The sequence below is a fragment of the Balaenoptera musculus genome, chromosome 1 (assembly GCF_009873245.2).
Source record: "Balaenoptera musculus isolate JJ_BM4_2016_0621 chromosome 1, mBalMus1.pri.v3, whole genome shotgun sequence".
NCBI classification, from domain to species: Eukaryota; Metazoa; Chordata; class Mammalia; order Artiodactyla; family Balaenopteridae; genus Balaenoptera; species Balaenoptera musculus.
Window position 1 is genome coordinate 21,394,349 of NC_045785.1, and position 143,402 is coordinate 21,537,750.

General features: G+C 49.1%; 2 protein-coding genes across 4 annotated transcripts; both read right to left on the minus strand.

Annotated features, from left to right (window-relative positions):
- Positions 1 to 5,330: 5,330 nt before the first annotated feature.
- WASF2 (WASP family member 2) lies at positions 5,331 to 76,296 on the minus strand. Of its 3 annotated transcripts, XM_036852846.1 has the most exons (10): positions 76,117 to 76,282; positions 75,824 to 75,937; positions 26,595 to 26,767; positions 19,220 to 19,354; positions 18,533 to 18,686; positions 16,301 to 16,418; positions 15,148 to 15,278; positions 12,212 to 12,367; positions 9,931 to 10,445; positions 5,331 to 8,970 (listed from the first exon to the last, which is right to left on the minus strand). In XM_036852846.1, the coding sequence occupies exons 3-10, from the start codon at positions 26,722 to 26,724 to the stop codon at positions 8,813 to 8,815; spliced, it is 1,497 nt and encodes a 498-aa protein (XP_036708741.1). In that variant the 5' UTR covers positions 26,725 to 26,767; positions 75,824 to 75,937; positions 76,117 to 76,282; the 3' UTR covers positions 5,331 to 8,812. The 3 variants fall into 3 exon arrangements, with proteins under 3 accessions (XP_036708741.1, XP_036708733.1, XP_036708751.1); XM_036852838.1 differs by lacking the exon at positions 75,824 to 75,937 and having other exon boundaries at positions 76,117 to 76,296; XM_036852856.1 differs by lacking the exons at positions 75,824 to 75,937; positions 76,117 to 76,282 and adding an exon at positions 27,915 to 28,027.
- A 31,685-nt stretch (positions 76,297 to 107,981) lies between these two features.
- Positions 107,982 to 124,136, minus strand: AHDC1 (AT-hook DNA binding motif containing 1). The gene is given in 3 exon segments (XM_036858783.1): positions 107,982 to 108,609; positions 118,843 to 123,583; positions 123,585 to 124,136. Coding segments are annotated over 2 exon segments (4,791 nt in total). The 5' UTR covers positions 123,678 to 124,136; the 3' UTR covers positions 107,982 to 108,609; positions 118,843 to 118,885.
- Positions 124,137 to 143,402: the final 19,266 nt, after the last annotated feature.

Sequence of the window (143,402 nt, forward strand, 5' to 3'; positions counted from 1 at the left end):
CTGCCTTGGGTCCTGGGCCCACCCTGAGGGTGTCTGAATCTGTCCCTGGGGTGGGGCCTCTGTGCATGGTGGGGCTAGCTGGCTTCTCCCTGCTCCTGGGATTCTTCAGATACACCTCAGGTCTTCCCTGTGCTCCCCGCTCTGTGTTTCCTCCAGGAAGCCTCCTTGGCTAAGCCCTCCTGTGGCTGTAAAGATGCAGTTTATACAACACACCTTGCTACCCTTCTCCTTAGTAAATATTTATAGAGAAGTCTTGCCTTCCTCGTTGGAATGGGGGCCCCTAAAGGCTGTGTCCCCTCTCCAACTGAGGGTCCCTGAGAGAAGGGACATGTCTGCCCCCCCAAACTGAAGCCTCTATGTCTCTTTCAGCCTCAGACTCATCTGGTGCTCGGCCTGGGGCTGCCCAGCACCACATGCCTGTGTGTGTGCGCGTGCGTGCCTGTGTGTGTGTTTTTTGGGGGGGAGTAGTCAAGCCTTCCAGCCTCTCTGCCTTTGCCAGTTGTCCAACCCCATGCCTGACCCCACCCAGTTGCAGAGGCCTGGGAGGGTGAGCTGGGCAGTGGGGGCTCCCTGGCTTGGGGGAGGCAAAGGCTGGGGCGCAGAACCCTGCCTCTCTGCCGGGGTAGGCCTTGGGGTGAGGGTGGGGCCCATCTGTCCTCCCCTCCTTCCCAGGTCCTGTGTAGAGCAGGGGGGCAGCCCCCGCCAGGGCCATGACCGCCTCTCCCTGCAATAAGTGAGGAGACAGCAGCTATTAATATGAGTTCACGGGCTCACAGCTTTTGCAGGGTGGAAAACAGGCTCCCGGGGCCGGGGGCTACGGCAAGTCTCGTCTGTCAGATTCTCTCCTGGAGCCTGGAGCCCATCAGCCCCGCATCCCCCAGCTCCCTACATGCTGAGACCTGGGCGAACACAGGCACGTGCACACAGGCACACACGTGGGGGTCCAGGTCTCTGGCTGCTCAGAGAACACACACACATGCACACATATCCAGACATGCACGTGTACCCAGATATATCTGCATACTGGTATGCACACCTGTGCACACAGATATATCATGGTACACATGTACACAGATCATGTCAACTTCATGTGCATATGTTCACATATGCAGAAGCATACTTAAATGTATGCAATGCCCTTGCACACACATGTATACACACAGACACACTTACCCTTATATATACATGTGTGCACACAGGTCCAGACATGCTTACATAGCCAGACCCATCTGCATACCACTGCACACGCACATATACACAGGCACAAAACTGCACACGTGCATACAGATGGCATCCATAATCATGTCCGTACCTTTGCATACAGGACTACGTTCAAGGACTTGAATGCACGTACATGTATTTTGCACACAGTGTACACACAGTCACACAGGCTCCTTACTGTGAGTGCTCGGCAATCATGAATTCACAGGCAGATCCTTGGTTTCCAGCACCATCCGGCTGGCTCAGCCTCCCCTCCCCCAGCCTCATGACAGGCAGCTCATGCTCCTGCCAACCCCAATGCCCGCCTTTGGCTTCCCGCCCCCCGGGGGTCCCCAGATCCCTGATTAACCCCCTCACTAATTGGCCACCAGCCCCTTGACTTTGCTGCAGGCCTTCTCGGGAGCTGGGAGCGAGAGGCTGCAAATTGGCCAAGCAGGGTGGGTCTGGGGAATAGAGTGCGAGGCGGGGGTGGGGTGCTACGAGCTCAGGGCCTGGCTGGAGCCAGGCAGGGCACCCACTATACCAGGGCTGGGGGGGCACTGGTATTGTATTCTCATGGGAGGGCACTCTAGGATTCATGTGTACCCAGTCACCTGAGCTTTCCCTGAATGCACTTTTACACACACTTACCAGTCATGTGGGTGGACATGCCCCACCCCACTTCTCCACACAAATGCATGTGAACATTTGCACACACCCAAGTACACTCATGAACAAATGCAATAAGCATACAAGCAAAATCTTGCCTGTTCATAAATTCATCCGCCAGATATGCAGACCATTTACGTACATACATCCAAACACACTTCACTTAAACACACAAATGTATCACATGTATACAGGGTTGCAAACACATAAATTTACATGTTACACATGCCTATGAATGTACACCTAAGTATACCTGTAGGCATGCAAGAACATACATCCACATCTGTGCGTGCACACCTGTGGAGTCCAGGCATGCGCGCACACACCACTCCGGTGTGTGCCTACCTTGATGAACTAGCAAGTAGCCACAGAATAGGGAGAACCCCCATAGCCAGCCACCGGCTTTGCAGAGGAATAGGGAGCTTGAGGTTCCTGCAGTCTATAGGCAGTGGTGGGGAGACGTGGAACTCAACTAATGCCTAAGCCTGGTACTTCCTCTGGGTTCTCCCCAGCCTTCAGGGCAGAGGTTCTGGCTTTTGCTTCTGTAGTTCCTGTCTCCTTGGCTCTGGACCCAAGCCCATACGGTGTTCTACTTTCTTGTAGGCAGCCTGGGGCATTGGAAAGAAGAGGGTTTCTATTTCCATGCCTGCTGTCAACTTGCTGTGTGACTTTGGACAAGTTGCTGTATCTCTCTGTACTTCTGTTTCCTCAACTATAAAATAGGAATAAAAAGCTTTGTGTTGGTAATCCTTCCACAACTGGCCTGAGGAGTCCATGGGGTCATGTTTATGGATGTGCTTTACTCAGGAACACGTCTGGGAGAGGTTAGTTTCCGAGATAGTGAGATACGGGGGGGGGGGGGGGGACGGGGGGGGGCGGGCAGCATGCATCATCCTGGTCAACCTCTCATCCAATAGTGGAAGAAGCTGAGGCCCAGAGAGGGAGCAGCAAAGTGGGAGCTAGAAGAGCTGACCTCTGACTTCTCAGCCAGGAAATCTACTCCTCTTTAAATATGTATGCAGAGCGTGAGCAGGTGTGTGCACAATTCCCCAGGTAAGGGTGGGGATGGCCGCCTGCTGTGGTGGGAAGGTGTCTCCGCAGGACTCCTGCCACCATGGTACTGACAATTCTACCATGAAGAGATTCTTTTGGGGGTGAAAGGCTTATTTTTTTGTCTTCCAGCTTCAGACCCCACACTAGACACCTCTTCTCCTGGGGCTAAGGCTGGCTTTGGGGAGCATCTGAAACAGCTCCTAGCCTCATGATCTGGGAGGGAACTAGCTGACAACCACCCCAGAGCAGAACTTACAGGAAGTGGTGCCAGGTTGCCCTGGCCACTGGGTGACCAGGAGGGGGCAGTGAGGAACTGGCGGAGGCAGCACGAAGGGAGGGGTGGCTCCTGAGGACTTTGTGTGAGGTCTGCTTGCACCTATGTGTGTTCCTGTAACTGTGTGCTGATCTGTGCCCTTGTTTGCACAAGGATAGGACTGTGTGCAGTGTGTGCACGTCTCTGCGTGTATCCATGTCCGAGTGTGCATAGATGCACCCATCTGAACAGGTGTGTGCACATACTGAAGGCATGTCTGACGGAAGCCCCAGCCCATACCTAGGGAACCCACTTTGTTCCAGGCAGTTGAGGGCACAGGGTACTTCTAACTCTAAGTCTAGGATAGCCGAGCCCTCAGTCTAGCCCACTTGATTTCAGAGTAAGAGCAAAAATAACCATCACCTATAAAACTGGGCACCAGGGGGTAGGGTAGACCGTAACAGAAAACCTTTAGCACACCCCCTCACACCAAAGACCATGATGCTAGGTGGAGAGATTCTGAAAACGGTTTAAGTTCCATGGTGGACAGAGCACAAGAGACCCATGTGCGAACTATGGCTCTGCTCCTGGCCAGCTATGTGATCTTAAGCAACTCAATCTCTCTGAATCTTTTTCTCATGTGTAAAATGGGAGACCCTTGGTTCATGAGGTTGAAATAAAGTGTATGCAGTCTTGGGCAGGTGGTAGTAAATGCTCATTCTTCTCAGGATTAGCCCAAAGAGCTGAAGCTCCCAAGTGGAGGAGCCGGAATTCAAGCTCAGGCCTCCTTCTTCCCAGAACCACATTCCTTCCCTCCAATTCCCCACCAAGGGCGGCTCCTGACACCACCATTTTGTCTTCTCCCAGGGCGGGCGTCTGGCTGCCTGTCAGTCACCGGCCTCGGGAAGCCAAGTGCTGACTAAACACAGGCCCGAGCAGGAGGGTGGAGCGAGGGGCTCCGCCCGGGGCGAGCTGGCTCCCGCGCCCCCTCCCCTGCACCCCACCTCCAGCGATGAGCTCAGAGTGGCTGGCGCAGCACTTGCTGACAATTCAAAACTTCTGCCCCCTCTCCTGGGATGCCAGCGAGTGACTCTCTCTGAACAGCAGGCGTGACCAGCCGAGTCACCAACCCTGCTCCCAACCCTCTCCCGGGGCCACCCCACTGTGTTTGCTGGGCCCAGAACTGGGTGTCTACTCATAAATTACCCCCAGGGACAGTCACCGGCAGCAGCTGGGCTCGGAACAACCGTTGCTTCCTGGGTAGGTCATTTTTTGGGGTCAGAATATAAACCCAGCTCCCTCACCTTCCCAGGCAGGAGAAGGGGCGTGCAGCACCCTAAACCTTTTATCGGATTCCATTGTAAATCATTCTATTTTAGGTAAGTTGCTTGGGTCTGAGAGGCAGACAAGATGCCGGCCAGATGTTGGGAGGCAGCATCAGCATTCAGCCTGTGCTCCTCTCCTGCCTGATGCAAGGAGTCTCCCTGGCCCCAGCACACCCCTCTCAGCCAGCTGAGGACCTCTAGGTCCCCCAATTGGGTCTCGCCCTAACCCAAAATGGTTTCCGGCCTTCACCCCCTCCTCCTCCCGCACAGGGTGCACCATCCAGACCCAGAGGCCTCCCGCCCTCCAAGCCCACCCACACTGACCTCCCTCTGGAGCTCTGGCCACCACCTGTGGCTATCAGTCGCGCCCTTATAAATGCTTCTCCCATTACACACATATACGTGCACACACACACACCGCAGAGGTGGCTGCGTGGTTACAAAGACTTTATCAAATTATTTAAGATGTTGGCATTTATGCATTCGCATGTATACGTAAAACAATTACACAGAATCTTCAGGTCACTGGGGTGCTAATGTGGTACACACATGAGCCTGGCAGGGACTCAAGTAGGACCAGGCTTGGAGGCATGGGGCTTTGAAAAACTAGACCTCCTTCTAAGGACCTGAGAGGAATAGGGTGACAAGGAAAGGGTCACTTCAGGGGTCTGGCTTAACCCCTGAAGGTTAGAGCTCAGAGCTCCATCTCAAGCTCCTTTCCCATCTTCAGGCGAAGGGGACTCATTTTCAGACTGTAACCCCACTACGTAACAAGCCCAGTCCCTAAAATCTTGATGTGGCAAACACACCCAAGAATCCACTGCACCAGATCCTTATAAATATATTTATATCAGAGAAAACAAGGCACTTCGGGAGCATGACGGCTCACTCTCCTACACATACATCATTCTAGACAGAAAGTAAAAATTGGTTAGTTTCTCAAGTGAGTTAAGTGAGTAAAGTTAATACAATAACAAAATTGTTCCCTAGCCCTTCCTGAGGCACAGGATGAGGCACATCTCTGGGTGACACCTGGTCCCAGGTCAGCTGAACCCCGGTAGAGCTCAAAGCCCCCAGGAAGCCTGACCTCTCTCCTGAGCAAAAGCCCCTGGCCTTGGGGGCACTGCCCCCTCCTCAAGCCCTGAGGTCAGGTGAGGGGGGTTGCAGGGGGCGGCAGGCTGAAAGCAGAGCTGGGACACGGTGGGAATGCTTAAGCAGGGTCACCAAAGCCACAGAGACCTCAATCTGTCCGAGCTGGCGCTGCCGAGCCGGAGGATCGGCGCCACGGGAAGAGATTTCACATTAGCCCTGACAACACCGCCTCAGCTCTGCGGTGACATTGGCCAGGGTCGTTTCTGAGGGCGCTTGAGCTTCCGTTGGAGGCGAGCTGGAGCTTGGGCCAGCTGCTCTGAGCCTCCAAGGGATCGCTGAGCCTGCCCCCTCCCCGTGGCTGCTCCTTTGGAATGTACTCATCTCACAACCAAGGCAGAGTCACAACTCACTTCTGACACTGCCGAGTGGAAGCTGGGCCCCTGGGCCACAGGAATGGGGGCAGGTCCCCTGGGCTGGGCAGAATGGGGAAGGGAGGCGGCTCCTTGGCTTCAGCCCTTAGAGTCCTTAGGGGCCATTGCTCCATACTCTTACCAGCCTCAGCCCAGTTTAAACAATCACTAAACTTTGCATTCTACAATTACAGGATTCCAAAGATACACAATTACCTGCACAGGGTCCTTTATCATCTTAAAGGGCTCTGGGTTTAAAGAAGCTTTTTTTTTTTTTTTTTGGTGCACATATGCATTAAGTAGAGCCCAGAGGGCCTCTCGGCTGACTGGGTCCCCAGCCCCCCGAGCTGAGGAGGCTTCGCAAGGCCGGCTGCTACAAAGCGCCGAGCTTGGCTGCATAGATTTTAATGAGAGCATCGGGCAGAGCTGTGCTGTTGCTCTCCGGGACTTTCAGATCATTACCAAACCAGCTGTAGGATGAGAACACAGCATGTCGAAACCCTAGGAGGTCACTGAGCGAATGATCTAATCCTACCTTCTGCAGGCAGTGGCCCTCCCCACCTCCTCCTGCCCCCAGCCCTTTCCAAGGCAGACTCCGTCCATTCCAGAAGCCAGGCCAACACCGCCCCCTTCAAGGTCAGAGAAGAATGATAGTGAGTAGTGCTGGCTCCCCCTTCTCCGCAAAGGAGGGGGATGGGGGTAATTTAGTCAAAGCCATTAGGCCCAAACCCTGGCCTAGCCAGGCCCCAGGACTCCTATTTGGGAGAACCACTGCCCTCCTCCTGCCACTCTGGTCACTGCTGGGCTGCAGCCGGGGGCACCTTCGACAGCCATTTTAGAGTTCTGAAGAAAGCACCTTCAGCTTCCAGAGTGCACAGCGGGAGGCAAGGAGGGGGTGCACACCGTCTGGTACGCTCAGCACTGGGGCCTGACGCCAGCCCTGTGCCAGAGATGCGTGATCTGGGAGAGGAAGGAGGGCACACGCTGGAGCAGCCCCTGCAGGAGGGCACGCTGGCCTCTAAAGACTCAGTCCCCACGCCCCAAGTTCACAGAAAGAAGGCTGAGGGGCAGCATTCAGCCAGGGCACAGCGGCAGTACCCACGATTACACCCTCTCCTCAAGCCAGAGGGGTTGATGAGGGCTTTGGCAATTACTATAACCATTTGCTGTGCTGGGTAGAGACAGATCCTGTTTCTCTTTGTTTCAGGGCTCGGGAAGCCAGAAGCCAGTTTCAGCACAAGAGGCTACACAATCGTTAGGGCAGAAGAGAAGAAACCTCACTGTTGGCCAAAGTTGACCAGTTTTTTTCTGAATAATAGCACCTGTGTATTAGCTCTGGGAAAAAGGGGGAGTGAGGGAGGGAACGTCACTGTGCAGTGAGGAGGGGAGCTGGAAACAAGATCCAGAGTCCTTCTGCCTTTCGACCCTCCTCACGGCCTCCCGCACCACCCCCCACCCAGGGCAGCTACCTGCAGCGGCTGCCAGCCTGAGGGACTGAAGTTTCTACAGTTGGAAGGACCTATGCTTAAACTGGGGAAATAAAAGGGGGAGGAGTTGCAGAGGAATTGAAAGCAGCACCTGTCACGCTGCCTACCCGCTTCCTTCTCTCACTACCTCTGGTCCCCCAAAAGGGCAGCTCTCAAGGCCAGGTGCTTGGCTGGTGATAGGAAAGGGGGAGCAAACAATTACAAGAGAGGCCATGAGGGTCTGAGCAGCACTGATAGGCCTGGCACAGGCCCTGAGCCCTTCTACTGGGACCCCCACCTCTGGTGAGGTCTGGAGTAGCACAGAGCCAAGAACTGCTCTGCCTGGGCTCCAGCAAGTGCCCACCATTTGGTCCCAGAAAGCACAGGTGACTTGGAATCAGGAACTCTGGGCTCTAGCTCTGTCATCATCCAACTGTGTGACCTTGAGCAAGTCACTTCCCATCTCTAGGCTTCATTCAGCATCATTCAACCCAAGGAGTTCCACCTTTTTCCAGTCCTGCAGTTACAAGTCTCTAAGCTTGGCTCCCGAGAGCCAGAAGAGGCCCAGATCCCTGTGTGTCAGGGCTAGTTTGGTCATGAGTATTAGAGGTTAGAACCGGGCTGTGGTGCTTGGAGGCACCTGGTGGTGAGGGAGGGGCATTTAAGGGACGTGGAACACCACGTTCAGGAGAGGGACCCTGGGAGGGAGGGAACCACCCCTGCCTCCAGAAAGGCATTGTTTCTGAGCAGAGGGGTAAGACATTTCTTTAGGGGCTTGATGGCTCCTGGAATAAAGGGCATCCAGACATAGAGATGGCTTAGCAAAAGGCAGCCTCACCCTGCTGATGAGGGCATAAGGGGGAGGCACTGGGTATGCGGCTGCTCCGCCTTCTCAGTGCATGGGAAAGGGGCCAGCTGTGTCCAGCCAGGCTTTAAGACCAGAAGATGGCTGGCATTATTCAAAGTAGCTGAGGGCAAGGATTCTAGAAGAAGACCACAGAATATGGCTCCTAGGGGAAGGCACCAACTCCAATTTAAACCCAATCAAAGGGCTCTGCTTTGGGGTTTTCCCTTCTCTTCAATATGCAACAGTCATTTGAAGGGAAGAAGGAACATCTCAGCTACTGAACCTCAGGAGCCCCATGGGGCCTGACCTTGGGGAGATGGGAAATACATGTTGATTTGGAGGAAGCACTTGGATACATCTTTGGTTGCTTCAGGGAAGGCTCTGGCCCCTTGAGATTATTTTTTTCCTCCCTTTTTTCCCCTTGGGACTGTCGGAGTAGGCATCAAAGGAGGCAGGTAGGAAGGAAAAAAAAAGGAAGTGGGTAGCAGGCAGAAGAGTTAATCCGACCACTCGTCCTCATCAAACTCAGAGGAGTCATCTTCTGAGTCGCTGTACTCCACAGCAATGCGACGTGACAGGATAGTGGCCACGTCGTTGCCCACAACATCCCGCTTCTCTTGTTCCCGCTGCTCCTCAACCCTGCGCAGCTGAAAGCCTGGTGGGAGAGAGAGAAGGGTTAAGAGGTGCGTCAGTCTCCGAATCCATCCAGGACTGTGGAAGAGGGAGCAGCCCCTGGTGGTGATGGGTATTGGAAAGGAAAGTGAAAAAGAAGGACCCTCTGGGAAAGCAAGATCCTCAGGACAAGAAGTAAAGACAGGTTTTATGAAATTGTGGCCCCAGTGCTACAGGTGTGTCTGAAAGGAGCCTGCCATTCTTCCCAGTTTCCACGCTTCCCAGTTTCTCAGGCTGGTGAGGATGGTACTTCTCCCAAGACTGAGTGGGGAGTGGCCGCCAATCCCCGCCTAGTGGGCACTCAGTCTGCCCAAGTCATTGATTTTCATGAAGCTCAGCTGCCTTAGGTTGTCTCCACTAGACAACCCTTCAGTTCCTTGAAGATCAGACAGAAGAAACCACTCCAGTCCCTTGGGACCAGAACCGGCCTCTGACAGAAAGAGAATAAATGCCCCATGATGGTGAGATGATGATGAGGGAGGGGAGGAAGGTAGGGTGAAAGGAAGGGAAGGGGATAGGAGAAAAAGGGGAGAAGGAAGGGGGTGGGAAGCGGGGGAGAGTAGGGAGGAAGGGTATGGAAGGCAAAAAAGTGGAGGACAAGGAGTGTCTGAGTCCAGCTGAGGAAGTACCTTCTAAGACAGTGATTCTTGTTTTACTCTGGGGCACAAAATGGATGCAAACATACACAAAGCATAAATTTCCAAGGAGTTCAAAGATCCCAGGTTAAGAAGTCTTTACTTTAAACCAAGGTGGAAAGAAATATAAAGCTCTGTATTTTTAGAGTGAAGCCTTTCTTCACGCTGATCTGAGGTCTTAATCTCTCCCCACCCAACGAAAGCTATTCCCCTGGAAGGCCACAGAACCCCTTGTCCACCCTCCAATCAGTCTCCCAGCTGCAGAAAGACAAGGCCTCATGATCCCGGACCCACCACTGGGATTTTACCTTGACGGATGGCTGAAAGCAAGTCGCTGCGGGCATCGCTCACAGGAGGCAAGGAGGACTTGGGCTTGGTGGTGTCAGAAAGTGGCGAAGGTGCAGCAGGCTGGCCATCTGCACCACTGAAAGGGGGAGGAGGGGGCCCCGGAGGAGGGGGAGGCGGGGGAGGCGGAGGTGCTCCTCCTGCTGGTTGGGACAAGGGAGGTGGTGGCAGAGGTGAGTAGTCAGCTGCTGGCGGTGGGGGAGGAGGTGGAGGGGCAGCAAAATCGGGGTGAGGTGGGAAAGATGGGGGTGAAGGTGGTGGTGGGGTCCCTGGAGACCCAAATCCTCCAAGCGGTGGTGGGGGTGGAGTGCTCATCATCGGAGGTGGAGGCGGAGGGGCAGGTGGTGGAGCAAACCCAGGTTTGGGGCCTGAAGGAGAGCCCAGAGGAGGAGCTGGTGGTGGATGGCTTGGGCTGACCACACTGGATCTTTTGGGTCCAGCTAAGCCAGACCCTCTTTGGTTATTGTCTGCTGGGTAGCTAAAAGGACAAAGCAAAAAAAGACCCACCATTACTCTCAGGATGCAAACCTCCACCTTTAGTTAAGCTTATCTATAAGCCTAGGTTCATTTTGGTTGACAGTATCATTTCATTTTGGCTCAAACAGAAAGAAGAACCCGGGGATGGTCAGAACAGACCAACAATGGAATGGGCACCCTTTTAAGGTAATGAGCATCCCATTAGCAGAGGAGTATAAGCAGAAATCGAGAAAAACTACATGAAAAAAGTGGACTTAGGATTTCTCCAACAGGTAAGGGCTGGCCAAGATCATCTCTTAGGTCCCCCTCAAACTTTTCAGCTCTCCAAGGGAAGGCATCCTTCTAAGAAGAAGGGTCAGTTCAATCCTGGAGCCAGGACTAAGAAAGCACGCAAGAAAGAACTGGAATAAAAATTCAAACACCACTACCCACAGGCTCTGCTCCACAGGCTATTAACATTCACCAGATCTTATGAGGGCAGGAAATCCAAGCCAAGCTGACCGAACCTGAGCGGGGTACAGATTTAGGTGAATGTACCTTCAGTGCTCATGTGGAAAAACTTGAGAGAGAATGAGGGCCTGAGGGCCAGCAGAGATGGGAAATGAATGTGCTGCCAGACTTGACCCGGGTTGAGAGAGAATTAAGGTGCACCTCTCCTGGGTCAGGCATACTTGACTGAGGCTGCAAGGTCTCAGGCCATGTGTGAGAATGAAGGGATTCTTTTTCCACCTTTTTATCTGCCCTACACTAATAGCTACTCCTTAGAAAAGCATCCATCTTGGAATTTTCCACAGACCTTCGAGCCTTAGCTGCATCCGACACGGCAACCAGCAGGAAGTGATTTAGGAGGCAGAAGGAGACTTGGGATTAGTGGTTTCAAGCGCCAAGAATGGGGCGGGCGGTGGGGGTGACAGCACTGCTTTAGGTCTCCATCTGAGGGGTCCTCAACATACCCAATCTCTGATTAAACAGTGTCCAAGGAGAAAAGCATACTTTTCAAAGCTCTCACTTGTCAGGCATCAGAAAGAAAAGTAACTATGAGGAAACACTGAAATCTAACACTCCTCACATCTCTTCCCCTTTCAGCCATTACTTGCTAACTCTTCCTCTATACACCTCTGCCAGGGACACTGACAAATACCAAAATGGTCAGATTCTAAGTTTCATCTCTTTTTGTTTTGTTTCCTTCTTTCTGGAGATTTTATCCACGGTGAAATGGACCAGAGGCGACAGGAGAAAAGGGTGACTATCTGCTAGGTTCCTAGATAACTGGGGAAGGAGGCTGTTCAATATTTTATGGACAGCAGATTATACCACTTTATGTCATGCTGAGTCAGAGCCAAGTAAAAAAACAAGAGATAAGTTGGTGACTTCTATCTGCTCAGGTGTAGCTAGTAGTTAAGAACACAGGCTCTGGAAAGAAAGCCTGACCTGCTTTCCAATCATGACTGACCTGCTTTCCAATCATGACTCTGCCTCTTACTGGCTGTGTGATCTTAGGTAAGTTTATTGACCTCTCTGTGCTTCACTGTTTACTCATCTGTAAAATGGGTACCTATCTCAAGAGGACTCTTGTGGGGATTAAGTAACATATATAGTGTTTGGCATAATGCCTGGCACTTTACAAACAATAAATACTAATTATTTCTATTATCTAGACACACTTGTCTGGAATCACTTTAGTGGTCCTGGCCTGGATTTAGAACTCTTACTTTGTTCTTGAGCATTTAACCACCCAGAGTAGAGGGAAGAGGTATCACCGTTTACCTGAATTCTGCTGGTGGGGGAGGCAAGCTGTCCTCAGAGAAGGAAGGAGAAGGCGGAGAAGTGGAGTCTGACTGCGGTGGTGGCGGGTAGTTGCTTGCATCCACGTTTTCAACAGACCCAACGCTGCCATTCTGGTACACCAAGGCGGGTGGATACCTGACAATGAACCCAATGCCAAAACTGTCATTTAAAGTCTGAGTGGTACTCTCTTGTTTTCTTAAAAGACCCCATAAAAATGCATCTGATACAAAAGCTATTAGGGAGAAATAAAATTAGTATATTTCTCATATAGTTTCTGTTGTACTGAAATTTTATTTTAGGACTAAATATTCTATTGTTAAATATCTCCCAGGACTTCCCTGGTAGCGCAGGGGTTAAGAATCCGCCTGCCAATGCAGGGGACACGGGTTCGAGCCCTGGTCCGGGAAGATGCCACATGCCGTGGAGCAACTAAGCCCGCGAGCCACAACTACTGAGCCTGCGTGCCACAACTACTGAAGCTCGTGCATCTAGAGCCCGTGCTCCGCAGCAAGAGAAGCCACCACAATGAGAAGCATGCACACTGCAACGAAGAGTAGCCCCCGCTCGCCACAACTAGAGAAAGCCTGTGCATAGCAACAAAGACCCAACGTGGCCAAAAATAAATAAATAAATAAATTTAAACAAACAAACAAACAAAAAACTCCCAGCTATTTCTTTTGTTTTTCCCCAACTTGCTGTAGTTGTAATTGTTTTATTTAAAAAAATTTTTTATTGGAGTATAGTTGATTTACAATGCTGTGTTAGTTTCAGGTGTACAGCAAAGTGAATCAGCTATACATATACACATATCCACTCTTTTTTAGATTCTTTTCCCATATAGGTCATTACAGAGTACTGAGTAGAGTTCCCTGTGCTATACAGTAGGTCCTTATTAGTTATATATTTTATACTTAGTAGTGTGTATATGTCCATCCGAATCTCCCAATTTATCCCTCCCCTCTCCCAGATATTTCTGTTGGATTGTCTGTAGAAATGGGACTGAACCCAGATTATCAAAACCATGCTGTTCCTTTCCCAATGTTGGCCTTGTCAAACCCAGCAGTTCTTTGAAATTCTCTCCCAAATGTTAGGAGCAGCCCAGACCCAAATCCCAAAGTCTGTCTTGCGGCAAAGGGCAAAGCCAAGCCCCAAGGCTAGTGAGCTGCATGCACGTGACTGGCACACAGCCTGGTTTTGAGGGCGGCAAGCCTCTGGGGTGCTCAAAGGCCAAGGAGGCATCTGATTGCAAAACCAAGCTGAGGACAAATGCAAGTTGCTGTGTGGTAGTTAGACGTGGTCTCTTATCTAACAAAACGAGCTACTGATTAAAGTGGGGTGCTAGGGCTTGCCTCACGAAAACCTGTCCCTCATAGCACTGGGCCTTGGGTGAATTTGCTCTGGGTGAACAGCGACAAACTTCTAAACAAGCACGAACGCACCAAGCAGCAGCTAACAAAATGTGGTCTGTTCTGCTCCACCTCCCGCTTCTTTCCACCACTGTTGGGTTAGAAGGAACTCATCTAAAGCAGACCCCAGGGAGAACAGAGTTGGAGAGAACTAACTGAATCAAATGATGCTCTGATGTGGAAAGTCCCCAAGGCCTGAAGCCCTGCAGACCTGGCATATCTCTTTACAGGCTCACCAACAGGCATGTCCAGGTAGAGCAGCCATGCAGCCTGATCCCAAACCTCTTGGACAACAGGAAAACGGGAGGCAAAGTCCTTATTTTCACCACCCCAACACACACACACACACACACACACACACACACACACACACACACACACAGACAGACACACACACACACACACACACACAGTTGGTCGGCATCCTGAACATGCTTCTGGCCTTAGAGTCACTGAACCTTCATACAACCAGGGCCTGTCTGAACAGGAGGGACCACGGAACAAAATGGCCCCTTTTTATTGGGAGGTGAAGATAATGGAGGTACCCTCAGGGCTGATTCCCCTGTAGAAAGAAAGGCTCATTTTTCCCCTCATCATCCTCATCACTCTTTAAAACAAACCTCTTAATCTAGGAAGAACAAGTGTCAGAAGTGTCAAGATTTCTAAAAGTCAAGATTTTCATGGTAGAATTATTCCTAAAAGCAAGAACAACTCAACTCTTCCCTTTTATCATTCCTAGACACCCGGCATGGGCTGGCATGGTTCTCTGACAGCCAGGATGCAAGGTATTTAGGGGAAAAACCAGGGCGACATTTATGCCAAGTAATCCTGGTGACTTGGCTTTGAATGTCACACAGGTCGGACACCAGGATAAGCATCAAACCAAGCTTTAAAACCATTTTTTTCCTTTTAAACCTCTAGTGTGATTTGGTATTGGGAAATGGGGTCAGACTGACATCTACCATTTCTTCACGGAAATATATAGCCTCAATATTGGCCACGCGACCTTTCCCACACTGTCTCTAAGGTCTGCTTTCAGTCCCTTGGCCAGCCTCTCTCCCGAGACTGACAAAGGCTGACTGAAAAGTTGCTTTGGTGATGTGCACAAATTCTCTGCCTGGCCCTCCCCACTCCCATGAAATGACCAGCTCTTTAGCCACAACCTTCAAAACAATGCTCTGGAGGCAAAGGCCTCCCAAAGCCACTTTTCTTCCCTTTCTAGTCTTTCCTTTGAGTCCCTCAGACATACCAGTGTCTGGCAGAGCAAGGGCACTAGAAGCCATAGGCTTTATTTTCCAGACCACTCTCATCACCTCATTTAAACTGCCAAGTCTCTTGATTTTTTTAGCAATTTTAATCACCAAATGGAGGCACTTTAAAGTAGCTGATTAACAGTGGTATTGATTTAAGCCACACAGCAAGACTTCAGGGGGTATGAAAGGTGTCAGGCTGTCACCTGTGCCCAGCCCCTTCAAAGAATGCTACCAAGAGGACAGAAGTATCACCTACCCAGAAGGCCCCAGCTTTTCTTTGGATTCTACAAATTCTTGACCCATCTTCATTTTCTCCCACTCTTCCTTACGTGTCTTGATTTTACGTGGGTTTACATTTCCTCGATTTGGATTATCTTTCTTCTCTTTCTACAATGAAAAAAACCAGAAAAGCCTTAATAAACATTTCCCAAAGTTCTTCATTAAAATTCCACCCAGCTTCATGGATATATACCCAAGAGAAGATTTGCCTAGACAACATACAGTAACTATAGAATTTATAGAACTGCTGGGTTTAGAATGACCTAGAGGTCATCTAATCCAAACCACCTCCTGGGCTCAAACACAGTTCCTCAATCCCATACTCAAACACTTCTACCCACTACCTCTTTGGGTAATTCATTCATGTTTTTGAGAAGCTCTAATTGTTAGGAAGTTAGTAAATAGCTATTTATTATTTGTTATGCCGCAAAGGTCAGTCAAGAGAGAAGAGAAATAATGATAGCTGTAGATATATGGGACAGATATAAGGAAATAGTTAAAAAACAAACCAAAACAACCAATGAAGAATTCTTCTGCCTGTGCAGCTGCACTAGCCCCTGGCGCTCTCTTGGGCCTCCCGGCAGCCATGCTAATGGGATTGTGAGGTTGCAACTGGTAGGTCATATGCTTACACACATCACTGGCAGCCTAAGGGGAGGGGAGCACCTACCAAAACTAGGCCTATGCCCCCACCACTGCCCCACCCAACCAGTAGTCAAGGTGTTAAACCGCTCCTGTTGCAAATCAAACACTGTAGAGCCTTGTGCTGATCTCTGAGAAATGAGCTGCAAAACTGGCAGGGAAGGGAACTAGCCTAGCTTGAGTGTCCAGCAGAGTCAGGTGCAAATTGCAAGAGAAATAAATGGTGAATAGAAAAGTCAATTTCTAAAACTCAGCCTGAATATACTCAATTGTTAATAGCACTGGGAGGAACAAACACATTTTTGGTGTGATTTATACTTTCATCTTGGTTGTGCTTGGAGTGGACACATTTTTTTTTAAGAGTCTCACCTGGCATCCACGCAAGCAGCCACTCGGAATGATTACTTAACATAAGACTGGCTTCCTTTTTATCCCCCCTCCACAATCGTGCCTACTGATGTGTAGAACAGAGGCCCCTTTCCCCTCACCCTATGCTTTCTCTTCTCTTTCATGATATCCTTGGTGTCCTGCAGCATCTTCTCCTTCCAAAGATCAAAGAAGTACGAAGGGTCTGTGTAGAATTTGAGTGCCTCTTTCCCATCGTCCCTTGGACAGAAATGAAGACAAGTAGCTGTCAGTAGACAGATGAGCTCCCAACCAAATCCAATATTCCAAACACCTACAAGTTAGCAGTTTTTACACTGAGGAATCAAGAAGTCATTCAAATTGACTGCATATTTCCTCTCCCATACCAGCGTTCCAAAGCCCCTGAATGGCACGGCACCTCTTTACTTATCTGGCTTTTTAAGAACCTTAGCCTTACTTTCAATTCCTGGTAGAGGAATTTGCATGGTCAGGGCAAGAATGGGCTACAGCAGCAGGGATCCTGATTATGGCTAATGATCTCCATGGCCGCAGACATCTCCCTGAGGACATTCTGATATCTTGGCACATCAGATGGGATTTCTGTCACTGGTTCCCCTACCACCATCAATTGCCCAGGACTCTCTAAGAAGCATTAGTGGCTTTCTACCCACCCAAAACCTGTGCACACATGTGCAGGTTCACATGTGTACATATATATGCATATACACACATGAATGTGTGTATGTGTGCAGCTGTTATTCTTCTGTAAGTACAGACAACCACAGCACTCCACCTACTTGCTCCCTTCCAGAATAGCTCAGCATCCACCCCCACCCCCCAGCCACAAGGGGGCCCCAGTGAGAAAAGATGGCCAGCTGTTTTATGACCACAAGATTTCATTACCATCTCTTAGTGGCTGTGAAAGAGGTACAGAGTGAGCTACTGAGTGTCGATGTAAGAGTCATCTGCCAGACTCAATGGCCCTGGTTGGAATCCTGCACTTTGGCATGGCTAAGTCTCTCCCACTCTCCAGAAAGCATGCACTTAGGAGTGGATATTTATTTTAACACTACTCTGAACTAAAAAGAATTGGAAAGGTAATTCTTTCCTAACCTCCAATCCTATCACAACACACAGAAACCATTTCCTAATCAAGCACTAATGATTTTTATATTAAATCTTATTCTGAGTTAGCCACACCACCACTCTTTTCTGTTAGGCTAAATCCAGAAAACTGAGAGGAGAATGTTAAAAAGGAAACTACCCTACATTAACTGATAAATAAACTTGTCTTATCATAGTCCCTTCAATATTATCAGGTGTGTAGTCTTTTCCTGCCCTACAACCCCTCTGCCCAGATCCAACTAGGCTAAATGATTCAGGCTACAGAGTCAAATCTATGCCCTGCTATGTTAGCTGGCCCCTTTGAGAGCCAAGGGGCAAACATAATTTCACACAGTAACAATAATAGGATAGATGCCATGTTCTTCCTCTGTATCTGTGTGAGAAGCGACCATGCTCCTATTCTGGCTCTGTGGATCAGGTGGGCATCCTTGAATTTCACACACATATTCTACTTTGCAGTACACCCATGTCTCACGGAAGACATCTGCCTCCAGCTATCTGTAATTACTTTTACCTGTTCCAAAGATACTTATGGATGTGAGCAAGATAAATATTTGCTTTCTGCCCCTGCTTGGAAATTTTTTACACGATAACACTAGAAACCACTAGAGGGGAGGGGCTTTAAGTTGTCTATAAGACTACCTTTTTCAAGTCCAGCCACAGCACTGTAGGTCCTTTCAGAGGAGAATGATGAAAGGATGTTCAAAACGAAGTGAACGACACTCATTTGGAAGAATGCCAATTACTCCTTAAGCTCTGGAAGGACCCTCAGGGCCCAGAGCAGCCAGTCCACAAGGCTGGCCCCACTAACACGCCCAAACATCTGGTAATCTAGTGGTTTCAGAGTAAGTGGGAGCCTTGCTAGAATGTTGCCCCTGGGATGCATGCTACAGGACTGCCTTGTAACAAAGTCCTTTTGGTTCTATAATAACTAAATTCCTTGGATGGAATCCAAGATGGACCTGGCTTATACCAAAGTAAATTCTGCAGCATGCAATGCTATAGCAAACTTTCAATATATATTATATTCACTATGAGTTTAAGAAACCAAACAATAATAAGTGGCAACTGTTTATATGGTAAACGTTACATTCTGCTGCCACAAGCAACTCTGGGGTACGTAGTACGCTTTTTGATACAATCCTCTGATGTAAACAACATCTTTAAATGAAAACACAATCTAGTGTTGTTAACCACAGGCTGAAAAAGGTAGAAGCTAGCCAGGTTACCTGTAAGGGGTCAGATTGTTGAGAGGTGGAGGAGTATCACAGGTGTTGTATGTTTCCAAGACAGGTATGGGGAGAGAGTTTCTGTCAAAAAGCTTCTGGTCTTGAACAGTAGAGCTTCTGAAGGCCTTTCGGGTGTTGATTCCTTGTAGTGACACTGAAAGAAGATGGAAGGCATTAGAAAATGGATGACAGGCTATTTGAGCAAACACTGAGTCACACCAGTCGGAGAGGCCTCAGCTGCTGCATTTCTTGGCTGCGGCTGTCTGCAGCCAGGTTTTTTTTTTTTTTTTTCCTCTCCCCCTCTGGGGAAGCCCCACAAGGCTGTCAGCAGCCCAGCCATTTCATGACTGAACAAAATGAGGCAACACAAAGGTTTACTATGTGGCGAGATCTAGCAGGCCCCTCCTTAGGAGGAATGAATCTTCCAAGTACTTTTATGGTAGCAAAATACAATTGGGGGGAAGGGGAATTTGAGAAAGAGGGAATTGGGGGAACGGGAGAAAGGGAGTGTGTGGAGGTGTGGTAGAGATTAAAAGGTTTCTTTACATCACCCAGGCTTGTGTCGTTTCAAAGCAGAACTCCATAGGTCTCTGTGATTTCTCCCCTCACTTTTTTATAAATCAGGAAAAAAAAAATTCTAAGCAACTGCTCAGCAGAGCCTGCAAATGCTGAGCTCAGCTTCCTTACCTTCTTCTTCCTTGGGATCCAGCTGAGTGACTTTAACTTGTAGGCGGTCGACCCTCTCAGCAAGGGAGCTTACTCGAGAGGCAAAAGTATTTGCCTGAGTGAAGAGCTCTCCAAAAATGTCCTCAGCATATTTACCTGAGAGAGCAAAGAAACCAAGTCACTAGTGCCTAAAAGTGACATACATGGTCAGAAAAACTGGCTACTAAAGACTGTATTTCCCACCTCCCAAACACACACACCCACCCCTCTAAGATGGTTCAGGCTACATGCAGAGCTTGCTCCTGGAGACAGAGACATACCCTCCAGAGCCTGGGCAGCCTGCATGTGCTCTATAACTAATAGAGTCTTCTTGGCAAAATGAACTGACATGAAACTCAAAACAGGATGAATAAAATCAAAAGGTGTGATACAAAAAAAACTAATCCTAGAAGAGTGGAGAGTATGTCTATACATTTGCCTATAGCCCTTAGCCCTTTGCTGCTCTGTAAAAGCACCTTGTAAAAGTGCTTCTGGAAAACAGATTGGGAGTTAGAAGGACCTTCTATGTGTTTACAATTAACATGAAAAACAAGAAATTACATCCTCAGTGGAGCCCCAAAAGTACGCTGAACAACCATGATGAGATGTGGTATCTTTCAGGGGCCCTGAACTTACTAACAACTCATAATAGAGACATAACTTCTTCTAAGAGGTGAAAAGGTTATTTTATGTTTTATGACCTACAACTTTGAAAGTCTTTGCTTTAGGTTATAATCCTTCAAATCTACATCTCAGGGAACAAGTGGAAAGCTGAAACATTCAAGCTCTCCCTGAAAAACAACATACCAGTGGTCTCATTCCACAATGTCTTGTTTTTTAGAAAAAGAAAAGAGTTCCGTACTTTCAACCCTGGAATGCAAGGAGAATTTGCAGCCAAAGAAACATAAAAGCAATCTGACACTACCTCCATATTGTCATTCCAAGCCACAAAGCACATTCTTGCTAGAATGAAAAGTGGTGCATACGAATAAATAAACCATCTGAGTTTGTTACTTGCAAGGTGAAGGCAGGCAGAAGTTTCTGTGCCCAATCAAAAGATCATTTCTTTGAGAACTATTTAAAGTAGGCTCTTACTTTAGTTTCTGAACTACATTTATTCTTAGTCCATACTTGAGGGGAAAAAATTAGTTCAAAAGGCCAAAACTGGCTTCCCTGGTGGCGCAGTGGTTGAGAATCTGCCTGCCAATGCAGGGGACACGGGTTCGAGCCCTGGTCTGGGAAGATCCCACATACCGCAGAGCAACTGGGCCCGTGAGCCACAATTGCTGAGCCTGTGCATCTGGAGCCTGTGCTCCGCAACAAGAGAGGCCGCGATAATGAGAGGCCCGCGCACCGCGATGAAGAGTGGCCCCCACTTGCCGCAACTAGAGAAAGCCCTCGCACAGAAATGAAGACCAACACAGACATAAATAAATAAATAATAAATAAATTAAAAAAAAAAAAAAAAAAAGGCCAAAACTGCACCTTCAGGGTGAAATCAGCTCACTCAATGTAACCTGGAAGGTAAGGATAAGACCAATCAACAGCATATTTTGAATTGCTGGTAAATTTAGTCAATAAAGAGTTTCTAATCAAGGAAGAAGCAAGTCTTTGCATACTGAATGGTTTTGTGATCTAAACAATCATGGGAAGCTCCTGAGCTCAAAGGACTGAAATTGGCTAACAAGCTGCACTTCTACTGGGCAGGTTGAGAATCCAATCTGATCCCTGATAATATGTCTAAGTCCTATAAGAACGATACTGTACTGACTCACAGATATAGAGAACAAACTAGGGGTTACCAGTGGGGAGAGGGAAGGGGGGAGGGGCCAAGACAGGGTAGGGGATTAAGAGGTACAAATTACTGTGTATAAAATAAACAGGCTACAAGGATATACGGTACAGCATAGAGAATAGAGCCAATATTTTATAATAACTATAAATGGAGTATAACCTTTAAAAATTTTGAACCACTATGTTGTACACCTGACACTTATATAATATTGTAAATCAACCATATCTCAAAAAAAAACACCCAAAAACCAAAAACCATACTGCATCATGCTTGCCTAGGTAACGAATAACTGTGATCGGAAGACTGTAACAGAGAAATACACATTAAGCATGGAAAATAAACCAGGCTCAAAAATATCTGTTAACCATCCAGCTGTTCTGGAGGAAAAGAAAACCCTATATCAATTTACCCTTAGGTCACCACGAGAGTACGCAGGATTTCCTGCTCCTCAGTGAAGGGAGCAGTGATAGTGGGAGTAGAGATCAGTGTGGCACAATGGTTTAAGATGAAATCATACAAAGAACCCCACCATATAAAAATGGTAACATTGAGAATTCTATTTGAAGGGGGAGTGAGGTGGAGTGAAGGCTTCCCCGCTGTCACATTACGTCACGTCAGGCCCTAGGTATACTTAGAACTGCAAGATGAGACATGGAAGAAGCAGTAGACTTCAAACCAGAAAGTCTGAATTTAAGTCTCAGTTCTTTCTATCTACACCTGTGTACTTTTCAGCAAGTCAAATTCTCCCAGCCTCAGTTTCCTCATCTGCGAAATGGGGGCAACTATATCTATCTCACCAAGTTGTCACAGGATTAAACGAGCCAAAAATGTAAACTCTTTTTTTAAATTAATTAATTTATTTTTGGCTGTGTTGGGTCTTCATCGCTGTGTGCAGGTTTTCTCTAGTTGCGGCAAGTGGGGGCTACTCTTTGTTGCGGTGCAGTGCACGGGCCTCTCATTGCGGTGGCTTCTCTTGTTGCAGAGCACAGGCTCCAGGCACACAGGCTTCAGTAGTTGTGGCTCGTTGGCTCTATAGTGCAGGCTCAGTAGTTGTGGTGCACAGGCTTAGTTGCTCCGTGGCATGTGGGATTTTCCCAGACTGGGGCTCGAACCCACGTCCCCTGCACTGGCAGGCAGATTCTTAACCACTGTGCCACCAGGGAAGTCCCTGTAAATTGTTATAATGAGACTCCTCCTTATATTGCTCAACCATATCAGATGACCTTTTTTTTTTTTTTTTGGCCGCGCTGGGTCTTTTATTTGCTGCACGCAGGCTTTCTCTAGTTGCAGTGAGCAGGGGGGCTACTCTTTGTTGCGGTGCACGGGCTTCTCATTGCGGTGGCTTCTCTTGTTGCAGAGCACAGGCTCTAGGCATGCGGGCTTCAGTAATTGTGGCACGCGGGCTCAGGAGTTGTGGCTCACGGGCTCTAGAGTGCAGGCTCAGTAGTTGTGGCGCACGGGCTTAGTTGCTCCGTGGCATGTGGGATCTTCCCGGACCAGGGATCGAACCCACGTTCCCTGTATTGGCAGGCAGATTCTTAACCACTGCGCCACCAGGGAAGTCCCAGATGACTTTTAAGAGTATGACTATCTAAGTATCCTAAGTTTTATGCTCAGAGGAAATTTAAAATATAATTCCAGTCAGTAATGTGATAGCCCTGTTCTTTCAGTACTAAAAAGTATTCCAACCTCTGAAAACAGAAGTGTGATACTTATAAAGGAGAAAACCAAAGTGCCTTGCTCAGAGTTAAATTTCACTTATTCAGATTACCAAGATAGATCCACTATCACATCAGGACATTCATAATAGACATCTACCCATTTTGCAAAAGATTCCAGAAGCAGTCTTCAACTTTTTTTTTTTCTCTTAGCAGTACAGTCTTTCAAATGAAATCTTATGTGGAAATGGAACAAGTAAAACTGATTTTTAAAAATATGAAGCTGCTCTTGTTTGAATTTGAGTGGGAGTCTTGGAGCCCCCCAATGGCATGGACCCACTGTACTCAGAAAACCCAATATCACAACATATCTTTTTAAAAATTTATTTATTTTATTTGGCTGCGCTGGGTCTTAGTTGTGGCATGCGGGATCTTTTAGTTGTGGCATGTGGAATCTTTAGTTGCAACATGTGGGATCTAGTTCCCTGACCAGGGATAGAACCCGGGCCCCCTGCCCTGGGAGTGTGGAGTCTTAGCCACTGGACCACCAGGGAAGTCCCATAACAAATCTTAATGACCCAAGAGGGGGTTCCCTTTTCCTAGGTGGTCAGGATACTGATTCAGAAGTGCTGGCTGGCTGGCTGGGCCCACATTTCCTAAGATATGGCAACCTAATATGTGAAATGCCAATCTCACTGCACTGAGGGAAAATGAGAATCCTGGATATGCTATCAGGGAGCAATTCATGGCTGTGAAATCTTAGTTTTGTGCTTTATTCATTCCATAATCAGACTTTCCCTACTAGACCAAGCACTTCCGGCTAGAGTACAATACATGAGGTCAAGGTCATGAGCCTGAAGCACATATGAGCCCATTCCTGCACCTCTCTCTACTAGATGAAATCCTAGTCCTCTTTCAAGGCTCGGTTCAAATGTAACCTCTTCTGTGAAGCTTTCCTTGACTCTCCCTATTCCCGCTATGTTCCCATTCCCCATAGGAAATATTCCTTCCTTCCCTGTATTCTCTGTGCACCAACAGCTTGGAAGCATGGAAAGAGTACATGCATGAATCATTCAACAAGTATTTACTGAGCTCCTACTGGGTGCCAGGTACTATACAAGACAGACACTGGGGTTCAAGGACAAACAACACATGATTTCTGCCTCCAAAGAACTTTCAATTTAATATAGGAGATAAATTTCAATATAATGTGGTGGGTAATAATACAGGCATGTAATAGGATCTCAGAGGGGTACTCAGTCCAACCTGGAGGAGGAGATCCCTGAGCTGGGTGGGCCTTGAAGATCAGCTACAAGGATGGCAAGGGCTCTCCAGGCAGTGGGAACAACAAAGCCACCGCGTTGAAGTATGAGAGAATATGGTCTGTCTCAGAAGCTACGAGTAGTTGGTAATTCAGTTTTTCTCCCTTATTTTTTTCCCTTTTTAATTTTAAAAGAATCCCTTAAAAAGACTGTAAAATGGGAGAAGATAGATTACAGAAAATGAGGCTGAAAAGAAAGGCAGGTCTTAAAAGTCCTGAATGCCAGGCCAAGGAACTTAAATAATTCCATAGTGAGGAAAAGCAGAGATAAATACATAGCTAACATTTATACTCTTATTTTAAAAACACTTTTTAAACTGCAAAAGTTAACACAGACTTAACTTTTAAAAATTCAAACAATTCAGAATTATAAAAGTAAAAAGTAAGATTTTAGTTTTGGGCAGACCACTCTGGCAAGAGTATAGGTTTAAGATTTATAAGATTTTATACAATTTTTAGGTTTATAGATTTAAGGGGGTTGATCAGAGAAAGGGAGGCCAGAGGGAGGCTAGGACAACAGTTTAGGTGAGAGTTAAAGTCGTTCTAAACCAGGGCAGTGTTGGTAGAGACAGAGAGACAGGAGACAGAACTGAGAAATTCTTAGGAAGTCTGACTTTGCCTCTGACTGCTGTGTCTGCAGGCAAGTTACCTTACTTTTCTGAGCCTTCATTTCTTCATCTGAAAAATGGCAATGCCAACATCTAACGTCATAGGATTATTAAGAGGATTAAATGAGATAATCTATGTGAAGATCCTATTAAAACCCGGCTTAAAGTAGGCAATCAACAAACGTGAGTTCCCTTCTCATCCTCTCCCCATTCTCCCCTTAAGAATTATTTATTTCTTTCTCCTCTGGTAGAGTATGAGCTCCTGGAAGGCAGAGACCATTTCTTACTATTGCTGTATCCTCTCAGTATCTGGCACATAAAATATGTTCAATACATGTTTACTGGATGAATAAAGGGTCAGCTAGCTCTACAACCTGAGGAAATCTTGTTTCCACAGGCACAAGCCAACCCTGGCCCTCAGATCAGCTTCCTCAAGATAGGAATGCTCTGATCACAAGTGGGAGAGTGAGCAATGGCATCCAGCAACACTACCCTGGAAAAACACCTGAGAGAGAGCATAACTCCTGCTGAGTGAGAATAAGAAGCATCATTAGCTAGATGTCCTTTGTCCTATAGAAAAGGAACCAGTGTGTGACTGACTTCCACCCATTTGGCCTTCTCAGGGTGACAGAAGCAGAAATGATGCTTTTAAGAAGCAGTGAGGCTCTCTGCAGCCTTCATGTGCTTCCTTGTCAGCCGTACTGCTGTTGCACTGCTGTCAATGTTCCTTTGTGTAAGACAGACACTGGCGGGGTTTCATTTCTTTCTTGACGCCCCATCCAGGTTTCCCTAAGCCCTGGATCAACTGAGATGGCCTCTGAGCTAGGTGATGGCTTAGGAATCTCAGACCCCATACATCATATGGTCACAGACCTCTGTCTCCTCAGGCACCTATTTTCAAGGCAGGGCCTATTACTATCTGGGGGGATGCAGGCTTTCTTGATATTCCACGGTTTTCACTAAGGGCAGTGATGCGATAGGAGAGGTGAATGTCTGAAATAATTCACACCAAGATGCTTTTGCTAAGGAAGATCACTAAAATGGCATTTTGACAGAGGTTCTTATGGGAGCTGGAATGGCACTAGACAAATGCAGAGCCTATCCAAGCATCTGCCCTTCTCATATCTCGGCTCCAAGCAAACAAAGTCAACTTAATTCAGAATGAAATCCAAACCCATGCATGTACCCCACCCAAGGCAGTCTTATTCATTCTTATCAATTAAAAAAAAAAATTACAGTTGAGCTGGCTTTCCCTCAGCTCCAAAACAGACTGGGTTAACCCCCATCTTCCTCCTAGAGAAGAATGGCTCCAGCTACAATTTGTGTCACTGTGTTCACACAGCTTGCAAAACTCCCAATACCCCAGAGACTACAGAAGTAATTTGTACCCTGAACTTGGACCTGGGGGCTTGCAGCACAATTAAATGTGTACCAAGGCAGACAAGTCAGCCAGAATCTCTCTGAATTCATGTTTGCTTTACTTCTCTTTGGGAAGAAAAGCGGGAGGGGGGGGGGCGGGGGGAGGCTGTTGGGTAGATAAAGACTATTGGCACATTTGAGGCTTCAACAAAGTCAGGCTACATCGAATAGCTTTGTGCAATTACAGGCACATTCCCCAACCCAAGATACTGCTCTGTGAACCTCCCACTTTACACACAGAGAATTCTGCTCTGTCATTCCATCTGCAGTTTCTGCTGCAGCCCTTCCTGCCACCCTTCCCACAGATTTCTTTTGAAGCAGGTGGAGGGGGAGGGGGAGGGAACCTAGAGGGTGGTGGTAGATGAAGAAAGGGTTGAGGGGAAGAATCTGTACCAAAAAGGAGCCTCTCTTTGGGGAGGGGGTGAGAGTGGGATAAATTTTCGCACTACCTAGGGAAGGCAGATGGGGGAGAAATAGGAACACGGAGGAGAAGGAAACAAAATAAAGAGCACCAACGACCCCTGAGGGCAAAGCACAGGCTCTCTGCGGCACTCACTCAGGCTGCCCAGCTGTCGGATGACATTTGCCAGGGTGATGTTGGTCATGCATTCCAGCTCGCTTCTAACGCTAGGCAACGTCTGACGGCACAGGTGCCTTGGCTCGATGTTCCTCGTTACTAACGGCATGGTGGACCTGCTTCAGGCAACGTTCTGAATGATGAAAAACAACCTAAAAAAGAAATAACAGGAAAGTATTACTCAACCACAAATTCCAGGCACACCAGGGCTGTGTGAGTCTTTTTTCCTTTTGTTTTGCTCTGATCTGAACAGCTTTAAAAATCTTCTATCTTTTTTCTGTTTTAAGCCCTCCCTTACCCCTACCACCCCTTTTAAAGGTTTGCCATCAGAGGCTTGCTGGATAAGTTTAGAAATTCTGAACTGGTGTCTGCTGACTGAGGGTACACAGGCAGCATAAAAACCTAAAAACCTTAAAAAAACAACTATGCTCCAACTAACAAGAGTCTGCAGAGGCAGGGACGCATGGTAAGAAAACAGCCCATTCAGCAGGTCCTGGATGGTATACATTCTAACCTTGGGGGGTCCACAACCAGAGCAGATCAGATTCCAGATAATCAATTATAAGAATCAAAAAAGAGCTTTTGTCATCTGACAGTCTCCACAATGAAATTAAGTTGCCAATAGTGATTCTACTGATCTGCAACAAGACATAACTTCTCCAGTCCTTCCCTGATGGAGGACTGTTAATGTACAGCTAAATACTGCCAGTATCTATTAACACTACCAAAGTTTAGTCTGTAAATTGACAGAATGAAAGAATATGAAGGAAAATTTTACACGTTCAATATATCAAACATGATGCCAAGCACCCTGTGCTGTAAGATTCCCTAGTCCCTTCTCTTCTACCCACAGCTCCCTTTCTCTCTCCCATCCGGTTCAACACACCTGGGCCAAAAGGCTCTTGAGACAGCAGGAAGTGGAGCAGATCCGGAAACCTTCCAGTTACTGTTTCTTATCCTGTCGGCTGAGCCCCTTTCCCTAGGAAATCCCCCAGCACTTTAGGTTCATGCTGAGCTATTGTTTTAGAGTTAGATTACCAAATTCCTAGCTTTACAAGGACAGGAGGAGGTTTTTTATCCAACAAAATGGATATGACTACAGCCAAGGCACATCGGGCTGGAACTGTTTCCCTATCTTGTGAAACTAAAGAAATTTAAAACAGCCTAATGGTTTTTGTGCTAGGGAAGATGGCAAATTAAATGGTAAAGCATAAAGGTAACATACCCAAGTCCCCAAGATTGCAAATTCCTCTTTAAAAAAACAAAAAACAAAAAAACAACCCACAGAGGTTTACTTACATCAAATCTCAAAACACCAGCTCATCACCAAAAAAGTTGACGGTGAATACGAAATGCTTAAACCAAGCTAAACATCATAGATCTTAAAAGTGAACCAACATATTGTCTGACCAAAAGAAAAAAAAAAAAAAGCCCTTCAGGCTCAAAGAGGGAGTAGAACCCTTTGGAACAGACTGCTCCTTGTTATGGACATTCTGATCTGCTAAGAGTAAAAATAAAACAGGAAGCCAGCAGCTTGGGGAACAAGATTTCCTGTCACCAACAGCAACAGCCTAAGAACCAAGAGAATCAGCTGTTTGCTCATAACTTAGAACCTCCCTTTAATAGTCACTGTGTGGCAGCTGTTCCTATCTTTGGGGTGCAGAGGTGTTTCCTGAATGTTTGTCTACTGTCTAAGGAAATCATTTTCATTCTGTTCCTCAGCTAAGTTCCCCTTTGACTAAACAGGTTTTCTAATCCAAACTCTGGACTTTCCCTCCCAGTCTACCTCTTCTCCTCTTTTACATAATCTAAAGGGTACTGGGTACTAACATGCAAGCTTTATTAACTCATACTGAAAAGAGAGTTTAGAACAGCAAAGGAGGCAAGGTGTTACAAATAAAAGAACCTCACAGGACTCTGCATCCTCTGGATGCCCTTAGACTCCCAAACTTCAAGCTTTTAGGAAGAACCAGAAATTCAGGGGTACAGCCAGAGATGAGTGAAAATAGCCATTATGGCTCCCTCCATTAGCAATCATTTCAGAACTTGTTCTAGCTTCTTAGAGGAGCTACAGGAGCCAGATCCCCTTGAAATTCTGCACTGAATGGCCACTGACAGGGCATTCCAGACATTCTCTTTGGACACCTAATGGAAACTGGATTCCAGATGGCTAGGTAAATGTCAGATTGGAGGTGGAGCTGGGGAAGCCACTCTGACACCTTGGTACTTTAGCATTTATGCTTTCCCAAGTACCTTGGGTAAGTGGACACAAATGGAGTCAACTCTATGTCTTCTGGGGTGGGGGAACCAAATTTTCAATAGCAAGATAGCTACCTCTTGCCAAAAAAAGCCAGCTCCCACAACCAGCTAGAGTACTCAAGAAATTACAATATGTCAGTATCTATCAAGACAAAACAATTAGAAAAGTGAATCTGCTACTAAAAAAAAAGTCATTTTATATGTTTCAGAGTCACCAGAGAAAGACAAGATTCCCTATTATATGGAATTACCTGCATCACTGCTCATTTTTCTTTTGGATAATCAAGGTTAGTTGTATTATGCCAAAGAAGTATGGAATTACGCATGATCTGAACCACAATACTAATTTGACCAAGAAAAATAAAACCCTCTATTCCAGTGAAGATAAACTTAGAAATGGGGCAAAGACTTCCAAGGCTCTTGACTCAACTCAGCTTCAAGTTGTGGAGTTGAGACATACTTCCCTTGCCCTGAGTCTTGACACCTTACTGTGTTATCTTGGGCAATTTTCCTAGAGACATTAAATAAGGTAACATGTATAAAATGTCCACTACAGGGCTAAGAAAAAAGGTAGTTATTTTTAGTTCCATGGACCTCAGGCAAATCCTCCTGTAAAATCAATTTTATTCATTGACAAATATTTTAAAACACTTTTAACAATGGACATATTATGTAGTAGAATACAATATTCACATAAATTTAAAGATGAAACCCTAGGGGCTCCCCTGGTGGCGCAGTGGTTAAGAATCCGCCTGCCAATGCAGGGGACACGGGTTCAAGCCCTTGTCTGGGAAGATCCCACATGCCGTGGAGCAACTAAGCCCATGCACCACAACTACTGAGCCTGCGCTCTGGAGCCCGCGAGCCACAACTACTGAAGCCTGCGCACCTAGAGCCCATGTTCTGCAACGAAAGAAGCCACCACAATGAGAAGCCTGTGCACCGCAAGGAAGGGTAGCCCCCGCTCGCCACAACTAGAGAAAACCCGCATGCAGCAACAAAGACCCAAAGCAGACAAATAAAATAAATTTATAATAAATAAATAAATAAGTGTGTGTGTGTGTGTGTGTGTGTGTGTGTGTGTATTTTAAAAAATAATAATAAAGTTGAAACCCTAGACTTCAATGAAATTTGTGGGGGTTTTTTCTGGAGATTGCTCCCAGCCATGCTTCTGGACCTCTTGAAGAACATACATTCTCTCTCTCCTCTGCTCTTTTATACTGGGTTCCTCATCTGAACCACAGAACAAAGAAAAGAATTTGAGTGACTATTTCCTCAATTCTCTTCAAGAGTGTAAACAACTAGGACCATTTCAGAGGCACTGGAAAAAAGTTAATACATTATATACAATGGATGCCTAATAACACTAGGGTTTAATTTTCTTATGGGCATGCAGTTGAGAAAAGCTCATCTATCATCAGTAGTCATTTAGTGGAAAATTTGTGGAGCACTGGGTGTTGACAAACCACTAAATTAAGGAAGTGACGTGGGCAAATCTGCATTTTTAGATAAATCATTCTAACCGAAGTAGGAAGCTGTATTTGGGCAGGAGACGACTGGAGGTAAGAAGACCAGTTGGGAAACTCTTCCCAGGCTGAGAAGCAGACAATAGAAATGGAGAGGCCCACCACAGCTAGCAAATATGAACTGAGAAACCACAGACAGGCTGCAGGGGTGAGTCCAACCCTTCAGGCCTATCTGTAGCTCTCTCCTGATAGCTTTGTACAGTTATACTCACAAAGTGATAAAATGATGTTTCTTTATTAAAAGTATTATGAGGGAGTTCCCTGGTGGCCTAGTGGTTAGGATTTGGCACTGTCACTGCTGTGGCCTGGTTTCGATCCCTGGCGGGGAACTGAGGTCCTGACTTTTATAAAAAATTAAAAAAAAATAAAAGTATTATGAAAAGAGCTAAATGTTAGTGCCAGTAATGAAAAGAAAGTGAAGAAAACCAAGAAAGTAGTCGTTCTTGGCTGGAAAAAGAAGTTTGGACACATGAAAGTGGAATGCCCTGTCTTTATAGAATCAGTAAAGTTCTTTTTCAGTTATACTTTATTTTGATTAGGGAAATTATATGCTACAGTGATATTTGCTAACTTGGGAGTCTGAGAAGGTCTTACCTTGGGGGATGTTACATAGGAGAGGAATTAAATTAGAACCACTGAGAAGATAAAAGTTACAGGGAAGTAGATTTCAATTAAGTTAGTTCCTTTTAATCAGAGCTGTTCTATATTAGAATGGGTTCTCTTCAGAAGTTATAAGTTCCCCAGTATCATCCTCTGGATACCAGCTATTGGGCATGTTGGGGGAGAGATTCTTAGACTGTAAGAAGATGATGTTGAGAGATCAGACTGGATGACTTCTACAATGCCTTTTAAATCAAAGATGATATAATTCTCACTCTGGGCTTCAGTTTCCTCATCTGCAAAATAAAGAGACTAAGCTAGATGATCTTTAAGAAGTTCTAAAATTCCTGGATTTGCTTCTACCTAAGCTGCCATAACCTCTTCACTTGGCCAACAGCCACCTGCATTCTGAACACAAGGCCAGAGGGAGGTCTAGGGACTGTAGAGAAGGGCGGATCATGACCATGAATCAAACCCTTTGCCAGATCTAGATTCATCTAGTTACCAGGACGGCTAGGATCCAGAATGGTAAAAAGGACATTCCAGACAGAGCCCTGGGGTTAAGTTATTTACACTCTGGGAGCCTCCCAAGCCCATCTGGGAGTTGGCTACCCAAAGAAGTCCAAAGGAAAAACTGGCTTTGGACCAGTTCCAGATATCCAGCCAGACTCAGCAGCAACCCCCATCTTTACCCCTGGCTATTTTCAGCCTAAGAAACTTAAGAATGAGTCTGAGAATAAATAAAAGACTTCAGGCATCCCCTCCTAGCTATGGCCTGGAGTACACTGACCAGTCTAGACTGCCAGTATCATTATGGGATTCATGCTTTGAATTGGAAACTGGATGAGGTGTTCTTTGAGGTCCCTTCATAACAGTAAGATTCTACAAGTCTTTATATTTGAAGTTATCATGAAATATTTATATATCACATTTGGTCAGTGTAAAGGCAAAAGGATACTTTGACATGTGCCCTACACTCTGAACTCTCAACTCTGTTCCCAACAGCCTGTAGCAGGAGTGGGGTGAAGTAGGTGAGAGGTAGGGATTGGGAGGGTGGAAGAAGGTAATAAAGGAAGGCTGCATGTGAGAGGGAGGATGCACTCATCTGTATCCTACACTCTGAATTCCTATTATCACCAGGACAGAAAACAGATGACTGCTCATTCTGGCAATGATATGTACTACTAGCTATTTATTATAAATAAATAAACAATGCTTCATTTAGAGCCACGGTCACTGATAACACCTGCAGATTTCTATGGCCACATCCAAAAGCAAGTATATCTGAGCTACAGCAAAAACCGTAACAACAGAAATGCTTCTCAAGGCAGTTCCTCTTTGAAACATACCCCCAAAATGCTGATCAGCAGTAGCAGGGGATGAGAACATGTGGGGATATTGTATGTGTGGCAATTAGGACTTCTGCTTTCACTTCAGCATTTCCCACTGTTCTATAGTTAACAGCACTTTGGATGGGGGCATATGAGAAGAGCTTTGCTTTGTAGGCCAGTTTCCTCTTTCAAGAGATAAATTTCTTTATGTTAAAGAATGTATATTTCACAGCGGTTCAAGAATCTCAACTGAGGGCTTCCCTGGTGGCGCAGTGGTTGAGAGTCTGCCTGCCAATGCAGGGGACACGGGTTCGAGCCCTGGTCTGGGAAGATCCCACATGCCGCGGAGCGGCTGGGCCCGTGAGCCACAATTACTGAGCCTGTGCGTCTGGAGCCTGTGCTCCGCAACAAGAGAGGCTGCGATAGTGAGAGGCCCGCACACCGCGATGAAGAGTGGCCCCCACTTGCCGCAACTGGAGAAAGCCCTCACACAGAAATGAAGACCCAACACAGCCATAAAAATAAATTAATTAATTAAAAAATAAAAATAAAAAAGGAGCAGGAGAGAGGGGAGGATTATCCTATTAAAAAAAAAATTCTTAAAAAAAAAAAAAAAAGAATCTCAACTGAAAAGTCAAATAATCATTTGACTTCAAAATAATACACAACACACAGGTTTACTGTAATCTAAGTCTGTCTGTTAAAATGTTTAAAGAAGTATGAATTTACTGTTGCATATAGCAGTCCTCACTATCATGCAACAATCACGAGGAGGAATGCCTCATTATAGACTTAAGCACCTACCCACTTCCTACTGAAATACAGGGTGGGGCTAAACCTACAAATATAAGCAGACTCTCTCCAAACATAAGAAGTTACTGACAAATCAGTTTAGGTCACTAGAGTAATGTTCAAAAGAGCTAGCAAGACAAATGGAACTCCTAGGGTGGACAAAGAAACTATCTGACTGGGAGAACCAAGAAAAAAAGCTTATCTGTGATCTAAAACCAGGAGAAATTTCCAATTTCATAAAGGAATGATACCAGCTATGGACCTACATTCAATAAATGTAAAGCTCCTTCTTGTCCTAATTTGGCTTTGGGAAAGCAGCCCAGGGAAACAGGACTTCCAAACTACAGTATCTTACTCCTTGAACACACTGTATATCAAGGACCATTCACATCTGGTAATTCCATAACTTTCTGTTATCTTTTGGGAGCAATACCACCTTTTGTTCTTACTTTTATTACTCTTCAGGCTCTAACCATAGCTTTGCTCTTAAAGCTAAAATTGGGGGATAACTTTTACTTCAAAATTAGTTTCTTCTAGTATCAACTACTCCATAGAAAACTCCTTTTATTTTTAAATTTATTTATTTATTTTTGGCTGCGCTGGGTCTTCGTTGCTGCGCGCGGGCTTTCTCTAGTTGCAGCGAGTGGGGCTACTCTCCATGGCAGTGCGCAGGCTTCTCATTGCTGTGGCTTCTCTTGTTGCGGAGTACAGGCTTTAGGCGCGCCGGCTTCAGTAGTTGTGGCACGCAGGCTCAGTAGTCGTGGCGCACAGGCTTAGTTGCCCCGCGGCGTCTTCCCGGACCACGGCTTGAACCCGTGTCCCCGGCATTGGCAGGCGGATTCTTAATCACTGTGCCACCAGCGAAGCCCGAAAACTGCCTTTTAAATGGCCAAAATTAGGCTCTCATTTTAGTAGGATCTGTCTGGTTGTCCAAAAGAAAACACACTTAAACTGTGAGTTGGAAACCTGGATTCTAGTTCTTAGTCTAATGATGACTAGCAATTGGGGAAAAACTTTTAATTCACCTTTCTAGTTCGGCTGTGAGCTGCACTAAAAAAAATGCTTGAGAGGTGCTATACGAAACTGAGATTTTGTTTGCAAAGTATTCTGAGCTCCAAAGAAATGATTTATTAACGTAAAATATTTCCTGGATCTCCACCTTTGCCCAAGTTCCCTGTTCTAAGACCCCAATTACACAGGGTCTACAATGTTATCACTGATAACTTTCAGTAACAGACACAAAGTTCATTTTACTTTCCCAAACTAATGCCAATTTCTAGCAATACCTAATTCACCAAAATGGAATGGTCTAGGGGACTTCCCTGGTGGCGCAGTGGTTAAGAATCCGCCTGCCAATGCAGGGGACACGGGTTCGAGCTCTGGTCCGGGAAGATCCCACATGCTGCGGAGCAACTAAGCCTGTGCGCCACAGCTACTGAAGCCTGCGCGCCTAGAGCCCATGCTCCGCAACAAGATAAGCCACCACAATGAGAAGCCAGCACATCGCAACGAAGAGTAGCCCCCGCTCGCCGCAACTAGAGAAAGCCCTTGTACAGCAAGGAAGACCCAACGCAGCCAAAAATAAAAAAATAAATTAAAAAATTTTAAAAAATGGAATGGTTTGAAATACTGCAAACTATCCATCTAAAAGGGCTTACTTTTGATCCAGCAATTCCACTCCTGAGTATTTATCCAAAGGGGAAAAAAAAACCCCACTAATTCGAAAAGATATCTGGGGCTTCCCTGGTGGCGCAGTGGTTAAGAATCTGCCTGCCAATGCAGGGGACACAGGTTCGAGCCCTGGACTGGGAAGATCCCACATGCTGCGGAGCAACTAAGCCCATGTGCCACAACTACTGAGCCTGCGCTCTAGAGCCCGCGAGCCACGACTACTGAGCCTGCGTCCCACAATTACTGAAGCCTGCGCACCTAGAGCCCGTGCTCTGCAACAAGAGAAGCCACGACAATTAGAAGTCTGTGCACTGCAATGAAGAGTAGCCCCCTCTCGCCACAACTAGAGAAAGCCCGTGCACAGCAACGAAGACCCAACACAGCCAAAAATAAAAACAAATAAATAAATAAATTTATAAAAAAAAAAGAAAAAGATATCTGCACCTCTAAGTTCATTGCAGCATTATTTACAATAGCCAAGATATGGAAGCAACCCAAGTGCCCATCAATAGATGAACAGATAAAGAAGATGCGATATGGGACTTCCCCGGTGGTCCAGTGGTTAAGAATCTGCCTTCCAATGCAGGGGACGCAGGTTCGATCCCTGGTCAGGGAACTAAGATCCCACATGCTGTAGGGCAACTAAGCCCACGCTGCAACTACTGAGCAATTGAGCCACAACTAGAGAGCCTGCATGCTGAAACTACAGAGCCCACGTGCCACAACTACTGAGCGCCTGAGCCACAACTAGAGAGAAGCCTGCGCGCCCCAATGAAAAGATTCTGCATGCTTGACCTGATGCAGCCAAAAATAAAATAAAAAAATATTAAAAAAAAAAAAGAAAAAAAAAAAGAATGAAATCTTGCCTTTGCAACAACATGGATGGACCTAGAGGGTATTATGCTAAGTGCAATAAGTCAGACAAATACTGTATGATTTTACTTATATATGGAATCTAAAAAACAAATGAACAAACGTAACAGAAACAGGGAGTTCCCCGGTGGTCTGTGGTTAGGATTCGGTGCTTTCACTGCTGTGACCCAGGTTCAATCCCTGGTCGGGAAACCAAGTTCCCACAAGCTGCATGGCGGGGCCAAAAAAAAAAAAGTAACAGAAACAATTACAGATACAGAGAACAAACAGGTGGTTGCCAGAGGGGAGGGGGGAAGAAAGAAATAGGTGAAGGAGGGACTTCCCTGGTGGTCCAGTGGCTAAGACTCCATGCTCCCAATGCAGGGGACCTGGGTTCGATCCCTGGTCAGGGAACTAGATCCCACATGCTGCAACTAAGAGTTCTCATGCTGCAACTAAAGATCCTGCATGCCGCAACTAAGACCTGGCACTGCCAAATAAATAAATAAATATTAAAAAAAAAATACTAACTCACAAAACAAAACAAAGTATCAAATCTCAACCAAAAAAAAAAAACAAACTCAACAAATCAGCTCACAAGATTATTAGAAATGTGTCAATAGCTCACACAAGCCCTAATAAAGTCTTATTTTTAAGAGCTTCCCTTATTTATAGCCAATAACAGGAAAGTGTGATCACCAGTTGGTAGTGGTCAAAAATTTGAGATGAGGATAGATACAAAATGCATTCCTCTCCAAGTACATGCGCTTGAGTAGCTGGGAGGAAGCCTAACCTGGACATATGCTACCGTATGGGAACACACAGTGGGGTTTTTTTGTTGTTGTTTTTTTAGTTTATTTTATTTATTTATTTTTGGCTGCGTTGGGTCTTTGTTGCTGTGTGCGGGCTTTCTCTAGTTGTGGTGAGCGGGGGCTACTCTTCGTTGCGGTGCGTGGGCTCTAGGCAGGCGGGCTTCAGTAGCTGTGGCTCATGGGCTCAGTAGTTGTGGCTCACAGGCTCTAGAACACAGGCTCAGTAGTTGTGGCGCACGGGCTTAGTTGCTCCGCGGCATGTGGGATCTTCCCGGACCAGGGCTTGAACCCATGTCCCCTGCATTGGCAGGCAGATTCTTAACCACTGCGCCACCAGGGAAGCCCCACACAGTGGGTTTTTATGGAGGTGTCTAATCCCAGTTTACTACCTTACCCAGGGATGGAGAAAATGGGGCTAGGATGTAACCTTTCTTTCCTGGTTCTTGCAAGTAGTCTACTGCACTGGGTTAAGCTCCCTACAGACAAGGCACTGGAGCACCCACCGGTGGATTAGATACAGAGGCAAGTTTGAAAATGAGGGAGGAAGGAGATAATCAGGGCCAAACAGCACGTCAGGCACTGAGTAAGTCTCATTTCAACCTGCTAGCTCTCTAACTATGCGTGTTAGTCTCTATGATACTTCTCTTCATATTTCAAGCTTCTCTCTGCAGTAACTACTCCGTCTCTGGGATAAAAAGGCCAAAAAAGAAACCAGTTTTACACAAATGAGAAAGGCCGGGGGGAAAAAGGTATAGAGAAACAACAAAAAAGGAAATTCAGCAAAATGTTTTGCTGACAGCTCAGGGCAATACACAAACACACCGTGTGGTCATGGAGCAGACAGAAGCAGTAGTCCTGGATGTGACTGTTAATATACCAACTTAAGTGAGGAGAGAGACCTAGCAATCACAACTACATCTGAACACCAGGGAGTGGAATTATGAAGCAAACTGCCATGAAATTCCACATCAACTATTCTATTCTGCCAGCTGTAACAAGAATTCATTGCTGAAAAAGGGTCACACACTCATCTATCACTAACAGCCAAGCTGCCAGCAACTAAGAGCAGCAAAGGGCAGCTGTACATCTACTTCCTCTCACAAGGTCTACTAAACATTCAAAACATGGGATTTATAAGGAAAAGTCCTTGAACAGAGTGAAAAGTAAGTGCCCATTTCTTTTCTTTCTACCCTCAGTTTACTAGGTTACCAAAGCCCTCAAAACCTAATAAGCAGTGATGTAGAGCAGCAAGAGCATGGACATTAGAAAAAGAGGTGTGGATTTCAACCCACTACTGCCAAATTTCAGCTTTGGGACCTTGGCAAGCAGTCAATCTCTTAGTCTTTTTCCTAATCTGTTAAAATTAGTACAATGATCCTTAGTTTTTAAGGTTGTTGTGAAGAAAAATGAAATGATGCATGTATAAAATGCTTAACATAGTACCTAGCTCAGAATAATTACAATAATAGTAGTAGTGACTGTAATAGTAGTACTAGTAGTAGCAGCAGCAGCAGTAATAGAAGTACTAATTCTACATCTATCTAGCACTTAGTTCTGGCACATAGTTAACCATTAAACAACACTATTAATAAGCTTCAGGTTGTATAAATGGCTAATTACTAATTATAGCACCCTTATCAATCAATGAATATTTATCAAGCAGACACTAGAAAACACAAAGAAATATAAAATCTCTCCCCTGACTCTAAGAGCTTATAATTTAATTGAGACAGATAAAACAGTTAAGTAACAACATAGCAAACAGAAGTTCAGTTATCAAACGAATGATGCAATGATGACAATAGAAAGGATGAAAAGATCACTTTGAACTGAACAGACTTCCTGGAATAAAGATCTGAACTGGGCAGGATCTGGATATAAAGAATAAAGAAGGGAAGTTTTCTAGGAAGTCTTGAATTCTACCACTAAGAATTTACGGAAAAGTCACAATTCTAATGGGCTTTTATGGTATTTCATGAAATCTAAAATGCATCATGATTCAAGAAATGTTAAAATGTAGGGAAAATGTACATCTCAGAATCAATGAAATATATAATATTTCTTTTTCTACAGTATGAGAGGGTGAACAAGATGATCTTTAAAAGTTCTTTCCGGGCTTCCCTGGTGGCGCAGTGGATAAGAATCTGCCTGCCAATGCAGGGGACACAGGTTCGATCCCTGGTCCGGGAAGATCCCACATGCCACGGAGCAACTAAGCCCGTGTGCCACAACTACTGAGCCTGCGCTCTAGAGCTCTAGAGTTTTCTGCATAGCTCCGTCTTTTCCAGAACTCTACCTCACAGCTTCCAGTTGCCTCAGCCTCCCTTGAACTACAATTTCTGTCTCTTCAGTTCAGTAAGACTAATGTGCTCTGCTTGGGATCCCCCTCCTTGCTCCATGGTTAGAATATACATCTAGACAGAAAGGGTAATCACGGGGCTCACCTCCTTATTTCCCTTCTCCCAGCGATTAAAGCCACAAGCTTCCAGTTTAAGTCAGAATTGATTTCCACTCTAGTTTTGCAAGGTCCCAAATCATAAAGATGTACTGTAAAATTCTTAAAGTCAGATTAATTTCAATTTATCTTCAATAAGTGTATACCATGGAGTACTTTTAAAAGGAATAACAGGTATCCTGAAATCAAACAAATAAGAAAGCACTGCAAGTAGGTAGGATATCATCATCATATGCATATAACATATTTGAATAACATTTTTTTTTTTTTAATTTGGCTGCGCCGGGTCTTAGTTGCGGCATGCGGGATCTAGTTCCCTGACCAGGGATCGAACCCAGGCCCCCTGCATTGGGAGCGCGGAATCTTAACCACTGGACCACCAAGGAAGTCCCTTGAACAACATATTTAATTAATTTTCTGAATAATCATAATTAATAATGACAGACAATTTCTCTTTTCTTTTTTAAAGTTAATACTCATATAGGTGCTTACCACATTCAAAAATCAATACAGCTTGGTGAACCCAGAGGCAAGTTCAGTCAAGAGACTCAAGGATTCCCTGAGCCACTAGTTAGATATGATTTTGGGCTGGTTAATCTCCCTAAGCCTCATCTGTAAAATGGGGAAAATAAAACCTACCTCACAGGATGGTTCTAAGGATAAAATGAGATAACATACGTAAGCCTTCTACAGAGGTATCTAGCACCCAGTAGGTACTCAATAACTGAGAGCTCTCATTATTGCTAATTCAAAGGAAAGCTGAGTTTGTTTGGACTTACTTCCTAGTGGTAATAAAATAATTTAAGGAGAACAGGTCAAATTAAACAGCACTGAGCATTACACAAAGGGCTCTCCTAATTGGTTCTCTTTTCTTTGGTCTCAGTGGAAACCAAGCAGTAGGTGGGCCTCTTACCTTCTGAAACAGGTTCTCCGGGAGTGTGAAGACAAGTGCTGAGAAAGAAATGGATGGCCTCTGCTTACATTATACCAATTTTAAGGATTAAGACAAAGGGTTTCAGTCTTCCAAATCATAGTCAAGAGTCAATTCAATATTTTCACTTTATGTACTTTGAAAGCAAATAGTCTCAAAGGTACTATTATTTGGATTGTGGCATTTCTTAAAAATTAAAAAAAAATTTTTTAAAATCCTTTCATCTTAAAGGCCCAAGGCAAATGTCACCACTTGTAAGAAGTCTTCCTTGACTCTTCTTGTCTGAAGTCATTTCTCCCTCTCTGAAAGTGGCAAAAAGTATGCTGAACCTTTTATGGCAGTCACTACATTCTATATTGTAGCACAGATTTTGGGAGTGTATAATTCTTTAAATATAGGAACTGAAAAACAAAATATCCTTAAACCTAACAGAAACAGTAGTAACAGCAGCAGCTATTGGGAGCCAAGGGTGGGATTCTTAAAACTTCTTTGTATTCTGTAGTGTCTACCGAACATGTGTCAGGTATTCATTCACATTTTCTTGAACAAATCTAATCTTTAAAACACTTCTGAAAGGTTAAGTAGTAGCATTCTGATTTTACAGATGAGAGAACTAAAAAACTAAAAGCAGTTCTGTAACTTTATCAAAGTCACACAGTCAGCTTTTAAACCCACGTCCATCTGTGTCCATGACACCACAATGACTCTTCACAAAACACCCAAACCAAGACTATGCCCATATTTCTCATTTTCATACACAAGTGCCACCAAACCACAGACCAGTTTCTTCCCCCTCGAAAAAAAGACTACGTGCTAACCTAAGAAAGCCTTCCTGACATATTTACCCTAGAACTGAAATGGTGTTAATGAGAATAACACACTGCTTTCTCCCTCTCTACACCCAGTTTTAGCCAGCTGCTCAGGGGCTTCACATCTTTCACTTTAGACAACATAAACACTGGCTCATTTAAAGTGCCAGCCTCAGATAACATGTTCAGATGCTATTGCTTTTCAAACAAACTCCTGTTTTCAAACAGCTAGGCATCTGGGGTTCTGTCACTTCTGATGGGTTACTTTTACCTACGGGGTCCCTGAAAGTCACTAAGCTTCATTCTCTGTGCACTGTTGAGCTCATGAAATCTTGTCATCATGGACTTTTTTTTTTTTTAAGTGCCTAATCTTTCATCTTCTTTTACAATGAACCACAAAACACATTCCTATGGGTATTTCCTAAACTGTATACAGTAGTCCCCCTTTCTCCAAGGGTGATACATTCCAAGACTCCCCCAAGGATGCCTGAAAGTACTGAACCCTATATATACACGATATTTTTTTTCTTTCCTTGCTAAGTCGAGAACTTTCACCTTTTCACTTAAAGGAAGCACTTTACGGCCTCTCTTTGGCATATCTGAATTGCCAGTATCACTACTCTTGCGCTTTGGGGCCATTATTAGGTAAAGTAAGGATTACCTGAACACAAGCACTGCGACACCTCAACAACTGATCTGATAACCGAGATGGCTGCTAAGTGACTAACGGGCAGGTAGCATACACAGCATGGATATGCTGGACAAAGGGATGATTCATGTTCAGGGCAAGATGGAGCAGGATGGTGTGAGACTTCATTATGCTACTCAGAATGGTGTGCAATTTAAAATTTATGAATTGTTTATTTCTGTAATTTTCCATTTAATAATTTTGGGCTGCTGTTGACTTCGGGTGACTGAAACCGTGGAAAGTGAAACTGCAGATAACGGGTGATGACTGTATGTATATTTTAAAATAATATTCTTAAGATGAAAAAAAATTAATTACATGGGACTGAGTGAACTGATGAGGATGATTATAATTTTTGTGACTTTGTTTGAATAAAAAAATAAATTAAATCCCCCCCCAAAAATATAAAATAAAATAAAATAATATTCTTCTGATCATTTTTCTAAAAAGCACAATTGTTTTTCATTTTTAGCCCAAGTAAAGATAATTATATCAGAAATGAGTCTCCCCCCACCAATCTCTTTCTGCATATGGGGAATACTGAAAAGATGTCTTTTTTTAATTATTAAATGTAAATAGCTCATTAAATATAATCCAATTACTTTAATTGTAAAAAGGAAGTAATTACAATATGTACATGTATTCTTGCCTAGTAGGTTTAATATCTTAAATTAATCTTTTCAGCATTAATATTTTAAATTAACCTTTGACGTTAGAAAAATTCAAGACACTGATGTCTATTTTAAATATATATATAAAGCTGTACTTTATGGATCTTTGTTGTGATTTCACCCACAAACAATTTTAGTGGGAAAAGCCCCACTCCCAGAGAGAAGGGTAATTAAATAACACCTGCCCTAACTGAACTGGTATTTCTTGTCTACCATAAATCATGTCAAAGAGTCTGTTTTAAATTCTAATGCCTTCGTGGGACAAAAAGCCAAGAGATGAATTCTGTGGCATTCCAATAATTACAAAAGCTTTACTTAGAAAGACAATTCCAAGCCAAAATTTGTTAGGAGCATCTCTCTGGTATAGTAGCCTACATTTTCCACTACCTAATTTCTATTCTGTTACTAGCAATTATAGTTCCCTGAGACTACCCCCATGTATTCTTCTCTTGCTCTCTGGTCTAGCCCCTCAAGTTTGCTGTTACAACATTTTCCCTTAGCAGCCATCTGGTTCTTTCATTTTTACTCCTTCTTGGTGACCAAGAGTAAGTAAACTGCGTACCTAAATCTCTATGAACTGCTTTGAAAAGGGGATCTGCCATGGTCTGTGCACTGAAGAATTTCTATAAACAGAGGCAAAAGGCTTACACAGATGAGGAATTAAGAAGACTGAGCTTTGTTTTTCTACCTCCTACCAAAATCTATCAATGAGTGTTAAGATATGAATATGTGTTTAGAAAAATTAAAATTGTATTTAGATTAACACAGAACTTTTTTCAAACTTTAGAAATAGCAAGAACTGTATGAATATATATGTTGTACCAGTAACAACTGGGGCTATGTTTGTACAGCACTTTCCCTCCAAAGTAGAAAAGTTCTATTTAAAGTACAAAGAGGGGGACTTCCCTGGTGGCGCAGTGGTTAAGAATCCACCTGCCAATGCAGGGGACATGGGTTTGAGCCCTGGTCCGGGAAGATCCCACATGTCGTGAAGCAACTAAGCCCAAGTGCCACAACTACTGAGCACGCGCACCTAGAACCCGTGCTCCGCAACAAGAGAAGCCACCGCGATGAGAAGCCCGCGAACCTCAACGAAGAGTAGCACCCATTCGCCACAACTAGAGAAAGCCCGCGTGCAGCAACAAAGACCCAGAGCAGTCATAAACAAACAAACAAACAAATAAATAAATAGTTAAAGTACGAAGAGGGACTTCCCTGGCGGTCCAGTGATTAAGAATCCAAGCTTCCAATGCAGGGGGCACGGGTTCGATCCCTGGTCGGGGAACTAAGATCCTGCAAGCCGCGAGGTGCGGCTGAAAAAAAAAAGTACAAAGAAGCATCATGTGTTTTCAGCAACTCTCAAGGATTTCACTGAAATAAATTTTTCTGTTCAGACCCCTGTATTAATGAGCCAAAGGTGCAGCTCTCCCTCACTGATGCGACTTCTCAAAACAAATTAATGAAATGGGTAAGCCTAACTATGACTAACTCCTTTGGTCATTCATACTGTAGCCACGTTGAAGCAGTTCCTGACTACCTAAGGCTGGCTTCTGCTGTCATCCAGGCTAACTATGGAAGGCTACTTTATGGTCCAAAAGGATAGTGACATGGGTCACTGTGGGTTCCCTCATTCCAAACACTGTAATGAATTTTGAACAGTTACCAAGGGTTAGCAGAAGGAATGGAGCCTGATATCTGATGATGCTCACAGAACTCCAGAAGGGCAGTGCCATTAAAAGACAACAAGAAGTAATTTCACAGGTAAAAGGTGTACTAGCAGCCAAAACTAAGCCCCTTTCAAGATTTAAATGATTCAAGTCTCACCTTGGTAACACTGGTATTTTTGTACAAAATATATCTTATTAGGCCAGCCCTTGAAAGTTAAAAGGTGTCTTTAAATGCCTGCTGACCTAAAATTGCCATGTTCCATGCTTTAAAGGGATTGATTTTCTGGAAAAGAACAATAAGATGCCAAATTCTGTTCAATGGAGATCAGAATACTATTTGGTGAACCTATTCTGCACCTGTGAAAGCAAAAGAATAAGACTGGCTCACATACCCCAGAGGGAGGATGGTATTTATGTGGGCTCTGCCTATGACCTCTTTGGCAGCAAATGTAAGAAAGTCCTTTTTTGAGGCTAAGGGGCGGATGCAGGACTTTCAACTACCCATTCAAGCCGGTTACGATTCCCCTCCTCCATAATTAAGTTCCCTTTCCCACTCTCCATGCATGCATGAATTGCAGTGACATTGACATGGGGGTCTGACATTAGTCTTTGAAGGTCATTTAAATTCTCCTCCTTCCAAGCTGCCTTAAAAGCAATGCATCATCCTCTCCACAATGCCTGAGTATGGGGTTTGACTAGACGGTACTAAAGTGGAGTTAACCTAAAGAATAAAAGGAAAGAGGGCTCCAAATTCAGGGATCATAAAAAGAACAAACCAAAGAAATAAAACATTAGATAAAACTCAGTTGCTCAAGAGACAACAATAAAAGAAACAGTAAACATCTAACATTAGATGAATGAAAACACTTCTACTGATAACCCTTTTTATTTAGGAAAGTAGAAAAGGTCATTCACAGTATGGTCTCTTTCTCTGGCTCCAGTCTCATCTCCTGTCACCTCTTCATATGTACATACCCTTCCCTGAAGTCCCAGGGACCTTCCCATGGCTCCCCATTGCATCACATTCCCTCTTGCCTCCATACTTTTGCTCAAGTCTAACCACCTACCACAACCCCCAACTTGTAGGGTCTTCCAAAACTGAGCTCAAGTGAAACATCTCTTGACATGCCTTGCCCCAAAGGAGCTTGGTGCCCCTCCCCCACACACTCTTTAAACTTTCATAACATCCTGTGCATGCCCATCCCATCACACTGCTTTAAAATGACTGATTTTCTTACTGCTCTCCCACGAGACTGGATTCTTTTTTTTTTTTAATATTATGGCGTTTTCTGGTTGTTTTTTTTTAAATTTATTTACTTTATTTATTTTTTATTTTTGGCTGCATTGGGTCTTTATTTTTGGCTGTGCGCGGTCTTTTCTCTGGTTGCGGCGAGCAGGGGCCACTCCTCGTTGCGGTGCGCGGGCCTCTCATTGCGGTGGCCTCCCTTGCTGCAGAGCACAGGCTCCGGGCATGCGGGCCCAGCAGCTGTGGCCCACGGGCTCAGCAGTTGTGGCTCGCGGGCTCCAGAGCACAGGCCCAGTAGTTGTGGCGCATGGGTCCGGTTGCTCCGTGGCATGTGGGATCCTCCCGGACCAGGGCTCGAACCCGTGTCCCCTGCATTGGCAGGCAGATTCTCAACCTCTGCGCCACCAGGGAAGCCCGAGACTGGATCCTTTGAGGCTGGTGATCAGTCATCTATAATCCTAGTGCCTACCACCATACCAGGCACAGAGAGAATGCTCAATAAGTATTTACCAAGTGAATAAAGTTACAGGTAGTGGCTCCTGTGCTTTGGCCCTCACGAAGGTGAGGATGGGGAGAATGTCTGGACCTCCAGTCTTATAGCACTGCTTCCTGAAGGAAGAGAACCCAATCTGAACAGTCCAAGTTTAAACTCTGTTTTAGACTAAGATTCCTAGTAGCTCACCAGATCACAAGACAGGATCTACATACACTCCCCAAGCCCTAGAAAATATCAGGGGTCTAATCGTACAGAGTGAGACGTTAAAAATTAAAAACCAAGGCAAAAATTAAAAAAAAAAAAAAAAAAGCAAGGCCACCCTGACCAACATGAGCAATCTGCCACCTCCCTTCTAGTCACGCACCTCAAAGCTCTTACTTCCTAATGTAAAGAGAGATGAATGATACAGTTATCAGCCAAAGAAGATAAATTTTCTAAAAGGCTAAGGAAGGTTAGAACAGGGTAAGTCATGAAAATCAGCACATGTCCACAGCCTGAAAGAAATCCAGGCTGTTATTAAAATCTCCAGGCACTTGGCCTAAAATGTTAATAAGCCTCTGAACCTTTCCTAGCTTCCCTCCCCTCAATACTTCTTCCCCATCTCATCTACTCACTCACCAGCCTGCCTGCCTTTCTTTCTTTCCCTTCTTTCCTTTCCTTCTTGCATTTATAAATACAGATAGAACTGGTGAGAATTTGTCAAACAAATGACAACTTCAAACTACATGTGGCATTCGTATAAAGTGATATCCAATTATTCGTCTGTTCGTTCATTCATTCATTCATTCATTCAACGAACCTGACATACCAGACACTGTGCCACACACTGGGGATAGAATTCAACACTGCCCCCATTTTCACAAAGCTCAAAAGCTACTGAAGGAGACAAATTAAAAAGGGGAACAATAATACTCAGTGATAAATGTGACCACAGATGTTAAATTCAAGGTGTTATGGAGGCATCCAGCTCAGATCAGGGGTGGAGGGGGTCATTAAGAAAGAGTGCCTTAGGGACTTCCCCGGTGGTCCAGTGGCTAAGACTCCACGCTCCCAATGCAGGGGGCTCAGGGTCGATCCCTGGTCAGGGAGCTAGATCCCACATGCCGCAACTAAGAGTTTGTATGCCGCAACTAAAAGATCCCGCATGCCACAACGAAGATCCCGCACGCAGCAACTAAGACCCCGTGTGCCGCAACTAAGACTCGGCGTGGCCAAATTAATTTAAAAAAAAAAAAAGAGTGTTTTAAAAGACAAAAAGGGTTAGTTAAGAGAAGTTTCAGGTGGAAGGAGCAATGTGTGCAGAGGCAAACAGCGTTCCAAGAACAGCAAATAGCTTGGTGTGGCTGAAGTGCAGGAAGTCACGAGTGGTGAGGCTAATGAGGCAGACAGAAGCCCAGGCACAGAGAGCCTTGTATGCTGCACTATAGCACTTGGAGTGTGCTGAAGGCTACTGGGAACTATTTAAGATTGAGGCCAGAGAGTGACATGATCGGATTTGCATTTAGAAAGCTCTCTCTGGCAGCAATGTGGAGAATGTATTACATGAAGGGGAGAAAGACTGAGGCAGTAATCCAAGTGGAAGCACTTCTAATTGATCGATAGAATCTACAATGGGAAAGTTGCAACATAAGATGATAGAAATTGCTCTATACTGCGTTTGAGACCAGGTTGTCACTGATAAGCTTTCTCTTTTGAACAATTAAATTACTTAATCTCAGTTTTTACATTCTGAAAAATGTGTTTGTGTGTGAAAGCAGAACTGGGGGAACACTAGACTAGAGCAGGTATCACCAAACTTTTCTTAATGCTTTAAAATTTATAGATATAAAATATTACTATTAGCTTTAAAGTCCCCTGCATGTCTCTCCCCAAACCCATCTCCCTCGGTCACCATGAGATAACACTACTCCAAATAGTGATAACTTTATCACATCTTATCTCTAAACATTATATTTTGAGTCTCACATGTTTCTTTATAGGGATCTAATCATAATGTATATTCTGCAATTTTTCACTCTACAATTTGTTGAGATTCATTCATGTTGCTATAGTTGCAATTTACTCATTTCCACGGTTACATAGTGCTCTACTGTATGGCCACACTGTGATTTATTTATCCGATCTAGAGTTGATGGATACTGGGATTTTTTCCCAGTTTGGATTTTTTGTTTGTTTTTGCTAATGCCAACAGTGTTGCTATGGACTTTTTTGTACATGTCTCCCACTGCACATGTTCAAGAGTTCTTTAGGGTAGATATCCAGGAGTGGAATTGCTGGGTCAGAGGGTATGCACTTCTTCCATCGTGAGATAACGCCAAATCGTTTTGCAAAACAGTTGTACCCATTTACACTACTGTTTGCTGGGTTCTGGTTGCTTCATATCCTAGCTGACATTTTTTGTCAGACTTTAATTTTTGCCCATCTGATAGACACAAAACAGTACATCACTGTAGTTTTAATGTGCATTTCCCTGCTAATGAGGCTGAGCATCCCCAATGCTTTTTGTAGAAAGGAGCTACTTTTTATTTTTCAGAAACCTCTGAAAGCCTAGAATGGCTGGAGGTCATTCAGAATGCTGCCTCCCAACAATGAACAAGATGAAGATTGGTCTCTCTTAGCACTAAGCTAAAACAGTATGACCAAATCTCAGCCACACTGACACCTGACACACAGGCAAACCTGAAATTTTTCATCTGAGAATTGAAGATGAGTTAGAGATTTTAGAAGGACTAGACTGAGACAGAAAAATCAGAGAGGGGCAAATATTGTGGTACTTAAGGCCTGTGACTATCTGACATCAACATACTTCTTCAGCCTCCTTTCTGGTCACACCTTTACAATGCTCTACACTGCATCCACTATTGTACTCATGCCTGTGATTTCAGTCAAGATACTTCCTGCTTCTTGGAATACCTTTTTTTCAGTTTTTTTTCCCCCTGCTTCTTGAAATTTATTAATCCTTCCCTGCCCAGTTCAAATGTAATTGCTTCCATGAAACCATCCTGACCCTGTTCCCCAGAAAGAATTAATCAAGCTCTCTGCTGCTTCAATAGCACTCTATTATTCCTCTATTATGACATCCATCCCATATTACAGTTGTAACAGGGGTAGACTGTGAACTCTTTGAAGGAAGGTACTATCTCTTAAATCCTGAGGTGCTGAGCAGCACTCGGTCACCCATCAATTCTTCATAAAATACTGGAGAAGTGGACAGAAGGATGAACAGAATCTGCTAAGAAAAAATCTCTAGGGAATTCCTTGGTGGTCCAGTGGTTAAGACTCCGAGCTCTCACTGCCAAGGGCCCAGGTTCAATCCCTGGTCTGGGAACTAAGATCCCGCAAGCTGCACAGCGCAGCCAAATAAGTAAATAAAGTAATTCTTTAAAAAAAAGAAAAGAAAAGAAAAAATCTCTAAACAATGAAAAGGTCCTTTCTGACTCTTGCTGACTATGAAGAAAAAAATCAGAGAAAAGGCAAGGTAGGAGAAAAGGAGTGAGAGCTAATGAAGAATAAATTGTAACAATCCACTCCCCTTAATAGAAATCCATGTCAGGAAGGCCAGGAAGTGAAAATGTAAACCATACAGTCACCTTCTTAATGGGGGACAATAGCATGAAAAAGTGGGATTTATAACTGAATCTAAAACCTTAGGCTGTATCTTGAAATTCATCTGGAAATTATTTGGGCCTGGTGTTCTCTGTGGGAGAAGTTGTTTAACTATAAATTCAATTTATTTAATAGTTAAAGGTTTTCAATTTTTTCTTGAGTCATCTGGTTAAATTTTCTTTTGCTGGAAGTTTGTCCATTTTATCTAATTTTAAAATAAACTGGCATAGTATTCTTTAAATTGATTAGCAAAAACTGTTATTAGGAAAAAACGGCTAGAAGGCTAGATAGAATAAGGGCAGAGATAAGAATCCAAAACAAAGATCTGAGATTTCACAATACTGGGACATGTTCATGTGTCTCTGTGTTCCTAGAATATAGGCTTCTTTTGGACAGGGATCACGTCTATCATAGTCTTTTGTACATAATGTGTTCTAAAAGTATTTCTTAATTTCCTATATCAAATAAAAAAATACAAGGACTTCCCTGGTGGCGCAGTGGTTAAGAATCTGTCTGCCAATGCAGGGGACACGGGTTCGATCCCTAGTCCGGGAAGATCCTACATGCCGTGGACCAACTAAGCCCATGTGCCACATCTACTGAGCCTGCGCTCTAGGGCCCGCAAGCCACGACAACTGAGCCCACGTGCCACAACTACTGAAGCCGGCGCACCCTAGAGCTGTGCTCCACAACAAGAGAAGCCATCACAATGAGAAACCCGTGCACCGCAACCAGAGAAAGCCCACGCCCAACAATGAAGACCCAACACAGCCATAAATAAATAAATAAATTTATTTTAAAAAGATACAATATTGATAGTTCAAGTCAATAGGTATTTTATTATTTTAATAGTTGATTTTGATTAATACATGGTTGACCTGAGTAATATCTGTAGCTGTCTTTAAAACTAAAAAAAAACCTTTTTTCAATCAAGTAAAAATTGGTTTCAGAGGTTACTCTCATTCATTAAACTAGATGTTAAAAAAAAAACTATCCAGGGACTTCCCTGGTGGCGCAGTGGTTAAGAATCCACCTGCCAATGCAGGGGACACGGGTTCAATCCCTGGTCCAGGAAGATCCCACATGTCGCAGAGCAACTAAGCCTGTGCGCCACAACTACTGAGCCTGCGCTCTAGAGCCTGCGAGCCACAACTACTGAGCCTGCATGCTGCAACTACTGAAGCCCGTGAGCCTAGAGCCCGTGCTCTGCAACAAGAGAAGCCACCGCAGTGAGAAACCCACACACCGCAACGAAGAGTAGTCCCCGCTCACCGCAACCAGAGAAAGCCCACAAACAGCAACGAAGACCCAACACAGCCAAAAATAAATAAATAAATAAATTTATTTATTTAAAAAAACCCAAACTATCCATTTAAATATAGCAATTCCTTGAATTTAAAGAAAATAAAACAGCAGGAATAAGAAATTTAACAGCTTTGAACTACAAAATACACATTACTTTAAAAAATAAAAATGTAATTATTATTAAGACTATTGCTACTATAAAAGCACATTTCATGATTTAAGGAAAAAAATGTCATTTTAGTGGTTTAAAAAAAAGTTATGTTAGTCATCAGTTTTATCCACTCCTTCCTCAAACCTTATAACATAGTAGGTAACTGGAAGGAAAACTATCTGATTTACATTTCAGAGTCCCTGCCCTGTCCCACCCTCTCCTGCCCTAGTGGATGTGCACTTGGTTAAATGCATTCTGTATGAGAAAGGAGAAGCAAAGAGGTAGTTTGAGCTTTAAAAATCCAGAGACTGTATTGGAATAATTTTGAAAGCTTCTTTAGAGATTGACCAAAAAATACTAGTCCTCTATTAGTGAAGGTCAACATCTTTAATTGGACACAGTCCAGGAGAGTGTTATTGCAAATAAGTACAATTAGAAGAATGGCAATGGACACTACCTGGGCAACAGATCAGTGAGGCAATACATACACCTTTGATTCTAGATTGGTATAATCCTTTTTAACAGGCATTATCACAGCCTCCAGTACCATACAATAAGGATTTCCCAAATACCTATGGGAAGTTGACAGTAGTTAATACTTCTCTACCTATCTCATAATACAGATGCATTTTACTACTACTTTTCCTTTTAGAAATCACATTAATAAAGATGTTTCGAGGAATTTCTTGGCGGTCCAGTGGTTAGGACTCTGCGCTCTCACTGCGGAGGGCCCGGGTTCAATCCCTGATGGGGGAACTAAGATCCCACAAGCTGCACAGCGTGCAGCCAAAAAAAAAGATATTTGGGGATTTCTGGTTTTAAATGCCAGTATTTTAAAAAACTGGACAAGTGTTACAGAAATTTTTGTTGGCATTTTTCAGACTTGGAGGAAACAGAATTTGACAAAGAATATTTCCCAAGTGGTCTGGAAGGAAGCAAAAGAATTAGCAAAATCTAGAGAAGAAAAAATGAAAATGCATCAGGTGAAGGCCTGAGGTTTGCTGGCAGGAGAAAAAAGTGTGGACGCTGTGTAAACAAGAATCCATGGTAAACAAAATTTAATTAAAATGAAGCAATTATCATGTTTTGTCACATTTGTTAAAACTACAATCTGCCAACAGGTGTCCTTTTAGGGTGTCCATCGTCTTGATTTCCATCAATTGTCCCAGAGAAATTATTAATAGTGTTCCCCCTTACTCTTAAAAGTGAACTGTTTTAAAAAATAGCAAACCACTATGTTGTACACCTGAAACTAATATAACACTGTAAATCAACTATACTTCACTTAAAAAAGATTTTTTTAAGTGAATTGGTTTACACAATAAATTATATGATCACCCTTTCCTTGAAGAACCAGGAGGCAGAGCTGCTAAAACAGCTCAATGTTCAGGATCCAATCATAGTCCCAATTATTTAATATTCATTACAGATTTACCTCATTTATCTAGCACCATGAATATAACAGCAGAATAGCAGAGTGACTAAGAACATGGATTCTGGAACCAAATGGCCAGAGTTCATATCTCAACCCTGCTATATAAACTCTAGCTGTGTGACCAAGAAAATTTTTTGCTGTTTTACTTTTTACTTTGAAATAATTTCAAACTTGGAGAAAAGTTGCAAGAATAGTACAAAGGACTCCTTTATGTCCTTCACCTAGGTTCACCAATTATGAACATTTTGCCGTATTTACTTTTATCTCCCCCACACACAATTTCATTACTAATTTTTTAACCATTTTGATAATAGGTTGTAGACATGGTGCCTCTATGACTAAATACTACAGAGAACAACTCCTAAGAACATACTACAGTCCAATTATCACATTAGGAAATTTAACACAATACAATATTATTATGTAACATAAAGTCCATATCTAAATTCTACCAATTGTCCCAATAATGCTCTTTATAGGAATTTTTTTCCTCAACCCAGGATCCTAATCCAGAATTGTGGGCACGTTTCTTAATCTCTCCCTCATGGGATTATTGGGAGAAATAAAGGGGTAAATATAAAGAATTTAGAACAGTTTTTGGCATTTAGTGCAGGTGTTAGCTGCTTTTAGGGAGTGACAGACTCCATACAAGGTAGAATTGTCAGATAATGGAAATAACTCTTTAGACACTATACTCCTTAAAGCCATTTTAATGAAAACCTCTGTAAAATATGTTGTGCTTATCCATTATTTCTTAAACAGAATATGTTAAATATAATTTAACCTTTTCTTAGTAACTCAGGGTCTTCACATCAGCAGTGGTACTATGCTATAAAACCATGATGTTGTCAAAGGCTCCTAAGGTATGAGGTGCTATACGCCTCTGTAGTAAAACAGCTATAAAGTCTGGACAGACATCTTGAATCTCTTCCTTCTGCTGTCATGCTTTTGATCATTAGTATGTATTAGTGCATCTAATCTGTATTATTCTAATAATGTTTACGGTCAAACAAGGTTTTTAGTTTAAAAAGCACTTTCATGTCATCTCTCATTAATTCAATAAATATCCACTATGTCATTTGATTAATTAGCTGATTTGAATTTCACAAGAAGTCTGTGAGGTAAAAAGAACATGTATTACTACTCCCAATTTTAATTACCTCATTATAGATGAATAAATTAAGGCTCAGATAGGTCAAGTGACTGACTCTGGGCCACAGAGCGAACAGGCAACACTGATAGCCCTAGAACAGCTAGATCCTCTGTCCCTCAATATACACAGTTGTCTCTGAGTGAAGTCCTAGGATGATACGACTTTTTAGATAGTGAACGAGCTTTCTGAAAGCTTTTTTTGACTTTTAAAAGTACTTTCAGCTTACTTTCAAACACAAAAAGTTGCATTCTGGTTGGCTGAAAATGCCAGATGTCTGACTTTCAGATGCTCTTCCTCTGCACTTTCTCAAATATTCTTTCCAAAATTCTCTGAACTTTATGGCAACACTTTATTAATATAGACTCCACACCCATTTGAAAACTTGAGACAAATTCAGACCTGAGCTAAAGTTTACCTCTGTACTCTAATAAAGAAAAGCCTGGCTAAGAAAACAGTGTAAATAAGATTGCAGGGAGAAATGTTTAATGAGCTGTTTTTAAGCATTTCAGGAGTCTAATTTACATACAATTAAAGTTAAATTGCACATCATTCTCAGCTATTCATTAAACCAGGTACAGGGACCTCTACCTAACAAAATAACCTGGTAACACTAATAGCCTAGTTTCAGTTATGACTCAAAGTAACAGTCGCACCTAGAGAAAAACAAAACACAACACTTTCACTAGGATTTACCTCAATTAGCCCAAATTAATGAGGTCTGATTGTACCTCCAATGGTGACCCACAAAACCTATCTTCCCCTGATGGCCTAGAGTAGAAGCTCAAATGCAGTTAAAACTCCTGTCACAGAAACTAGGTAGAGGAAGCAAGACAAAATGGCAATGGCATAGAGTTAAGAGCCACAGCCTCAGGTTCTAGGTCGGATGATGCTGCTAAATCTGTGTGACCTTGGTTAAATCGCTCTACTTCTCCAGCCTTCAGTTTCCTAAGCAATAAATGTGGTCTTTAAATACCATATCTCACTAAAAGCATCCAGAGCTCCTTGACTAAAGGGCAGGAAATGTACAAGATGAGTCTGGAACATCTTATCATAACTAGAAAGCAAGGAACACTATCAAAGACTACTGCAGTTATGTCAAAAGAAATCAGGAGCCAACTTGAAGAGGCTCCCGTTGGTCCAAGATGAAACAAATTGAACATCAGTAAGAATAACTACAATAGGGCTTCCCTGGTGGCACAGTGATTAAGAATCCACCTGCCAGTGCAGGGGACACAGGTTCGAGACCTGCTCTGGGAAGATCCCACATGCCACAGAGGAACTAAGCCTGTGCGCCACAACTACTGAGCCCGTGTGCCACAACTACTGAGCCCATGGGCCACAACTACTGAAGCCCACGTGCTCTAGGGCCCGCGTGCCGCAACTACTGAGACCGCGTGCTGCAACTACTGAAGCCCATGCACCTACAGCCCGTGCTCCGCAAAAAGAGAAGCCACCACAATGAGAAGCCCGCGCACCGCAACAAAGAGTAGCCCCCGCTCGCCACAACTAGAGAAAGCCTGCGCGCAGCAACGAAGACCCAACACAGCCAAAAATAAACAAATCAAATAAATAAATCTATTTAAAAAAGATAACTACAATAGATTAAAATATGTCAAATATGTTAATACTCATAAATTCATAATGATACTTTTTAAAAAAATCTAACAACTCACTGATTCCCTTTGGAGTATATCAGGGAACCAACTTACCATTTTGAAAACTTGCAAATAAAGGACTAAAGGTAAAGAATCAAGTATTTATGCTGCCTTTCCTGTACAAATCAAAAACTTCAGAGTAACCAAAGAGTTGATTAGGGAAAGTTTTCTTTTATGAAGTATTCCAGCTCATAAATGAAGAAAGAATGATAACACTAGAATATCACCATTTTGCAAACACCTAGGTAATCATTATCCATGACCACTTACAACACAAAAAGAGACATCTGGACATTATAGGCCTCCTGACAGAATACAACAACACTTATGAAACATTATACTGCCAAAGCAGGAACCTGATTTAGGTCAAGCCTCTAGAGTTGTGCTGACCAACAGGCGGCCACTACACACATGTAGCTATCAAGCACTTGAAATGTGGCTGGCTCATATGAATTGATATGTGCTGTAAGTGTAAAACACACGCTGAATCACAAAGATTTAGTATGTAAAACATCTCAATAATTTTTATATTCATTATGTGGTGAAATGATAGTAAATGATAGAAATGATAGAAAATTTAAATTTCATTTGAGGCTTGAATATTTCTATTAGACAATGCTGTTCTAGATCTAACAACCAGTTTACAGGGAATACAAGGGACAGAGAAACAAATAAATCATAGAAATTCAATTAGCAAAATCTAGAATGGGAAAACTTGCTTTCTTCAACAACAACAAAAATATAAAGGAAAAAAGGCAAGAGAACCGAAAGATTAAAAGAAACTTAAGAGCCACAGAACCCAAAGATTAAAAGAGATTTAACAGCCATATAAATCAAATCAATGTATGGATATTTTTTGGAACCTGATTCAAATAAAGCAAATGTTTAGAGAGAAAGGAGGGCACAGATGAAGGGAAGAGGGAAAAGAGAAAGCAACTGTGGAAATAAGAACATTAACTGGCTATCCAATGATGTTACTGTGTACTGTGTTACGTTTTTTTTAAAAAAGAGTATCTTTTATAGCTACATAATGAAATTATTTACAATTTAAATAATATGGTGTCTGGGATTTCTTTCAAAAGAATCTTGTGAGGATGAGACAGTAGGTAATAGTACAGATGAACAAAATTGACCATGAGGTGATAACTGTTGAAGTTGAGTGATGGGCATGTAGAGGTTCATTATATCATCTTCTCTACATTTGTATATGTTTGAAATTTTCTATACATACTTTTAAAAAAATTATTTATTTATTTATTTATTTATTTATTTATGGTTGTGTTGGGTCTTCGTTGCTGCACGTGGGCTTTCTCTAGTTGCGGCAAGCGGGGGCTACTCTTCGTTGTGGTGCGCGGGCTTCTCATTGCGGTGGCTTCTCTCATTGCAGGGCACGGGCTCTAGGCATGCAGGCTTCAGTAGTTGTGGCACGTGGGCTCGGCAGTTGTGGCTCACAGGCTTAGTTGCTCCACGGCATGTGGGATCTTCCCGGACCAGGGCTCAAACCCATGACCGTGCATTGGCAGGCAGATTCTTAACCACTGCGCCACCAGGGAAGCCCCCATACTTTTTTTCAATGACAGAAAATTTTAACTATAAGGACACTTGTAGCTCTTGAATCTACAAAAATCTATGAAAATAAATGATGGGGTTGGCAAGTACCTCAAGAAGTTTTCTCAATCTAGTTTTCTGCCTCCAGGAACATTACTTGCAATATTACCTCACTCAGCAAACATTTATTGAGTAACCACCAAGTGCAAAGGCCATAGCATTGTAGAAGATGTATACAGATACAAGAAACAGTTTCTGTTTAAAGAGTTTCCTAATATAGGAGAGACAAGAAAAGAACATAAATATAAAACAAAGTAAAAGTGATGAAGTTATGGTTTAACTCCTGGTTAAGTAAATCACGAAAGGCATCGTAGAGGAGTGTCATATAACTGGGTGTTAAAAATAGGCAGGAGGGACTTCCCTGGTAGCGCAGTGGTTAAGAATCCACCTGCCAATGCAGGGGACACGGGTTCGATCCCTGGTCCGGGAAGATCCCACATGCCGCAGAGCAACTAAGCCCGTGTGCCACAGCTACTGAGTCTGCATTCTAGAGCCTGCGAGCCACAGCTACTGAAGCCCGCGTGCCTGGAGCCCATGCTCCACAACAAGAGAAGCCACCACAATGACAAGCCCGTGCACCACAACGAAGAGTAGCCCCTGCTCACCGCAACTAGAGAGAAAGCCTGCGTACAGTAACAAAGACCCAGTGCAGCCAATAAATAAATAAATAAATAAATATAGGCAGGATTTGGACATGTAAAGACAAGGAGCATTATGTCTAAGGTGGACAGACAGTGTGAGCAGAGGTACATAAGCAGAAAATAATGAGACATTTCTGGGGAATGAAGATGAGTACGTTATTGCAAAAGTAGTAGGAAGCAAGGCTGGAAAGACAAGTAGGGCCAGGTCACAGAATCTTAAATATCAGGTTGAGTTTGTACTTTAGTCAATAAGTGCTAGGAGTCACACAAGTGGAGTTATAGATTACAGAATATTTAGGAAGATGCTATACATCTCACTTAAGCAGAGAAAAGAATGGAGCTGGGTGGGGGGAGACTGGAAGTAGAAGCAGCAGTCAAGGCAACTGGCAACAAAGGACCGAAACTGACCTAGTGGGAGAAAAAGACAGGGAGGGACCTGAGAGTGTGTTGGCATGAAATGAGATCCGGAGTTCAGGGAAGTCAACAGCAACTAAGGCCTTACATCTGAATGAACTGGGAAAACAGCGGAGCCAATGTTTGGTATGTCGGCAGACCTATACTAGCCCTGAAATGTGCTGAATACATGACTGAGTGAATAAGTAAATAGAAATATGTGAGTCAGGATAAAAGGCAGCAACTCAAGGGATTGGGGGCGGCGGGGGGGGGGGGCAGGCAGAAGAAAAGCTCAGCCTTCCCGTTTTAACTTATGAGGAAGTCAAGGTGCTGAAAGAAAATGCTGTCCAGGTGTGCTAAGCATCTTTCTCAGAAAAGCAAAGGTTCCATCGTTAAAATCTGTATAAAATCCATCCTTAAAACCTATAAACAAGTCTCCCAAGCAAGAAGGAAACAAGCTGCACCAATCTGACCACTGGTTCCCAAAATCAAACAATCCATGAAAAGATAAAGGTGCAGAAGGGATATCCGAGTGGAGGGATTCAATAGGAACTCTAGGACTGAGGTTCAGAGGTAGAAATACAGATTTGGGAGTTACTATTGATACATGAAGGCTGTAGTCAGAGACATGAGAGAGGAGATGACCTCCTAACACAAAAGCATAAACAGAGAGGCAAGAACAGAGGACAACCTGGAGACTGACAAAGAAAGAAGCACCAAGAAATGTAGGAGAATCAGAACAATGCCTTGTCATAAAAGCTAAGAGAAGAGTTTCCAGAAGGAAGGCATGCTCAATCCTTGTTTTCTTCCTTGACCCACACATCCAATTCATCATCAAGCCTATCAGCTCTACCTCCAAAATACATACTAAATACATCTACTTCTTTTCATTTCTTTTTCCACCAACCTAGTTGAAGTCTACATCATTACCTGGACTTCTGTTATTCACCTTAGTCAATTCCTGCCCCCAAATAATCCATTTTCTTTGCAGCAATTGGATTAATCTTTTAAAAATGGAAATCATATCACATACCCACCCCCTGCTTAAAACGTTTTAACTGACTGGATATTTAAAGATACTGGGGTGTGACAATGTTGATATAATCATGTTTCAATAGGGGAAATACTTGTATTTTAGAGATGTATGCTGAAATATTTACAAATGAAATGAAGTCTGGGATCTGCTTCAAAAATAAGGGCAAACAAGTCTGAATTTACTCTATGAGACCAGTATTACAGTACTATCAAAACGAGACAAAGGGGGCTTTCCTGGTGGTGCAGTGGTTGAGAGTCTGCCTGCTAATGCAGGGGACACGGGTTCGAGCCCTGGTCTGGGAGGATCCCACATGCTGCGGAGCAACTAGGCCCGTGAGCCACAACTACTGAGCCTGCGCGTCTGGAGCCTGTGCTCCGCAAAGAGAGGCCGCAACAGTGAGAGGCCCGCGCACCGCAATGAAGAGTGGCCCCCGCTTGCCACAACTAGAGAAAGCCCTCGCACAGAAACGAAGACCCAACACAGCCAAAAATAAATAAATAAATAAATTTTAAAAAAAACGAGACAAAGACTTCCCCCTAAGGTCAGGAACAAGACTACAATACCCATTCTTATCACTTCTGTTCAGTACTGTACTGGAGGTTCCAACCAGGGCAATCAGGTAAGAAAAAGAAATAAAAGGCATGAGATTGGAAATGAAGAAGTAAAACTCTATTTGCAGATGACATGATCTTATAATATATCAATAGAAAATGCTAAGGAATCCACCAAAAAAACTGTTAGAACCAAGGTAGCAGGATAAAAGATCAATATACAAAATTCAATTTTATTTCTACACATTAGCAATAAACAATCCAAAAATGAAATTAAGAAAATAATTTCACTTACAAATGCATCAAAATAAATAAGTTTAGGAAGATTTAGGAATAAATTTAACAAAAGAAATGTAAGACTTGTACATTAAGACTTCAAAACCTAGAAAAAATTTAAAGACCTAAATAAATGAAAAGACATCCCATATTAATGGACTGAAAGACTTAATATTGTTCAGATGGCAATACTCCGTAAATTAATCTACAGATTCAATAAAATCCCTATCAAAATCCCAGCTGGTTTTTTTTGCTGAAATTGACAAGCTGAGCCTAAATTCATATGGAAGTGCAAAGGACTCAGCAAAGTCAAAACAATACTGAAAAAAGGAACAAAATTGAAGGACTCATACTGTTTTTATTTCAAAACTTACAAAAGAGCTGCAGTAATCAAGACTGTGTGATACTGGCATTAAGAACAGACATCCAGATCAGTGGAACAGAACTGAGAACCCCAAAATAAACCCATACATCTATGGTCAATTTATCTTTGAAAAGGATGCAAGAAAATTCAATGGGGAATAACTTATCTTTCCAATAAATGGTGCTGGGACAACTGGATATTCATATGCAAAAGAATAAAGTTGAACCCCGGGACTTCCCTGGTGGTGCAGTGGTTAAGAATCCACCTGCCAGACTTCCCTGGTGGCGCAGTGGTTGAGAGTCTGCCTGCAAATGCAGAGGACACGGGTTCGAGCCCTGGCCTGGGAAGATCCCACATGCCGCAGAGCAGCTGGGCCTGTGAACCACAGTTACTGAGCCTGTGCTCCGCAACAAGAGAGGCCGCGATAGTGAGAGGCCCGCGCACCGCGATGAAGAGTGGCCCCTGCTTGCTGCAACTAGAGAAAGCCCTCGCACAGAAACGAAGACCCAACATGGCCAAAAATAAATAAATAAATAAATTTAAAAAAAAAAAAAAAAAAAAAAAAAAAGAATCCACCTGCCAATGCAGGGGACATGAGTTCGATCCCTGGTCCGGGAAAATCCTACATGCTGTGGAGCAACTAAGCCCATGTGCCACAACTACTGAGCCTGCGCTCTAGAGCCCGCGAGCCACAACCACTGAGCCTGCATGCCACAAATACTGAAGCCTGCGCGCCTAGAGCCTGTGCTCCAAAACAAGAGAAGCCACCACAGTGAGAACCCCGCGCACCACAATGAAGAGTAGCCCCCACTCGCCACAACTAGAGAAAGCCCACGCGCAGCAACGAAGACCCAACACAGCCAAAATTAAAAATAAATAATTTTAAAAAATTCTTTAAAAAAAAATAATTGAGCCCCTACCTAACACCATACCAAAAATTAACTCAAAATGGATCAAAGGGGGCTTCCCTGGTGGCGCAGTGGTTGAGAATCCGCCTGCCAATGCAGGGGACACAGGTTCGAGCCCTGGTCTGGGAAGATCCCACATGCCGCGGAGCAACTAGGCCCGTGAGCCTACTGAGCCTGCGTGTCTGGAGCCTGTGCTCTGCCACAAGAGAGGCCGCGATAGTGAGAGGCCCGCGCACCGCGATGAAGAGTGGCCCCCGCTTGCCGCAACTGGAGAAAGCCCTCGCACAGAAACGAAGACCCAACACAGCCAAAAATAAATAAATAAATAAATAAATAAATAAATTTATTTTTTAAAAAAAAAATGGATCAAAGGCTTAAATATAAGATCTAAAAGTATAAAACTCTTAGAAGAAAACACAGGTGTAAATCTTCACAATCCTGGATTAGGCAATAGTTTCTTAGATACGACACCTAAAAGCACAAACAACCAAAGAAAAAGTACATAAACTGTACTTCATCAAAACTGAAAAACTTCTGTGTTTTAAAGGTCATGGTCAAGAAAGTAAAAAGACAACCCACAGAAATGAAAAGAAAATATTTACATATCATATCTGATAAGGGACTTGTAACCAGAATATATATAAACTATTACAACTCAATAATAAAAGGATGAATGAACCAACTTATGAATGGGTAAAACATTTAAATAGACATTCTCCAAAGAAGATACACAAATAGCCAACAAATACATGAAAAGTGTTCAACATCACTAGTCATTAGGGAAATGGAAATCAAAACATGAGATACTGGGGGGAGGATAAACTAGAAGTTTGGGATTAGCAGATACAAACTACTATATATAAAATAGATGAACAGGGACTTCCCTGGTGGTCCAGTGGTAAAGAATCTGTCTTCCAATGCAGGGGACGTGGGTTCGATCCCTGATCAGGGAAGCAGGTTCCCACATGCCATGGGGTAGCTAAGCCAGCGTGCCACAACCACTGAGCTCGCATGCCTCAACTAGAGAGCCCGCATGCTGCAAACTACAGAGCCCAGGAGCTCTGGAAGCTGTGCACCGCAACTACAGAGCCCACGCACCCTGGAGCCTGCGTGCCACAACTAGAGAAGAGAAAGCCTGCGTGCCACAACTAGAGAAGAGAAAACCTGCACTCCACAACTAGAGAGAAGCCTGCGCGCCACAACAAAAGATCCCGCATGCCTTAACGAAGACCCCGCATACCGCAACTAACACACGACGGAGCCAAAAAATAAGTAAATAAATAAAATAAGTGAATATTAAAATAAAATAGATAAACAACGAGATCCTACCGTATAGCACAGGGAACTATATTCAATATCCTGTAATAAACTATAATGGAAAAGAATTGGAAAAGGAATATACATATATATGTATGTATAACTGATTCACTTTGCTGTACACCAGAAACTAACACAACATTGTTAAATCAACTATACTTCAAAAAAAAAAACAAAAAACAAACAAAAAAACCCCACGAGATATCATTTCACACCCACTAGGATGGCTATCATCAAAAAAACAGATAAGAAATACTGGTGAGGATGTGGAAAAACTGGAATCATACACTGCTGGTGGAAATGTAAAATAGTGCAGCTACATTGGAAAACAGTCTGGCAGTTCCTCAAAAAGAGTTATCATATGACCCAGCAAATCCACTCACAGGTACATACTCAAGAGAAATGAAAACATATGTCCACACAAAAAATCTGTACAAGAATGCTACAGCACCATTATTCATAACAGCCAAAAAGTAGTAACAACTGAAATGTTCATCAACTGATGAATAGATAAATAAAAGTGTTACATCCATACAATGGAGTACTGATACAAGCCTACAACATGATGAACGCTTGAAAACATTATGCTAAGTGAGAGAAGCCAATTACAAAAGACCACATATTGTATGACCGAATTTATATGAAATATCCAGAATGGGCAAATCCACAGACATAGGAAGTAGATTAATGGTTGTGTAGGGCGTGGGGAGGGGGGAATGAGGAGTGACTGCTAATAGGTATGGGGTTTTTTTCTGGGGTGATAAAAATGTTCTGGAATTAAACAGTGGTGATGACAGCATAACCTTGTGAATATACTAAAAACCACTGAATTCCATACTTTAAATGGCTAAATTGTTTGGCATGTAAATTGTATTTCAATTTTAAAAATTAAAAAGAAATGTCTCGGGTTCGATCCCTGGTCCGGGAAGATCCCACATGCCGTGGAGCAACTAAGCCCATGTGCCACAACTACTGAGCCTGTGCACCGCAACTACTGAAGCCTGCGCACTCTAGGTCCTGCGTGCCGCAACTACTGAGCCCACGTGCTGCAGCTACTGAAGCCCGCGTGCCTAGAGCCCGTGCTCCGCAACAAGAGAAGCCACCGCAATGAGAAGCCCGAGCACCACAACGAAGAGTAGCCCTCACTCACCGCAACTAGAGAAAGCCTGCGCACAGCAACAAAGACCCAACACAGCCAGAAATAAATAAATAAATAAATAAATAATTTTAAAAAAAACGTCCACAAAAAGACTTGTACACAAATGTTCACAGCAGCTTAATTTGTAACAGCCCCAAACTGGAAACCACCCAAATGTCCAGCAACAGGTGAATGGATGAACAAATTAATATATTCATGTAATGCATTATTACTCAGCAACTAGTGAAACTTGCAACAACATGGATGAATCTCAAAATAATTATCCCAAATGAAAAACACCAGACCTTCGCCCCTTGTCAATGAGCACATACTGTATGATTATATAAAATTCCAGAAGATTTAAAATAATTTATAGTGATAGATAGCAGATCAGTGGTTGCCTATGGACTGGGGGTGTGGGGGGAGGCATCGGAGCAGGAGGGAGTGATTACAAAGGAGGAAAGATTTAGGGGTGATGAATATGTTCATTATCTTGATTATGGTGGTGGCTTTAATGGTATATACATATGTCAAAACTTATCAAATTTTATATTTTAAATGTATGGGGTTTATTGTATGCCAATAATATCTCAATAAAACTGTTGTAAAAATGAAAGGAAAGCACTGTTAATTCAAGTATTTAAACTGCTGCAGTCTACAGGCTAGATAGTAATTTTAAATAAAAGTTACATTATTAATGGTTACTACCTGAGGCGATGCATCAATATGGTTACTACATGAGGTGATGTATCAACACGTGTTAACTGGCTTGATTGTGGTTAATCATTTCACAACGTATACATGTATCAAATTATCATGTTGTATACCTTAATATATAAGATTTTTGTTTGTCAATTATATCTCAAAGCTTAAAAAATAAAAATAAATAAAAGCTACATTAACTGTTGAAAAAAATAACATTAGGGGAGGAGATAGGATATTAGAAAAAAGATTAGTCATGCATTAATAATTGTTGAAGTTAGGAAACATACACAGGGGTTCATTATACCATTTACTTTTATATAGGCTTGAAATTTTGCATTAAAAAGTTTTTTTAGGGAATTCCCTGGCGGTCCAGTGGTTATGACTCCATGCTTTCACTGCCGAAGCCTGGGTTCAATCCCTGGTCAGGGAACTAAGATCCCACAAGCCTCGCAGTGAGGCCACCAAAAAAAAAAAAAAAAAAAAGTAAAAAAAAAAAACTTTTCAAGTACCTCAATTAAAAAAAAAAACTCACCAAGACTCCCCATTTTACTTAAAAATAAAACTCCTTTATCAGTCCTACAAAGCTTTGAAATACCTTTGCTCTTAGTTCCTTCTATCTTGGAACTCTTTCCTCACCTCTTCATTTGGCTCATTCATTTTCATTCTTCAGTTTTGGTTTGTCACCTCCTCAGAGAAGCCTTTCCTGACCATCTCTAAGTTCCTCTATTATCTCTATTATAGCACCCTATTTTATTCTCTTCCTAACATATCACAATCTTTCAATATTTTATTTATGTGTTTGTTTATTGTCTACCCAAGGCTTCTTAAACTGCATGAGAGCAGGGACCTTGCCTCTCACAGTCACTGAGTTGTATTCTTCGTACTTGGCACATAACAGATACTCAATAATTATTTATTGAATGTTAAACTAATAACCCAATACTGGGCATTATCTTATTGTTGAACATTTAATATATCAAAGCCTTGATATATTAAAAACAGAGAGCCTACTGTTTGCAAGGCTTCAGGTAAAACATATGCATATCTGAAGTGAGAGGATACGTGATATAAGGTAAATTAAATAGAATTAAAATTAAAAAAAAAAAAAAACTCTTCCAAAGGCTACTGAAAGCAGTAAATAAATATTATTTAAGAAGACTAATTTTTTTCCCCAGAGCCTTCATTTAGAAACAGAAATATAGTACCTTCTCTAGATAAAGATGTATAAACAAAGGGGTCCCCCAAGGATTAATGCTGAAACCTATCACAAGTAACATTTTTAGAAATTATCTAGAAAAAACTGTCTAGTGAAATCTTCTCAGTTTGCAGATGATTCTAAAGCAGTAGCTAGAAGTATGATGGTACAAAGTTGTGTGTTGAGAAATGTGGAAAATAGCTTCCATGTAGACAAAAATAAGGTAATGCAGTAATGGAAAAATAGTCCAAATTATAATTATCAGATGATGAGCTCTAAAGCTACCTGTTACAATACAAGAAAAGGGTTTCAGAGTCCCTGGACTTACGCTGAATACAGCTACAAAAAGGCAACAAAATGCTGGCTGTTATTACGAAAGCTTTGGAAACACAGAACACATTATCCTGCCCTTGTACAAACCAAAGCGTATCTGTACCTAGAATAGAATGTGCAGTTGTGGCCATCATAGCACAAAAAAGGTAAAATAGATACACAAGGCCTAGAAAGGTACCCCAAAAGACCAAAGGACAGAGGAGCTTATGTATGCATACATATTTTTTAATATAGATATAGATATATAAAGGACACATTAGTATGAAACAAAAAGGGTGTGAAATGGTAGAGGCTGCATCAAATCTTAGAAGTTAAAATGTAGTTAGAAGTCTAAAGAAACAATAAAGTATATTGAAAAAAAAATTTTAAACCCAGGTTTTAGAATTAGAAAGACAGAAGTTTTATGTAGAAAAAGGGAAGGGAAGGGGTTAGAAGAAGGGAAAGGAAGTGGAGGGAGGAAAGAACTCAGTTCTAATCCCAGTAGGTTTAGCTGTGTGACAGTGCGCATGTTGCTTAATTTCTTTGAGCCTCGCTTTTCTCATCTGTAAATAACTAATTTGAAGGATTGCTATGAGGATAGAAATATGCACAATGCCTGACACATAGTATACACTTACTACTTTTATTAGGACTAATAAAAAGTAATAGTTTACTGCCCAATCCAGTGTATAAAGTAATAAAACTCATTACTCAGATGGGGAGTACAGAACGTAAGAAAAAATAATTCAAAGATAGTCTAGATAAATTCATAGGCAACATTTCCATAAGAACCTCCTTCCTAAGAGAAATTATAAACTTTGGGCAACATAGCCCTAAATTTTGAAGTTGACATTTTCATCCCTTTCCCACAAGCAGCAGAATTCTGGGCTAGACAGATGACATATCCAACCAAACATGCCATTGATTGTCTTAATTTATAACAACTGTTAACATTACTTGAGCAATGGACTAAGTAATGATGTCATTTAATCCTTCTAAAATCCTTTGAGATATGCTCCATATTTTACAGTAAAATTAGCCAGGTCCCCATCTTTACAGATGAGAAAACTGAAGCTAAGAGAGTCATTGCCTAAGGGTACATACAGAGCTAGTAAGTGGAGGAGCCTACATTTGAAAACAGATGGACTGACTCCAGAATCTATAACCATAATCACAGAACTAACTGCCTCCTACTTTGCAAGAAATGTTGGGTGTTGGGTATGCAAGAATGAGGTGAGTGATGAAGGAGTGTACAGTCTGCTTGATGAGTCCAGCCCAGCCAAGGTCACACTGCCAGGTAGATACTCAGATTTAGGGTGGCCACAAGCATGAACACTGAAATAATAAGAACTGATTAATGAGGATGTGACAAACCTAATATAAGGGAAGCCTCGGACTTCCTTGGTGGCACAGTGGTTAAGAATTCGCCTGCCAATGCAGGGGACATGGGTTCGAGCGCTGGTCCGGGAAGATCCCACATGCCACGGAGCAACTAAGCCCGTGTGCCACAACTACTGAGCCTGCACTCTAGAGCCCGTGAGCCACAACTACTGAGCCCGCATGCCACAACTACTGAAGCCTGTGTGCCTAGAGCCCATGCTCCACAACAAGAGAAGCCACCACAATGAGAAGACCGTGCACTACACCACAACAAAGAGTAGCTCCCACTTGCTGCAACTAGAGAAAATCTGCACGCAGCAACAAAGACCCAACACAGCCAAAAATACATAAATTAAAAAAAAAAAAAAAGTAGGGAAGCCTAAAAATCCCTAAACTGTGGTCTCAGCCATGTTAAACAAAGTGCAGAGAAAGAGGAAAAGATATCAAAATGCTAACTAGTGGGATTATGAACAATTCCTATTCTCTGCTTCATATTTTTTGAATTTGGCTTTTTTTTTTAAACAAAGAGCACTCGTTATTTTCATAATTGGAAAAAGGCCCAAATAAAAATAAATCTGAGGGGGCTTCCCTGGTGGCGCAGTGGTTGAGAGTCTGCCTGCCAATGCAGGGGACACGGGTTCGAGCCCTGGACTGGGAAGATCCCACATGCCGCAGAGCAGCTGGGTCCGTAAGCCACAGTTACTGAGCCTGCGCGTCTGGAGCCTGTGGTCCGCAACAAGTGAGGCCGCGGTGGTGAGAGGCCCACGCGCCGCAATGAAGACTGGCCCCCGCTTGCCACAACTAGAGAAAGCCCTCGCACAGAAACGAAGACCCAACACAGCCATAAATAAATAAATAAATAAATAAAAATTAAAAAAAAAAAAATAAATCTGAGGAAACTTTCACGCTTTATTCACTTCTAATTGTGTAATTTGTTGCAATGATCATGTATTACTTTTGTAATTTCAAAGAGATTTTAAAAACAAATACATCTAGTATATTAGAAAAAGGAAGTAAATTACGTGCAAATACCAAAGCAAAAGAAAAAAAAAAAAAAAAGGATGTGCTGTAAGAATTAGCAAATGAGCAGTTGTAGTTTGTTGGAAAGAACTCTAGATATGCACCAAAAGGCTCGGGTTGATACTGATATACACATCAACATGGATTAATCTCAAAAACTTTATGTTGAACAGAAGAATTCAGACACAAGCGTGCATACTGTATGAGTGAAGAACAGGAAAAATTAATATGTGAGGATAGAAATCACAACAGTGGTTGCCTATAAGATAGCAGGGACTGACTGGGAGAGGGTATGAGGGAACTTTGGAAGGTTATGGAAACATTCTATCTCTTGATTGGGTATTGGCCACACAGGTCTTTACATTTGTCAAAACACATCTAATTATATACTTGCATTTTTATGCATTCCACTGTATGTAAATCTTACCTTAAAAAAAATCTCATTAAAAAAAAAAAAGACAGGGTTCAATCTCAAATCTGTTATTTATTAGTTGAGTGACTTTAAGGAAGTTACTTAACCTCTCTGAGCCTGTTTATCTGTATAAAATGTAGCTACTGGGAGTTCCCTGGTGGTCCAGTGGTTAAGACTCCGAGCTCTCAAAGCAGGGGGCCCGGATTCAATCCCTGGTCAGGGAACTAGATCCCAAATGCCACAACTAAAGATCCCGCATGCCGCAACTAAAAGATTCCCACATGTCGCAAGGAAGACCCCACGTGCCGCAACTAAGACTCAGCGCAGCCAAATACATAAATAGATATATATATTTTAAAATGTAGCATAACATAATTTATCTCAATGCTGGGGACTGACTGTAACAATACATATCACTGTGCTTTGCAAATTATCACCCAATGAATGTTGAAGGAACTTTAAAGGTAAAGAGGGGGCAAAGTTGGTCTTATACTTCTCATAATTCCACAAATGGCTTTGTTATCAGGAAAACTATTCTTTAAAGACTAGCAGTATTCTAAAAAGGGAAATTTACTTACAGTTCTCAATTGTGAATGGAAGGGAACATCATGTACATGACCTAAGACCTCCTTCTACACAGTTAAAAACAATTACTCAAGATACAATTTGAAGAAAGCTTTCTAGACTGAGGACTTGCTAGAACAATGGCATAATCACAGGAGAAAAAGGTCTCAATTCTAAATACGTGAGAGTAAAAGAATTGCTCATTACTTTACTATGTCAATTACAAAATTTAAATGTCCCCGTAAGCCACATCATAAATATGTGTGTAAGTATGTATGTGTGCATATACACACACATATTCACTCAAACTGGAACTGAGTTGAACCACTGCTTCTTCCCAAAAGGGCCTCTATATTCTAAAAATAAGAAACTTGGACTTCCCTGGTGGCGCAGTGGTTAGGAATCCGCCTGCCAATGCAGGGGACATGTCAAGCCCTGGTCCAGGAAGATCCCACATGCCGCGGAGCAACTAAGCCCACACGCCAAAAACTACTGAGCCTGTGCTATAGAGCCCGTGAGCCGCAACTACTGAGCCCGCGTACCGCAACTACTGAGGCCCACGCACCACAACTACTGAGGCCTGCGTGCCTAGAGCCCATGCTCCACAACGAGAGAGGCCACTGCAGTGAGAAGCCCACACACTGCACGAAGAGCAGCCCCCACGCGCCGCAACTAGAAAAAGCCCGCGCGCAGAAACGAAGACCCGATTCAGCCAAAAATAAATAAATAAAATAAATAAATTTAAAAGTAAGAAGCTTAACCTGGTTCAACTAGAATTAATCTTATAACTAAGAGACTATGTCTCGAGCTTTTCCATATTTTACCAGAAAAGAAAAACAGCTTGAAAGGTAATATCATAGGCAAAGTTTAATAGCCTCTCCCATCAACCTCAAACTGTTTTTCTTTATTAGTGTATAGAAACCATGATGGAGACCAAAGTTTTCTGAGGTACTTCTATATCTGAACATTATTTCCTCTGCAAGCATTCAACAATTCTTGTTTCTATTCTTCTCTTTTCTAATTCAATTCTGTTTGGTTTCTAAGTTAAGAAGTGTGTCTCACTTGCATAAATGGTAACTATTCTGAGATACCATTCATAACTATACATTTGAATTCTCTAGAGTACTATTCATAACTTCAAATGGAACAGGAAAAAAACCACTCATTCAACTTCACTTTAATGGTGACTAAGACATGAATGATTATGTTATATTGTAGAAGGCTGGCCAAAGGAGTGAAGTTCCCCAGTGTTACTACTAATCTGTCATCATTTTATGAATGCCCACTGGGACCAAGGACCACTGCCTTGACCAATCTACCTATCACAAAAAATATTGAGCTTAGAAAAACATGCTCATTAGCTAAACATGTTTTTTAGAGTTATAAAGTATCTATGTAGGAACACTAAAAGATATATTATATCTTAGCCATGAAGCTCAAAAGTTAGCTGAGAAGAATCCTGACAAGTCCTGGCAAGTTCTCTATAAAACCAATGCTGGTTATTCTTTAGGTGTTAAACAGCTTTTCTGAGAAAAGCTGAGTCTTTTATTCAAGGTAGTAATATTCTAGTAGTTCTTTACTCCACCTAATCAGTGGTGGAAACTGAATTTACAAAAATCTGTGTAAATAATTCAGCTGTCTGTACTGCTCTAATATATTTAAACCAAATAAAATAAAATTTAGACAGAAAAAAAATGATGGTGCTTTTTTAAGGCTGTCACCTACTGATTTCCCTCATTTTTCTTTCTTATCCAAAAGTCAGAGACAAGAGACTGTATAACCAGAAAGAACGAATGAAAGGATAGTGCACACGTGAGGACATCTACACTTATTTCCCTCTATGAACCCACTACCCCTACCCTTGACATAGTTTTCAACAGGGGGCAAGTCTGCTCCCCAAAGGACATTTGACAATATCTGGAGACATTTTTGGTTGTCACAGCTGGGGTGGGGGTTGGGGGGGGGTGATACTAGGTAGGGGGTAAAGGTCAGGGATACTGCTAAATATCCTACAATGCACAGCACAGCCTATCACAATACAGGATATTATCCAGCCCAAATGTCAACAGTACTGAGGATGAGAAACCCTACCCCAAGGCCCAACAAAGACCTACCTCTCAATAAATGTTTGCTGATCTGAACTGAAAAGTAAAGACCATGAACTGGAAGAAAGAGAAGCCTACAAGAATGAAGTAGAAGACAGAGGCTTAAATTAAACATTACTAGAATCTATTTTGCCTTTATTGGGACTTCCCTTGGCGGTTCGGTGGTTAAGACTCCTCGCTTCCAAAGCAGGAGGCACGGGTTCAACCCCTGGTCGGGGAACTAAGATCCCACATGCCACATGGGCAAAAAAAAAAAAAAACCCTTTATTGTGTGCTGCACACCAGTCATACAAAAATGAACAATACAGCCCAGCTCTTATGGAGCTCATTATTAGGTAGGGGAAAGAGTTTTATAATTTGTCTGATATCTGATTTGACAATATCTGATAAATGCTTTAATGAAGGAGAAGACATACAAGGGAGTCACTCAACTTTTCCTAGGAATGATTCACGGAACAGATGACATCTTAGTTCAGTTCTGAAGGATGAGTAGGAAGCATCTTATTTCACAACTTATATGCCTCTTTTCAAACAAAGAGCCATTCATTTCTTCAGTCAACAAAAACTATGGAACACCAATTATGTTCCATACATTGTGTTATGTGTTGGAGACACAAATTATAACTTTCTACTTCTTCCTGGCATTGCTGGTGCCCAGCAGCCTACCTCCCCAACCCAAATTCCCAAGAATTCTTTCAATTTAGCGACTGTCACCCCAACCAATCTTATTCATCAGTAAGGCCACTACCCAAGGATTAAATAAAACTTTCAGTTGCCTGTTGACAAGACTGTATTCAATCTGGCCTAGATCACAAAGTCAGGGTGGTTATGCTGGCAGAGTAACTAGCAATGAACTGACTATGGATCCAGATCTGCCAACTGTTGGATGTGTGCTGGTATCCTGGAAAGCTATTTTACTTGATAAAAAATCTGGGTCCTCTTCCACCCTATGCAATTCATGCCAGAACCAAGAGCAAATTAATCAACATATATTTACTGAACACCTACCATGTGCTTACCTCAATGGTTCTCAACCCTGGTTGTTTACTGACAAAGGAGTTCCCAGATATAATTTATTTTTTGATGGTAAATTCTGATGCAACAAGTCTGATGTCCTGGCCTTTAGGCATTAAAGAATACAAAAGAAGTATAAAATACAGTTCTTGTGCTGAAGAGCTTATCCACAGTCACAACAGAGTAACTTGTAATAGTATGTTTGTTCACTAATTTGTAACCCCTTTTGCAATATTATCAATCCTTATGAAACAAAAGAAACTGAGGTAGTCTGGATAACAACTGCTCTTATTCCCCAGTCCAGTCACACACCAACTGCACCTGCAACTCCTGATACACTGTTCCATACCCCTTCTATCTCCCAGACAGTGAAAGTACCATTCTCAGGAACTATGGAGATAACCCAAGTAGGAAGATGAACTGAGACCCTCAAAAGAGGTGGTTGTTTGTCCTGAAGACCAGAATCTGTCAAATTCATGCCGTCAAGGGCCTTCTTTTAAAGAGAAGAAATAGAGGGACTTCCCTGGTGGTGCAGTGGTTAAGAATCCGCCTGCCAATGCAGGGGACATGGGTTCGAGCCCTGGTCCAGGAAGATCCCATACGCCACGGAGCAACTAAGCCCGTGCGCCACAACTACTGACGCTGCACTCTAGAGCCCGCGAGCCCCAACTACTGAGCCCACGTGTCACAACTACTGAAGCCTGCATGCCTAGAGCCCATGTTCCGCAACAAGAGAAGCCACCGCAATGAGAAGCCTGTGCACTGCACCGCAACAAAGACCCAACGCAGCCAAAAATCATTAAATAAATAAATTTATAGGAAAGAAAGGGAGGGAAGGAAAGAAGGGAGGGAGGGAGGGAGAGAGGGAGGGAAGAAACAGGGACTTCCCTGGTGGTCCAGTGGTTAAGAATCCGTCTTCCAATTCAGGGGACGCAGGTTCGGCCCCTGGATGGGGAACTAAGATCCCACATGCCGTGGGGCAACTAAGCCCATGCACTCTAGAGCCCGTGTGCCACAACTAGAAAGCCTGAGCACCGCAGCTACTGAGCCCGCACACCACAACTAGAGAAGACTGCACGCCGCGATGAAAGATCCCGCATGCCTCAACTAAGACCCGACACAGCCAAATGAATAAATAAATATTCTTTAATAAATAAATAAAGAGAAGAAATAATTCTTTAACCTCCAACAATACCAGTCCACTTCACTCTATAGTTGAAGTGCCCAAGAAAAGCAAAGAGTAGACTGAATTTTTGTAAATTTGCTCCTAGAGGTCCTTGGTCATTTAAAAAAATCACCCAAATTCATAAGACTGGTAAACTCTAGTTTTTCAAATAGCATAAACTTGAAATAAAAAATACTCTAAATATATTTTAGTAAACTCCTTACTAAGATGAACAAATTGTGGAGGCTTAAAAAATTAAAAATTAAAAAATTTTGCTCTAAATCTCATCCAGCAGCAATGACCTCATACTAAAGAACACCTGGAAGGGAACATCAGCTTTAAAATTCTGCAAACATGAATCTACACATCCTCACCTGATTTGTCTCTCTCTGAATTATATGGGAAAAGGTACAATTCTCTTAACTGCTGTACAAAAATTGATGAGCACAAGACCCTATAAATTACTTTTTAAAAAAAGAGGGCAGGGTGTCATTCAAACATCTAAAACAGGGCCCAATGACGGTATTAAAAGGTAAAATTTGGTACTTAAGGAAAAATGAATATTGGCATATATTAATTAGAATAAGACTGCCACATGAAAGAAAGAAAAAAATGTGTCTTCTATGTAATACTGTTTTTAGGATCCGTGACTTTAAAATTAGCTTGGTTTACAATATTTGTCCTTGTAATTGTTATTGTTATAAGTTTTATCCATAAAAGTCCACAATCCCTTAACTTCAATTCCAAAATTCAAAAGGCTATAAAAAACAAGTTTTTCATTATTCATTTGGCGGCAAATCCTGACATGAAATGACATGAGGCTATGTATAGGATTTATTTATCCCAGTTGGTGTGAACATTCTGATATTTTACTGAAGAAATAGTAATGCATTTGATTACAAGGTGCTGCCCCACACCTTTCTGGGATGTTACATAACATACAGTATACGTACCATATTCCTTTTCCAAAATTCAAAAAATTCTAATTTCAGAAGCACAACTGGCCCCAAGAACCTTTTTTTTTTTTTTTTTTTGGCCCCAAGGTACTGTAGACTGGTATACTAATTAAGACTAAATCTTACATAGAAAAATATAACTAATACTGAGAGTGAATGTAGATTTTACATGCAATAAACTCAGTGTCTTAACTATTCACACATACACAATCCGGTAAAATAAAGCATTATAAAGACTTAACAAACGTCAAAAAACGAACACACCATTACGTGTTTTTCAGGTGATGGGGACATTTGCATCATGCAATACCTAGATCAATTCCTCTTAGATTGAAATCCACTAATTTAAATCACAGTTTAAAAAAAAACCCAAAAAACCCAAAGACTGCGATTGGTAATTATGTTGAAAGAATCATCCACTAATAAACAACATATTCGGTTCTGATTTTTTAAAAATTATCTCAGAAAGTTTAAGATTTAAAATTCTTTCATTCTAGAATACAACTTCTGAACGTTGAACAAATTACAACTGACTTTTTCTGTGAAAGCAGAGCCTTGGACAGGGGACAGCAACAGAACAGTCCTTAAAGATATTTCAAAGGTAAGAAGAGTTTCACAGTTCTTTCCTTCCTTCAGTTGCTGCTTTTCTGGTTTTAGAATTTCAAACAAAGAAATACATATTGGCTCCAATGCTAAGAAACGCCCTCTTTCTCAGCAACTTCCTCTTCCAATTTTCTTCCCTACCGTTGACATATGAGAACAATACACACAGCCGTCCTACCATTTTGATTAACAAAAAGCTCTGAGGCTTGGAAAAATTAAGGGCTGCAATTTATCTATAGTACCCACTCCAAGTCCACAATCTTCACTCATCTAGAAGTCAAATAACAGGGAGCACAAAGAAAGGAGTATTTCACTTAATCAAGAGGCCGGCTATTGAACCTTTCACCCCAGGAATCCAAAGACTTTGGATTGCACTAACAAATGGGAAATTTCTTCCATCCCAGGAAAACTTGGCCTTCTTAGGGAAGAGAAAAAGCTACTGGGCTAGCACCACTCTGAACCAAGAGTCAAGTCTATGCACCAACAGCTGGTGAACTTTCTTCCACAGGCCATGCAGTCAGGATTCAAACTGAGTTCTCCGAGGTTCTAACCCACTTCAAAGTGACTTTTACAATTTAGTAATGGTCCTTTCCAACTCAGACTGAACAAAGGGGATGTACTTATAATTAACCATCCAGAGATCAAGACCCATCCTGTCTCCATGCCAGAAGTCAATTCAAGTGTCTGGGACCGGAACCTGCCCCCCATCTGTGACAAAGCAAACTTCCTTTAAGTGGACAATTCCCCCTTGCCCAGTGACTCTCAAAGGAAACATCTTAATGTTGGTAAGCTGTGTACCTTACTGTGTGACCTTGGGCAAGTTACTTAACTCCTCTGAAACTTAGTTTCCTTATGTGTAAATTCTCAAGTGAGGCTGTAAAAATTAAACAAGAACATATGCTTGACGCATAGTAGGAGCACCATAAATGTTCCCCCTCCTCCTCCTCCTCCTCACCCGCCTGAATTCTTTGGGGCCTAAATTTCAATCATAGCCCCAAAAGGCTCCAAGGATTCTTTCCTCTTCTCTGATTCTATGGAGAACTAACTGTATAAAACTTCCCCCATCTCAGAGGCTCTAGGATCCTGGAGGACCAAGACAACCGGACTCCACCTCATCATAGCCTAGGGTCCATCCAGAGCGTTCCTCAATGGGCCCCTTTAGCTAACTCTCCTCCTTACTCTGCAGACCATCTTGTACACACACGTACGTACACACACACACACACTCCTCTCCTCCACTCCGCAATTTAGGCCAGAGGTCTCAAAGACCACTTCAATGCCTTCATGGTCCAGATATGGAGACTGAGGCTCCGCCTGGAGAAGAACTTGCCCAAGACCTCAGACAACGTCTGGGATCCAACTCATGTACATCTGCCTGCAAAGCCTTCGTTTTACAAATGGGTAAAACGAGGCCCAGAGAGGGAAGTGACTTGCCCAAGGTCACGCGGCGAGCTGGTGGAAGAGCTAGGTCAGCTTGGGACACTTTCGCAGCTTCACAGACTCGCGGGCCCCTCCAAGCCTCTGAGGGGATCTCCGGCACACCTCTCCCTGGGGAGGAGAGTGTATTGTAAGACACCACCCCGCGCTGACCGCTCACCGGGTCTCTGCCGGTCTGCGGCAGGAGGCGCGGCACCCACTCCCCCAGGACCCTGCGCTGCTTGGGAGGGGCGGCCCGACCGGGCCCGGCGCCTCACGGCCGGGCCAGCCCGCGGGGACTTGATGCTCACCTGGTCTCGCGCGGTCGCCCTCAGCAACAGAGGGGCTGACCGGCCGCCCTTCTCCGCACGGGGTCTGTTCTCGCCGGCCGCGTCGCGGGCTGCCACACAGCCAGACCCCCCTCAGCGCGCTACGCCCCCAGCCGCGCCAACCCGGCCCGCGTCCGCCATTACGCGATTCCCCGCCCCGGGACGCAGCCACACCCCGCCAACCGCCCTGATTGGCTCTCTGCCCCACCCGCCTGGGGCTTCCGGGCATTCCATTGGCCTGAGTAGAATGTCAGTTAAATAGGTACGCAAACGACGTACTCAAGGGTACTGTCCCGGGAGCTCCACCCGAGCTACTTCCGTAATCGGAGTAAACAGCAAGGGGCAAACCAAGTGAAGTGGGGGTGGATTTTAAACTAAACCAACTCCTAAATTCAAAGTAGGAAAATCCCACCTAAGAAAGTGTAAAAACGCGTACAAAGTGTATTGAGAGGCTAATTCGTTTTGTTAGAGTTCAAAGAACCAGTACCTTTGGTGGCAGGAAGGGGCCAAGCCTATGAACTTTCTGTGGACACCCCTAAAGTTGGTGGTAGTTTTATCCCTTCCCTCCCGGTCTCAGGCCGGGCAAAAAGTAGGGTGGGGAGAGTGAGTCATACGCTCCAGCCCGCTGCTAAAGGATCCGTCCGGGGCGAGTCCCGGGGTCCTGGGATTGGGATCTGTTTCTGAAAGGCCAGGGTCAGGTGAGTTGGACCCTGGTTCAGCCGCCACCGCACTCTGCGACCTCAGACAGCTCTCTGAACTTACCTGAGTCTCAGTTTGAACTGCAAAGTAGGAGCAGTCATATCTGCCTCGTGTCCTGAGGTATTTGTTAAGGATTCATGCATGAGTGTGTATATGAGCGCCTTGTCGATTATAAAAGGTTGCAGGCTGGGTATCAGTGTGACAAATTCACCTGTACCTCAGTTAGTTCTCTAGAGCAACTTTGTAAGGCAAATATTGTCCTCGTTTTGCAGAAGAGAAAACTGAAAACTCCATGACTTACCCTGAGTCACCCAGGGAATTTGAAACGACCCTGGGACTCAAACCTGTATCTTTTGGCTTCCATTCCCGTATTTCTCCCTTCCAGGTCTGGTGTCCCCTGAGAGAGACTTCCCTCCCCCAACCCCTTAGCATTCCAGGGAGGGACTTGAGGGTGCCAGGCCAGTCCCCCATCTCTCTGGTCACCATAAACTTAGGCACAGGCCACCCCCCAGCTATTGTTAATCACCAAGGTTCCTGGGAAAAGTGATCCTAGGGGTGCACCCGAGCTGTTTCTGGGGGCCTAGGAATCAGGAAGTGGGTAAGGGATGACAGGTGGTTCAGAAACCCAGGTAGAATCCAGAAGAAGGACGCAGAAGCTCCAAGAGGGGCAGTCTCCATTCCAGGACTTAAATCCATGTGTCTCTGCTCTCAGAACTGGGCTCTTTTCACCACAGAATTGTTTTCCTCAGAAGGGCTGCCTTGGCTATAATTCCTAGTCCTTTTCCCTCTCTGGAAAGGAAGGAAGCCAAAAAGGGAGTGGGAGGGAGAGCAGCCTAAGACTTTAGAAGGGCAGAAACTACCAAGTGGGTGGTGCCGACAAGGCCCCAGTGCCTGCTGAGTCAGTGACCTCCAGGCTCAAGTTGGGCAGTGTGGTCTGACAACCAATGACTATTTAAATCCTGACTGTGGCCACTGGGTGCTGGGAGGCAGCAGGTGCTATGCAGAGGTCAGTGACTTTAGGGGCAGACTGACCCAAGATTGAATCTAAGCTCCACTACTTTCTAGTTCTCAGCCTCACCTAAGTCTTCTCTGAAATGGGAACAACAGAGCAGTTGTGAGGATTCAATGAGTTAATTGTGGAATTAATGAGTCATGTGTGTAAAGTGCCTGATAGCTATTCATTCATGGATTCATCCATTCAGTAAAAAATTATTACACACCGACCATGTGTAGGGCAGCCTGCCAGTGGTGCAGCTACAATGGGGAGCAAAACAGACTCAGACCCTCATGGAACTTACAGTTTGATGAGGAAACAAGTTGTTAAACAAATGATCAGACAAATCAAAACAGTTAGAAACCGTGATAAGGAACAAGAGGCAAAGTACAATGTGTTTATGAGAGTAAATGTCAGGGAATGGGGTGGGGACACAGGAAGCTTCCTGAAGAGGTGAGTTGGTGAGTGGGGGTTGACTAAGCAGCTGGTGGTTGGGAGAAGTGTTGCAGGCCAAGAGAAAGGGTGTGGAAGGCATCTAGGCCAAGGGGGATAGTGGCATTGGGGAGGGAGGGCGGAGCTGTTGCTCAGAGCCTAAACAAATAAGGTGTTACAGGGGAGGGAACCGGCCTTGAAAGTGAGGCAGTTCTCCAAGGGTCTCTGTTCTTTTCTGATAGTCCCTGCTTTGAGGCCAACCCACCTGGGTTTGAATCTTGGCTCTGCCATCTCACCTTGGACTGTATGACCTTAAGCAGTCACCACACGTCTGTGCCTCAGCTAATCTTCTGAGAAATGGGAATAGTGATAGAAGGGCATAAGGTGGAGAGTGAGGATTCAGTGTGGAAATGTGTATAAAACATTCTGGCGCATAAAAGTCACTCCATAGGGCTTCCCTGGTGGCGCAGTGGTTGAGAATCTGCCTGCCGATGCAGGGTACACGGGTTCGAGCCCTGGTCTGGGAAGATCCCACATGCCACAGAGCAGCTGGGCCCGTGAGCCACAATTACTGAGCCTGCACCTCTGGAGCCTGTGCTCCGCAACAGGAGAGGCCGCGATAGTGAGAGGCCTGCGCACCGCGATGAAGAGTGGCCCCCCCTTGCCACAACTAGAGAAAGCCCTCCCTCGCACAGAAACGAAGACCCAACACAGCCATAAATAAATAAATAATTTAATTTAAAAAAAGAAAAAAGATTGCCAAAAAAAAAAAAAAAAGAAGTCACTCCATAAATGATGCTTGGTCTTCACAGCATGGAAGGAGGTGAGCCTGAGGCAGCAGATACATTTGGAGATGTATTTGGGAGAGAGCTGATATAAGCACCTGTGCACTGGGCAAGTTGTCATCTGACCTTAATTGTCATAGAAGACTTTGAAGTCAGGCAAGCCTGGGTTCAAACCACATCTATACCAATTCCTAGCAGTGTGACCTTGGGCAGGTGACTTCACCTCTCCGAGCCTCAGTTTCCTTATCTGTAAACTGGGGATCATAATTGCTTCTATTTCCCAGAGCTGTGAAGATTAAATGAGATAATAAATGTGAAGTAGCTAGCACAGTAGTTGGCACATAAGTAGCAGTTGTTGAATGTTCACCTTAATAATAGTTATTATTATTATTGATGTCAGCAGTTACTACCCATACTAGATAAGATTCTGGGGCTTTGCTTGAAGGTTGTCTGGCAACAGGAGCCTTCGTTTCTCCTTTTAGGCAATGGAGATAGGTTGCTTTCAGAGGGAGTGGTGCTGTGCATCTTAATACTGGGAATTCCCTGATGGTCCAGTGGTTAGGACTCCGCGCTTTCACTGCCGAGGGCGTGGGTTCAATCCCTGGTCAGGGAACTAAGATCCCACAAGCTGCACGGCACTGCCAATAAGCACTAACATTGAGCATTTGCTATGTGCCAGCCATGTGCTAAGTGTTTTATAGACATTAACTCATAAATTCTTACAGCAGTCCTATAAATTAGGTCCTGTTATTATCATCATTTTACAAATGAGATAAAGGAAGCGCAGAGAGGTTAAGTGACTTGCCCAAGGCCAGCCAGTCAAGAAGCAGCATGGCTGGAGTTTAAACCCAACCTTGGAACTTGAGAGGGCTTGCTGGTCTTGAGGGGCAAGCCCTCCCTCTACTACCCAAGGAGTTATCACCTGGAAGGATGAAATAATTCATTGCCCATAAATCCCAGGTTCTGAAGACCAAGCCCCATTCCTTTCCCCCCAATTCTAAAAAATAACCCCTGCCTGTTTCCTGTCCCCTGAGGCTGATAAGATCAGGGAACAGAACTTCTCCCTCTGCAAGGGGAAGCAAAAAGACATGTAGAGTCACCAGAACTGGGTTTGAGTCCCAACTGTGCCACTTAATGGTTCTGTCTTAGCCAAGTCACACCCTCTCTCTGAGCCTCAGTTTCCTTATCTATAAAATAGGGATGATAATAGCTCTGCCTACAGGGCTGTTGTGAGGAGCAGAAAAAACAAGTCCTGCATAAACTATAAAGTGCTCTCAGCACAAGCCTTCCTCTCCTGTTGCTATGGGGATGGCAAGCACTCCAGGAAAGCAGCTGAAGCCAGTATAGCGTATAGCAGGAAAATTGCCATCTCTGGAAACAGTCCTGGATTCGAGTCCCAGAACTCCCTTTTATGCCTGAGTGACCTTGGGGCAGTCTTAGCCTCAGTTTTCTCATCTATAAAATAGAGTGAATAATACTGATCTTGTAGGGCTGGAGACAAAACATAGTGAAAGAATGCATAAAAAGCCATGAGCCAATGCCTGGTACAGAGCTGGCAGAGCACAGTCGGCTAAGGGATTCTAGGGATTCAGAGCAGAGGGACCAAGGAGAATCACCCTGACCGCTCCACACCACCCCTGCCTGAGGGCAAGAGGGTGGAGAGTACTGTGCTCAGAGCCAGAATGGACTCCAGCCACTGCCCTGCCTCTGGCATCCTCAGCTCTGGCTGGGTCCACTGCATCTCTCTCTCTCTCTCTCTCTCTCTCTCTCTTTCTCTCTCTCTCTCTCTCTCTTTCTCTCTCTCTCTCTCTCTTTCTCTCTCTCTCTCTCTCTCCCCCCTTCTCGTCAAACAAGTTCTTCTCCACTGAGCAATCCCAGGGGGCCCCCGAACCTCAGTTCCAGCCAAGCTTGCAGGCTTTCCCCGCCTCCACATCCTGAATCCACAGCCTTTGCATTTGCCATTCCTTCCACCTGGAATGCTCTCTCCTCCCGGAGCGACTTTGATGGGGAAGGTGGGGGGCGGTGCTGGAGGGAAAGGATCTGGAATGATGCTCCCCCACCACCTCACTCCCCTTTCCTGCATCTCCCACACTGCAAGCCTGACCTCCCCCCTCCCAGCGTGGGGGACGAGGCAGCGTTGGGAGGGGTAGGGGAAGGGGGAGGGCTCAGTGAAGGGCCCTCTATGGGGTTTTTCACCTGCTCAGAAGAGGCAGACAGAAATGAAAGCTCTAGAAAAACGCCTGCCGCTCTGCTCCCGAGGCCCCAGCTCGGTGAAGCCTCCCTGCCTTCCCACTGTGCCATCTTCTCTCCCTCCCCCTCCTCCTGCAGGCAGGTGCCACACAGTCAAGGAACATGTGTGGGTGGCAGGCCAGAAAGACTTGAGTTCAAATCCCATTCCTGCTGCTTACCCAGTGAGTGGCCTTAGCAAGCTGCTTGGCCTGCTTACACCTGATTTCTTTGTAAAAGGACACAACAATCCCTTCTTCTGAGGCTGCTGTGAGGACTAAGTAAGATGCCAGATGAAAGTGCCGGGGCACAACCAAAGCGCTCAGCAATGGAGATAATAACAATGATGGCAAACACACCCAGTGCCCATGTGTGCCTGGTACAGCTCTCAGTACCTTGCATATATTAGCCTATTTAATTCCTGGTGAGGTGGATACCATTACTATCCCCATTTTACAGATGAGGACACTGAGGCACAGAGAGGTTCTATAACTTACACAAGGCCACACAGGCAATGAGAAGCAGAGCTTATTTCTGTTCTTACCCATCATACTATGATGCTCTCAGTGGTAGTTTTATTTGCTTTTATCTGTACTGACTCTATGCCCTCAGTAAGTACATGTTATTCTTTTTTTCCTCCCACCTTCAAAATCCTGCCTGAATTTTCCCTCCTTTGTTACATCTTCCAGTCTATTCATTTAATGAGCATCTATTGCTGACTGCTCTGGCCAGGCCTGGGCAGGGCACTGGGGACCCAGGGATCAATCCACTCAGTCTCTGCCTCGAGTGGCTCCCAATCTGGTGAGGGAGAAAACACATACATAAAAATTACAGTAAGAGAGGAAGACACCAATTGCAGCAGGAGCTGTGAGCTCACAGAAGCATAGAACTTAACTGGAGGATTGGGGCAGGCTTACCAGAAGAGGAGTCATTTGAGTGGGGTCTTGAAGGGTGAGTAGGAGTTCCTCAGACAGTTATGAAGTAGAGACATAGAATATGATGTATAGTGCAGACCCTGCAAGGGAGACTGAGTCAATAAAGGCTAGAGAATAACATGCTGGGGTCAGTTCTATGCCAGGTCTTGTACTGGGCACTGCCCATACAGAGGTGGAAAGAAATTAACTGGGCCCCCAGGGAGCTTACAGACTTGGCGTCAGGGGATGGAAAGCAACAAGTAAAGCAAAAATAGCAATATTAAAGAAAAATCCAGAGGGGCTTTGGGACTACCAAAAAAGAGACCTAAACTTGTCAGTGGGTCAGTGAAGGCTTCCTGGAGGAGTAGTTGATGTCTAGGCTGAGATTTAAAGATCAGAGCCAGATTATGTCACCTACCACCACCCCAGCCCATACGTAAACTCAACATAAAAACAAAACCAACTGTAAAATGAGAGTAAGGAACTCCAATAAACTTCAGATTTTCCCCATGAATACTATTTAAATGTTTTTTAAATTATCAAACATCAAATTATTTTTTTTAAATAATGTTTTTAGTGCCCCTCCTTTGCTGGTGTTCTAAATACATGTTGCTCTGCTCATTGGGTAATCTGACGGGGTGACAGGCCAGAGGGAGTCAGCCAGGGGAGAGTTGGGGAGGGTGTGGCGTGTGGCGGGCAGGGGGAATTTCGTGTAAGTACAAAGGCCCAGAGGCAAGAGAAAAGATGGCATGTTGGGGAAAAGAGGAAATCCTTTGATGAGAGCTGGCAAATGGGACGAGGTAGGGACGGAGAATCGCACTGGATTCTAAGGGTGCTGGGGAGGCACGGAAGGGTTTTAGCTGGATGTGCCATGATCAAATGTCCCTTTTGCAAGATCATTCTGAGTATTGCTAGAGACCTTTTTGTGGTTTGAATTCATTCATGCAAGAGACACCAAGTACCCACTATGTTTCAAGCACTGACCCAGATGCTGGGGCTGCAAGAGATAATTAATTAAGGGTTCTGCAGACAGAGCAAGATGTGGCAGGGACATTGAGTGCCGCTTCTACAGAGCGGTCTGAGTGTGAAAGGGTATGGCTTTCACAAAAAGAAAGCCAAGCCTGGACAACGAAGCAGTGAGATGGGAGATGGCACTCAGGGAACCTGCAGGGTACTTGCAGTGGAGAGACCGACGACTCCTAGGAGAGAAGAAGGAAGGAATGAAAGCAGGAGTAGAGGCAACGGGTTAGGGGTGGAAAACCCTGATCCTGTAACCTCCCTAGAAGGTGGCCAAGTGGGCAGAGGGGCAGAGGCCCTGGCCAACCCCGTCAGCACCCCCATGCTTTCTTAGCCCTGCTGAGCCTTGCAGCTTGTCTCCTCCTGGCTCCAGAAGTCAGACCAAACCCTGAAGGAGAACAGAGGCGGGTGAGGAGGGGGCGGGCGGGAAACAAGCCCAGGCCTCTCACCCCAGCAGGGCCTTCCTTCCCAGTGGCTGGAGCCAACCCTGCTGAGGAGCCAGAGGTTACAGGGGAGGATTAAGGAGTTGGTTGCTTTTTTACCCAAATTGTGGCTGCATTTCTCTCTCTTTCTTTCTCTCTCTCCCTCTCTTTTTTTTTTTTTTTTAAGAAAGAAAAATGTTCCTGTACACGCACCCGGAGGCTTTTGCAGGAGGCGGCTATTGGAGAACCAGGAAAACAAGCCAAGAAACAAGAGAGAGGAAAAAGACCACGCCTCGCTTGGCAGATTCCTAATGGCCCAGGAGACCTGAGGCTTTACAGTGGGAGGCCGGTGGGGGCTGGCTCGGGTGGGAGGGAAGGGCAGGCCGAAGGACAGCCACTTGCTGGCCAGTGACCTTGGGCGGGATGCTGCCTGCTTCCCTCTGGTGAGAATGGGGAGGAGGGGGCAGGGGCAGGGCTGGCTGGCTGAGGTCACAGGAAGGCCTCTTCCAGCCTGAAATGCGATCTCGGGATGTGGGGCCTGCCAACCTGCAGCGACCCTGGGCCAGCAGAGATGAAAGGCTGCCTGTCCCCAGCTTCCGGACCCCCGAGGCCCCAGTGCCTCCAACTTGAAGGGCAGCAAAGCTGCTGCAGCTGGCTGAAGCCAGTTGCTGGGCTCTCCCCCCACCACCCCACCTGATGTCATCCAACCCTCCCTTCCCTGTTTTGCAGAGGACACTCAGGCCCAGAGAGGGCTGGTGGCCTGCCCGAGGTCACACAGCAAGTTGGAGGTTGAGCCAGGACTCGCCACAAAGTCTTTGGACTCCAAGTCCAGGCCTCATTCCCTTTCCCCGAAACTTGGCTGCCTGGGGGCTTACGCTGGGGAGTTGGAGAGACCCAGGGTTAGGGAGGACAGTTGGGAGCTGTGTCTGTTTGAAGTCACGACTTAATGTTGATTAAAGTGCCTTTTCTTTTTTTTTTTTAAAACAAAAAGAACGTTCCCAGCCCTTGCCATGAGCCTGGACTTGCTCTGCTGGCAGGGGAAGGAATGCAGCTCTGGCCGCCACAGCTGCTGGTGGCCAGCTGCGGCCTCAGCTCCTGCCGCTCCCACCCCAGCAGGCAAAGGGACAAAGGCCTCTTCTCAGCCTGTCCCCTCCAGCCCCCTGGATCAGTGGGGGCAGAGCAACAATCAGGAGGCTCTGTCACTGACCAGCTAAGTCACTGTTCCTCTCTGGGCCTTAGTGCCCTTTCTGGAAAATGGGGGCAGAGTATCTGCCTGACCTACTTCTCAGCACCATTTTGAGGTTTCAAAGAGGTAAAGTTACAGAAATACAGACCTCTCAGCACCTTCTTCTGCCTGAGGGTCAGCCTACTCAGAAACCCCTCTGCCTCAAATGCCGCTCCCTACCTCACGCTTCACCTGGCCAGCCCCAGCTTGCTCAGCTCAGCTCAGCCGGACCATCCCTCGCTCTGGGGAGCCCTCCCTCACCTCCAGACCGTGATGCTCCTTCAAGGTATTTATCACTGTTGTAATTAAATAATTAATTGTGTAATTGGATCTGTCTCCCCACTAAAATGTGAATTCTGTAATAAGAATAGCTGACACAAAAGGCTTACCCAGTGCCGGAGACTTTCCATGTACTAACCCATTTAATCCCTGTGCCAGGTACGATTAGTTTTCCCATTTTACAGATGAGGAAACTAAGACAATGAGAGATTTAGTAAATAACCTGAAGTCACAGCAAGCTGGAGGCTGAGCCAGGACTCAAGACAAAGAAGTTGCAGAACCAGGATTCAAATCCAGACCCCAGGCTGCCCCACTAGTCAGGCAGATTCAGCTTGTTCCTTGTCCATCCCAGCTCCCAGAACATCTGGCATACAGTAAGTGCTCCATATACATTGGGTGAATGAGGACACAAACGGGTTATGAATATACACATGAGTATTTGGAGAAGACTAAAGCACCTTCCAGGAGAGAGTTTTGCAGGTGCCATGTGTAGAGCCATGGTGATGGGAGGGGGTACCCAATATATTGTTATAGACCAGTTATTGGGCTTCTTTCTCGAACATACAGGCCAAAAACCTGAGACATCATCTCTGATTCCTCCTTCCACTTCATCTGCCAGAGCCATTCAGTCCCCCGGTTCTGCTCGATGTCTCCCAGTGTACCCCTTCTTCTCCATCCTTCAACCCCCATCTTTTCCTTGGATTTTTATAGCAACTCTTACACAGGTTTCTCTGTCTCTAATTTCTCCTCCTTCAAAGTGGGCCTCTAAAAACAGAAAGCTAATTGTGGGTGCTACCCCTCTTCACCACCTCCCTCACTAATGAACCTTCCGTGGCTCCCCTTTGCTCTCTGGATAAAGCCCACCCTCCTCACTAAGGCTTCTACCACCCAACTCCTGCCTCCACCTGTCCGGTCTCACTTCCTGCCCCTCTCCTCCACGTGTCCTTTGCCCAAGCCACTCTATGCAGTAGAAGTTAAGAGCATGGAAGAAGACAGACCTGGGTTCGAGTCTGAATTTTGCCACTTACTAGATGTGGAAGTTTGTAAACAAATCAGTTCCCTTCTATAAGCCTCAGTTCCCACATCTGGGAAAATGGGCATAATTATGATACCTCTTCATAGAGTCAGTGTAAGGATTAAGTGAATACATACAGTGCTGAGCACAGCACCCGACATGCCCAATAGTTCCTGTAATTCTTATCCTTTCCTCTGCTACAAAGAGCATTTCTTTTATTTTTTATTTTTTATTTTTATTTATTTTTAATTTTTGGCTGCGCTGGGTCTTCGTTGCTGCGCGCGGGCTTTCTCTGGTTGCGGCGAGTGGGGGCTACTCTTCGTTGTGGTGCGTGGGCTTCTCACTGCGGTGGCTTCTCTTGTTGCGGAGCACGGGCTCTAGGCACGCGGGCTTCAGTAGTTGTGGCGCGTGGGCTCAGTAGTTGTGGCTCGCGGGCTCTAGAGCGCAGGCTCAGTAGTTGTGGTGCACGGGCTTAGTTGCTCTGCAGCATGTGGGATCTTCCCGGACCAGGGCTCAAACCCGTGTCCCCTTCATTAGCAGGCGGATTCTTAACCACTGTGCCACCAGGGAAGCCCAAGAGCATTTCTTACTGTCAGTCTTACTATTCTTTATGACCCAGCTCAAATGTCACCTCTCGGAGGAAATTTTTCTTGATATTCACACTCTGTTCCCTAAGTGAAATCAGTCTCACTTTCCAGACTCGCTTGCACTTTGCACCTCTGTAAAGCACTTGTAATATTGTTGTTGCACTCTTTCCCCCATTACCGCAAGACTTCCAGGAGAGCAGGAGCAATACATTCTTTTTTTTTTTTTTTTATAAATTTATTTATTTTTATTTATTTATTTTTGTCTGCATTGGGTCTTCGTTGCTGTGCGCCGGCTTTCTCTAGTTGCGGCGAGCGGGGGTACTCTTTGTTGCGGTGCACGAGCTTCTCATTGCGGTGGCTTCTCTTGTTGCGGAGCACGGGCTGTAGGTGCGCAGGCTTCAACATTTGTGGCTCACAGGCTCTAGAGCACAGGCTCAGTAGTTGTGGCGCACGGGCTTAGTTGCTCCACGGCATGTGGGATCTTCCCGGACCAGGGCTCGAACCTGTGTCCCCTGCATTTGCAGGCGGGTTCTTAACCACTGCGCCACCAGGGAAGCCCAAAACAATACATTCTTAACTCTAGCCCATGCCTGGCATGCAGCAGGTGCTCAAACAGTGTTGGTAGAATTGAATGGAGTCACCACTTTCAGTGCTTTTCTTGAGCGCCTTGCAGGGAGGGGGCCTGAGGGATGCTGGGACCTGGTTGCCTGAGTCCCACTCCAGCTCTGGTGTGGGGTATGTTGGTATGTGTGTGGGAGTGGAAGTGGGTAGAAGAAACCCCTGACCTCTGGGCTCACTCTTCTGGCCGGGACTCTTCAGTCCTCTGAGGGAGGAAGAGGAGGTGAGGAGGTCCAGGTGCTGAGCAGGGGTGAGGTAGGGCTATAACAGGAGCTGGCGCGTGGGTCGGAGCTGGGAGACTCCAGCTGCTCTAAGACCAGGGCTGGGCCCGCCAGGACAGGGCCTCATAGCCCAAGTTGCCACCTGCCATGCCCCGCCTCATCCTGGCACCTGGCTTAAGTGACTTTTCAGGTTGTAAAACTACATCTTGATTTGCAAGGAAGCAGAATCCAAGCCTGGCCTTGTCTGGTTGCTGAGCAAGGAGGAAGGGGAGTGTTCCCTTTTATTCTCCTTTTTGTGTTGGCAACCCCTTGCAACCCTGGGCACATCAAAGAAGGTAGTACTCTTTGTAAACCCAGGTTAAGGTCACATTATCCCCAACTGTTGCTTCAGTTGCTGCTCCTGTCACTACCCCTATTTAAATGCTTCTCTCACTGCTTAGTACCCTCAGGATAAAGTCCCGACTCCTAACACAACCCAGAAAGTCCTGGGTAGTCTGGGCCCTGCCTCCTCGTGGACTTTCTCTCGCTTCCCTCTCCCCCTGCCTCCACATCTTCTGGCCCTTTCTCAGTTCTCTCAAGCACACCTTGCCCCTTCCTCTGGGTCTTCACACATACTGTTTTCTCTGTCTCAAAGGCTTTTCCCCATCACCTGATAATTATGTTTTATGTTGAGTGCTTTTGATGCCTAAGAAATCTTTGCCTATTCCAAGATCATGAAGATATTGCCATATGTGTTCTTCTAGAAGTTTATAGTGTTAGGTTTCACATTTAGGTCCATGATTCATCGTGGATTAATTTTCGTGCGTTGTCAGATAGAGGCTGAGACTCATTCCCGCTTTAATTCCTACTCATTCTTGACAGTTCAGCTTATCCCTCACCTCCTTTGAGAAGCCTTCCTTGACTGCTCCCAGACTAGATCAGTTCCTCCCACTCCACAGCCCATAGCACCCTGTACTTTATTGTAGCACTTGTCACAATTGTAATTAAACAATTATTTGTGTTATTATTTGTTTAACATCTCCTCTCCTCTTGTATACTGTAGCTCTCTGAACTCAATGTTTGTGACGGTCTTCTTAAAAAACTTTGTACTGAAATATACATTCAGAAAACTGCACATATCAAAATATATAGCTTGATGGATTTTCACAAACTGAACACACTATATAACTGGTACCCAGATCAAGATGCAGACCATTATGATGCTAAACATTTTCTGTACCCAGGAGTCCCCTCATGTCCCTTCCAGCTATGGCTGTCTTTTTTTACCCTTATATTCTTAGCACCCAGCACAGAGCTAGGCATTATTAAGCTCTCAGAAAAACCAAAAAAATCCCAACTCTTTGTTGAATGAATGAATTAGTTGATGACGCTTAATTCTTCTTCAAAGAACTAGACATGGAATCCAATTTTGGCTCTAGGTCTAGCTCAGTGTGACCTTGAGGCGGTCCCTCTGCTTTCTGGGTCTCAGGTTGCTTGTTTACAAAATGGGTGGGGGGGATGATGGAGGGAGTTTGGATAATAATCCCTTTGGGCCTTTTCCAGATATGGCATTTGGGGCAGAATTAGCCCCCTTAGGTTCTGACAATACATTGTTAGGAACTATTTTGGTTTCCTGCCTGGAAATGAGGACCTGGTAGGATTAGAAACTATATCCACGTAGAGCATCAGGAGCCTGGGCCTAAGAGGCAGAGGACGTAGGTTTGAGTCTTGGCCTGGCCTCTGGGTGACCTTGGGCAAGTCCCTTCCCTTCCCTGGGTGTCCTTGGTTTCTTCCCTTAAAATGTGGGGTAGGTTGACCTCAAAAGCTTGACGAACAGTGATGCTGGCTCCAGGCCTCTGAGCACCAAGTTTCTGTTCCTGGAGCACGGGAAACTGGCTCTGGGCTCCTCCCTGCCAGGCACTGTGCGGGGAGAGGAAAGCGCTCGATGTGATAACCACCCTGCAAAGGGAACTCGCAGTCTGGCCAGGGGGACCCAATGTTCAGCCAGGAACCGAATGGAAAATGGGCTGATGGTCCAAGTGATTCTCTACGTGTGGGGCTGAAGGGAGAGGAGCTGGAGTGTTCCAAGTAGGGGTAGGAGACCTGGCAGTGGGGGTTGGGAGAAGACAGAGATGGCTTCCTGGGGGAGAAGCCTTTGGAAATTGGCAGGGCAGCCCAGGGGCGCTTCCCAGAGATGGGAGGAGGCAGGAAGGAGGAAATTGGGTCCAGGTGACCACAGAGCAGCAACTTGGCCAGGGAGTAGGAGAGGCGGGAGCTTGGGCAGCCGCCCCACAGCTGAGCCTTGAAGGGGAAGCGGGGGCTGCTGCCTCTGCCTTGGCCTTGGGAAAGCGCCATCTTCTCAGGCCACAGGCTAGGAAGGAGGGCATTGTTGTGAGCTCAGGCTAGAGGGGCCTCTCTTGGAGCAGCCCCCCAGGGCCCTGCCCAGCTATTCTGGGGCTGCAAGACAGAGGGTGAGAAGCAGAGTCAAACCCCAGCCCCCAGTTCCTTCCACAGGGCCCTCCCTTCAGCTTGGATCACATTTCTGACTCTTCCTGGCTTTACAACCAGGGGGCACTCGGAGCATCTTTACTGCATCCCATTCTTCAGACCGATGACTGAGGCAGAGTGGTCAGTGGCCAAGTTAAGGAGCTGAGTTACAACTATGCAGATGGTAATAGACAGCAGAGCCTAGAGTTAAGAGCTTGACTGCCGGGGTTCAACTCCCAGCTCTGCCACTTACGAGCTGTGTGACCTTAGGCAAATCCCCTAACCTTTCCGTGCCTCAGCTTCCTCATCTGTAAAGTAGGATGATAATATTACTTATATCATAGGGTTGTTGTGAGGATTAAATGAGGCAATAGATGTAAAGCATTAAGATATAAAGCACTGCCACCTCAGAGGCAGCAAAACGGACAGGCTTTGGAGTCACTCCTCTAGTCCAAGCCTTAGTTTCTTTATCTCTAAAATGGTGCTAATAATTCCTGCCTCTTGGGGCGTATGTGAAGATTAGTAAGGACAAGCTGGCCCCTGATAGGAGTCCACTGGAGGCCTCTCTCTCGCATCCCTTCCCTGCCTCATCATTAGCATGTTCAAGCTCTATTCACCTGTCCCCAGCAAACAGCTGCCCCTTGGCCACCTTGCAGGCCTAGGAATCTACCCTGGCAGTGGGGTTTGGATTAGACAAGGGTCATTCAGGCTCTGGGACCTAGCTCAAGGGATTCGAGGATCTGGGTGCCCAGAGGTGGTCTAGAGGGGGTGGAGGTGGGCTCCAGGTGGGCATGGCCTCTTGGCCTCTCTCTGACTCCTCATTCCATGGGCAAGGGTCCAGCAGCGGAAGCCTAGAGTGGGCCCTCTGAAAGGGGGGGTTCCTACCTCCCTGGTGGCCTGGGCCTAAGGGCCAAACTAATTAAGAATAAATGATAGTGAATTCCCTGGCGGTCCAGTGGTCAGGATTGCACGCTTCCACTGCAGGGGGCACAGGTTTGATCCCTGGTTGGGGAACTAAGATCCCACAAAAAACAACCACAACAAAAACTCTAAAAAACAAAAGAATAAATGACAAAGCGCATAGTAGACCCTTGGGAAATAGTAAGAATGGCTGCCATCCATTATCTTCACAACATTTCTGAAAAGCGGCACTACTGAGCCCATTTTGAAGATGAAGAAACTGAGGCTCCAAGAGGTAAAGTCACTTGCTTGGGGGTCACACAGCTATATCTAAGGGCAGAGCTGAGATTCAAAGCTGGATCTGTCTGATACCAAAGGGGCTGCCAGCCAAAGGCTAGGAATCCAAAGGTCACCAGCAGACTCTTGTTAGGGCTGGACCAGAAGCCAGGTGCTGGACTGGGCATGGTGTGGTCCCAGGATGATGAGCAGATCCACTCAGGACAGAGGGGTTTAATGTACCCTCAGAAACCTGCCTGTGAACCCAGCTCCCAACCCTCTAGTAGCGTTCTTACTAAAGTTATTTATTCACTCTATACACATTTGCACACCCCTTCCCTAAGTGTAGCCATATGCTGGGCCCTGGGGACCCTGGATAAGTCAGACTTGGACATTGCCCTCTGAGTGCTGCTAGTCTGCTAGGGGAGACAGAGGCATGGCTAGAAACTGTACTATAGGGTGAGATGGACTAGAGAGTAAGCACATGAGCTGTGGCAACCAACTCCCTGGGCCCCAGCTCTATCACTTATTACCTTTAGAAATGGGGCCAGTTACTAAACCTTTCTGAGCCTCAGTTTCATGTGTGTAAAATGGGGATGATGATAAGATATTTTCTTTATTTTCTTATTTTTTTTTTGGCCGTGCCACACGGCATGCAGCATCTTAGTTCCAGGACCAGGGATCGAACCCGTGCCCCCCTGCCATGGAAGCACGGAGCCCTAACCACTGGACTGCCAGGGAATTCCAAGATATTTTCTTTTAAGATAGCCATGAGGATTAAATAATATCATGAACATGAAATGCTTATATAAAGTCTAGCACATAGAAAGAAGCATCCAGGGGACTTCCCTGGTGGTCCAGTGGGTAAGACTCCACTCTCCCAATGCAGGGGGCCCGGATGGGTTTGATCCCTGGTTGGGGAACTAGATCCCGCACGCGTGCCGCGACTGAGAGTTTGCATGCCGCAACTAAGAGTCCGCATGCCGCAACTAAGAGTCCACATGCCGCAACTAAAAGATCCTGCATGCCGCAACTAAGACCCAGCGCAGCCAAAATAGATAAATAAATAAATATTAAAAAAAAAAGAAAGAAAGAAGTATCCAATGAATATTAGCTGTCTGTAATTAAGTGTAATGGGGGCATAGAGGAGAAACCTATTTTTTGTTGGAGAACAGGGGTCAGGAGAGGCTTCTTGGAGGAAGGGACATCTGGATTGGGCCCTGAAGGATGAAGACTTCACCTGGAGAAGTGGGGGAGGGCACTCCAGGAGGATGTACCACAGGGACAAGGGCCCAGAGACCGGGAGGATATGACCTGTTTGGGTGTGGCTGAGCAGAGTCAGCTGGGAGGAGTGACTGGAAATGAGGCTGGAAAGGCGGTTTCAAGGACCTCGAGTGCCTCGCTGCCCAGTCTGGACTTTAAAGGGCTGGGGACGGAGCAGGCCTTTAAGAGCTGGGAAGGGACATGATTGTGCCTATTTTAGGAAGATGACTCTCACTGTAGTGTGGAGAGTGAACCGGAAGGGGAGAGACTGGATGTCAGGGAGCGGATCTGAGTTTGTGCCCCCCGTGGGTTAAAGTCCCCCAGGGGCTCCCCAGCAGCCTGCAGATCAGGCTCTGACCTCTTACTTCCCACCTGCCCACAGGCTCTCTCCTTTACATGTGACATCGACATCTTCCCCCTCGGTTCGCCCACTAATTCCTGGTCCTCCCTCTGGTCTCCGTCTAGCCATGCTTCCTCCTGGAAGCTGTTCTGGGCACCCCAGGTCTAGATTAGGTCTTCCTCCTCCTCCTCGGGACGTGTAAACTTGCCCAGACTGGACTCTGGCCGAGGGCAGGGACTGTGTGGTCCTGCTCAGGCCTGCGTCCACAAGGCCCAGCAGAGCGTGCCCAGCACATAGGGGGCGCTTATCCCGCAATTGGAGGAATGATTGAACCGCTGAGTAAAGGGACAAGCCCGTTAGGGGGCAGGTGTGATAGTCAAGTGAAAATGATGAGGCCTGCAGTGCCGTGAGGAGAGAGATCCAGCGGGTGCATTGACAGGACACACGATTGATGAGAAGTGAGCACAGGGGGAAAAGAAAGAGTTGGCGATAACTCAGAGGTATCTCCCTCTGATAGCCTGATGCCTTTAACCAAGATAGGAAACATGGGTGGGGGCGGAGGTGGGGAGGAGGAGAAGGCCTAGGCGGGAGATGGGGCCCCGGTGCAGGCTGTTCCCCGGAATGCCCTTCCTCCCTATCTCCCCACTGGTGGGTCCCCATCAATGTCTGTGACTCTGTCAAAATGTTGCCTCCTCAGAGAGGCCACTCTGACCACCCTAGGTAGGCTGGCCCCCTGTGGATCACTCTCTACCAACGTACCCTCTCCATTTCCTTCCCAGCCCTCTTCATGATTGTCATCGTGTATCTATTGATTTGTATTTTGTTTGTAGTGTGTCTTTCTCAATAGATGGGAAGTTCCACGAAGGCAGGGATCTTGCTTGTTTCATTGACCATGTATACCTGGCAGGTTTCGTGAAACACAGTAGGTGCTCAAAACACGATTTATTGGTATGAATGAGTGAATGAATGAAGGAAGGAAGGCCGTGAATGCCATGATAAGGAATTTGACTCTTAGCCTCAGAGGAACGGGGAGCCATGGAAAGTTCTTAAGGGAGGCAGTGTCAGGGTTCAGCTTGTGTTTTAGAAAGCGCACCCTGGGGGCTGTGTAGAAGATGAATTGGGGAGGGAGGCAGGGGGAATTGAGACAAAGACAGTACCTGGGGCCGGGCTTGGAAACCCCCTGCCTGTGGGGGCCTGGAGGCCCCTCCCTGTCCTTCCCCACCCCCGGCCAGGCCTGTTGTCTCAGACCCCAGCGGCGAGCAGGCGGTGGGAAGAGCAGGGCTGGCAAAGCTGACACTCACTAATCACGGCCCTCACCCCGGAGCCGCACTGACTGTCTGGTCTCCATGGAGACACGGCAACCTCCGGCCACTTGTTAATGGCAGCTCAACAAGGCTGCAGCAACAGGGACGGGCCTGACCAGCATGCCCCAGCCCGGCACCACCTGTCCCAGCCTGGGCCTCTGTAGCAAACCCCAGGGGCGCCTGAGCTGGGGGACAGGACTGGAGGTCTGGTGGCTGGGAGGCTCCCCCCACCCTTCCGGAGCCCCACCTCTCTTGGCACTGCCCAGCAGTGAGAGGGCAGAGGCAGCCTCTGCCCTGGCTGACTCCTCCACGGGGCTGCTGGGAAGCTGAGCTCATGCAGGTCACCGAGGCAGGGCCAAAGGGCTGGAGGGGGATGGTGAGGAGAGTGTGGGGGGGGGACCTGCCTGCATCCCACACACAAGAGGAATGGAGGAGAGGGCGCTTCGCCTGCCACGACAAACCTCTGCTCTGCTAGCCCGCGGCAGGGACCCGATTGGGAACCATCTGTCCAGAACTCTTCCCTAGTTTGCTGTCACTACATCTGAAATCTGAAATGCCACCATTAGCAATTCACTCCTTCGGGAGGCAGCGTGGCATAGCACAAAAACACTGGCTTTGCAGTCAGGCAGTCCTGGATGTAAGGCCTGGCTCTGTCTCACCACCTCTGAGCATCAATCTCCCCATCTGTAAAATGGGATAGTAATTGCACCCACACAGACACACATTCGATCATGCACACTTCTCTGGGCTTACTCTGACTTATCCTAGGAGGCTGAGCTCAATACCTGTGACTCCTCCTCCCACAGGCCTTTCTTCACCCCCACAGCTGAGCTGGGCGTCTCCTCCATGGTCCCCAGGACAGTGTTCACCCTCCTCCTGTAACTGTCTGTCCCACCTTTATCCTCCCCACAGACTGCCCTGTAGGGCAGGGCAAAGTGAGCAGCAGGAGAGGTTTGTCTAGTAAACAAAGGAGGCGGGTAAGGGGAGCCTCCCTCTGCCTTTTGTCCTCCTTCCTCCGCAGGGGGTGCTCAACCCCTAGAGCACTGCTTGAGGGCCTCCTTTCCCTCTCTCCTTCATACCTTTGACCATCTGTCTGTCCACCCAGCCATCCTGCAAAGACGTGTGAGAGGGCCCAGATGTGACCCCCGCAAGCAGGTGAGGCAGAGACCAGATTCCTCGGGTCAGGCACCTGAGGCCCACCCACTGCCGCCCCCAACCCTGTTTCTCCTCAGTCACTCCCTAGGCAACATTCCAAGCTGAGAGGGCCCTTGGAAATCAGCTGGTCTAATCCACTGCAGCCAGATGAAGAAACCAAGGCCCAGAGAGGACTGGGGCTTGCCCAAGATCCCACAGCAGCTCTGTTTTTGAGTTGACAGTGTACCAATTATGTGGGCCTGCTTGGGAGGTGGCTTTTGGCTCTCTTGGCCCTGCGGACAGCCATGTTCCCAGTGGCAGCTGGAATGCTGGTGGGAGGCCTGTCTGGCCTTTGCACCCTGACTCCCCAGGGCAGAACCAGGTGGCTCTGAGGGGGCTCAGGGCCTTGGGGGGTGGGGGGGGGAGTGGGAGGATCTCAGAGGGGCAGCCCGGATACCAGCAGGGGCATGGGATGTCTGAAAGATAAAGGAGGCAACATTGATTTTAAAGACTAAATCAGAAGCCCTGAGCGGCTGTCCCAGCTCTGCCACACTCACTTGCTGGGCAACCTTGGGTGCATCATTTGACCTCTCTGAACCTTAGTTTTCTTATGTGTAAAATGGTGCTACCTTTGTAGAATGAAAACCGTATTGTCAATGGTGACAGCAGTTCAGAGGTGAGGAGTTCTTAACTGTTGGACTGAAAAGCTAAGTCTCTGAAAGGGAAAGGGACTAGCTCGAGGCCACAGAGTGAACCCACATCTCCCTCCCATGAGGTCTTTGCACTGAATTGGATACAAGGTTTAGGAGCTGGAGGAAGCATCCAGACCAGGCTGTTTGCTTGCTGAAGGAGAAGGAAACAGGATCAGAGAAGGGGAGCAAGTTCCCCAAGGTCACCCAGTGAGTCTGGGGCCAATGTGGGCCCAGAGCCCGGGCTGGGCACGAAGTCCCCTTGCCCAGCTGCCTCGCTTGCTCATCCAGCCCCCTTGGTTTTGTCTCCCCCAGTGAGTGGGCGCAGAACGGGCCCAGCTTCCTTCCTGCCGCCCTGCCCGCCGTCTGCCACGTTGGCAGCCGCCCGCAGCCTTCTCGCCCCTGCTGCTGCTGCTGATGCGCATCAGCCGAGACCAACCCGCCGAGAGTTTGCTCAGAACAGCCAGGGCTGCCGGAGCCGGGGCTGGGCTGGCTGACTCTGCCAGACAGGAAGGAGCGAGCCAGCCGGTGTAGGGAGGGAACAAGGGTTGAGCCAGCCCCCAACCTTCCCAGTCCTTCTGCACCCTCACCAGCCAAGAAAGGGAGGCAGGAGGCTTGGGTTGGGGGCCTGGGGCTAGGGTGTCTGTGTGTGAGGTTCAGATAGCCAGGTCTGTCTGTGGGAGCGTGCACACTTAGGTGTGCAGGGAGGGGCATGTTGGGGGTGATTCGTGAGTCTGTGTTTGCCTCAATGCACACAGGTGACTCTGTGTGTGAGTTTGTGCTGGTTTGTGATACACAGGGGCCACTGCGTGTTTGTGTAAGCACAAGGGAGGATGACAAGACGACGACTGTTAGTGATAAGGAATCTGTGTGCGTAAAACGCTCAGCATGTGTGTCTGAGTCTGTGTACTCACCTCATGCCTGGATGCGTTGGGGCCCCTGTGAATTTGTTATTGTGTGCAAGAGGATAATGACGTAACTGTGAGTTTGAGCTCCTCTGTGTGTGCCCAAGGGACGGCGATTGTACGTGCACAGCAGAGTCATGCGTGCAGCTGGGATTTTAGGCAGGTTTCCGTGCCCAGGAAGACACTGTGTAACAGAGCGGGCTGGTCCAAATGTCCAGGGCGTGGGCACGGGGTGTCTCTGTGCCCTGCGGGCTTTGTAAGCATGGTTATCTCTGGTGATGCAGGGGATGACCGTGTGTGATTGTCGATGCTCGGCTGTGTGTGCAGACAACAGGCGGCACGGCTGTTGTGTTCCTGGGGTTGCATCCGCACGGGGCCAAAGCAGCCGTGGTGGAGGTGGCAGTTGCACTATGCAGGGAGAGACAGTATGCTACGGGTTTGCACTTGTTTCTCTGCTCGGCAGGGCCCTGTGTGTGACTGTGTTTGTGCGTGTCTGTGAGCACCGCGTGCTGGAAACTGCGTGCTTCTGAGTCTGTGGTGAGCTGAGTGTAGGAAGGGGGAGTACATGGCCGTGTTGGTACTTGCCTGTGAGCCCCGGGTCAGATGCGCTCCATGTGCTGCCTCCTGTGTGCACAGGTGGCCGCTGTGTCCAACCGTGTCTTTGTGTGTTTCGGGTCGTCTGAATGTGCACAGGAGGAGGACATGGAGGGGGGGATTTGAGTGCGTGCCTGTGCAGGCCCCTTTAACGTGGCAAGTCGAAGAAATGTCGGCCTTCTTGGCAGCAAATCTGGGCTTGGTTCCACTGGGGGTGTCTGCAGAGAGGGGCTCTTAGAAGGGACGTGCTTGAGCGAGAGAGACAGGAAGGGAAGGGGGGGCCAGCCCCAGCTCGGGGTTTCCAGGAGGGAAAGCCAGACATTGGAACTTGTCAACGCTACCTCCTTCCCCGCCCCCACCTCCCCGACTGCTGCCTCCCCTCCTGGCGCCTGAAGGCTGCTGGCAGCCGGACAGACAGACAGACAGTGCACACATAGACTGGCTCACCGGCACAGAGCCCGAATGTGAGCCCCTAAATACACGAGCCTGGACGCCTAAGGTCCAGAGAGGGCAAAAGACGTGGGCACATGTGTTTATACGTACTGGGGGGCAGGGGTGCTGTTGGCCTCTGGTGCTTCAACCCAGACTAGAGCCCAGGCCTAGAGCGGGGAGGAGGCTGTCGGGGAGCCTCTGAGGAGGGGGCTCTTGTTACTCTGATCAGACTCCCAAGGCTCCCAGGCCCCCGCCCTGTTTATACAACTGCTGCAGTGACTTTGAGAATCTCATTGCCTCGGAAATCTCCAACTGCAGCTCTCTCTTTGTTAGAAGCAGAAGAGAGATCCAGAGAGGGGCAGCAGCTGATCCAGGGTAACACAGCAGTCGGAACTGGAAGCCAGGGCTGCTTCTTCCCCTAGCTGTGTCTGCTGTGCCCACTGGCCCGTGGCCCAGTCCGTCCTATCCTAGCCTTCCCATGGCCCATTGAGCTGGTTCTCCCTCCCAGTTCTTCATGATACGACAATGACCTCTGGCTTTTGCTTTTCTTTTCTTTTTTTTTGTCCCAAGTGATGCGTTTGTGTGCTTGATTGTCCATCTGTTTATCACAAGGGCTCCAACACCCTCTAGGGCAGCAGAACCTGGAAGAGAAAAGGAGAGTTTGGTTCTGGGCCAAGGGCTACTGGGGAGGTGGCGGTGGGATGGGGAGATAGAGAAAGAGAAGGAAAGGAACTCAAGAAGAGAGGGAGGAGGGGAGGAGAGCAAAGCAAGGAGGGGCTTGGTGGCGCCTCTGAGAAGCATAGACTCTCCTGGGTCCACCTCCAGTCTGGGCACCAGGGGCAAACTCTGAGCTCGGAGGGAGTCCTGCCCCTTGCTGGGTTTCTCTAGGGCCTGGCCTCAACCCCCAGTCCCTGGGGTCAGCAGGGTTGGAATCTTGGGGGCAGAATTTTGGGTGCACGTATGGTGTGCAGTGACCACACTCACCTTGAGAAAAGAGGGAAGGGGCTGGGGGTGGGAGGATGGGCGTGAACCTGGGTCTGTGGCCTCTTTGGAGCTTGGGAGTTAGGTGTGTATGTGAAGTTGTGTGATAGGGCTCTGTGTGTATATCTGTGAACATAGGCAAACAGGCTTGGACTTCACTGGGTGGGGGGAGGATTGTGGGAATGTGTGCATGTGTGTGTCTGCTATAGGCAGGGAGAGGAATTTTACCCTGAGGGGATAGTTGTGAGCATGTGTGTGTGTGCACGCAGGCATGTAGAGGGGCGTGTGTGAACCTGCACTTACATGCTTTTGTAGAGGCTATAGTCTGTGTACGAAGGTAAGTAAATTATATAGCTATGCACAGTGTGTGTGGGGTTGGATTTGTGCGTGTGTATCGTGTGTTTGATTGCATGAGTATTTACACGTGAAGTGTATAACTGCATATGTGCACAGCTGTGTACACATCTGTGATTGTTTTGAGGGACAAGGTGGAGTTGTCTGTATGAGTCATGACTATGGGTGGTGTGTGCAGTTGTGTATATTTGTGGGACAGTGACTGTTCACACGTGTGGTTGTGTATTTGGGGGGATTGGGTTAAATGGGTGGTTCTTGAAGCAATCCTTTATTTTTTGTTTATGGTCAAACATTCCCCCACCAGGATGTAAACTCTCTGAGGGCTGGAATTTTGGTCTGTATGTTCACAGTACCCTTTGTGTCTAGAATAGTGCCCAACACACAGTAGGCACTGAATCATACTTCTCAACTGAATGATGAGCGAGTGTGTGCATGCTTGGCTAGGTGTGGGAAGTGTGTTATATGTCTGAATTGTGTGTGCGTGTATCTGGGTGTGTGAACAGGTACATTTCGTGTTGTCCGGGTGTGTGAGGTTTTAGGCATAAGTGGCACATGGACCAGGTGTGTGCACAGGTGCATGTGTGTGTGTCTAGATCCGCACATAACTGTGTACCTGAAGCTGTGCCCCTTAGGTGAGCATTGCGAGTGTTGGGGGACGTGGCTGTGTGCGTGCACAGTTGTGTGTGCATGTGCAATGGGGGCGGGAAGGCGCTGGCGGCTTCTCCCAGCCTTCAGCACTCACTCAGCTTCACCCCAGGTCGCCTGCTGCGAAATGTCAGTGGCAGAGAAGCTAAAAATACCCGCTTTCCTCCTCCTGCTCACTGCTTGGGCTGACAGGGCTGTGGGGCCCCAGCAGGCCCCTTGGGCCCTGGTGGGAGGAGGAGCTGCTGGGTGAGGGGCGGGTGTGGGGTAAGATAAGGAGGCCCTCCTCGGCACACTCCCTTCCCCTTTCCTCCTGGGCTCCAAAACCAGGCCCCAGGCTCACCTCTGTCAGGAAGCCCTCCAGAACCCCCCAGGAGGTGCCACATGCTGGTGTGTGTGGATATGTGTCCGTCTGTAGTGTCCAGAGCTGCCTGGGAGGGAGATACGGCCTCCGTCAGACCGGAGCTCATCTGGGCAGGACAGTGCCTCTTCTGTCAGTCCAGGCAGGGACTGGGGAGGACAGAGCTTCATACAGGGCCTCCTGGGGATGGGCTGTTATCTTTCCCCTCAGTCTGAGGGCTCCCAGGGAAAGAGCTGGTGCTGTTTCCTCCCTAGTGCTGAGGGTACAGCCCAGGCTGTATGGGTTCATCTGGAGCTGGTACTGAAGCCACTAGGGCCCTCTGACCTCAAGGCACATCTGCTGCTCCTCAGGGCTTGTGGGCAGGGAGGAGTCTCCGCTCCGCTCACACCCTAGGCCGGCATGTGTTTGTGCTACGGGTATTTGTGTGGGTGCGGGTGGGACGTGTCAGGGCCCATGGTCCTTCAGGGACTTGTGTCTCTTCACATGTTGGGCTCCTGGGTGTGTCTTTGCTTACATCCGTGCTGTCAGCAACTGCCTGCCTTAAGCATTGTGGGCAATCAATCGAAGTTTGGGGAGTTGTGTGTTTCTCAGTGTGCGTGTGGGTGACTCCATATGTGAGGCTGGGTTTCTTTCATAATGCAGACCTGCAAACTCTAGCTGGAATGAACTGCGTTAGTGTGATAGCTGCTGGTGTTACCACATGGGGATTTTGGTGTGTCAGTGTTTTGGAGTGTGTGTCTCTTATCAGATGGTCAGTGCCTGTTTGTCCTCTGTATCAAGAGGTCTGTGCGTATGTCTGTGTGTTGGGGTTTCAATCACTTGATTACTGCACTTCTGTGTGTCTGTGTGTGTCTACCTGGATGTCATTATGTCAGTGGGCATCTCTGTGCCTGTGTGTGTGCCGATGTCAATTTGATTTTGTGGGTCTCTGTGTCCATGTGTCCCTGCAAATGCTGGAGTTGTCCGTGTGGGTTGAAATCTGTGCACAAACTGGGCACCCTCATCCCCCAGCCCTTTCTCAAGGAATTTTTTTTTCGGCCATGCCACACGGCTTGCAGGATCTCAGTTACCCCACCAGGGATGATTGAACCTGGGCCATGGCAGTGAAAGCCCAGAACCCTAACCACTAGGCCACCAGGGAACTCCCCCAAACCCTTTCTTAGTCTCCCACCATTTCTGTGTTGAAGGCCTTGGGTTTTGTGTGTGTGTGTGTGTGTGTGTGTGTGTGTGTGTGTATCAACTGTCCCCAGCCCCAAAGCCTCCAGCTCTGCGCTCTGCCCTCCCACTCTCTCTCCAGTTGGACTTGAGGTAGGAGCTGAAGCAAAGAGGGCAGGCAGGCACCAGGCACGGAGCCCACCACAGCCAGGGGCTGGGGCCAGGCTGCCACCAGGGCACTGCCTCAGCTTTCCTCCAAGCAAGCGGGTAAGCCAGAGCCTCGGTTACATGTAAACACCAGCTGTGTCAAGACAGCGCAGCTTCTTCTAGGTCAACAGACAGCTGTGGGGTTGCTAGGCAACCGCCTGGCTCCCCCCCATTAAGCCCCCCCACCCACTGCCTCTACCTGCAAACCCTCTGCTGGCTCCTCGCACCCCAGAATACCGCCACGCCCCTCCATGCCAATTAAAACAGCGGGCCTGAGTGGGTAGGGGGTCAAGGCTGTGTGAAAGGGGGGCTCTGGGACTGGGATTAAGGTACGGGGAGTTGTAACCCTTCTGGTGCCAATGCCCCCCTGCCCTCAGTCCTCAGCACACTCATCCACCCCCCCACCTCACCAGTCAGGCGAGCAGAACTGGAGTGATGGTAACTGATGCTCCCCCCCACCCCCCATAGGCCAAGCCAGAACTGGAGAGATGCTGGAAGCAGATGGAAAGTGAGGGGTGTAGATTGTATTAGTGATTGGTCAAGTCCCCTCCCTCTCCCCAGCCAAGCCTGGGGAAGACTGGCTGGAGGGACCTCTGGCAACAAAAGGGTTAAATTCCCCCTTTATTTTCCCCCCTCCCAGGATTGCCACCCCGGTTTCCAAGACAGCACCTGCGCTCCCAGCTGCCGTGCCCGTTTGGTGCCCGTGCCCAGGCCGGGCAGCGCCCCAGGCCCTCGCCCCGCGCAGCCTTTCACCCGGCCTCCTCCGGGGGTCCCGCAGCCCCGGGCTTCCCGACCGCCCCAGGCCCCAGGCCGGCATGGGGGGGCGGGGGGAGGCTCTGGCCCTCTGAGTCGGGTACGCGGGCCAAGCCGCGGGCCGGGGCGACTCGGGCTGAGCTGGAGGAAGGAGTGGGAGGAGGGAGCGGGGCGGACAGGGGGCAGCGCCAGTGGCCGCCCCATTAGTATGCGGCCGCGCTCTGCGCACCATGGCAACCGCTCCCCCAGCGCCGCGCCGGCCAGGCAGCCCCGGGCGCAGCGCGCACCTCTCCTCCCACAGGTGGTGGCGCGCGCGGGGCGGGCACGCTCGCACGGGTACGCACGCGCGGGCACGCACGCTCGGGGCGCCTGAGGCCGCCTGGGGGCGAGCCGAGGGCGCCAGGTGCGCCGGGCCGCCCGGGCCCCGCTCCCGCCGCCTGTGGGCGTGTCCCCAGGTGCTCCAGAGTGAGCCCCGAGGGGGGGCTGTACCTGAGGATGTTCTTCCTGTGCCTGGGTGTGTCCCTCAGTGTGCCTGTTGTGCCTCTGTCTCTGGTTGTCCTTGAGGCTATTTGCCTGTCTGTGCTCATTTGCCTTCTTACTCCTGACTGTATGTGGAACTGAGTGTGCTTGTGCCTCTGTATATTTGTGTTTCAGTGTGTGATTGTGTCTCCTATCTTTGCGCCTGTGTGTCTGTATGTTCCTTAGGGTGTGTGTACGGTTGTGTCCGTGTGCGTGCCCATGGCCCTGGGTTTTCCTCTGGAAGAATGCCCCGGGTGCCTGTGACTGTGTATCCCGGTGTGCCTAGATGAGTATTCGTCAGTGTGTGTGTGTGATTTCTTTGCATGTGACCCTCGGTGTTTGGCATCCGTGTGTTGTGGGGTGCAGCTGTGTGTTGAATTGTGTACCTGTGTGTATGTCCCCGAGGACCCATCTCTCCATGTATGACACTGCGTTCCTGTGAGCTCCCTGAGTATGTGTCCTGGAGTGTGGCTGTGTGTCCAGGGGCTCCTGGCTCTGTGACCTTCTCAACTTCACTCCCTGCTGCCTGAGTGAGCTGACACCTGCTCCCTGAGCACTGGGCCCCCTCCTCCCACCTGGCAAGGACAAGGAAGGACACGGAGACAGAGGCGGACATAGAGGCATAGACAGACAGACTTGGAAGGGGACACAGAGAGCCAAGTAGGCTGGAGAGGTGGTGACCCAGAGTCATGTGATCAGCCTCAGAGCCCAAGACCCAGAAGAGAGAAACAGATCCAAGATCCAGACATTAGAGAGAGGGAGACCCAGAGTCACAGAGAGACCCAGAGCACTAAGTCCGGAACTGCTGAAACAGACCAGAGATCAAGGATGTGGCTCCCCAGCCTCCCTCCCTGTCTCTCCCTCCCTTCCTCCCACTCTATAGAGTTTCCAGCCCCAGCTGTGCCTCCTCCACACACCCAAAGCAGAATTCTCTTGGCCCTGGGAGTTTGTGCCCTGGGACTGGAACCCAGCCTCCTCTTTGCAGCAGCTGGCTGTGTGTGTGCGCTTGAGTGTGCATGTGCCACCATCTGTGTGCTGTTCTAGGCTGGTGCCTACTTTGCACACAGCCCTCCCCCATCACCCCCTCCTACTCACACACACACACACACTGTTGTCCACACTTTCACTGGCCCAGATCATGCACACCTTTATACACATGCCACGTAGTCAGCCACACTCATTCAAACCCGGAAACATGCCTTGGGTCTCCCTCTCTCAAACACATCTGCACACAGGGCCAGAAGATCCACCCTGCACACAGCCAACCAGCAAGTCTCACCTTCCTAAGCCCTCCTAGCCAGCCATTCACCCCTTAGCAACCCCTGAGGGGTTCCCAACCCCTGCCACCCACAGGGAAAGACATAAGACCAAATTTGTCAGTACCATCAGACCATACACACAAAGGCAGGGACCCCATTTGTCTTGTTCACTGGTGTATCCCCAGGTGCCTGGGACAGTGCTTGGAACCTTATAGATGCTTAAGAAATATCGGTTGAATTAATGTGTTCACACAGTGTCTCTAACAGTCACTGAGAAGAACCCATGGTAATTTACAACCAGCCACTCAGTGATAAACACTGATGGATACCACAGTGTACACACAAGAAAGCATCTTATGCACACCTAGGACAACTCATTAAATATAGGTGTGTGCACACAGGTGGCTGCTTGTGCGCACTCAGCACAATAGCTAGATTAGAGGTTCTCAACTTTGGCTGCACATTAGAACCACCTGGGGAGCTTTTAAAAATCCCCATGCCCAGGCCCCACCCAGACCAATAAAATCTCTGGATTGAGAACCACCGATCTAGATGAATGGACTCGAAAATGTTGACACAAGGATTGTTACCAGGAATGGGGGTAGAGTGGGTTTTCACCTTGAACAGTATAGTGAAGCAGACTTCTGAAGGAGATTGCTTGGGTTTCAACCCTAGTGTCATTATTTACTCACTGAGTGGTCTTTGTAAATTACCTCTCTGCACTTGAGTTTCCTGTCTGTAAAATGGGAATGATAATCATTACAGTAAAGCCTCACGGGATTGTTGTGGGGATGGAATGAGTTTATATATATGGTTTAGAATAGTAAGTAGTACATAGTGTTATATAATTATTTCTTACTCTTATTTCTATCGTTTAAAAATTTTATTATAGATGAATTTGGGGATGAATTTTTTTTTTTTTTTAAAGATTTATTTATTTAATTGATTGATTGGTTGCTATGTTGGGTCTTCGTTTCTGTGCTAGGGCTTTCTCTAGTTGCGGCAAGCGGGGGCTACTCTTCATCGCGGTGCGCGGGCCTCTCAGTATCGCGGCCTCTCTTGTTGCGGAGCACAGGCTCCAGACGCGCAGGCTCAGTAGTTGTGGCTCATGGGCCCAGTCGCTCCGCGGCATGTGGGATCTTCCCAGACCAGGGCTCGAAACCGTGTCCCCTGCATTGGCAGGCAGATTCTCAACCACTGCGCCACCAGGGAAGCCCCTGGGGATGAATTTTATAAGCAAGATTTTTTTCCTTTAAATTGTTATGAAAAAGCAAGGGCTCAGAGCCAGACTATGGGCCAACCTACTTCTGCCACCTCCTGTGGGATCTTGGACAGGTCACTTACCCTGTCTCTGAACCTGTCTTCCCATCTGTAAATGAGGTGAATATTTTTCTCTACCTCAAGGATTGTCTTGAGGAATAAAAACCTCAGGGAAGCGTTTAATAAATGGCGGCAAAACCCAAATATCTAGGAGCCACATTGCCTTGATGTATTCCGGGATCAGGTGTGGGATTGTGGCTGCGAAGGCCCTTCCCCCAGAAGCCCCAGGGCCCAAGGGCCAAAAGAAGCTTCCATCCCAAAGGCTGGGCCCTTGGCCATGGCAGATGTCCCTGAGCCTGCTCTCCAAATACACCTCGGCCCTCCTCAGCCCTCTTCAGCCCAGACTAAGCCACAGACCCTAGACTGAGACCCCTCCCCTTCCCGTGCTCCATTCTCTCCAGGAGCCCTCCCTTAACCTTTCAAGTAGCCCCAGTTCTCCTCACCAAGCCTCCCTCCCATCCCGGAAACCACAAGGCCCTCTCTGGGTTCCATCCCTCTCCAGGTGCCCCTCTCTTTTCAGTGAATCCCCACCCCTCCTACAAAGCCCTCTTCAAGTTACAGAGCCCCCTTGCTGGGCTATAATTTCCTCCCTAAACTCCCATTTCCTTCCTGGGTCACCCCTCTCCACCCCCACCCCAATTCCTGGGCGCACAAGCCTTCACTGTCCCTCCTCCCCATCTTGCAGAGCCCCAACAATCCCTTCCACTGAATAATCCCCCCACTACCCCTTCCCCACTGCACCTCCATCGCCCAGCCCTCAACCGCCTCACCGGGCCCCACCCTCTACCCAGCCTGCCCCACCTGGACAGCCTTCCCTGATCTCTTCCGCTTCCTCGGCAGCCGCTGAACACACTCATTTTCTCCCTGCGGGCGATTCTTGGGGCTGAAAACAAACTTCTCCTGGCCTCTCCCACTGGTGCCTTTGAAGCCACCCACCCCTTCCAACCAGCCTCCCCCCTGCCCAGGGGTGACCTTGCCAAAGGCCTCTCCCCTCCCCAAACACACACACAGTGTCTACTCCAAACAGACCTAGCCACGTGCGGGCTTCCACCCCCTGCCCTGCTCTTTCCTCCTCTGGGAACTCCCTCATTCTTCTGCCTCGCACCCTGGTCTTGGCCTCCAGGAAACCCTCGCCGGGTCTTACTGCCCCTGCCCCGACTCCCAGCCCCACCCCGGGCTGCAGCTTGAGTGCAGTGGATGCCTCCGCCCTCACCGCGCAGGAGGGTAGGAACAAGGGCGTCTTCAGCTGAGTCTTGGGGCTGCACAGAGGGGGCTTGGTGGGAGGCTGAACCTTCACATCCAGCACAGAGAATGCAGTTTTAGGGACTGTTACCTGCCCCTGTCTGAACCCTCCAGCGTCCTCTTTCAGACAGGGGTGCCCAGAAGGTGGGGGGTCTGTCTCCCGCCTCAGGTGGAGGGTTCGTCTGACCCTCCCAAGGCCTGGGCCTTGCCGGTAGGGTTGGGGACGGGGGCAGGTGGTGCGGAGCTGTTCCTTGGGGTCTCCTTGAGCTTCAGCAGGGAGGGACATAGAGCAGAGCTTTAACATAAACTGGGTCTATGGGAAAAGCTGCTTGCTAAGGACCAGGCAGCCCAAAGTGGGCTTATTTGGTCAAGGGCAGCCAAGAGCTCCCCAAGGTCAGGGGGTGTGATACAGTTCGGCCCTTCCAGGTCCACCAGAAATAGGTACAGGATTAGGAGTTTTCTTTTTCCAAAGTTTACAAAAGCTGGGAGGAAATACAGACCCGGCATTTGGGGTTCAGAGTGGAAAGAAAGGAGAAGGCAGATGGGTTTGGCCTAGTCAAACCCTGGAGTTTGCATAGGCAGAGGCAGGTGTGTTGGGATAAAAAAGAGGGGGGTCTGGAGACAAAGGAGACCCAGGCCCTGGGGTAGATGGGAGACACACAAACAGGGGATACTCCAGTCTTTGTGGGAAAGGGGGGTGTCCCACAAGGGTTCTTGCGCTCAGGATGGATTGAGTGTCTCAAAGACAGGTATCCTGAACCAGAGTACAACGGTGGGGCCCAAAGGCTGAGGGGACACAGGACAAATGAAGGGGCTGGAGTCAGAGACCTGGGACTGAGGATGGAGTAAGGGGGTCTAGAAGCAGGGGAGACCCAAGACCGGATTTATAATGGGGGTTCCTCAGGGAGAGGAAACCTAGGGCTTGGGGGAGAACAGGGGTCTCAGAATCATGGGAGACCCAGGACGTAGTGCAAAAGAAAGCTCTAAAAGGCAGACTCCTTGGACCTGGGACAGAATGCATGGACCAGGGGCCAGGAAACCCCAGGGGGCAGTCGGGGAGCCCAGAGGCAGGGGAGACCCAGGGCCTGTGGTGTAAAGGGAGGGGCCCGGATGCAAAGGTGACTCAGATCTCAGGCAGAAGGGAGAGCTCTGAGGGAGGGAACACATGAAGGTATTTCAACTCCTCTGGGGACCCAGTGGCTGGTGACGACCCCCAGCTGTCACACCCCTTCCACTCTGTCCACCCTCACTCACCCCCTTTCACAAGACACGAGGTTGTTTTTTTGTTTTTGTTTTTGTTTTTTTTTTTTTTGCTTTTTTTCATTTCTTTTTAATACAAACTTGGATCTTTGGGTGTGTCCTGCCAACAGAAAACAACAACAACAACAGAAGAGAAAACCCAAAAGAGTGAAAAATAAGAAAAAAAAAAAAAAAAGCACCCGCAAGAGGTTCTTCTCCCTCCCCCCCACCATGCGAATTTGCACACCACGGGACCACAGCAGGTTTACAGAATGCAATATACAATCCACGATTTATAATAAAACAGTATATACAATAAATAGGATATTGTTCATTTTTGTCAAACGACCTGTAGATAAATTTCTCAGTGCATACTTGCAGGGGCTCTGGACACCTTGAGGCCCCGCTCGCAACCTCTTGCACACGCTCGCGTTCTCTCTCTCTCTCTCTCTCTTTTTTTTGTCTTTTTCTAAAACTGTGTTTTGTTTTTAAGTTTTGTACATTTTTAAAAAGTATTTACAATTGCTGGTTTTGTGCAGAAAGGGCTCACCTTCGGCTTCTGCGTGGAGGAGATGGGCAGGGAGGGGTGGGGGGGCGATGGGGCTGCAGGGGGTGCAGGGGAGGTGGGGCGGGAGGCAGAGGGGCAGGCGCCTGCCGGAGGACCGTGTGGACGCTGGGAGGGGTCTTGGCGTTGGTTTTCTGAAAGCTGCAGAGAAACACAAGAGAAGAGGCAGAAGTCAGCGGCAGGGACAGACCCTGAGCTCTGGGAACTGGGAGGCTAAAAGCCGGACCTCCACCCGGTTCCTACCAGGATTCTGAGAGAAGGGAACTGCATTGTTCCTTCTCCCAGAAAATTCCAAGTGGCCCCGTCCATGAGCCTCCGGACTGCTTCTGGCCTGCTCTGAGCTCACTTTCCCCATCTGTAAAATAGGTGTGTGTCCAAGGCCCACACCACTGAGAGGTAAAGGATGTGCTGGATGAGGAGCTGGGATTCCAGGCAGTGCAATCTGTTCAGAACTTGAGCTCCTGAGTCAGACACAGCTGAGTTCAAACGCTAGCACCACCATTTAATAGCTCTATGACCTTGGGCAAGTCAGTGAATCTTTGTGAGCCTCAGTTTACTCATCTGTAAAAAGGGGATAACAGAACTATCCCGTAAATTTGTTGGGAAGGTTCAGTGGTTTGAGGCAGATTAAGCCTGGTCCATAAATGTGTCATAAGTGATACTAATTAGTACTAGTCATTATCTTCATGGGGCCTGGGCCAGCTAGGCTCCCCAAGCCTCGGCTTCCTCATGTTAACAGTTCGTTTAGTAATTCCTCCTACCTAGGCTGTTCTGAGGAATGACATAATGCGAAGACAGGGCCTTAGCACAGCACAGGTGTGAACCACTGCTTTAATTTCTTCCAAATCCAACCTTCTCCCCATTCCCTATCAATGTCATTCTGTTCCTTAGAGAGGTGAGGTGATGAGGAAGTCTGTCTGAATAAAGGAATAAAGAAATTGCCCAACACAATACCATCTGTGTTTGGCTGCACCCCGCCTTCCTGAAGCTCAGAAAATCTCGAGTCCCCAGTCCCTACAATCACCAGACAATAGAGATCTCAAGTACCCTCTTTCCCTAGATGGTCGGTCCTAATTATGTTTGCAGGGCTCTGGGGACCTGACTCCCTATCCAGACCCCTAGCTTTGCCGGGGTGAGTGGGAAGATACCCAGTGGAAAGGGGTGGGCTCAGTTATTCTCAAGACCTCCAGTCGTTAGCCTGGCTCTTCTAGAGCTCTGTCCTCTTCTCAGAGCCCTGAAATTCATGTCTCCTACATTGGGTGAGTGACCAACCCACCAAAATTAAGGGGCAGGCGTGGGGGTCCTAAAACCACCTTCTGAGACTCCTCAGCAAGCCATCCACCCTCCCCCACCCCTGCAGGAACCAGGCGGCCACAGAAAGCCTTCCCTCTCTTGTCCTCTTTCTTGGCTTCTCTTTCCAACGGGGCCACATTTAAATTCTGCTCAGCCTTGGCTGCTGTCTGCTGGGCAGTCAGCCCCTGGGAAGACTTTTGTCCCGAGGCTGGACTTGCCAGGACTCCCCTCAGGGAGCCAGGTGGGCTCCTGGGAGGCAGGACAGCACCCCATCCTGGTGCCTCAGCCCAGGTGGCATGCAGAGGCATGAGGGGGAGGGTAGGAGCTGCATCTTTGTTAAGCTGTCAGGTCTCCTGCTGGTGAGGGGAGGATGGAATATTAGCCGTAGGGGTAAGAGGTGTGCTTGTTAGGGCGACAGCTGTATTACAACTGGGGTGATGGGGGAGAAAAGCTGTATTGCAACTGGGGTGATTGGGGCAGGGGATGCAGTTGGGGTGGGTGTCAGTTCTCCAGTTAGGGTGATAAACAGGGTGGGGGGACAGGTTCAGCTGGAGGGCTGGGGGCATCTATCTGTAGGACAGCTTTACTGCAGTTGAAGAACAGCTGCCAAGCTAAGGAACCTCTGTTGGGGTGACAGATATGGTGTATTGGGGTGACAAGTGAGGGGGAGATTTAGGATGGGCAGCTCCAAACTACTTAGCAAGCGAACTGTGCTGAACCCCAGCCTCCCCTGCTCCCCCTAAGGGCCCCGGGGCAGGCTGGGAGCCTCTGCACAAATCCCTGTCACCCCCGCCCCCTCCAGCCCTTAGCCACTGCCAGTGACCCTCTCCAAGCCAGGTCTCCATGGTGATCTCAGCCCAGCAGGCAGCTCCTGCCAGAACCATTCCCGTGGTGCCGGCGGCCAGGCAGCAGGGAGGCTTTCTCACCCTCTGCTAAGCCACCGCTGTCTCACCTTCCTCCTCACACCACCCTCCCCAGCTTTCATGACTTGGCCAGAATCTGGGGGGATGGTGGGGGGTGGGGGATGGGGAGAGAATCAAAACCAGAGGTTCCTGAGCCAGGGAGAAAGCAGAATGCTATGGCCATGCAGAACCCTGACTTCACCAGGTTCAACTCGCCACGGAACAGAAGCAGTGCTGCTGGGCCAGGTGGCCCAGTGCTGGGCACTGGAGACAAAGCAGAGAGCAAGACGGATCTGGTCCCTGCCCTTGAGGGGCTCACAGAGCACAGAGGGAAGCAAAGCGGACCCCAAACCAGGCGATCACACGCAGGGAGATGGGGGTGTGTCAAGAGGAGCCCTGGGGGACTCAGGGAGCACAGCGCGGGCATCTCACCCAGCTTTGGTGGGAGGGACTGTGGCTCTTCGGCGCCCAGCACATGCTGGGGTCAACAATGTGTGCCGACTGAATGACAGAGCCGTGACCGGTCTAAGTCCGATCGGCGAGTCAAGGTCCAGCTCAGGTGTTGCACATCTCCAGACGCCTCCTCAGACCGCCCTGTTACCATAGCTACTGGGGCACTTGTCATTCCCTTCCGTGCTCCTCCTGGGCAGAGACCTGCGTGGGGTACCTCCGCATCCCCGATGCCAGCATGTGGCTGGCGCCCCAGGACACCAGCCATTGTTCACGAGACTTAACCTTTTAGTGCCTCCATAACGAAGGACTGCACGTTCCAGAGTCTCATGCTCCAGCAGTTTTACCATCTGTGAGGCCAGGGCTTTAAGTGGTCTCTGCCTGTCAGTGGGCGCTGGCGCTGGGGGTGCCAAGGGAGAGCTGAGCAGGGATTTAAAATGCTACAGATCACATATAAATCAGGTTGTCCAAAGAGAGCTGTTCTCCCCGGCAAAAGGAGCATTCATTCAAGCAACCAGCAGACATGTATTCATAGCCACTAACTGCCAGGCCATGAGCTAAGCTCTAACCCCACCTTCTAGTCTCTACCCTCCAGAAAGGGGTCTCAGCATCAAACAAGGCAGTGGAGCAGAAGGCAAAGAGTGCATGAGGATTTGAGAGACGGATATGCTGTGTGACCTAGGGCAAGTTCTTTCCCTCTCTGGGCTTCAGTTTCTATGTAAAATAAGGGGGTTGAACAGGGAATGGCAGAGATCTTCAGGCACTGAGATAGAGCACCAAAGACAAGGGGTCAGAGACAAACCACAGCTGCCCAGGGAGGCTGATCCAGCCCTTCTGACGTCTTCAGGCAAAGTCAGGCTTTTGAGTCCCTTAAATGTGGAGAGGATACTGCTTCCCTGAGGCCCAGACCACACCTGACAGATGGAGATACCCTCTGGACCCAGAGTTCTCTGAGGGATGAAGCTTCCAATTGGGGATGGGTAGTCTGTGGCGTGTGGGTGGGTGTGTGGCTCTCCTCCTCACTCCAGGGAAGTTTTTCAAAATCTGTCCACCAGTGACTAGAGGCGTTCCTTAAACTCTAGCTCTGCCAGTCATTCCCTCCTTAGAGATCTTCTCCTACCTCCCCCACTGCGGGGCATAGAGAGGGATGCTAGTGGGACCAAATGGGGTTTACATCCATGATTGCCCACCAAGCTTGTGTGACCTTGTGCATATCTCTCACCTCTCAGAGCCTCACACTCCTTACCTGTCCTGGGAGGAGGCTATACACGCCCCCACCACTAACACCCACACCACACCCTCCACCCTCCCGATCAGAGATGCCTATGTAAGGACATCTGTCCCACATCTGGGTATGTGTTGGGCATGCAACTGAGTGGAGGCTGAGGAAGCGGCAAGAACATGGAACTGGGTGATCCCCAAGGGACCTTCCTGGCTCTACCTTTCTGTGCTTCCCTGCCTGGGTGGCTCTGTGTCTTTGGGCGAGTCCCTCTTCCTCTCTGTAAACTGGGAGGTGCTGAATTTACAGAACTCCAAAAGCCCAGTTAGCCTGAGAGTTGGAACTGGTTTATTTATACACCCCTCCCCTGCCTCATCCTTAGGAGCGCATCTGATAACAGTAGGGTTGAGAGAAACCAGCTCATGCCCCATTCCCCGATGCCTAACCTTTTCTCTCACAATTCTCCCTAGTCTACATGCCCTTCTTTGACTCCAGGAAAAAAAAAAAATCCTGACCCTTGAAGTGTCCCCGGCATGACGAGACACTGGGGAGACAGGGACAGTGCACAGAGATGAGTAACCAGCGTAAAGGAGCTGATGGCATGGTGAGGAAGACATTCCCGGGAAGGGCTGTCATGGATGCATAAAGGGCTGGAGATTAATTGTGCCTGGGAAGGATCCTGGAACACTTCTTGGAGGAGGCAGTGTCTGAGTGAAAGATAGGAAATGACAGGTGGGAGATGGATGATGACTAGGAAAGGGCGGCCCAGGCCAGGGAACAGCTAAAGCAAAGACACAGGGCACACTGGGGAAAGGGCCTGGAAAGCTCCCTCCCAACCCCACAGTACAGAGCTAGAAAGGGAGGCTGTGTGAGCAGGAGGTCAGGGCTGAAGAAGCAGCCTTGAATACCCAGAATACCAGGTTAGGAAGTCGGGCCTTTATTTTGGAGGCAAGGAGGCTGGCGAGGGGAGGATGCAATCAAAAGGTGTTAAGCAATGAAGTCACAAGAGCAGACATGTTTTAATCAATTCATCCAGTAAATATTCGGGGGGGGGGGGCGTTGCTCCAGACACCATGCATCCCAAAATGCTGAAAGACATTCAGCAGCCACAATGGGGGCTATGGGCTCAGGAAGCGGGGGCAGATGTTGGGGCAGAGACCTGACACGCACTGGTTGCGCTGACCCAGGTGGCTGAGCTAGGACTATAGCTTCCGAAGCCTCAAATTTGTTCAAGACCCATTTTCTGCCCCCCCCCCCGACCCGGCCCCCTGCAGGAAGCTCTTGCTGTCTGCCCTGCCCGTGGTTCAAGAGGGTGGTCCCTGGTATTTCCAGTGGGAGCATTTCAGTCCCTCCCCTGGAGAGTGATGCCCACATGGAGGCTTGTAATGAACACCTGTTTCAAGGCTGTAAACTCCATGAGGGCAGGACACTGCTCATCCTGTTCAGTGGTACCTTTAGTACCAGATGCAATGCCTGGCCCGGGGCAGGCGCCTGGTTCATGCTGGTTGAACACAGAATTAACCTACTTCCTCCTGCCCTCCAGCACAAACAGAGGGCACTATGGCAGCAAAAGTTAGGATGACAAGGAGGGCAAATCTGCTGGGAGAGAAATCATGATGTATTACAAAATCACAAGGCAATCTTCTTTCAGATTATCTGTACCAAAAGAGACGACTGCCGTGGATAACTGTGTGTGGACCGAGTTTCTAGCTGACCTGGGTCATTTAGGAGTCTGGGTCCTGTTGCCCAACAGGCTTTAGGTCCCTTGGTGCGGGGTCTGTGACTTACCTTGTCTCTGGACCGCCCAGGGAGGACTCAGCCCCACTGTTAAGGCATATAACTAGGTGGTATTTCACAGCCTCCTGCCAAAGGCCCCAAACCCATACTAGAATACAAGCTCCTTCCTAGAAGGGAAGCAGGAAGAGCAGGTGAAGGAGTGCTGGCTACGGAGTCCTGAGCTTGGAGGAAAGGGTCAGAGGTGTGTGACGCTCACAGACAGTGGGGAGGTATTTTATTCACCCATCTACCAACCACTGATTACGTGCTTCCTGTGTGCCAGGGACAGGCTAAGTGCTTCACGGGTAATCTCATTTAATTCTCACAAGAGATGCAGTGAGGTGACGTGACTCACCAGGTCACACAGCTGGTAAGGGATGGAACCGGGCTCTGCACGGAGGCCTGTTTGTGCCCACAGGCATGCTCCTAGCCACCACCCTGCAGTTTCAGGGCCTTGCCCCCTTGGGTTCTTCTGGGTCCACAGGGATGTGGGGAGATGGGAGAGGAGGAGCATGAGAGGGCATGCTCATGCAGAGATTGTATTTCCAGGAAATGAGGGCTCAGCACAAGAAAGCCTGGCCTGAAAATGGCTGCAGGAGAGGCAAGAGATAGGATTGGAGGGAGGATAGCCCCAGAGAGTGGGAAGAGGAGCCCAGGAGAGGCAGGGCAGGCCTGGCTGACCCGACGTGAGGGCCTCTTGCCCAGGGCCAGAGGCAAGATCAGGTGACCTCTTGAGGTTTCAAGACATGGAGAGACAAAGCCCAGAGTGGCCAGTGCCTGGTCCAGGTCCGGGCATGCCTGCTGACCCTGGCTGGTTGGTGGCCTTGGAAGCCGCCTTCTGCCCCAGTGAGGCCCCAGCTGGTGTAACCTTGGAGGACCTGTGACATTTCTGTTGGCCTCAGGTCCAGGCCTGAGAGGGAATAGGGAGGAGAGGGGGGACTCGAGATCCCTAAACACCTTGGAGGGCCCTTCCCACCCTCCCACCCTTTCCCCAGGGTCTGGAAGGGCTGATCTTCAGCCGTGAGGGCCCAAGGCGGAGCCAGTCTGTCTGGCTCTGCATTCCATCTAAGGGACTAGGAGATGTTTGTGGGGCCCAAGTCTCCCTCACCACCCCCCACAACCCCGGCCCCACTTCCCTCTCTGTCCCATCAACTCAGCTCCCAGACCATTGAGGTCCCACATTCCCCACTCTGGCTCCTCCAAGCTTTCTTCTTCTACTTCACATTGGGATGTGACCTGCCCTGGCTCACGGTTTCCTCGGCCTGGAATGCCCTTCCCCCCCCCCCGTCTCCGTCTCCGTGTGTCCAAGTCTTGCCTATTCTTCAAGGACGGGCTCAGATGCAGCTTCTTTCACAGAACCTCAAAATCCATTTAAAATGTCAGACCCAGAAAGGGTTGTACGGAGCATCCAACCAACCCGTCATTTTGCAGATGGGGAATCAGGGGCACAGAGTGGGGGGGGAGCAGAGCATCCAGGCTGGGAGGGGGTGCAGTACTGGGTTCAAATCATGACTCTGCCATGATTTACTACCTATGGATCCCCTGGGCAGGGTTCAGAGCTGTACCTGTTTCCTCAGCTCTCTGATGGGGGGGTGAGGGTGAGGACCCGCACCTTCCAGGCTGCTGTGAAGGGTCAGTGAGGCAGTGTTGCACAAAGGGCCCAGCACGAATATATGTCCCTTTCCTCACCAAAGGGGCAGAGAGGTGACTTCTGACCCCATGGCCCACCTTCCTGGTGCACGAGCTTTGCTTCTCCCTGCCACTTCCCACCAGGTGTTTGAGGCTCTCTGTGTGCTCGTTTTAGCTTTTTTGGGGTGGATGGGCACTCTGAGGACAGGGGCCACGTCTGCTTTGTCTTCCCCGTGCCTGGTATCGGGACGGGCATGGAGGGGCTCAAGATGTGAGGCTAAGCTCAGTGACTGCTCCCCCTGTGCCCAGGGTCAAAAGGGCTCACTGCCTGTTGGTGAATGAGTGTGTCACTGTCCTCCCTGCTTAAGCCCTCTGTTGACAGTGACACTCCCTCTGTTAACTCTTTTTCCTCACTGTTCTCCTTCCCTATATCCCCAAGGCTTCTTCACTCCCACAATGATTGTAATCAGTCCTTGGGCGGTGGTGGGGGGGGGTTTGCCCTGGATGAGGGAGTGTTTGGATGAAGAAGGGGGACAGCCCTCCCACCACCATGGTCCAAGCCACCACCACTGCTTGCCTGGGCTACCGCAGCCGATCTCCCTCCTTCAACACCGGCCCTGCTCCACTGTGGCCCAGGACATTCCAGCTGAGAACGCTTCAGTGGTTCCCCATTTGTCTTGGGACAAAGTTCAAACTCCTTCCGATGCCCTGCATGATCTGGCCCTGCCCCCTCACCCCCTCACTCAGTGTTGCTGTCCTCCCATCGGCTCCTCAAAGCTGAGCCGCTTCCTGCCTCAGGGCTTTACCCACTGCTGTTCCCTCTGCCCAGAATGCTCTTCCCACTCCCCATTCGGCTGACGCCCCCCTCATCTTTCAGGCATCAGCCTCAGCATCTGGTCAGCTGGCTGCAAGCCCTCATGGCCTCCTAGCTTTTCTCCTCTTGCACAGTCCTTCCTACAGCGATAATTACCAAATGCTTTGTGTCATCCTGTTTACTGTCTTTCCCGCTCAACTGGAAGCCCCCTGAGGACCAGGACCTCGTTTGAGGTGTTCACTGCTGTGTCCCCAGTGCCTGGCATGCAGTGGGTGCTGGACAGACGTCTCTGGAACAACTGAATGCATCGGTTTGAGGACAGTGCTGTCAACTCCCAGCTCTGAGTGGGGAGCGGGGCCAGAATGTGGGGCTGGATGGCATCCCAGTTCCTCCTGCGTTCAGGCCTCACTGGGTGGTTCCATTATGTATCTCACTGAGCCGTGACCTGCCCAAACACCCAGCCCCCTCACCCGTTTATTTTCCCACCCAGAGCCCAGGAGGAAAGGTTTTCTGATTATTTCACATGCCTGGATTATCCATGAGACATCTCCCCTCCAGTGAGAAGGATCAGGAGTTTGACATTTTAAACCCTAAGCAGCTTCTCTCTGGCCTGCTTCAGATCTGCGGCTCTGCTGCTTGCAGTGAGGTGCATGGGGAACGGAAGGCCATTTTAATCTTGGTCTGGTTTCATTAGGAGGAAAAATATGCTGCCCCCCAAGAAAGTCTGGTCCACTGTCTATGCCATGCAGAGTTTTAAGAGCCCAAGAGATTATCAAAGTCAACTGCCTTCAACAGACGGGGAAACAGAGGCAGGGGGTGGGTGAAGGAGGGGCAAAAGCTTGGTCAAGGGCATGCAGCAAGTCGGCCAGTTGGGGAATGGTCCTTCCCCAGGCCGCTTGACTCCCATGTGCTGCCCTTTGCCATCTTCAGGCACCAAGGGAGCTGAGGTCAGGCAGAGAGGGGGTAATAAGTTTCCACTGACATGACTTCAGGACCCTGAGTCACCCTGGCCTCGAATAGCCTTCCCAGAGCAGGGACGGGGCTTTCCAGGAGCCCTGCTATTCATTCTCCAGGAAAAGGCACTCCCAGGAGGCTGTAGTAGTAGCAGAGGTGGGGGGAAGTGAGGGGCTCAAACAGGTCCCCAGCCCACTCCATCACCACCCACCACGTCTGGGTCAATTTTTGTTAACAGGTCTGTTCCAAAACTGGGATCTCATGGGCCAGTTATGGCTGCATTTCTGGAGCAGGTTGTTCATCAAGAAAATGATTCCTCCAACTCTGTCCCGTTTTACCACTTTGGGGGCACTTCCCCTCTTTTATTTTCCTTTTCCTAAACACAAAATATTAAGAAAACTCAAGGAGGTGACAGTACCTGATAAAACAATATCTGAATACCTAACAATATTTAACGGAATTTTTTTTTTTTTTTGGCCGCGCAGTGAGGCTTGCAGGATCGCAGGATCTTTGTTCCCCAAACCGGGATCGAACCCACGCCCCCTGCAGTGGAAACGAGGAGTCCTAACCACTGGACTGCCAGGGAGTTCCCTAATGGAATTCTTAAGAAAAGCATTTGGCTTCAGGAAAGGGACTGGCTTTTTCTAGGTAGGAAACATCCTGCCTGGGGATAGACCCGCTGGCTACAGGTCCCCAGGCACAGGGAGATCCCAACACCCCTGTTGAAAAATAGCCTTTGGGGTACCCTGGGAGACCAGAAAAGGACATACTGCCCACACCCTCAGCCCGGCCCTTGCCAGACTGCATCTTGAACTAAATGAAGCTCCCAGGGAGACAAGGAAGCAGGCAGGGTCAGTATCCTGGATGGGCCTCGGCGGATAATTATCCAACCTGCTTCTTTCTCCATCTGTCACATGCAGGGCGATGCAAACGCCCTCCCTTGCAAGAGTTCAAGTGGTGAGTGCTTCCTGGGACTCAGGTGGTCCCTGCCCGGGACCTAGCATGGATGAGGGAAATGAACGCTTGATGAACCAAACTAGATGGCCCCATCCAGTCTATGGTCCCCCATCCATTTCAATAATGGGACCCCCTGAATGCCCAAGCCCCGCACTGGGTTCCCCACCCAAGGCCCCATCTCCTCCCTAAGGCTGTTCCCAACATCTAATGCCAGACTCCCTGAATCCCAACTCGGGTCCCCAATCTTGTCCTCAAATCCTTCCTGCTCATCGCTGTACTTCTTCCCCTTGCCCAAGCTCGAATGTCCTCATCCCCCCCACCCCCCCAACCCCCCCCCACCCCCTGGCTTCTTCCCACTGCACCCACATCCTCAGACTCACCCAGGAACAAAACCTCGAGGTCCAGTCGGCACTTCAGTTGGCACTACAGGGAGGTGACGGTGAATGTGTCCTCAGGGTGAGGTTCCGCCATGGGCCCCAGGAAGCCGCTCTTGGGGCCCCCACCCAGGCCGGGATGCGCCTGCGGCATAAAGCCTGGATACCTGTAGGCGGTATCCTGCAGGGGCAGCAGCGAGTCCCTCGGCACGGGGGACAGGGTCAAGTCACTAAGGAGTGGGCAGCCATAGCCAGCAGCAGCTGCAGCGGGGCCACGGGGTGGGCCGGGCGGCCGGGCCATCTCCAGTGGCTCCTTGTCGGCCTTAGGTGTGGCCGGTGGGCTAGCCAGGTGTGGGGCACTGAGGCACGCGGCCTCCGTCCTGCCCAGGAAGTCAGCCAGCAGCCCTGAACCCACCTTGCCTTCATAGGGCGGGCTGCGGGCGGCCGAGCCTGGCGGGTACCAATAGGCCGTACCCTTGCAGCTGGGGGAGTCGTAGTGGGGCTGGCCCAGCGTTAGGTCCCGGCAGCTCAGGTGGGCCTGGGCTGCAGCTGCATGGCTCAGGCTGGCCCCCTGGAGCCCATGCTTGAGGGGCTCACAGGCAGCCAGCTTTGTGGGTGGCGGCCGCAGCTCTTCCTTGAAGCCCAGGGTCGGGGAGCAGGTGGGGGAGTAGGCCTTCTGCAGGCCAGCATCAAACACCGTGGGCGGGTGGGCCAGCGGCGGGAAATGCTTGCCATCCAGCTCAGGGGCACCCAGGCTGGGCGAGTCGCAGTGGAAGCCTTGGCCGAAGGTGCCGTCCGACGGCGTGGACGGGTTCATGGAGTAGGGTCCCATGAAGTCACAGGGATCTCGCTCACCCACGCTGAAGGCCCTCGACTGCGAGGGCAGTGGTGACATGCTGCTGTCCCCGCTGTAGTAGTCCAGGCCGAGGTCTGGGCTGTCCTGGAACAGCGGGTTGACCGGCTGTGGCTTGGGGATGAACTTGGCTTTGGCCGCCGCACCGCCCCGCTCCTTCTTGGCTGAGCAGGCCCCGCCACCCCGTCCGCCCCGAGGCTGCCGGGGCCCGGTGCTCCGTTTGGATGGGTAGCCCGCGGCGCTGGCCGAGGCGGTTGACGGGAAGCCCAGATGTGAGGCCTCGAACAGGTCCACCTTCTTCCGCCGTCCGCGGCCTGGCTTGGAGCTGCTCTGGAAGAGGACGCTCTGGTTCCAGTTGTAACCGGGGGCGGACGATGCCTCGTTCCAGTCCATCATCAGCTTCTCCAGGCTGGACAGGCTCGACTGGCCCTCGCTGCTCGAGGCCTCGCTGTTGGCACGCCGGAAACCGCCGCCGACGGGCTGATTGAACTGGGTGCTGTCGGAGGACGACTCGGAGAAGGTCTCGGACACGGCCGTCTGCTGCTTCACCTTCTGCGGCGTGTAGTTGGAGATGTCCAGGATCACGTTGGGCTCGCTGACGTGGCAGTCGAAACCGGGATTGTACAGCTGACTGAAGGCCTCCGAGGCCCAGTCCAGGCCTCCATAGCCCTGCCGGAAAGGCCACTGAGAAGCCCCCGCAAACTGCCGACAGTTCTCAGGCGAGGGCTGGAAGGAGGAGGACGACGAGGATGCGGCAGAGGTGGCAGAGGCTGTGGTGCCCTTGGGTACCATGTAGCCGCCGGGTGAGACCGTGCTGGCCCGGCTGTCACAGCGCAGGGGTGTGGGGGCCGAACCAGAGAAGGGGCCCCCCTCAGAGCTGTTGAAGAAGGACGCCTTGCTCGGCGGCAGGCAGGGGCCACCGGTAGGCGGTGGGGCGTAGCCGGCGCTGTGGGCGCTGCTGGGTGAGGCAGGGAGGCTGTTGCCACTGCCGTAGGCGAAGCTGCAGTCCTTGCTATTAGCGCAGTCCTGGCCCGTAAAGGGCTTAGCGGGTGCGAATACACTTTGTCCAGCCCCGTAGCCCCCGTACTGCGCGGGGTAGGTGTTGGCGGGCGGGTGCGTGGTAGGTGAGCGGGCCACGGCAGAAGGCAGAGGAGCCAGCTTCGGGAAGGTCTCGGCTGCCCGGCAGTCTGAAGTGCCGGGGGTTAGCCCGTAGCTCGCTGCCCGGCCCGGCGGGAAGGTCTGGCGAGTGGACAGAACCGGCTGGAAGGAGGGGTCCGCCCCAGCCCCGCTGCTGCCCACCGCCACCGGGCTGGCCTTGGCTCCCCGGCTGGGGAAGGTGGCCAGGCCCCGCTGGGCGGGCAGGGCGCTGCTGGGGGGCCCTGTGTAGGTGCCTGATGCCTTCCGGGACTCGGGGCGAGAGGCTGAGAGGGCAAAGTCCAAGAGGTCGGAGGAGTCATCCGAGTCGAGCAGGGAGCGAAAATAGCCGGTGAAGAGGTTCTGGCGCTCCTGGCTGAGCTCCGTCTGGCCCGCAGGTGCGGCTGTGCTGTAGTAGCTGCCACGGCCCGAAGCCCCGCTCTCTAGCCCAGTGGAGGCAAAGGCCCGGGCCTCGGTCCCCTGGAACCCGCAGTTTCGGCCAGCTTGCCCGCCTGGGTGCCCATGGTGAGGGGCCCAGCCACCACCCTTGTCCCCGGCCCACTCGGTGCCCGCCTCCCCAAAGCCTGGGCCGCTGGGCACCTGTTCCGGGAACAGAGTCCCGTTCTTCCGGGACCGCCTCTTGCGTTTGGGCTTCCCAGTCACGGCGTCTACCTCCCCCCGGCCCCGTTTGCGTGGGTGCCCCAACTCAGCGAGGCCAGGGCCCCCGACCCCAGCGGCTGCCACGGCCACCACCTTCTTTTTCTTGCCGATGCCCTCAAAGAAGTCGCTGAAGGAGCATCGGGCCGCCTTGGCCGCGTGGCCCCCACCCCGGCCACCAAAACCGCCTGCTTTGCCACCTCGCCGTCGGAAGCCCTGCACACGGTGCAGGAAGTGGGAGATGCTCTGCGTGTCGGGCGCCTGGTGCACTGACTCGGGCTCACTGGGTGTCCAGCAGCGGGGCGGTGAGCACCGCCCAGCGCACTGGCTCTGGCGGTTCAGGAAGGCCAGCTTGGCGAGGACGTCTGAGTACTCGGCCTTGCTGTCGTTGGCATCCGCTGCGTAGGACGGCTGGGGAGATGCCAGCTTCTGCTTCCGCCGCCGCCGTTTCTTCACCTCCGGCATGGCCATGGTGGCTGCCGCCACAGTGGCTGCCTCGGCCGCCACCACCGCTGGCTCCTTGGGCTTGCCGGGGCCCAGGAGCAGGTTCTTAGGAGGGCGGCCGCGCTTCCGCTTGAGAATGATGGGCATCTCGCCGGGTGGGAAGACCACCACCACGTTCCGCCCATTGTTCTTCATCTTCAGCAGCGGGGTGGGCTCTGTGGACACGCGCAGGCCCAGCTCCTTGCCCTCCACGCTCAGGCTGCTGCTCAAAGACGACACCTTGTACGTGGTCTTGTTCCGCCGGCCCAGTGACACGGGGATCTTGGCCATCTTGACCACCATGCGCCGCACGCCCCGGCACTTGCCTCTGCGGGTAGGGACCACTGGGGTCTGGGAGGATTCGGGCTCCAGCTCTGGGACTGGGCCTGGGCCGGGCAGGGCGTGAGGTGGGGGCGGGGGCGGGGGCGGGGGCTCAGCCAGGGCAGCCGCCAGCCCTGTGGGCACAGGCAGGGGCAGCAGACGGCCCTCGGGGCCGGCTTCTGCCTTGCGTCCCCGTCCGGCTTTCCGTCGGCGACACAGGATCTTTGGCCTATCGGTGCGCCGCAAGGCGTATTTGGGGTGACCCTCAGGCCCAGGGGGGCCATGGGGTGAGCACAAGTCCAGGCGCAAGGGCTCAGCCAGCGGGCAGGGTCCCAGGGGTTGCTGGGGCTCCAGACGGCGGCTAGGGACGTCAAGCAACTTGGGCAGGGGGTCAAGTGCCTGAGGGTCGAGCAGCTGCGACTCCAGGGAGTCGGGCAGGGTATCTAGGGCCTGTAGAGCCAGGCCCGGCAACCCCAGAGGATCAGCAAGAGGTTGCAGGGGCGGCAGCTCCAAAGCTTCCCCGAGCGGCTCTAGTGCCTGTGGGTCCAGGAAGCGGGGCTGGGGGTCTAGGAGCTGAGGCTCTGGCTCAGGCGACGGTGGCTCGAGGGCCTGGGCCTCCAGCAGCTGGGCCTCGGGGCAAGTAAGGGAGGCCAGCTCACTCAGGATGTCGGCGTCAGCGAGTTCTGAGTAATCAGGGCCGTCTGGCTCGGGCTCTGGTGGCAGACCGGTGGCCGCGGCCGTGGCTCCGGGACTATGGCCTTGGCCGGGCTGGGGACTGTCCCTAGGCTCAGGCTCAGGCTCGTAGAGGGGGTGGCTGGACCGCTCAGACTTGGCGTGGGGGGTGGCCCGCTCCTCAGGGCTGCGGATGCTGTTGGCCAGGCTGGGTGAGGAGAAGAAGCTATACTGAAGGTCCCCGGGGGGCGGGGCAGGTGGGCGGCTGAGCCGGAGGCCACCGCAGTCCAGGTGCACACCGCTGTGCTGCAGGTCCTGGGAGAGCCGGGTCAGGTCCTTCATGATGTCAATCAGCTGGACCACTGGACGCAGGTTCACCCGCCCGTTGTCCCAGCGCCGTCGGGAGCTGCTGCCGTCTCCCGCGGGGGTGGGGCAGCGGGCCTGGGAGACAGGACGGGCCGCCCTCGGGGGCAGCGGGTCGTCCCCCTTGGCAAGGACTGGTGGGCGCCGGGTGCTGGGGTCCCGGCGTGGGGGTGGGCGCGGGTTCTCGGAGAAGGTGTGGGCGAAGGCCTTGTCGGGTGGGCTGGCAGGGGGCCGGGCGGGAAGCAAGGGCCGGGGGGTGGGGGGGGCCGCCGGGGTAGTACTTGGGCTCCCGGAGGTAGTCAGGAGAGCTGCACACGGCACTGGAAGTCACCACCAGGCCCTGGGGCTTCACACGCATCCTGACCTTGTCCTCCGCGGGCCGCCGGGCGGGGCCGGGGCTGACATGAGGGTGCGAGAAGCCGGGACCAGGACCTGCCGGGCAGGACAGGCAGGAGGTCCCTCACCAAACGCCTAAGTCCTCATCAGCTCCCCATGACCTCAGTGATCCCCTGCACCCCTCCCCTGAGTCCCCTCCCGAAGCCCAATCCCCTCGTTGACCCCCAGCTTTTCCTAAACCACCACACGCATCGTGAACCCCCATGGGCCCCAGTTCCACTTATTGACAGCTCACCCACTTTCGTCTAGACTCTGGCTAAGGGCTGGGGGAGAACAGTTCACCCGCTTTTGAGAGGGAAGCCCATCAGCAAGGTGGATCAAACGTCAGGAGAGGGCCAGGCCCCTGTCAGAGGGCCCGGAAGTTCTATCAAGGACACGGCCTCTTCCTTCTTGCCCCATCCCCAGGGCTCTAGGAGAACCCCGGCCACTCACCCTCGGCTCTGCCGCCTGGGCTGTCACACTGGAGATCTCTGTGGGCAACGAGACAGGCAAGAGGAGATCTCAGTGGTCTGCTGGCCACAGCCCAACCACTGCCCACCTGCCCACGGGGCCCAGACTCCCCCACATACCAACCCCAGCTCCCCCAGTACTCCCTCCAGCGCACGCCCAGCTGACCTGAAAGAGAGAGGGCCCCCGTGCCTGGGGGCTCTGCCAGTCGCTGGCTGTCAGCTGGGGGTGCTGTGGAGCAGCTTCGGCCTGAGCCCAGGCCTCGGGGCGTGGACAGCGCCTGGAAAGGACCACCGCAGCTCAGGTTTAGTGAGCACCTACTGCGCGCCAGGCACTGGGCTGGAAGCTGTCCAGGCATCGTTTCATTTAATTCTTCATACCAATCCTGCGAGGTAGGGGCTATTAATAACCCCATTTTGCAGATGAGGAAATGGAGGCTCAGAGATGAAGTAACATCATTCACTCATTCATATGCTCATTATTTATGGAGTGCCTACTTTGCACAAGGACTGGGTAGACAAACACTTATCAGATTATTGTAAGTGACTTAATTATTAGCGGGATAAGAGCTGCAAAGAAAAACTGAAGAGTGCCTGAGGTCAGAGGTTTAACAAATCATACCAGGGAGTCAACAACGACAAAAGCTCATATTCTGGGGACACTTTCTCTGCTGCCAAACACTGGACTAAGTGCTTTATATGGATTGCCTCACCTAACCCCCCTGCAAACCTGAGATCGATACGATTATCATCCCCGCTTTCACAGTCGAGGAAACCATCCGCTGGAAGGTGGTTAAGCACCATGAAGGCAAGGATTTCTGTCCTGCTGACTTCTGTGTGTATCTCCCAACCCCCGGATCAGCACATGGGCCACAAATGTGCTTCAAAAAATATTTACTGAACGAATGAATGAATGAGGCACACAGAACAATTAGCCCCGCCTTTCCCCCTGAGGCTCTCTCTCTCTTTCCTCTCCAGACCCAAAAGTGGGACCCAAGTAGGATGTGGAAAGAGGGAAGGAGATTAAGAATGTGAAAAGGGACATTCTCCGCCCTCCATGCCACCTCTAGCCTCGATCCGGCCCCTGCTACATATTTTTAGAGCCCTCTTTATTTCACCTTCACAGTATTTATCATGACTGATGTCAATTACTTGTATGACTGGCTGTTCAGTGTGTCTCCTCCCCGAGTGTGGGCTCTTCAGGGGCAAGGACTGTGTCTGTCTTGTTTACTGTTGTATCCCCTGACCCCAGGGCCTGGGCTATGGATGCTACATAAATATTTACTGACTGACTCCCTGAGCTGGTCAGGGCAGAGTTGGGATTTAGATCCAGGCATGTCTGACACCCAAGGGAGCCTGGGGACTCAGGGCCCCGGCTGATCCCCAGGAGCTGGGGTTTGGGGGAGCAGGGAGCTGAATGGTCCATGACCACTGGGAGGATCGCTGCCCAGGGTTGTTAACTCCACAGAAAGACTGCAGAGCTGACTTGGGGACAGGAGAGTGTGGGCAGGGACACTCATCCACTCCCCTTTGGTGGGCGGCAATTTGCAATCTGTGAAGCACCTCCACATATATGACCCACTGAATCTTCACCGAACCTGGGAGACATGGTTTACTGTTTCCACGTTACAGAGGAAAACAGGCTCAGAGCAGTTGTATAACTTGCCTGAAGTCACATAGCTGCTAAAGTGGCAAGATTCCTAATTCTGCCAAGTCCAAAGCCTCCTTCCACTCCCAGCTCCTGCAACTCTCCTTCAGCCACTCCTGAAAGTGCTCCTTCTAGAGCTGTGGTCTCACTTAAGGATGGAAGGAACCTTAAAATCATCTAACCCATTGGCTTCCAAACCCTGGGCCTGGGGAAGCTACGTAACCTTGCAGATACCCAGACCCTAGTCCAGGGGAGTCTGACTCATAAATCTGAAGGGACATCTGGGAATCTGTATTTTTAATCGGCTCCCCTAGTGGCTACACTGTTCTAGCGCCACCTCGTGCGCCTCCCATTTTACAGATAAGGAAACTGAGACCGCAAGAGGGAAAGAGACTTTGCCCAAGACCACAAAATGGCATGAGGAGGGCCTCTGTGTTGCTCATCCAGGCAGAACATCCCCTGTCCCTGCAGGTCCCAGGCCTCAGCTGTTCCTCACTGTCCCATTTACTCGATCACTCAGGGTTCTGTTCTCTCTCATGCCTGCCTGCAGACTGTGGCCTGGCCCCTTCTAGGCTAGGCTCTCTCTGCTTCAAGAATCTCACTGTTGCTCTTGCAGGAAGGACTGTGGGTAAGACACTCACAAAGGAGGGAAGGGGCTCAGACTCTGTGGAGTCTCCAGGTCAGATTTCCAACAGTACGGTTGATCCACAGTGCTGCCCTCTTTGAGATGCCTACCAGAAGCCATCATCCCTCCCTTACTGAGGGTGGGGCTCACCAACCCTCCCTGCTCTGGAGACCTCCCACTTGGGGCCTGAGGGTGTGATCTTGGCAGAAGAGAGAAACCTCCTCTCCAGTGGTTGCTTCTGTTCCACCCACCCGTGAAGACCTTTGGGCACGTCATCCTGCCAGACCTCCTGACTCTGTCCACTGCTCTCTCTCGAAGCCTCCAGGATCTGAGGGAAGCAGCTGGCACCCCTCCCCACCACACCCAGGCATCCATTTTCTTGGACCCCTCCCAAGGGCACCACCTATCCCACGTCTGTGAACAAAGTCGAAAAGGTTCTTCTGTCCATCTGTCTGCTTCTGGGTCAGTGTGTCTGAGCCTGCCTATGGGGACACCAGCTGGCTGGGAGGGAAGGGGGCTGGGGGCCCCAACCTGCTGTGCACAGTGCCGGGAAGGGCCAGCCCACATCCTTGAGTCCCCAGCCCCACCCTCCCCCGCTGCGGCTGTGACCACCCCACCCCTTCCCCAGGCAGCCTCCCCTCCCCCACCCACAACCTCCCCAGGGGAGCCAGGCTGCCAGCCCCAGCTCTCACTTCCGGCCTCATGACCCTCTCTCTAGCCTGCATACTCCTCCCCACCCCCCCAACACCATTTCCCTCCCAGCCCGGACTGAAGGCTCAGGGATGTCCTCAAATGGAAAACTCTGCACCAAAGGGGCTATCACTGCTGCTGTGAAACTTCCCCCATCACCTCCCTTCAGGGCCTTTATCTCCCAGGATCTGCCCCTTCAGGAACTATGCATCACCCCTCTCAACTTCCTTCTCTTCAGCCCCCTCCCAGCCGCCCAATTGTACCTGAAGATCTTCTTCCAACCTGACTCCAGACCAAAATCATAACAAAAATAACAATGATGAAAAAAATAATGGCAGCTGTCACTTATCTGGCATGTAAATGGAGGCTCAGAGAGGTTAAGTAATGCCCTGAAGGACAAACAGCCATGACAGGGAAGAGCTGGAGTCTGCACTTAGGTTTGTTGGGCTCCTCTAAACCAAACTTCTTCACTGTCCAGAGAGTCAGCCCCCTCCCCTGAAGCTTCCTCTAACTGTCCTAGTCCCAACCACCAATTCTAATTTTTGACTTCTAATCTACCCCCACCCAGCTTCGGCACCCCTCCCACCTAGGTCATCCCATGCACTACCCTCCCTCACCACTAGGTGTCCCCTTAGAGCCACTGATGCCCCCGAGGGGAGCAAGCCCCGCCCCACCCCCTGGAATCATCAGGGCTCCCCACCACAGCACAGCACACCCCACCCCACCCTACCCCCAGCCACACAGAGCTCCTTTGTGCAGCCCTTGTCCACCCCCTTCCTGCCCGGAGCGGGGCACCTGGCAAGCAGGTCTGCCCCAGACCCGCCCCCTGCCAGCCCCCAGCCCTGGGTGCCAGGTGTGTGGGCACCAGCGCCAGCTCTGGCTGAACCTGAGGGTCACCCTGCCGGGCAGCCCTCCCTTCCTCTCTCCGAGGTCACCCAGGGACTGTGCGCTTCCCGCCCTGCTCCGCCCCCATCCCCTCCTGCCCTTGGCCCTTCCAGACTCCTGTCCTTGTCTTTCCTTCTGTCTACTGGAGGACTCCCCTCCTCCAGCCCCACCAGGCCCTCCCCACAGCCTCTCACCACCGCCCACCTCCTTCCCCTGAGAGCTCCTTGTTCTGCACCCCCCTCCCCGCCCAGGTCTGAAGAACTCCTCCTCCTGGAAAGTTGCTGCTGGAAAGGAAGTGACTTCAGCAATTTGGCCACAAGGCTGGGCACTGCTGAGCCCAGCTCAGCTGAAGGCTTGCCCAGCCCACCTCCAAAGCACAAACGGAGCCACGTGCACACACCACCCCCAGTGTGCAGCCGGAACCCTGAACACACGCTTCCCCGGTGACACGCTGAAGGATCTTTGTGTACACACCCCACCCCACTGTACTCACATATCACCCCAGTGTGTTCAGATTCTTGTCTACACACCTCTCCAGTGTACACTAGCGCCCTGCACACAGACACCATCCAGTGTGGCACACACAACACTCCAGTCTCCCCACACCTGCCCAGGACACGCTCTGAATCCTGCACACTCACTCCGATGTACCACATGCACAGCCTCTGAATGTCCCCCAGCCTAGTCCACTTACTCTTGTGTGCAGAACCCTGCACACCTACGGACAGACTCCTGCATGTGCCTGATTGCACACAAGCCGGAGGACTTGCACATGAGATGCCCTGTACATATACAGTCAGGTACATCCAGCTCTGCATCCTCCCACAGCTGAACCTCCCCACCCTTACAATCCCAGGAGGCCCCGCCCCCAGACCTCAGGCCCCAGGAATGCTCTTTTGGAAGTTGGGTGGGGTCCCCAGGCAGGCTGGGCTCTAGGGAGCTTCCTGGAGCCCGAGGCTTGAGGCTTCATGTGTCAGTTCGGGGAGTTGCCTCTGCAGGGCAGGGCAGCCCCACCTGGCCTCTGTGGCTCTTGAGCCTGGGTGGGCTAATCCGGGCCCAGAGTCGGGAGGTGGGTCCTGCCCCCACCCCTGCCCCATCTCATCTCAGGAGGGCAGCCTAGCATACCCAGGTCCTCTCAGCTTCCACAGACTCTAGAAGAGAGGGGTCCTGCGGGGTCAGCTTCACACATCAGGCATTCTGGTCTCTACCTCTGTCCTGGGTTCTGGTCACTGTCACAACCCCTTTCCCTTCCCAGTTCTCTCAGGTCATCCAGGTGCAGGGAAGAGTCCCCAGACTAGGAGGCAGGACTCCAGGGAACTGCCTGTATATCCATGGACCTCACCTCTCTGGATAATGGGGAGTCTGAGTAAGTTGGGTTAAAATATTTTGATTCTAAAGGGCCTCTTTTTGGCCTAAGCTGGGAGGCGGGAATCCCTGCTAGGACTGGGAAGGAAGTACCCCTGATTCCCACTTCCTGGGGTGGCCAGGCACAGACCCGGCTTCCCTATACACTGTTACCTGAGCAGGCTGTGCAGACAGGCCCAGCTCAGCAAGAAAGGCCTGTCTTCGCCAGTGATTCCAGGGTGGTCTCTTCGGCGGCCTGAGAGTCGCCCCAAAGCCGGGGCACTCTGCACGCACTTAGCTGGGCAGGCTCTGGGGTCCAGGCCAATGGGCAGACAGGCAGGCAAGCTCCCATCTGTGGAAACAAAAACAGCACCCCAGACGTAAGCATGGATACAGGATGAGCCAGACAGAGGGACCAGGAGGCCGTCCTAGATGGGGTCCACTCTTGCACAGGATGAAATTGGCTCCAACTTCATTTCACTGGGGAGTGTGAGCCTATCTCTTGAAACCCCAGGTAGTATCGTCGTGCGGGTAGGTACATGTATGCGTGAACATGAACACACATGCTATGGTGAAAAGAACCTGGCCTTGGGAGTCAGAATGGTCCTTGGCTCAACTCTCACCAACTATGTGATCTTGGGCAAGTCAGTTAACCTCTTGGGCTCTCAGTTTTCTCATCTATAAAATGGGGAGAGCTTATGAATGGGGAGAAGCACTCTGGGGAAACTATAAATGCTAAGAGCTCACTTACAACGTAGGTGTGAGAATTGCTGTTCAAAGTGATGGTGAATGTAGATGTTCATGAGAGGTGTATACGCAGCTGGCATTTACCCTTCTCCATCAGCGACTGGTTATATGTCTCTTGTTTTCTTTAATAACCATGGCCCTCCTTACCACCGCCCCGCCCCCTGCTTCCTGCCCATTTGTCTGCCTCCCTGAGGTCTGTACTGAAGCCGAGAGTGGGTCTGGGAACCAGGCCTCATGGACTGCTTATAGGTTTTGGTTGCCTGGGAATGTGTGTGTGTGTGTGTGTGTGTGTGTCAGAGATCCTGCCTGTACAGATGCACGTCTGTGAGCGTCAGCTGTCTGGGCAAATACACCTGTGTGTGGCTTCCTGGGTCTAGTTAGCCTTCTGTATGCTTCTCTGGGTGTATTTGTATGTCTATACGAGTATATGTGTAAGAGTGTACACATATGGGACTGTGTGTGTGTGTGTGTGAGTGAGCTGATACTTGTGTTCGGTGTCTTCAATTATACGTGTGGGTGTGTGCATCTGGGTCTGTTCAGTTCTGTGTGTGTGTCCAGCTAAGCCTATGTTTGCACACCTGTGGGGACACAGAGGTGTGAGTGTGTACCTAATGTGTGACGAGGTGTGCCCAGCTGTGGTCAGGGGGTGAGTGCCCGTGTGCACACAGCTCTCTGCACCTCACCGTTGTCAGGAGCTGAACCGGCTTCTGCCCATCTCTGACTCTCTGGGCGTGTGTACTGCGGCGGGGGGCGGGGTGTGTGGCGGATCCTCTGCTGTCCCTGCAGGCTTCCAGTCTCGAGGCCTGTGACTGCGGGCGCTGGTGTCACTGTGGGTCAGTGTTGCCTCCCTCCTACCTCTGCCTTTCTCTGGGTTTTCAGGGTCACGGTGTGATGGCATGACTGGTCACAGTGTCCCTGTGGGTCTGTTTCACTGTGGGTCAGTATGTGCTCACGTGTGTAACTCTGTGTGTGTGTGCTGTTTGACTTTATCGTTGTGCATCTGTGTATGTCAGTGGGTCCTTGTGCCATGTCATTGTATGTCTGTGTCAATGTCAACATGTGTGAGTCTGTGTGCCATGGTATGCCTGTCAGTAGAACGGTGCCTCAGTGTCTGTGTGGTGCCTTTATGTAACTTGTCAGTGCGTGTGCGCGCGCGTGTGTGTGTGTGCATGGGAGACCCTTTGTGAGACAGCGTGTGTCTGTGTCACTGTGTTTGTATGCCTGCTTCCCTCCTCCCTCCCTATCTCCTGCGTTCTCTCTCTCTCTCTCTCTCTCTTTTTCTGTAGGAGCCAGACAACTCCCCAAGCCTGGATTAGGGACAATTTATCCACAGGCAGAGAAGGAGAATTCCAACCTGCCAGAGCCTCCCTCCTCTGATCCGTCCCCCCTTCCCCCGTGGTTGGGTGGGCAGAGAAATGCAGCCGGGCAGCTCCCAAGCCCTTAGGGAGCCCCCACCTCTGCAGCTCCCCAGAGGCCCAGGAGGGTGGAAAAGATGGAAATCTGGGTGGCCCCAGAGCCCTCCAGTGGGGGTGGATTGGCTGCCCCCCCCAAGGCCGCCACAGCTCAGTTCATCTTGGCCCTGTTCTCCTACATATGGTGGTGGTGGGTGGGGGGAGTCTGCATGAGGTCTGCCTGGCCCTGGGGGCTGGGGCGACCTAAGGAGTAAAGCTGCTCCCAACCCCTCCACAGCCTGATACTCCCCAACTGATAAACGCCAGCTCCGACACCCCCGGAAATGTAAATGACTGGGGAACTTGCGCCTGTGCCCGCACAGGCTGGGGGGATGCTGGGAGGCAGGGGACAGCGTGGTGGGGGGAATGCAGCAAGGGGGGAGCAGGGGCTGAGCTGGGACTAAGGCTCCCTTCACGGTGCTCCAGGCGCAAGGCAGAATCACATGTTTCCCATTAGCTGCTCTGGCCTCCTTGTTCAGGGGGTGTTGGCTGGGGGAGATTTGTTCTGGTTGCAGACACCAGCCGAGACCACACAAGAGAGAGAGGAAAAGACAGAGAGAGAGAGAGGAAGAGAGAGAGAGAGAGGAGAGATTGAGCGCCAGAGGGAGAGGAAAAGACAGAGAGAGAGCGAGAAAGATACACAGAGACACACAGGGAGAGAGACAGAGACAGAGAGACATGAGAACAGGCACACACAAACACAAAAGCAGAGGATCAGAGACGGGTGACGGGAGAGGCTAACAGAGTCGGGGACAGGGAGAGCGACAGGGAAGGCGACTGGGGTGGAGACACTAGTCAGAGGCTGAGGAGCGAGCGTGTCAGCGAGGCACAGAGTGCGAGTCAGGCCAGGAGGGACTGAGGGGGCGGAGGGCGGCACTGGGGCCGCAAGCCTGATGGAGGGGACCCGAGGGTGACAGAGCGGGAACCTGCCGCAGGGCCAGGGAGGGCAGGGGCGGTGGGTGGGGACGCGGGTGGGCAGCCGCCGGGCGGGGCCGTCAGCGAGCCCGGAGCCTCCCGCCTCCTGACCCTCGAGCCTGGGAGAGATAACAGGCCGGAATAGTGCTGACTTGCGGTTCAGAAATCCAATATCCTCCGCGGCGCACTAATCGACTACCTGAGCTCCCGGCCCGCGCCGAGCTGCCCCGATTAATCCTGCGGCTCCACAGCCTTAATTAGTTTAACAGTTTCAGGGGCAGGAGAGGCAGGCAATAGGGTCTCCCAGACCTGCGGGGACACAGGCCCCCATGCCAGCCCTGCCTGGCGCCCCGCCTCCCCGGTCACACCTGCCCCAGCCCCAGAGGCCCCTTTCCACACCATCTGCAAAACGCTGGGTCCTTCCTCCTGGGGAACAGTCCCAAGGGCTGGCACCTGGGTCAGAAGGTAGGTCTTGTGGAACAGAGACTCCCCCGTCCCAGCTTGTCCCTGTGCCCGTGGCCTGGGTGCTTGCTCTGGCCTGCCCTTTGGGGCCCTGCCAACTGTCAGCCCCATACCACTGGGCAACATGTCGTCTCTTTAGGGTGACAGACAAGCTCCCAAGTTACTGACAACCCCCCAACAGCATGAGATAATCACACATGTCACTCCCCACACCGGCATGAGATAGGCACATGGTGACATCTCACACATACCCAACAGTCAGAGAGACAGGAGTACGAGTGGGTGACTACCCTCCTAACAGGATGAGCTAAGCACAGAACCTGTCACTTCCCCCAAAGCCTGAGATGGGCACATCTGATACCCCCAGACAGTATGAGACAAGAACACAGGTTGTCACCCTCACAATGGTGTAACTGACATACAACCAGGCGCCCCCTCACCCACTGATAGTATGTGAAATGCACAGAGAACCTGTCTCTCACTCACTCTCTCTCTCTCTCTCTCTCACTCACACACACACACACACACACACACACACACACGCCTCACCTTCCAGGTGTGACAGAGGTACGGACCCCTCCCCCGAACACACATATAAGTATAAGCCAGGGACATCAACCTCACCCCTTCCTCCCTCCAGACTGCAGGATGGGTAAACGACATGTCACCCTGGCTGCTTTGGACGGGTGACAGCCCACCCCACCCCTCCCCCATCACTGCCAGCCTGGTGGTGCCGTCCTCTGCCTGCAGAGGCGTCACAGCTCACAGGGCATGAATGTCACCCCAGCACTGCCAGAGCCGGGCCCAGCCACATGTTGCCCCAGTGACAAACACCACTGGCCCCAGGAGGTGGAGGTGCACAGGGCTCTGGGCGTGACCTTGGTCCCTGAACACCAGGAGGGGAGGTGCCGTGGCCTCCCTCCTGGGTAACCCACTGGCCCGGAGCTGGGGAAGATGAGTGCTGGGAAGAAAGCCGCCTGGGCACACAGACAACCTGAAAATGCCACCTCCCCAAGCAGCCACCCCCACCCCACTTCTAACTGAATGTAGCTGTTATCGAGGGAGGGGGCAGACTGCGTAGTGGAGGGAGGCTGTCAACGAGGCCTGAGCAGTTCCTACAAGACTTCTTAGAGGTGGGGGAGGGGAGGCAGGGTAGGGGTCGCTGCCACCATGCCCTCGGGGCCCAGGGCTGAGGGAGTGGGACGATAGCTTCAGACTCCCGCTGTGGCCAGGGGAGCCCCTCTTTCTTACAAGGGCCCCCTCTCCAAATTCAGGCCACAGAGCCTGACAAGGAGGCCAAAGTCCAGGGGCATGACTCACCCAGGGAACAGGCCCAGCCTGCTGGCCAGAAAGTGAGGGAGGACAGGAGCCAAGGGGCCTGGGTTCAAGTCTGAACTCCTCCCAGGCCAAGCGGAGTGACCTTGGAGCAGAGGCTCAGCCTCTTTGGCTTTGGGGAGCGGGGGAAGAGGCAGCAGCCGGGGAAGCGCTGAGGCTGCAGACCAGCAGGCAGAGTGCTGGGGGCCACGGGAAGGAGGACACAGCGGGTCCAACCCCTGGCTCCACCGCTTCCTCACCACGAACCTCAGCTTTCTGTACCTCAGTTTCCTCAGCTGGAAAGCAGGAATGATAACGCCAGCCTCACGAGATAACGCAGCATGAAGTGGACAGGTGCTCAGGAAACAGCAGCTTCTTATTGAAGAGGGGAAAAGAGACTAAGAGAGGGCGGGAGACTTGCCCAAGCCACAGATCAAGCTAGTATCGGCTGAACTCAGCCTCCACATCCAGGCTTCCCACCTGAAGCTGTTTCTTAAGACTGCTTGGAGATTGATTGTGTGTGCACGTGTGTGTTAGGGTGTTGTTGCTTATAGAGCTGCCCTACTGTCCAGTGAAGATCAAGGAAATGGATAGGAGTCTGTCATATAGCCTGACCTTTACCCTAAACCCCACTTGGCCCACCTTCAAACTCTGGACCAGAGGGCCAGCTCTATGAGAGGGAGGCAGCCCACACTCCAGCCCCCATGACCAGCACCAGCACCTGGTGCTTGGAAGGACTGGGGGACTGGGAGGTGTCTGGGGCCCTCTCGTTGTACAGGAGCTCAGAGAGGGACAGGCCTAGCCTGAGGTCACACAGCATGACAGCAGCAGAGCCCAGAGCCCTGGCCGGGGACAGCTTCAGAGCAGAGTTGTCTAGCCCCTAGGGTGGCTGGAGCTGGGGGGCCCTGGGGGACTGAGCAAAACGTGGCGACAGATGGCCTGCCGAGGCAGCGGCGATCTGGGCGGCTGGCAGGCATGCTCGCTCCCGCGCAGGGAAGCGGCTAATTTTAGCTGAGGCCTCGATGCCAGCTTTGTTCCCCCCACCCACCCGCCGAGGGGGCCCAGCATGCCTTGCGTGCAACCCGCCTCCCCCAGGCACCCCTACTCCCCCGCCTGGCCACTTGGTGAGTAGTGCCCAGACCCCAGGGTCCTAGAACTGTCTGTCTGGCCAGGTCTCATCACACCCAGAGGCAAGGGCTGGGCCCTGGAGGCCTGGCATCCCCACCCCAGGGCCTGTTTCCCATGACGCGAAGCTCATTCTGAAGAGGGGCTGTGGGGAGAAGGGCTAGAGGCCACTGCCCAGACTGGGAGGGAGGGCCTGACAGCAGGGGCTGCCAGTCTTTGCGGGGGGGGGGGGGGGCCCGGGGGGGGGGGGGCATTGTCCTCCACCAGATACTTAAGGAGACAGGACCCTTATTCTACCCCTGCCCTGAGCCAAACAAATTCTTCTGTGCTGGAGTCCCCCTCCAGCACAGAGTAGTGGTGAGCAAGGGGGTGGGAGTCACTTTACCCTTTCCCTGTTCTTTATAAGCCCGATTTTGCTTCAGGAACTCAAAGTACTTTAAAAAAGTCAGAGATAGAGCAAGGGTAGTACCCTCCCAACTCTGCGCCACTGGGGGAAACTGAGGCACAGTCTGAAACAGCTGTCATTGTAGCAGGGGAGGAACAAATCCCAGGAATCAGTGAGGGAAGCCTAAACATGCTCTACTTTGAGTTCTTAGAGCCGGGGGCTTCTTGGGCCAGCTCAGCCCCTAGGACTACCCTCTGCCTCCACCTGGGCTGGTAGAAGGTAAGCTAGAGGGATGGAGCCCGTCCTCTGAAACCCTGGGAAGGGAGGCCTGGCACTCCTGGTTCCTGGTACCTCACCCCCTGTTGGCTCTTTGACCTTAGAACTTCCCCTCCTCATCTCAGGTTCAACTACATGTGCCCAATGGGGCACCAGGACATCTGGCCCCCACTTGAAAGGGGACTCCTTCGGGGTGATTCTGGAGGGCCCCCCTCTCCCAGTTCCAACCCAGGGGCCGTGAGGGTAATGGCCAAATGGGAAATAGATACAGAAGGCTGGAAAGAAATCTATGTACTAGAAGGAGAGAGTCGGAAAAGAGAGAGAGAGAGAATGAGAAACCAAGGCAAAGAATCAGATTCAGGAAGAGAGAGATGGAAAGAGGGAGAATGTGGGGGCAAGAGAAACGGGGCAGAATGAGGGTGAAGAGGCAGGAAGAGATGAGGAGGGAGGGGCTGCGGGAGAGACAGAGAAGAAGCCAGAGGAAGGAGAAGAGCGAAAAAGAGACTCAGGAAGAAGGGACAGAGGAGGAGGAAAAAGACAAAGAGACAGAGAGACAGGCAGGATGAGGCAGAGACAAAGACAGAGAGAGAGAGCAAGACACATGCAGAGGGGAAGGAGATGGAGAAGGAGTTGCCACAGACGGGGCAAGGCTCAGGGAACTGAAGACACCACAGGGAGCTGGAGACAGACAGAGGGACTGACACACCCAAAGACCAAAAGACACAGAGTGAAAGGGCGAGACGCACTCAAGAGACTGGGGAGGGAGGAGGGGGGAGACACTAAGTGATAAAGTGTGTGTGTGGTGGGGGCAGCAGGAGTAGACAGAGGCAAGGAGGGAGGGGGCCTGAAGAGGAGGAGGGGGAGATGTCGTCGCCAGAGCTGGGGGGGACAGGACAGAAATGGAATGTGGGTCTGGGCATGAGGCTCACAGATGCATCGGCTCCGGTTTCAGCTGGGGCAGTTGGCTGCTGGGGGTGGGGGGAGATTGTGGTGGCGGGGAGGGAGAAAGGAGCAGAGCTGACAAGGGAGGGGGGCCTGTTGCCATGGCTGCGGGCACGGCAGGGGCACAGTCTGCTGGCACTTGGAGTTCTGGGCATGGTAGGGGGCAGACTGAGGGGGAAAGAGGGCAGTGATGAAGAAGCCTGGCCCCTGCCCTCGGGGCTCTACCAGGAAGAAAGTTTCCAGAGAGAGGATGGGAGACCTTGGGAGCTGAGCAGAGCTCTGGGCCCTGCTCCACTCCATGGGGGACACCACTCTCTGGGGTGCCTGTGGGCATCCCTGGTTCCCACCCGTGCCTCAGGCTGGCCCCTGGGGATCCTCTTTCTCTGTCCCCTCCAGTCTAGCTGAAGATCCCGCATGCTGCTGCTGCTGCTGCTTCTGCTTGCAGGGGAGCAGCAAGATTGTGAATTCAGGATCTGTAATCCTAACGCAGAGCCCAGGCCTACCGGGCTCCAGTTGCCAAGGCGACGGAGGGTCAGAGGGCAGCGCAGGGCGCCCGCTCCTCCAAGTCAGAATCCCAATTGTTAAAGCCCAAGAATAAACAGCTGAAGCGGCCATGGGGGGGCCGGGAGGGGGGGGGCTGAGGTCTGCATCGGCTCAGTGTGGTGTTGTCAAGCGAGATGTCACTAATTGTCTGAAGGAACGGGCTGAGGCAGCTCTTAACTGCTTCTGTGCCACCGGAGACACCTTGGCTGCCTGGCCCCATCCCCCGGGCCTCGCAGCATTCCACCGGGCCGGCTCGGTGGTGGGGGGAGTGCTGGCCCAGCACAATCCCTGCCTCCCTTGCACTGAACCCCTACATACTTTGGCTCCCAACCCTCCTCCCTGCCCCGCTTGGAACCTCCCACCTGCAAGTGAAATGCTTTATGTCCCCAGAACCAGTACCCCCCAATTACTGGAACCACACTACTCCTTATAGCCCAGAACTGCCACTCTGGCCTGCAAAAGCCCTCCCAGCTCCTCCAACATCTCTTCTTCCTCATCCTCTCAGAAGTCAGGGATTCTGGTACAAGGTGTGTGGACTGCGGAGGAAAACGGATTTCGGGTTCTTCTGATCTTTGGTGGGGGGAGAAGCCCTCCTACGGGAAGAGGGAAGGTCTATGGCATCCCCTGTGCAACTCCCTACTCTAAGTCACACACCAGAACTAAAGACCTGAATGGAGCCTGGAAACCTGGTTTCTAGCTTTGATTGTTCTACCTACTTGCTGTGTGACTTTTGCCAGGATATTTTCCCTCCATGAGCCTATCTCCTCATTTACTATCCATCCTAAACATTTAGTAGTGCCTATTCTGAGCCATGCCATGTCTGGAACCCCTGCCCAGAGGAACTTCCAACCCAGTGGGTGAGAAAGGCTCATAAGACAAGGTAGAAAGCAATCAGAGATCCATCAGGTAAGATATTCAATGAAAAACACGGAGCAGTCTGGTAAATCGTTCAGTGGACGGCTGCTGCTGTTAGGAGCAGTCAGTACTGGTATCGCCGTTATGACGGAGGGTCGCTAAAAGGGTGTAGGTCATCAGAGAAAAGATTGGGGGGAGGTCGGTTCTGGAAGGCTTCCTGCAGAAAGAGGTACCTGGTAAGATTTGGACAGGTGGGCAAGAAGGTAGAGTGCACCAGGAGAGAGGAGGTCTTGTGAGCTGCTCTGTACACTCTCAGGGTCATGTGCTCAGCCCCGCCCAGAGCAGGAAGGGCGAGGCCTTCAATGGTCTCCCCGCCCCATGGGCCGGCGCTGCCTCCTCCTCCACCTACTGCGCCTCCAGATCTCCGGAGAGCGGAGCCTGGGAAGGGCGGGCCGCCCGTGGGCACGGCTCCCGGAGATTGGTAGCACCTGGAGTGATGTCATGGGGCGGGGTCAGGTCTTCGGACACGCCCCCTGCCCCAGACCCCGCCCCTCTGCTCCGGGCCGAAGCGTGGGTCCCGGGAGGGGTCGCTCAGGCAGCCTCGCGGCCCCCTCAGGTGGCAGGCGGGGCTGGGGCGCTGTCCGTAGGCAGGGAGCTGGGCGCGGAAACAGGGGATCCCCCAGAGAGGGCCTAGCCCAGCCCCGGGCTGGATTCGTACAAAAGGCGACTTGTTCTTTCTTGGGATGCCTGCGCCTTCTCAAACATACCTAGAGCCACACTCCGGGGAGAGCTACACCCACACATGGCTGCACAAACCCGCCGGGGTGGGGAACAGGGGGCTGTCGCCAGCCCCAGAGGTTGGCGTTAAGAAGAACTTTGCCCCAGCCACCCCTCACCACAGACTAAACATCATTCACCTCACCCCATCCTAGCCCAAGTGACCTGGATACTCCCACAGTCTCTCCTGCAGAGCCCTGGGGACACTGACCCAGTCACATTCTCATAACTATCCTCTCCCTCAGACCAACTCTAGCGGCTCACCAACTCCTCTGGAGCCGGACTGCCAGTTTTAATGCGGGTGCCACACTAGTGTGTGACTTTGGGACATAATGAGGCTCACTAAGGGTTACTTTTTACTGAGCACTTGTTCTGTGCCAATCCTTACAATTGCCCTTTATGGTGAGTACTATTAGTCCCATTTTGTAGCTGGGGAAACTGAGGCTTAGGTTAAATAGCTTGCCTAAGGCAGAGGCAAGGATTTGAACCCAGGTCAAACTTGACTTCATAGCCCATGTTCTTCCATGTATTATCTCTGCCTCCCATCACACCATGCTACCCTCTAACGCCCCACCACACACAGCAAAGCCATCTCAGAGTTAGGGTGTAATTCTCCACCCCAAACACATCTCAGTGTCACCGTCTAGTATCAGGCAGCTTCTCTCACTGATCAGTGTGTGCTCTGGGGGGTAGTCTCCTACCTTTAAGCTTCCCCAATCCCCAATGCTGGCTATCAGAGTCATAAATGGGACACAGAGTAGGAGCAAGGCCAGAACAGGCTACCTCTAACCTTTCCAGCAAGCTCACCTCCACCTCCCCTGACCTTAGGATGAAAAAGCACTGCCATACTGGCTGGGGCTCCAGGCCTGCAGCTCTCCCTGACCCCTTGGGGCAGGACCTTCCCCTAGCCCCCAGTGCTTGCTGAGAACAAGTCCTTCAAACAAACTCCTTCCTGGGGATGTCAAAGCACCTTTCCTGGGGGAGGCGGCTCTATGATCCCCTGAGCAGGGTTAGGATCGGGTTACTCTTTCCCCAGCTGTGCCTGGACTCCTTGGGGCTGACCTTTCACCTCAACCAGGCCAGGACCCAAAGGGGGCTGGAGTCCAGCCCTCACCTCCTGTTAACCCTCTGCATTCCTCATCTTTCCATTCCAGAGCCCCCGCGGGGAGGGGGTGGTCTCAGGAAGCCCAGCCGGGCATGCCAACCTTTTCCCACCCTCCCATCCTGGGGTCTGGTTTCCCAGAGAGCTTTACAGAATGCTCCTCCCTGCCCCCTGCCCAAGCTGCCCTGCCCTGCTGGGATCAGATACCTCCGCCCAAGCAGCTGAAAATGACCTGGGCTATTTTCGCTCTGGGATCACGTTGCAAACTCCCCCTTGAGCTGGCAGCTTCCCACAATCCCTCCAGACCGTTGCCCCCCACTCCTCATCCCTCACCCAGAACCACTGACCAATAGGACAGGAGGGCTGTAAGAGACCACTGGCCTGAGCCCCTCAGATGGGGAGACTGAGACCATGAGGAGTCAGGTACAGGACTGGGCAGAGAACCAGGCTTCCTGGGTCCCCGCCCAGGTCTCTTTCTACTATCTAGCACAGCCTGCTCTGTACCCTAGATCTCAGAGCCTCTGACCCAGCCAAAAACCCAGCCGACCTCCTCCAAGCACCAGAAAGTCACACTGGAGGCTACCCACAAATCTCTGGGCCACCCTGCATGTCAGAAACTGCTTCTGCCACACTCTTTTCTTTGTTTAGAACTGGGACCAGATCTGTACCTGTGTCACAGCTATGTGGACCACGGGAATGTTTGGGGGGTTGCAAACTGGGAGGAAAGACAGGGAGACAGACCCAGAGGAATAGGAGGCTGATTCAGGCTTCCAGAGGTTTACACTGCACAATCCTTCCATGTTCCCAGCAGCCCCTTGCCCCACCTTCTCGGTACCCACCCCCCGATTCCTACAAACCCAGCCCCCTCCAGGCCCCTGCCCCTCCACCTCAAGCCCTGGTCCTCCTGGGCAGGAATGTGACTGGTCAGGTCTGAGCTGACCACATGAGTGGCTATAAGGCGACAGACCCCCATCCTCCCATCCCCCCAGCCTGGGGGAGCTCACATACCAAGGTGAGGTGGGAGCTGCTTTAACCCTTTGCAGCCAGGCTTCCAGGGTGAAAAAGAGGGGTACTCTACTTCCAATGGCCACTCCCAAACGAGTGCTGCCAGGCTGGGGAGTGCAGGCAGAACCTACTTCCCCCAGTGGGTGGAATGGGGGTACTTGCCCTGCTAGTCCCTGTTAAGAAAAATTATCCTTTGCCACACCAACTGTTTAGTCTCATCTCCCATGACATTTAGAAAAACAGTCATGAACTGGTGCTGAGGGAAGAGAAGGAAAGGAGGTATCATGAACCCCAACCTCGGGAGCCCCTGGTCTGATGGGAGAAATACAACCCTGCCCTGGGGAGTCTGATGGGGGAGACCAGGCACAGAAGCTGGGACAAAGAGCTGAGAGCAGAGAAGAGCATGGAGCCGCGCAGAAGTGGGAGGAAGCCAGGGCAGGAGCAGAACAAGCCAGGTGGGGTCAGATCGGGCAGGCTTCCCGGAGGCCCCTCTGCCCACACCCCTCCCCCCAGGCTCTGGAATCTCGGGGGTCAGGGCTGAGGGACAGCCCCGCCCCCTGCTCCCCTCGGGCTTAGGAATTCCACCAGCCAAGAGGGGGGGGCGGCTGCTTCGGCCTCAGTCCAAGTTGGCTCCCACTGGACCGGGAACTACAGCTCCTCCTCGGCGCCCCCCCACCCAAGCCCCTGGGCTGGCCCCCGGCCCCCTCCCTCGCCCTCCCAGGCTGGCACGGTGTGTGCCAGGCGCTGGCAGAAAACAAACCCGCCGGGGTGGGTTTGCAGGGAGCGGGGTAACCTTGACACAGTTGCGGCAGTCGCTAATGGCAGACACACACTCCGCCTGTTCTGGGGGGACTGTTGCCGTTGCTAGGAAACCGGCAGCCGCGTGAATGGAAATGGGTCAGTAAACCTGGGGAGAGATAGTGTGACACTCGAACCACTGCAGCTGCTCCAGCCCACACCGAAATCCCTCCTCTTCAATATTTATCACTCCCGCCTGGGCCCTCGGCTCCTGCCAGGCCCTGCACCAGCCTGGCCCTCAGGCCCCCCGCAAGGCTCAAGAGAGATGGGGAAGAAAAGAGATGTGGGGGTTGCTTATCCACTCCTTGGGTGGGGGGGAGCCCCAGGAGGGATGGAACTGGTTCTGGAGGAGATTGAACAGGAAACAGTCTAATCCCGCGGCAGGGAAGGGGTTAAAAGGTCAATTCACGCCTGTTCCTGATTTAGGCACCGTGGTAAAATTACTGCGAGTGTGAGCGGGTTGCGACTGCCTGCTTGCCTACCTGCGGAGGGACTGATTAAGACAGGAGACCTCTCTCCCAGTGTGTAAGAGATGGAGGGGGAAGAGGCACCCAAAACATGGCCAGGAATCCCTCACAGCCTGGCAATTCCCCCAATACAACCCAAGGCTTCCTAACAGCCAGAACTGATGCCCCTCGTACAATCTGAGGGTACCCCAAACGGACAAAAGACGCCTATTGCCTTACAATATCGTCCTGTACAGACACTCCCCGCAAACAGCCAGACACTTGCTGTTCAGAAAACCTTGACAACACCCCTGCACAGATACCCCACAATAGAATGTGACAACTGCATTTCAGAACAGTGCAGTTCAGCACAGCACCTATAAACAAGCCGATAAACCTAGGCACAAGCAAAACTGTGTTTGACTGTGTTGAACCTTCTGTAACTTCCCCATAAGGCTGCAGCCTCCCCACACAGCCTGCCCTAACCCAAAGCCTGGCTCTGCGGTTCATCTATGTTTTTTTCCTCCCTCCCATTGTCAGCCTCCTTGTCTTGCACACACCCCAGTAAACTGCCCCTGTGTTTGCTCTTCTGGACACACCATCCCACAAGCTAGCTGCCTCATGCACCGCACCCCCCATTCCCTGGAGGCTGGCTGGTCACTGACACACACATTCCCTTCCCCTAGAAGCAAGCAGAGTGTCACAGCCCTGCCTGACACAAGCTCTTGTTCTTAGGCACAGGCCTCTCTACTGACAACAGGGACCCTGGGAATCAGCAGCACCACTTGGGTGATATGCCCCCTCCACCCATCACAATCACAGCCAGGATCCCTGGAGGGTGTGTCTTGGGAAGGGAGGCACTGCAGCTTTCTGGAGGAGGGGGGGGGGATACCTCAACAGGAATCT

Coding starts and splice junctions, on each gene's coding strand:
- WASF2 (XM_036852838.1), bottom strand. CDS start 26,724: ATGCCGTTAGTAACGAGGAACATCGAGCCAAGGCACCTGTGCCGTCAG. Junction 19,355..26,594: donor CCGACAGCTGGGCAGCCTGA/GTGAGTGCCGCA, acceptor TTGCTCTCTCAG/GTAAATATGCTGAGGACATT. Junction 8,971..9,930: donor GCTTTCAGCCATCCGTCAAG/GTAAAATCCCAG, acceptor CTCTCCCACCAG/GCTTTCAGCTGCGCAGGGTT.